The sequence below is a fragment of the Candoia aspera genome, chromosome 2 (genome assembly GCF_035149785.1).
Source record: "Candoia aspera isolate rCanAsp1 chromosome 2, rCanAsp1.hap2, whole genome shotgun sequence".
NCBI lineage: Eukaryota > Metazoa > Chordata > Lepidosauria > Squamata > Boidae > Candoia > Candoia aspera.
Genome location: NC_086154.1, coordinates 207148235 through 207292413, shown reverse-complemented (window position 1 = coordinate 207292413; position 144179 = coordinate 207148235). Strand labels below are relative to the sequence as shown.

General features: G+C 39.2%; 1 protein-coding gene across 4 annotated transcripts; it reads left to right on the top strand.

The window, feature by feature from the left end:
• Positions 1-26766: 26766 nt before the first annotated feature.
• On the top strand, positions 26767-86351 carry AUH (AU RNA binding methylglutaconyl-CoA hydratase). 4 transcript variants are annotated; one of them, XR_010067329.1, is made up of 12 exons: positions 26767-27089; positions 30521-30588; positions 30671-30758; positions 35325-35411; positions 38208-38300; positions 40127-40183; positions 57199-57386; positions 68589-68639; positions 70736-70783; positions 72013-72086; positions 73066-73240; positions 86168-86351. XR_010067329.1 is itself a non-coding variant. In XM_063295251.1 (11 exons), exons 1-11 carry the CDS (start codon positions 26858-26860, stop codon positions 73085-73087), a joined length of 1008 nt encoding a protein of 335 aa, XP_063151321.1. In that variant the 5' UTR covers positions 26767-26857; the 3' UTR covers positions 73088-74129. The 4 variants fall into 4 exon arrangements, 1 of the variants encoding a protein (XP_063151321.1); XR_010067330.1 differs by lacking the exon at positions 86168-86351 and adding an exon at positions 85698-86148; XM_063295251.1 differs by lacking the exon at positions 86168-86351 and having other exon boundaries at positions 73066-74129.
• Positions 86352-144179: the final 57828 nt, after the last annotated feature.

Below are 144179 nucleotides of genomic sequence, written 5' to 3'. Positions count from 1 at the left end.
ATTTTCAAATTATTTTTATGTATTAGATATGGAAAACTAACTTTCTAGCTGATCCTTTTATTATATGAAAAGAACATGATGACAGATCAAGTATTCTATGTGATCAGTTAATTGCAATTAATTGATTCTGAGTACAAGTCACTCAGAACCCAATCTGTGTGAGGATACACATCATACATTACAAATGACTTATACTCAGATACATTGCTAATAATTTGTGTACAGGTAGTCCTCAGGTTATGACGGTAATTGGAACTGGAATTTCTGTTGCTAAGTGATGCAGTCATAAAGCATCACGTGACTGCATCACTTAGTGACAGCAATCATGGCAGTCCCCTTTGCTGTTGTTAAGTGAGAATCACAGGTCAGTAAGCGAGGACCTCCTCAAGACTGCCTGCTGGCTTCTCCATTGACTTTGCTTGTTGGAACCTGGCAGGAAGTTGCGAGGAGGTCCTGGGTTGGGGTGGCTGCTGCAAGGGGTGGTAGGGCACACAAGCAGCTGCCACAGACCAGCATGAAGCCCCAGCTGCCTCAGCCCAGCAGTATGGCATGAAGCCACAACTGCCCTGCACTCTGAGGCCCCTGCTGCCCTAGCTGACCTTCACCATCTTCCTTGCTCCTGCTGCTGCTGAGGCACGCCCAGCCTGGCAGCTGCTGATGAGGCAGCTGCTGGCCATGAGGCCTTCTTCCTGAGGTCTTGTGTGAGCAGAGGGGGTGCAGGGGGCCAAAAGAGTAGAGATGGGGGGAGATAGGCAGGTGGGGGTTGTTGAAGCAAACCCTGACATTGTAAATGCAAGCGGGCTGCCAAGTGCCCGAATTCTGATAATGGGACTGCAGGAGCGCTCCAATGGTGTAACCTTGACCGGGCATATGTACCATTCGTTTGGTGCCGTAACTCCGAACAGCTGCCAAACAAATGGTTGTTAAGCAAGGACTACCTGTAATCTGTATCTAATATTCAGTGGAGCCCACCCTCAAGTTTTTATAATTCTCTAGAGCTCTATACTAAACTTTCAATTTTTTTCCTTAATATTAATGATGGTTCTTCAACAGTTCGGAACTTCTTTTATCTTAGCAACTTTCCCATTCTTTTTCCTTAATTTCTATCAAGGTTTTTATTACCAAATATAATAATCTTGTTTGAAGATCTGCGTATGAATAATTTCACTAACAACTAAATTGTTCTTTATTTTTTAAAAAAAATCTTGCTCATTTCTGTGTTTCCAAAAATCACATTACAGCTCTTCCTCAGTTTACTTATGCTAATCCAGAAATGATGATTTTAAGTGCTATTTCATACGTGCATGTTCACTATTTGATAACTATGACATCACGTGTAGTTTCATCAGTGAACGGAGGTTGGAGCAGCTCTATTATCAGTATTTAAATATGGGTACAAGAAAATGGGGCAGCATAGAGGAATTTGTGATGGGTATTCAGTGGGTTTTAGATTTCACTGTTTCTCAGCTCTGGATATGTTAGCAAAAGGTTGAAGGGAAAGTCTCACTTCTTTTTCTGACCTGTTCTGTAAATATAACTGGGCATGCAGTAACTCCAAACTATTCAACTGTTTTAAATAGTTGGACCCAAACTTAAAAAGAATAAAATAATATAGCCCTGTGCCCAAATCAGTTCATTTTAGATAGGCCTATTCTGAACTCAGCTCAAGGAAGGTCACAGTGAAAACACAGGAGCACAAGTACAGATAAATCCTATTCTGCAGACCTCTGATAATGTGATTAAATAGGTTTTATATTTAATGGAGATAAGCAAATATTACTGATTCAATCTCTTTAGTAGAGTTCATATATCTATGACTTCTAAAAAGTGTCCAAGACAAGACATAAACTCATCTGTATTCTTTTAAATCTTCTTTTAGGCCTTTCTAAGTAATTCAACCAGAGGCTCCTCTAGATCTCTCCCTTGAAGTGCAGCAGCAGCAGCAGCAGCAGCAGCAGCAGCTGCTATTTGGTCAATGACCAGCAAATGAAGTATGGTAGCAGCAATAGTTCAAAAGCCTTCCTGGTATCTTGTTGTGCATCTGCTAGGATAGCTTCAAAGCAGCAGCAAGCAGTTTTGAACAGCTGCAGTGAGGGATCTTGATGAGGGGCTTCACTGAATGATTTGCACAGACCTGTTAAATATATTAATTAGGGAGTCAAATTAATTATAATTGATTTCTGAAGGTACATGCATAGGGCTGTATAATTTATAGGGGACAACGGCAAATGTTCTGCTAAAGCCAAAGGCAATTATTTCACTGCACAGCTGGTTTTAATGTGCACTGGAATCATCATGTGGACAAGGTTCATATGGGTTGATGGTTATACAGGTTCTTCAAAAACATTATTTTGTAAAGGGAGGACTATACATTACAACACATATGGGGCATCTGTGCTGAAACAATATGACAATGGAGTTAGACCAATACATAGCATTTCATGCCTGGTCTAGTTCTCTCCTTCCATAAAACAGGGCAGTGTTCTGTGTATAAATGGATTCAACCACATTCTTCACACGTACTTACATATCAGCCTTATTAATGCACATACATTTTCTGCAATGATTTTTAATTGAAGTTTTTAAAAATATCTTCAGGGTAATATATAAACATGTATGTTGAAATAAAGCTAGTAACAAATTTTGCTAGACTAATTCTGATAAAATTTGGAGCACTAAGTAAAAATATGGCTTTTATTATTGCCATATTGTTTCAAAATACTTGTTGCACAACATAAGCTGAGTAAGTACAAGATTATAACAAAACAATTTTCATTGCAAAAGTTGAACTAGCATGAATGTCCTGGTACAGAACATCATGTCCAAGGGTAAAAGAGACAAGGCCAAGTGCTGAGAGTCTTGTTTAATGTATAATATTAAAATGAATGATTCTGTGGTTGCAAGAAAACATGGTCCTTTCCAGCGCAGGACTAATATTACATGTGTGTGTCTGTGCAAGTATGGGCATACAAATCTGAAACTTTATTTTCTACTGTATGACCTTTTTTTTTTTTACAGGGCTGAGAATTAAGTGTAACCCATATTATTATATGGCACACTACATTAATCTGAAACCAAATCCCCATTTTAATGTGACTTATTTCCAAATGAAAAAAAACATAAGCAGCACTGCATTTCTTCCTATTTTTTGAGAACCACAATATATTTTGCCAGAAATGGCTTTTGGGAACACAGCAATGTCTAAGAATAGTTGTGGTATATTTGTGGAAGCTATGCCAGAAAAAAGGTTACTATAGCTGACAAATACTTGATTTGAAATTAGCTTGTTTAAATACTGTAAGGCTTACAGACTTTGCTTAAAAGATATATTACTGAAATCTTTTGGCAACACATTGATCCTCAGAAAGCCGTAATATTATTGTATTTCTTATTTATCAGACCCATTGTTCTTGTTCAATTGTTCCAGTACTCCCAACTCTTAATGACTTGATGGATATCATTTCACCAGAATTATCTGTCAGCAACTGTTTCTTTGAGTTCTTGTAAGATGATGCTTTTGTCATCTGTGATAGTATCTAGCTTGTTCCTTTTCTATCAGTCTTTTTTTTTTACTGCTTTTAAATTTTTCCATGCATCAGAATGTTGCCCATTGAATCTTGGTTTGCATTACATGTCCAAAATATCTGAGCTTAAGCTTCATTATTAGTCATTCCAGTAAGCAGTCTGGTTTCACTTCATCTAGTATTGAATTATTTGCTTCTTGAGAACCAAGATGTTCTTAGCAATTTTCTCCAGTACCACTATTGGAAGAGTTCAGCCTTTCTAATGATCCTACTTTCACAGCCATAGTACAACTAGGAAAACTATGGCCATAACAATACATACCTTTATTATGAGTCCAATATCTCCATACTTTACTATTTTGTCAAGCTTTGTCAGTCATTTTCACAATAACAGGTGGCTCTTCATTTTACAGCTACAGTCACAATCCCTGTGAATTTTGAGCCCAGGAAGATGAAAGTTTGTTACTTCTCTGCTTAAGTCTTCTCTGTTTATCTGCACTGGATTGGCATTGCTTGTTAACCTAAATTTAGGGATTTTTTTTTACTAGATTGGTTTTTACAGTTTTCTTTCACCTTCAACAAGATATTCCTTAAATTTTCCTCATTTCCAGCTGTTAGCATGGTATTATCAGCACATCTGAGGTTGCTGATGTTCCTCTCAGCAATTTTAATTTCTATTCCTTCCACTGCAGATTTCTCATGATACATTTTGCATATGTTAAATAAATAAGGTAATAGTATAAAACCTTGATGAACTCCTTTCCCAACTTTAAACCATTTAATTGCTTCATATTCTATTCTGTTGTTTCTTAGTCATCATGCAATTCTTCAATAAGCAGATTAGGTGGACTAGTACTCCCATGTTTATAAGAGCTATCCACAATTGGTTGTAATCTATAGTCAATACTTTAGTATAATCAATAAGGCAATGTGGAACTTCTTAACTTTTCCATTATCCATCAGATGATGATAAGAACTTAAAAGCCTCTGCCTCTTCTGACTCCAGCTTTTACATCAGGCAGTTCTGTTCTATACAGGTGGTCCTCACTTAACCACTCATTCAAACTTGCAATGGTGCCGAACAAGTTGTATTTGTGACCGATCCTCAGAGTTCCGGCCATTGTGGTATCCCCAGAGTTATGTGATTGCAATCCGGGTGCTTGGTTCCCTGTTCATGATTACAACCTTGCAGCATCCCACAGTCACATGGTCATGATTTGCAACCTTGTTTGCTGGCTTTCAACAAGCAAAGTTAATGGACAAGTTGGCAGAAGGTTGCAAATGGCGACGTGACATCCTTGCTTAATGGCCATGGTGATTTGCTTAACAACGGCAACCAGGAGTGCCAGAATTGTCATTGCTAAGCAGCGTGGTCACGTGACATCACCCTTTATGACCATGTCGCTTAGTAATGGTAATTCTGGTTGCAACTGCTGTTGTTAACCGAGGACTACCTGTATATTGTTGATTGCAAATTCTTGAGCATATAAATGAATATATAAAGAATATAAACTGGTCTTTTCCAGTCCCTGTCACTGTTGTCTTTTCCATACTTGTTCTGAAACCAAAATAGTCCCATAGCTACATCATTTTGCAAGGTTTTAAACAAGATAGTCATCAACTCCTGCAACTCTGTGGTTAACATTTTCTTCTAGAGTCCATTTAACTTCACTTTCCAAAATGTCTGACTTTTGTTCAGTGATCAAACCTTGTAATGTATTTCTTCAGTATATCTTTGTCATCTTTGTCTTTTATCATGCCTATCTTTGCATAATATTTTCTCTTGATTTCTCCTTGTCTCTTCTTGCTCTTCTTTTGCTCAGCATTTGGTTGGATAAACTTTTCTCTCTGTTGTTTTTTGCCTGCTGCTTTTCTTTGGTGTATCAGCAGAAAAACATTTTGCTTTCTTTTGCTTTTCAGGATTTGTTTATTTCATCTTTAATGATGTCACCAATTTCAACCCAGAGCTTTTCAGGCATTCTATTTATTAAATCTAATGCATCAAATCTGTGTTTTTAATCTTCACTGTTTAATCACATGTACTATTATTCAGTACTGAAGTTCCTGGACATCTGGAGAGCATCAAGTTGGGCAAGAGTAGTGTAGGCTATGCTGAGCTAGATGACATACAGGTAGTCCTCACCTAATGATGGTTGCTTAACGACGGTTCTAAGTTATGATGGCCTCAGAAAGGGTGCTTTATGGCCTGCAAAGCACTTTCAACAGTCGCAAAACATCACAACACCCCCCTGCAGTCACATGACTGTAATCTGGGTGCTTGGAAACCTGCTTGCACTTATGACCGGTCAACAGGGAAGCTAGTAAGCTGCTGCTACCTGCTGAGAGGACTCCCTCTCGTCTCTGAGGGCTGTTTAAAGAGTCTCTTACCTTACACTCCTTACCTTACCACACCGCCTCTCTGTTCAGGGGCTGAGAATCCTTCGGCAGGGAACTCTTTAAACAGCCCCCCGAGACGAGAGGATGACATACAGGTAGTCCTCACCTAATGACGGTTGCTTAACAACCGTTCTAAGTTATGATGGCCTCAGAAAGGGTGCTTTCTGAGAATCCAAGCAGGATTCTCAGCCCCTGCGCAGAGACACACTCACGCATGGCCTGTACCAGGCCTCCCAGGGTAGCCCCTACTCCTGAGGCAGCCTGCGCTCCTTACCTGGGACTCTGTTCACTTAACCACCCGCGAGATCACTTAATAACCACAACCAGGAGTGCTGATGTTGCAGTCGTTGAATGAAGGAGTCATGTGCCATCTTGCTTAATGACAGCTTTGCTCAACCACCGAGATTCTGGTTCCATTTGTGGTCATTAATTGAGGACTACCTCTATTGTCTGACTTGGTATCAGGTCTGGCTCTGCCATTAGATGTTTTTCTCATCTCCTGTCCATTCTGCAACATCTCGTTTGAACAATTTGGACTCAAATACCAGCATAACTAGGGCATCCAATATTATATTAGGTATCTTTATTTGGGTGTCTCGTCTCAGGTAGAAAAATGTCTTGGACTGATTTTCTTGTTATAAGGCAGTTTTCTATATTATTTAATGTGAGCATTATAGCAACTGAACAACTTATGAATTACAATGAAAGACACTGCACTGAATTGCCATAGGACAGAGCAAGAGGAAATTATTTAGTTGCATTCCCTTGGACATAATGGTACGATCATGCCATCTCAGTTTTATTGACTATAAACATTTTGGCAATTTGTACCTAATAATGTAAATTTGATTATGTGTACCTAAAACTATACATTATGTCATTTTTCTACGTTGCCAAGGGGCACACTGAAACTATGTTTTTTTCCAAGAACACTAGTAGTTACCACGTTTCTCTAAAGTATTCATAGAATCAACCATTATTTTCTGAGTCATTCTGTGTAATTGCAGTATATGAAGAAATAAATGTTTTAATCAGAATACTGCAAGTATCTATATTTGATGTAAATCATTGCAAAATAAGGAATTTCTCACAACAGCTATGAGAAAAATAGTTATACACATATAAAATTAGAATATATATAACAATTAATATGGACATTCTGAAAAAGAGGAAGAGCTGATCTGTAAGTTGTGCTTTCACTACCTTCCCATCATACAGAACAGGTGTCACTCCTTTATCAGATAATATACATGAACTATGCAGTAGATTCACATATAAACTGTACAAATTCTATTCCAAATTGCGTTCCTGATGTGTAAAGAGGAAGTGCTGCTCCTTTGTTTCTGGTCCTCCATATCTGAATAACATCTAAGACTGGTCTTGTTCCATATATCCCCATCTACCAGTATATGCTTCTTATACATGTAGGGATATGCTCACACACAACTAAAAAATTGATAAATTCCCCCTCATTGAGGATTTCCACCACATCTAAAGTTAAAAAGTGAGATTTTGTTTAAAGTCTAATACTTAACTTTAAATAATTATATGAATCTTGATAGTTTCTTTGTTGTTCAGATGAAAGAATTCAAGAGGCTGCTCTTGAAGAAAGAGAACATAAAAAGTTTTTTTAAAAAATCCGTTCAATCATGTCTGGTTCTCAGAGACTGCCTAGACAAGTCCCTGCAGTTTTAAAAAGTAACTACTAGTTATTCTCAATTATATTTACTGGGCAGTACAGTAGTACTACTATCGTTCAGTGGAATGCAGTAGAGAAGACTATTGGTTGTGGTCATAGATTGATATGAAATACTTCCATTTAGCTGAGTACAGGATGAGAAATAAATGAAAAATGCATAGTTGGGATATTAAGAAGGATTATAAATCAGAAAAGGGATCTCACTTTTGTGAATTCTCCAGAGCCAAGCAGGATAAAGCCTTAATTAGATTCTGCTATAAAGAAATGGACACTGCCTTTATCATCTGCCTGTGTTTGCCAAGTAGCTTTGGAAACAGAAGTTTCCACATGGCTACATTTTTAAGAGACAAGCACAGGTCCAGAATGTCTGGCAAGCCTCAAATAATTTTTTATAAATTAAAAAAAATACTGAAGAAAAAAAGCTACTTGAGAGATTGCTTGTGTATATTATTTTAGGTAAAAATCTACTAGTTTATGCATATTAAGTCCACTTTGCTTGGGTGGCAAAGAAGGAAGGGCATTTTAATTGAAATAATAGTATCTTGTCTTTAGTTTTAGCTATCTACCTAAATGATTGTTTGTTAATTTTTGGTAAACATACCTTTCTCTTTAGAAGTTCATATAAAACTTTTTAAGTTTTATCTTTATTTCACATGTAATACCTTACAATATATACTGAATAGGAATGTTCCTTAATACCATGTATATTCTGGCCCTCACAAAATATAGGAAAATGTATGCTGTTCTAGATACTGTGTAGAAATAGCTATACTTTTTAAACAAATCTGTTAAATACACAACTGAAACACTACCCATATGGTCAGATATGTAAGTCAAGAGGTACTGTAGTTTTTGCCCTAATGTTAGACAAAAATCTGATAAGTGCTTCAGGTAGCTTTTAAATGCCACGATATGGCAGAAAATTACAATTTGTTTATTATTCGTGAAAATGCCAGTGGGATTAGAACTCATGAAAATGCATTTTCACTGGCATTTTTAAACTTCAGGTGCCAACATAACTTGTTTGGCCCTGGAGGAATGGGGCTCCAACTGCTTTTCAGCCTGTGGCAACAAAACGCCTTGGGTAAGGCATGGTCAAACTGTCATTTTTAAACAATGAATTTTAGCAGGACTGTCACTGTATGGAGTAACAAGTGCTTTAAAAAAATAGAAAAGTGACACAAAATGGTAACTATTACTAATGCTGATGATTACAAAATGGCCAGGCATGATTGGGATAAAGAAAATACCATATGACATCTAAGGAAGAGACTTCAATGTTTTTTTTTTTTCTTGGAAACATTATGGTACACTTGGTTGCCAGTTTAATTACAGCAGGAAAAGACAGAGACAGAGAGAGTTTCTTTTGCAACGTATATCTAAATTGTGAATGCAGGTGTGGCAGGATCATCAAAGACAAGGGTTGCAAGGGTTTGTTTTTTTAAAAAAAGTTCCTCACATTCCTCCTGTCTCCTTTGGAATACACACACAAACACACACTTCAGTATCTGTTCTAGCATCACTTTCCTCAAACCAATTAGGATCCTGGGAATTGAATCCCAACTCAGTAGATTGGAGAATACTGATCTGGTATGTTTATTCTAGTTTAAACTGATATACAAATCTTGGAGACTACTTTGGCAAGTTTGCCAGCTGTCATTCCCCACTCCACCCTCCTTTTCAGTAATAGGAAACATGACATTGGATGCTGAAAGCAGTCCGTTGTTTGCTTTATGCCTAGCATGTTTCCCCAATTTCCACTAGTGCAATGGGAATTCTTCTGTTCTGGTGTTTGACTAATTCTGGCACTTAAAGGTTATGGGAACTAACATTATACTGGGGATAAATGACAACAAAAATGAAATGAAATCAAAAGAATTTCTCTCAGCATAGCTGATTAACTATAACATCAGGCTGAAAGTTAAGTAAACAAAAAGTCATGGGAAAAACTACACAAGGGAAAATTGCTAGATATGGTAAGTCTATTCTCACAACAACCTTTGCAGCTCTTAAAAACAGTATTTGGAGCAAATCCTGTCAAACTGAAAACACAACCATTTGTAGTGTCAGGGAAGGGAAAAGCACTACAAGATGAAGGAAAGAAAGCACTTTTTACTTGTATGGCAGGTATTAGTGAACAGTGAACCTTGTTTTATGATTAAAATGCTTGCAATAAATTAAAAAGGAAGTTTTAAAATAATCTGCCAACTTTTGCAGAAGTATTTAAATTAACTATCTATAGCAGTAAATGTATGTCTATGTACCCAAAATCTTTTAGCAAAATTTTTTGTCTTATGTTACACAGATGTTTTTACAAGACTAAAAGTAAAAAAGGATCAGAACACTATAGATTTATAAGAATTCTTCACGGTTGAGTCAAAGTGCTATCTACCCATCCATGAATTGACAGCCAACTATATAGTATGAAATATGTTGCTCCCACTGCCAATTTCTGTCTGGTTATTATTGCCCCCATTTCGATCATTGCACTAATCACACTTCAGGAACATTTTTTTTGGTAGTTTTCAGCTAATTTGACCACAAGCCCACAAGACTTAGTCACAAGCAGCTGTACCACCAGTGAAAAGATTTCAGTAATCGTGAGGGGGGGGGGGTTATGAGAAAATGCAAGCTTTCATAAATTGGCACTCACCAAGGCTTTCATGATCAAGGCCTTAATTTTCAAGTATTATTTTACTGAAACCTGGCCCATTCTATACTGAAAGAGATAAACATGTCTATACACTAGGGTTGAGTTCTCCTGGTTATTTTAACATCCTATTAGTGTGAAGAACTATGAACATCTATCTGATTGGCTTGAGCTTCTTGGAGAAATGGGAGAGCCAGTCTGGTATAGTGGTTAAGGCACTGAGCTAGAAACTGGGAGACCATGAATTCTAATCCCACCTTAGGCATGAAGCCAGCTGGTGACCTTGGGCCAATCACTCTCTCTCAGCCTCAGAAAGCAGGCAATGGCAAACCACTTCTGAAACTTTGCCAAGAAAACTGCAGGGACTAGTCCAAGCAGTTGCCAGGAGTAAACACTGACTCGAAGGCAAACACACCATACCTTCTTGGGGGAATAGGCAATGTCTGATATCCAATATTCTTCACACGGAAATCCTATGAAATGGGGTAGATTGGAAAACAGTAACTTTCCCAGCAGGTGATCAGAAATTTGAAGTTAGGAGAAAAAAAACAAGTTATTCTATTTTTATAATATATCTTTATGCACTTCCATTTCTGCATTCTGAGCATTGTGGAGATAAATCACCCTTCAACCATGAAATTAACCTTGTTTCAGAAGTAATTATATAACTAAAATAACATAATAATATTTTTAAGGCAGGTTATTAGGGACTACTTTCTCTGAATGAATAATCTATAAGAAGATCAGAATTTATAAATATATCCTCTGTGCTAAGACTATTAGGTTGCATTTCTAATGTTCAGCTTGCTAGTTGACACTGATCTCCTCATCCAATTATGCTCATGGCTCATATTCTCTGTAGCAGACAAAGAATACACAGAATGCTTCTTTTATGCATTACCCTCACCACCTATTGTACAGTTCCTAATACACAGTGGACAACCACTTCTGCTGATTCTATTTAAAGAAAACGATAATGAAAAAGTGATGCACAGACACCATTTGTCAATAACATGACACATGCCACACAAAAATTAAAAACGTACACAAAATCATCATGTAAAAACATTAATTTATTTATTACTCACAGGCATTATTAAAATTAATGAGATGTTTGGATGTGTAAATATTTGCCAATTGCTGCTAGTCCTAACAAAGCACTAGATCTAATTTCTTACAAAACAGATACAATTTTCTTTCCAGCCAGCAGCTCAAATGTGACAGTTGTCCTTTCAGACAAAGAACTATGAATCCACTATATGTACAGTCACTTGTGAACAGATGCCATGTGAAAAGCAAATATTTACCGTGAATTTGTCTGTCAACAACATTGAAAAATCAGCTTATCTTTGCATGTTTCTCCTCACCAAATTTGATTTTTTGAAAAATAATATATTAAAACACAAAATTTCACTTCTACATTTTAGTAAAGATGAGCTAGTAAGCTGAACCAAGTCCTAAGGAGATTATACTTGGAGTTTGATTAGAATTACTAAATTGAAATGCAGAGCTCCAGTTTTGGAACACATGGAAAGGATTGTCTTACTTTGGATTTAATTTTTAAAATTCCACCATTATAAAAATATTCCTAGAGAAGGTATGAAGAAAGGAAGTTAGGCTGAATTTGCTGCAAAGTTAATTTTTGAAAGGAGGAAGATTGAAATATTGACCAGCCTCCAATACATTAATACTAGGGTTATTTGAAAACTCCATGTTCAAAAATGTGAAGGGCAAGTGTGGGTTAGTATAAACAATATCCAAACTGGCATTTCCTATTTTGTTTATTGAACAGTGATTTTATCCAGCCATTATGATGGTGACTGGAAGATTATAAGAATTACATCTAACACAAGGCTAAAGAAAACTGGTAGTCTTCTGTAATGCTACACATGTTCAAGTAGTGAAGGAAGGTGACCACTTTGGAAGATGGTTGCTGAGATCTTAAGAGCATTTTACATATAGGTGGATGCAAATTGGTTAAACATTCTAGCAGACAACTTAAGCCACTGCTCAACAGATTTTTCAGGAAGGACAGATTCAAAGCCTCATTTCTCTTTCTCTCCTTGATTCCAAAGAGTGATTTACATGGTTTCAACATACTTTAAAATTAACTTTATCAGGGAATGAAATAGAAAAGTATGTTCACTTTCAGGACTTTCTAGCAGTCATTTGCCATTTAGCCAAAGATCTTTCTTCAAACATAAAAGTATAGAGCCACTAACTATTAACTGTTATGGGAATAACCTTTCCTATCCAACCCCCCTATTTTATAACAGGACATTCAATCTGACACACCTCAGGATTCATGGATACAATCCTGGGACTGTTTCAATATGTCACTGGCTCCACACATAATGCACTCTGGATTTGTTTTTCTTAGATCAGAAGATAGTGATCTGAAATGGAGATTTAATGCTATCCAATTGAATCACTATCTTGATTTTTAGACTTTTGGCAACTTTCTCTCTCTAAAGAGTGAAGAAAAATGTCTTCTGTGGAGGCTAATGAACCTTAATATTTCCAATATTACAAGGCATTTAGCAATTGATCAAGTTAGTGCTTGTATGAAAAGCCTGGTCTTATGGAGTTGAACACAGCCATTAGAAAATAAGTGCCTTCAGGAACTGAATTAATTTCTTAGTAATATTGGAAATGATAGCCATGAAGCAAGTGGGATGAAAGTTGGAGTGCTAATGAAGAAAAGCATGTATGAAATCCAATCAAACTTAGATAAAATCCTACTCCATAGAGGTTACGGAGACAAAGAAGGAACTCTGTAATAGCTGTTGAAGGTAAATTTGCTTGCTTTGTTCCACAGGGCTTACTTATTTCAAGGACTGCCCAGAAAAAGCAGGCAGAATGAGTGTGCTACGGGCCACCTCGATTAAACAATGTCATCTGTTGGGAACTAGGAAGCCTGCCTTTTCTGCTGTGGCACTTGCACTCTGGAATAGTATCCCCTCCCAGGATCTGTGTGACTCCCACTGTGATGATGTTCTCAAAGTCCCTGAAAACCGGTTAGGGGGGCTGTTCAGCTCCAATAATTTGTTGCTGTGATGTTTGTTGTTTTCTCTTCTGGCAAATGCCCATGATTTCTTTCTTAATTTTTATCATTTCTTGCTTTTAAAGTATAAGCTGTCTAGAGTTGTTTAGAGTTGCGGCAGCTTCTAAATTATATAAATAAATATCTGCATCACTTGAATTTTTTAATTGGTGCACTTACCTTAACAAACTTCAGCAAAGGATCATTATCTTGTCGTGGTGCTGGAGCTTGAGCACCTCAATGATGCCATGAGCTAAACTGTGAAGGGCCACCCAAGACGGGAAGGTCATGACAGAGAGGTCAGACTAAAAACAATCCCTGGGGAAGCTAACGGCAACCCACCCCAGTATTCTTGCTGTGAAAACTAAATGGATCAGTACAACCAGAGATATGTCAGTATACCATCAGAAGATGAGACTCCCAGGTCGGAAGATGGTCAATACGCTACTGGGGAGGAACAGAGGATGAGTTCAACTAGCCCCAGATGTGATGACGCAGCTAGTTCAAAGCCAAAAGGACGGCTAGCAGCCGACGGTGCTGGTGGTGAACGGCGAATCTGATGTTCAAAGGATCAACACACCATTGGAACCTGGAATGTAAGATCTATGAGCCAGGGCAAATTGGATGTGGTTATTGGTGAGATGTCAAGATTAAAGATAGACATTTTGGGCGTCAGTGAATTGAAATGGACTGGAATGGGCCACTTCACATCAAATGACCACCAGATCTACTACTGTGGACAAGAGGACCACAGAAGAAATGGAGTAGCCTTCATAATTAATAGTCAAGTGGCTAAAGCAGTGCTTGGATACAACCCAAAAAACGATAGAATGATCTCAATTTGAATTCAGGGCAAGCCATCTAATATCACAGTGATCCAAATATACACCCCAACCACAGATGCTTAAGAAACTGAAGTAGATCAGTTCTATGAAGATCTGCAGCACCTACTGGACTGTACACCTAAAAGAGATGTTATTTTCATTACAGGAGACTGGAATGCTAATGTGGGCAGTCAAATGACACCTGGAATTACAGGTAAGCATGGCCTGGGAGAACAAAACGAAGCAGGACATAGGCTGATAGAATTTTGCCAAGACAACTCACTCTGTATAACAAACACTCTCTTCCAACAACCTAAGAGACGGCTTTATACATGGACTTCACCAGATGGACAACACCGAAATCAGATTGACGACATCCTTTGCAGCCAAAGGTGGTGGACATCTAGACAGTCGGTAAAAACAAGACCTGGAGCTGACTGTAGTTCAGATCACAAACTTCTTCTTGCACAATTTAGGATCAGACTAAAGAGATTAGGGAAGACCCACAGATCAGCTACATATGAGCTCACTAATATTCTTAATGAATATGCAGTGGAGGTGAAGAATAGATTTAAGGGACTGGATTTAGTAGACAGGGTCCTGAAGAACTCTGGACAGAAGTTCGCAACATTGTTCAGGAGGCCGCAACAAAATACATCCCAAAGAAAGAGAAAACCAAGAAGGCAAAATGGCTGTCTGCTGAGACACTAGAAGTAGCCCAAGAAAGAAGGAAAGCAAAAGGCAACAGTGATAGGGGGAGATATGCCCAATTAAATGCAAAATTCCAGAGGTTAGCCAGAAGAGATAAGGAATTATTTTTAAACAAGCAATGCGCGGAAGTGGAAGAAGACAATAGAATAGGAAGGACAAGAGACCTCTTCCAGAAAATTAGAAACATCGGAGGTAAATTCCAGGCCAAAATGGGTATGATGAAAAACAAAGATGGCAAGGACCTAACAGAAGAAGAAGAGATCAAGAAAAGGTGGCAAGAATATACGGAAGAACTGTATAGGAAGGATAACAATATCGGGGATAGCTCTGACGGTGTGGTCAGTGAGCTAGAGCCAGACGTACATTCTGAAGAATGAGGTTGAATGGGCCTTAAGAAGCATTGCTAGTAACAAGGCAGCAGGAGACAATGGTATCCCAGCTGAACTGTTCAAAATCTTGCAGGATGATGCTGTCAAGGTGATGCATGCTATATGCCAGCAAATTTGGAAAACACAAGAATGGCCATCAGATTGGAAAAAATCAACTTATATCCCCATACCAAACAAGGGAAACACTAAAGAATGTTTAAACTATTGAACAGTGGCACTCATTTCACATGCCAGTAAGGTAATGTTCAAGATCCTGCAAGGTAGACTTCAGCAATTCATGGGGCGAGAATTGCCAGATGTACATGCTGGGTTTAGAAGAGGCAGAGGAACTAGGGACCAAATTGCCAATATCCGCTGGATAATAGAAAAAGCCAGGGAGTTTCAGAAAAACATCTATTTCTGTTTTATTGACTATTCTAAAGCCTTTGACTGTGTGGACCATAACAAATTGTGGCAAGTTCTTAGCGGTCTGGGGATACCAAGTCATCTTGTCTGCCTCCTGAGGAATCTGTATAATGACTAAGTAGCAACGGTAAGAACAGACCACGGAACAACAGACTGGTTTAAGATTGGGAAAGGAGTACGGCAGGGTTGTATACTCTCACCCTACCTATTCAACTTGTACGCAGAACACATCATGCGACATGCTGGGCTTGAGGAATCCAAGGCTGGGGTTAAAATCACTGGAAGTAACATTAACAATTTCAGATATACCTTCTTGGATTTTATATTTATTTATTGTATTTTATAATAATTGTGATGTTCTTGCTTTTATGAGATTTTAATGTTTATGTTTGGACCTTGATTTTATTGTAAACCGCCCAGAGTCCCTCTTTTGGGGGAGATGGGCGGTAATTAAATTTGAATAATAAATAAATATGCAGATGATACCACTTTGATGGCTGAAAGCGAGAAGGAACTGAGGAGTCTCATGACGAAGGTGAAAGAAGGAAGTGCAAAAACTGGGTTGCAGTTAAACCTCAAAAAAAAGCAAGATTATGGCAACTAGCTTGATTGATAACTGGCAAATAGAGGGAGAAAACGTAGAGGCAGTGACAGACTTTGTTTTTCTAGGCGCAGATTACTGCAGACACTGACTGCAGCCAGGAAATCAGAAGACATTTAATTCTTGGGAGGAGAGCAATGACAAATCTCAATAAAATAGTTAAGGGCAGAGACATCACACTGACAACAAAGGTTCACATAGTTAAAGCAATGGTGTTCCCTGTAGTAACATATGGCTGCAAGAGCTGGACCATAAGGAAGGCTGGGAGAAAGAAGATCGATGCTTTTGAACTGTGGTGTTGGAGGAAAATTCTGAGTGCCTTGAACTGCAAGAAGATCAAACCAGTCCATACTCCAGGAAATAAAGCCAGACTGCTCACTTGAGGGAATGATATTAAAGGCAAAACTGAAGTACTTTGGCCACATAATGAGAAGACAGGATACCTTGAAGAAGATGCTGATGCTAGGGAAAGTGAAGGCAAAAGGAAGACGGGCCAACCAAGGGCAAAATGGATGGAAGATATTCAATATTCTAGAGGTGACGGACTCGACCTTGGGGGACCTGGGTGTGGCGACGACCGAAGGAAGCTCTGGCGTGGGCTGGTCTGTGAAGTCACGAAGAGCTGGAAGCGACTGAACGAATAAACAACAACCACCTTAGCAAAAGTATCCAGAGAACATTGTTCAATTGTATTGTATATGTTCCAATTACTGGGGCCTGAGGATATATGCAAAAATATTTTTCAAAAAAACTGGACAAATCTGAAAAACTATTTTTATGATTGATCTTTGCACTCAGTTGTTATGTCCAATAAGGATGGAATGGCCTGTAAGATATTATTAAATCTCTTGGACATATTTAACTTACTTCTGAGGAAACTTAATTAGACTGACCATTGGTGGATATCTACAAGTTGATTGTTAATATCATCCTTCATTGCTGATGATTTCCATACACTTTTGGATGAAGCTGATTTTTAGGTTCATTTTAATCTGGAGTTAAGTAGAGATTTTAAATAAAAACAGTCTTAGTTGCCCTGTGAGATAACATTGGCTGAAAAATAGACAAAAGGAGTTCAACTCTGCTGATTTTCTTAGAAACTCAGCTATTTTCAATACCATTTATCTTTCAAGTCCAAATCTCTAAATTGGGACATTGTTTATAAAGCCTTTCTATTTTTATTCTTTCACTTTATTTTAAGTAATTGTATGTCCTAATAAACAATTTCCTTTGGTAGGGTCTTCTTGTTTTTGAGAGTTTTACTGCAGAAATTACAATTCTTCTTGGCAAATGTGAATTTAATTTAATTTTACACATTTTTCAAGTTTATCAATGGGTTGATTTATAATTTGAAATAAGAAATTCCTGAATTCAGCTCCACTTTAATAACCTTAAGGAGGAGGAAAGAGTATTAGGTATGTTCACTGCCTTGAGTTATTTATAAAAAATAATAAAGGCAGGATAAAAATTAAATAAATTTCTTCCCCCCTTTGCTTGCACACACCTGCACCCTCTTTCCTCAGCCTGAGCTCACACGCACGCACCCCACACCCTCTTTCCTTGGCCTCCCTGCGCTCGCATGCACTCTGCACCCTTTCCGTATTTTCACACATGCACATACCCTGCACCCTCTTTCCCCGGCTTTCCTGTGTCTCTATGCATGCACCCCACACCCTCTTTCCTCAGCCTCCCTGCGCTCACATGCAGCCCACATGCTGTTTCCCCAGCCTTCCTGAGCTTGTGCTGCACTGCAGCACCCCCTCCTCCAACTCGTGCACAGCCTGTGCTCGGCCTCCCTCACCCCTGTACTCTTTACCTGGGACTCTCTCCATTTCCCACTTAATGACCCACATTTCTGGGGTTACGACAACTGGGACTGCCTGGATTGTCATCACTAAACAATGCGGTCACATGATTTCATGCTTTATGACTGCATTGCTTAGCAACAGCAATTCTGGTCCCAATTGCAGTTATAATTCGAGGACTACCTGTATTTCTTCAAGCATTTATTATTTTGAATTTTTAGTCCTAATGCCTTTGCTGTTTCAAAAATTCAGTATTTGTGAAAAGTTCTGGAAAAATTCACTGAGACTCCTAATCCAGTAATTTATTTTGACTAGAAATTGAAATAGATGACATTGATACTATTTAGCTGACCTTAAGAATGAGCTTGAATATCCTGTTCTTGCAAACAATCCTCTGAATTGTCTACATTTCAACAATATTGCCATCCTATTGACAGTCACTCTAATTTGCAACTTTTGAAAGACTGCTGCTTGTCGTATGTTTTTTTTGGCTATATCCCTAGCATTTGGAATGTATTCAGGCATCACAAATAATGAATTCTTTGTGCAATGAGAAGCCAGGGGGAGGAAGGAATTGTTAGCTAAAAGAATTATTATATGACATTGGAAAGATAAAATGACTCAAGATATATATTATTTGTTCTCTTAGAATTTTAAGAGAAGAGCACAGAAGAGAACTTTTGAACAAGGAGTCAAATTTTCTTGAATTATTGTTTGTTTTTCCAGATTTTTCCTTTTCTAAAATGTTAATGATAAATATGTGTACTCTTTAAAGAGCTATCTGTTAATTCAGGTTATACAGTATGCTACATTTGTTAACAGTAAAGGATGAATTTCATAATTATATTTTGTTTGATCCATTATGTTATCGCTATTACTTTTCTTCAGTAAATCAAAAATAATAATATAAATATTTCAAGCTGGGATCAGGGTTTCACAGTAGTTCTAGTCATACTTGGCTGGCTGTTTCCAGAGGGCAATGGTAGGAGCTTATTACTCTGTTCAGTGCTAATTAAACCAAAGGGTCCTAAAGCTTTGTTTTCTCCTCCATGTACATATACTCATCAGAAAAGACCATCACAACTTTACCTTCGCTTTCATCTAACTCAGGTGAAGCAGGATCTGAATAACCTGCAGTGTTATCTGGACACAGATAGATTGAGATCAATTACATCCATTCAAGTAACTATTAGATTATTGCACTGTACTTTTCATGAAGTATGCAGAAATTTCAGTTACTTCAAAACAGATCTCTTATCTTACAAACTTCACCAGCTCAGTGCAGTTAAGTGACACCTCCGCTAAATAAATCTAGGCAAACAGCTTCAAGGGAAGTCTCTCTCACAGTGGGGCCCCGCTTAAAGAATGTCCTCTCTTGGAAACCATGCCTTGGTGATTTGGTGCCAGACTACAGCATTTATCTTCTCATAGACTTTTGTACAGTTTAGTTTTAGATTTAAATATCAGATTATACCAGGACAGTGGTTTTTAGATTTTTCATATTTTTATTTTCTTCTTGTGCTATTAATATATCAGCTCTTCATGCTTTACTATTTTATTACTTTTTTTAATGTTGTCACTCACAAAACTTTGGATAAATATTAAAAGTATAATAATTATCCATAACATATAATAGCAAATGAAACCCCTTCTCCATAGCTTCCCACTTGGCAATCCTCTCATTTCTACTGCTATTCATTTCCTAAATCACTTAAATATTACAAGTACAGGGTGAACAACCTATATCTGGAGGTGCATGTGCTGCATGTGACCTTCTATATAAACATTTGACTCATAAAACTGCTCAGAGTTGTCCTTTTTTGCCAGCTATCAATGCCAAGAAATCTGATACCAACTAACAGTCAGCTGATCACCCACTGCAGTAGACCATCGGGTAGGTAAGAAAAGAAGGGGGAAGAGGTGTTGTTTGAAAGGGGAATATGAACATGCATACATGTGGCTTCCAACTTGAGCATCTCTGTGGCTTTCAGAACTGAAAAAAAATTATCCACCTTTGCTATGAATTTGCAACCCCAATATATAGGGTATACTTCCAATCGCTAAGCTTACTGTATTTCTGGGATACTAATAAGACAGACAACCTTAAGTACATTTTATTACCCAAGAGTTAGGTGTAAGTATCAGAAAATTATTGTCAAAATCTTAAAAGATATTATTTCATTTTATATAGAAAGTATGTTTATGGAATTTTCTAATTGTAGAGATCTTAAAAGAGAGAAGAAAATGTTCTAATCAGCATGAGATTATTTAGCCTCATAAACTCAATATTGCATTACACAAAAAGAATAGACAATTTGAGGAAACAGATGCCTTTGAAATATACTAAAGAGGCAGAGTGCCAAAGGGGGAATATCATGTGTGATGCTTATTTATGAGTTATTGATTACAATTAGGGGAATGTTAGTATCATAGTATTGTTTAAACAAAAAAAAAAGGGGGGAGGAAAGGAAAATAAAAGAAACATTTAAAAAGAGATTGAAAATAGGATGGAGACTGCTCTTCTAAAGGCAATAAAATATGCCTGAAAAAGAAGCAAACTGTACTAACTTTATACTTTCCATGGCAAACATATGTGCCACATATAAAAGCTCCAGATAAATGTTATTGAAAAATTTCAAAGTTAAAGATTCAGAAAACAGTTCCTGGAGTCTACTAATAAGGAAAAAAACCCCAAGAAACTGTGATTTCATAAAGGCGCTGATTTTGCACATTGCAGTCTATGCTTGAGTGGATTCATTTATATGGCAAAGATTATGAATCAGACGATAAGAATTTCTAGTAATCATACATTATAAACCTTCTGTCTCCAATGTTTATTGACATAGCATGTGTGATGTGTGATGGATAACCCTGACATAATCAGATCAGTTTTTCACATCTAAAGAGTCTAAAGTATGGTACACTATTGTTTTATTATGCTGTCTATCTCAGGGGAAGATGCTGTGTTTATCTTTTTTCTGAGTATTTCATTATGACCTAGAAAGGCACAATACAAATAATTTACATGAACTATACATTCCTGAGCCTGAGAATAGCATGGACAATATTTACTGACTGGAGAGGAATTGCTTAGTAACCCAGCACATGACAAAATTCCACCTTCATTTGACAAAGAGAATACAGTACAGTAGTAATTAAAAAAGAATGTAATTCCATAAGCCCTAACTTTAATTTAGACAGCAACGTTTTCTCAGTTACTTTTTCAGAAAAAAAATGTACATTATCAAGCAATATTCTCTTTCACCCACATACAACACATTATTTCTTATTAATCATTTAGATTAGTAAACTATATATTATATGAAATACCTATTGATTGTTAAACATTTACATTTTTTATCTACAATCTTTTATCTATGAACTATTGGATTTAAATATTCTCCAATAGTGCCTATATTCTCTAATAGTGCCATACTTAAATTAAGAAAAATGTAAATCAAGTTATGCAAATATATACTTAGGAATTTCCACAGGGCTTTTTTTTACTGCAGTCTTCATTATATTTAGATATAGCTCAGCTCAGCCCAGCCCAGCCCAGCTGATTATGTTCTTGAAACAATATCTCTAATTCTATCTCTCATTGATCCCTTCCTCATACAAATATAGACAGTTTACTTCTAGGGAAAAATTGCTAGAAGTTGTTGTTGTTATATTTTTATCTCACCTTTTAAAATATATTTTGGCCAACTCAAGGTGGCAATTGCTCTAGCAACCCTATTATTGTTCAACGAATCTAACATTTTTCTTCTTATGATATGAATCTTCCTCCAGGAGTAATGCTTCAAAAAATGTGAGGGCCAAATGTAATAATTAGGAACAAAGCTCCAGGAATCACAAGAATTGTCTGTATGTTTGTAACTGAGAAAAGAACAGTTAAGGAAAGGGTGGCTTCTTCATACCTCTGTTGTAACCATTTTTTCTTCCTAATCAGTTCTAATCTTTTTCAACTTCTCTCTCTGTAATTCTACCTGCCTTAGAAAATTAATTTGCAGCTTCTTTGCACAAGATTAACACCCACAGGAAAAGGTGATGTAAATTAGTCAATGTTTCTCCAAAGGGACTTTTCCATTCATAAAGAATATCTGCAGCTTTTGATACATTGATTATGGTATTTTTCTGGACTACTGGGCAGGTCACATCTTGGGACAACTGTCTATTGGACTGTATGCAAGAGGTGGTGGTAGTGTACTTTTTACATATAGGCTTTTGACTTGTAGAATATCACAGATTTCTTATTTGTTTGTTGTTTATTTTAGAAACTTTATAGAGCCATCCAACTTGTGCAATCATGCCTCTAAGCACATACATCAAATACACCTCCCCCAAATATTACAACTGAAAACAATACACTATTAAGAAGAAAAGAAATCCATTAAACCAACTTATCAACATCAAGACAGACTCATCAATCATACATTCTACCCCTCAGATGGACTCATCTGTCATCTTGGTCCAATGCCTGGGGGAAAAGCCAAGTTTTTAAAGCTTTCCTGAAGGCTAACAAGGTCAGGGCTTTCTGAATTTTGGAGAGAATTTTTTCCACAGGTCAGGTGCCTTTTCTATCTTGTCCCTTGTGCTGTTCATCATCTATGTGAAACCACTAAGGGAGATGATTCAGAGCTTTGGAAAGAAATGTCTTCAGTATGCTGATGACATTCAACCGTAGTGCTGCTTACCATCAAATTCCAAGGATGCACTCACTACCTTTCAATATTGCTTAAGCCTAGGGGTGTTTCTTGATTCTCAGTTGTTACCAAATTCACATGTTGTAGCTGTGGTGAGGAGTGTTTGGACTGTTACAGTGCAATTTGGCAACAGTTTTCTGTGCCTTGGTCATATCCTGGACTTGATTTTTCCAGTGTACTATAACTAGGGATACCCTTGAAAAGTTGCAATTACTGCAAAATGCAGCAACTAGGCTGTTAACAGGTAGAGGGATCATATGATGCCTGTACTGAAAGAGCTGCCCTAGTTGTCAGTTGCTTTCCAAGCACAATTTAATATGGAAATCACTCCCTTGTGACCCACATTCTCATAGCCTTTAGAAAAGCAGCCAAGATACATCTTTTTAATTGGGCCTCTAAGGGCAATGATTTTTTAAAGATTGTACCTGGTTTTAGATTTATATATTTTGCATTTATTTTTGGGCTTCTGTGTGTTGTTTTATTGTAAATTATCTTGATTGATCTTTCCTAAAATATATCATTTATTAAATTTGTATGCTGCATGACTCTCAACAATTCTGAGCAGCTCACAAGTAAAACATTAAAAACAAGGGGGAAAAAACAATAATAGACCCCCCCCACCTCACAAAAGAAGATAGCAAGGGTAACAACAACTAGAAGGAAATGTAAGAGAAACAAGCCCATACAATCCAAAGGGGCTTTCACTTACCCTTGTCAAAGGCCTGGACGAACAGCCAGGTCTTCAAGGCCCTTCAAAACACTAGAAGGGTGGGGGCTATCCAGATCTTGTGGGGAACCTCATTCCAGAGGGCAGGTCCTGCTTCAGAGAAGGCACGTTTCCATGGTTCCAGTAGATGGCATCGAGGGAATCTGGAGAGTGCCAACCCTGCTAGATTGAATTGGCCGGGTAGATATTATGGGAGATAGGCATTCCTTCAAGTAGTTGTTCTGATGCAATCTCTCCCTATTCATTGATCCTGTGAAGCACCCTACTTTTCTGGGGAGATGCCTACAGAGTCACTGGAAAAAGACAAAAAGCGTACCCAGATGAGCACACGTCACAGCCCATATTAGGGTTTACATCATGGTGCTAACAGTAGTAAAACGGTTATTTTTCTGTCACATCCAGAGTTAACTGGTCAGCAGTCCTATTTAAAGAGGCTCATTTCCTTTTGGAAAGTGCATGTCTCAAAAATATCTACTGGACTGCTGTAAGGAATATTCTAGGCATTTTGCGGATAGTCACTTGGATCAGTTCTGTTGGACTCCAGCTGGGCAGGTCCTGTTGAGTTAGCTAAAGCACTCTTGTCCTGTTACCTGGGAAAAGTTTGATCCTGTGATTCCTGAGGAACTAGACAGGATCCTCATGACTGTCATATGGCCTCCTGTTCTTCCCTGTCCTTCCTGGCTGGTTAAGGCCTCCTGGGAGGTGGTGTGTGGTTGGATCTATATGGTAGTAAATTTATCCTTGAAAATGGGGATGGTTTCATCTCCCTTGAAGGTGGTGGTATGTACCCCTTAAGAAGCCATTGTTAAACCCAACAATTCTGGGCAATTGTCATCCACTCTCCAATCTTCCATTTGGGGTACGGCTGTTGACACAATGGTTGACCTACAGCACTGTAAGACCCCAAAAGCACAAATAACTTGGAGCTGTACTTAGGCAAAACTGATCACACTAGTGGAGTCAGAATGGGGGTAGTATGTCTGCCTGAGATCTACTTGATCTTCAGTCAGCTCTGTTGTGGCTCCCACCATTTGGAACAGCATTCCTCCTGAAATTTGATTCACCCTCGCCCTGCCTGCCTTTTGAAAGGCATTAAAAACCTGGTGTTTTAGTAAGGCACTGAATCAGGGAGTGGTATTTCCCTGACACACGTTTTTGTAAATTGTTTTGGGTTCTATTTTTATAGTTTGCCCTATTCTGTGATTTTTACTGATTTACTACTCTTTATTGATGATGTACACTGCCCTGAGTCATATGCTAGCAGAGTGGGCTATATAAATCAAGTAATTAAATAAATAGGATGGGCTATGCCTATCTGGGGTGCAGTACCTATTTTGGTAAAGGTGTACCTGATCCATTCTGTTATGTTTACATTTATGCATTTTTTTTGTTTGTAGGTATTTATCTGTTTTTTAATCTGTATGGTGCCCAGTGTCAGATAGAAATGGGAGATCTTATAAACCTAAATTATAAATAAATGATGTATAGATAGCTAAGCATCTTGGACACAGAAAGCAACTGGCAACTACTGTAGCTGCTTCAACAAAGGATGATATAGCACCTTTGAAATGTCACTTAATGTCTATTTGTTGCATTGTGGAACAGCTGCAATTTTTAGGCTGTTTTCAAGGGCCACCCTACAAAGAAAATCACAATAATCCTATCTAGAAGTTACTGGTGCATATGTCACTGATGCCATGTCTCTTAGTAGTGATGTGACTGACTTATCAACCCATATATGTAACTAAGAAAGTTGGCAAGGCAGGAACCAGCAGCTCCCAAGCTAGAGAGAACTGATATGTCAATACAGATAAGGTGCCTCTCAAGGTTAGCAAGAGAACAATAATACCTTCTAATGGTTTCACTGACTTACAACGTATCTGTTTTTTATTCTTTCATCAACTCATCACCATATATTTCTCCACATTCCAAGGATACAGTCAATGTAGTTAAGAACAATATAGGCAGAGAAAATGCAAAGCTGTTTTTGGGAAAGGGTGAAAACGACTAAACAAGGAGTCTCAAACACAGTAAATGGAATTAAGAAGTGATGAAATGATAGAACAAATGAGGGGATGCGAGGGGGAATGTATTAGTGATTTGTATGGGAATGACTGCTATGTTGAAGAGTCGCATTGAAATGCGCATTAGTCAAAGTAACATTGAAGAAAAGAATTAATTAACGCTGTAAGAGAACTGAAAAATGGTAACACTGCAGATGCACAAACTGTAACTGGAAAAATATGTATGTGGCTTGTTTATGGAATAGCTGTACAACTTGTTTAATGGGTCTGCAAAGACTGCATTTGTGTATGACTGGAAGAATACTATAATAGTTTCCCACTCTGAAGAGGAAGGTAGCAAGAATGAATGCAAAAAATACAGGATGATTTGTTTAAGCACTTTGAGAAGGTGATTGAAGAATTTTGATTGAAAGAGCATTGCAAAATTTGGGAAATGCAGAGAAACTTCATACACAGACCAGTTTTGCTTTTTAGCAATCCATTGAGAAATATATGCATACAGGATATAAAGTTTATTGTACATTTACTGATTTAATCAAAACTTGCAATAAAGTCAATAGGCTTGTATCATGGCATTTTTGCATGAATACGAGGACTGGTTGCTGAATGTAATAGAAGCAAACATATATTAAACATTTCTACCCCATGACAATAAAAAAGATTCATGATACCATTTCTTATTGTTCTGTTTTTCATCACCATTAAATGTTTTAATATTAATTAAAAGCATTGTAATATTTTAATTATTAATTTTATTAAAGAATAAACGACGTCCTATTAATTCTATATTAAAATTAAAAAATAAATAGAATCAGTGAGAATCCAGATGATTATTGAACTTATTTATATACCACCGGTCACCTATACAGTCGAGAATGAGGCACAAAACAGTGAAAGTCACACAACCATTTAAAAACTAAAGGAAGATGATTTTTGGGGGGGCGGTTGTAAAATACTTCGATCCCCCTTTTTCCATCTGGTGGGAAGCTTTTTGAGGTAATAGGAAAAGCTAACTTGTTAGTTCCCAATACGTAACCCACATACGGTTTGGGCCTTTCTTCAGTCCTCAGGGCATGACGCAGAGCTGAGTATGGACTGAGGAGGCGTGAGCCTGCCCGAGCGACGCGCGTGGCGAGAGGGTCGCTTTCCGTTGACCGGCCGGAGATTCGACCCAGGGAGAAGCGGTGCCAGACAGTTCGACTCCGCGCGCTTGGAGAGTCACATGCTGTGCCAGGCCCTTTTCGGCTGGGCCCGCGCCTCTGGCCGCCCGCGCGAAAGTGGCTGTCACATGACCGCGCTGGAGACGGTCTGGGGGTACTGCTGGGCTCGGTACGTGCTCGTATACGGGCAACATGGCGGCTGCAGCAGCAGCAGCAGCTAGGGTAGCTCTTAGGCTCTTTCACCATCGAGGGGGCTTAGCGGCCGTCGCCTGCTCCTCCGCCTCCCTTCTAGGGCGCATGAGCCCGAGCGGTCTGGCCCGCGAACGCCGTTCTGGCCTGCCCGCCGCCGTGAGAGAATACAGTTCCGAAGCCAAAGGGCTGGAGGAGGAACTGCGGGTTCGGTACTTGGACGACGAGCATAAAGGTAAGGGCAATAGCCGGCATGGAAGGAGCGGGGGCTTCTTTTACCTGTGGGTAGGCACGTAATCTAAGAGCCCTGAAGTTCCATTTCCCAGGAAAGCCAGCTGCTCCCCCCACACCACCCTCAGTTCTGTCCGGCAGGTAAGGCTTGGATGTCTCTTCCTGCTTGCCAGGAGCGGAAACTTCTCGGTGGGACACATCCGTGTTATGTCCGCCTGTTTCCCAAGAAATGATGAAGCTGAGTGCTGACCCTTTAAGTTCTCCGTTGATGGGGGCGGGTCGCGCGGGCCACCTCGTCCATAGAGGGCATGCGCACCTCTTTCCCGGCCGCTATGATGCAGCGTCGCACGTTCGGGAAAGCCTTACGCTGGTCTAGGAAACTGGGGAATACGGAGGATGGGAACGCAGATTGTAAGATCGGGATGCTCGATGTGCAGACTTTGAAAGTCCTACGTTTTATTTGAAGGTAGACTCTCATTTGGCTGTTGCTTATATCCGTTCATATTTCTGAACAATGCAGTCTTTATTCTTATTCGAAACATTAAACTGTTCTGCGTATTTGGGAATACAGTACTTCTTGGTAAATATGCACATATAAATACTTCAAGTTGGTCACCTTAATAAATGTATCAAGAATTTCTGCCCAATCCTTAAGCTAAAAGCACAATAAAGTCTTTCAATTTAAATTGAGCTGATTGGATGCACTCATACAAATATGCCTTTTTTTGGAAGGATGTACAGGTTATCCTTTGAATGTCATGCTCTTGAATTTTGCAATACAATCAGAGACCAATATATGTGACTATGTATTTTAGATAAATAAAATAAGAGGAGAAAGCATTCAAAAATCATGTTTTGTGAGAATATTTATCTCCAATCTTACCTTTGTTCCAACTCACTCCTCCTGCCTTTTTAATAAACATGTGCAAGATTGGGACATGAAACAGAGTGATCCACCTATTCCAATGTATATTGTATTATTTATAGTGAATAGATAGCTCTAGGTTAAATTTTCAACCAGTCATGCAGCCTGTGAGAGAGCTTTTGAGTGCATAAAGTATGGCTTTCTTCTAAGGGATATTGACTCTCTCAAATATAGTTTATTTCATAGGCATATTTAGTAAAAATGCAATTGTATTTGTGACTGCTTGAAGGAAGTAGTCACAACTAGGGTATGTAATGTGGCTTTTTTATGCCATTTTGTATTGTTTCTCTTTTACAGCTTTGCAAAGTAGTTTTATAATATAATGATTAGTCTTATTTAATCTTTTAGCACTTGTATCTTATCACTCCATTTTGTTATTTCTACTTTATTTTACCTTCTTTAATAAGACATTTTTATGCAATTCCATTCAAGTTCAATAAATTCTGTAACATAACTATGCTTTTCTGGTTAGTGACATAGTAATGTTCTGTTCTGAACCATGTCTGTAGACATACATGAAATGTAATAAGCATATGTATACTCTCTGGTATATGTATGCTTATTGCATTTCATTACATTTATTTATTTATTTAGTAAATTTATATGGCTGCTCAACTCACATACATGACTCTCAGTGGCTAGATAAATTTACTAAATAAATAAATAAATAAATAAAATGTAATAGGCATACAAAGTTAAAAACAGGAAACAGTAGAACAAAATAACCAGATACATAACAAAAATAATAAAAAAAAACATTAAAAACCATAAAAAACAAAGCAAAAACATAATCTGCATTGCTCCCCTAACCCAGTTTATCATGATTTGGGAACTTTAATATACATACATACATACATACATAAATAAATATGTAGCACAGCCATTGTCAAGCCACAACAGACTAAATGAGACCTATATATATATACATATAGGTCTCATTTAGTCTGTTGTGGCTTGACAATGGCTGTGCTACAAACCTGGTTGTGACCCAAAGGGAAAAATGGATAGGGCTGGAGCAAAAAGATGTAGGTATAAATTAAGATTTATTAAATTAAATAAACAAAATATTCTGATTTAGAGGGCACCCTATTGCTTTCTGTAGCTTGAGAAGGAGAGGGTACAGTCTCAGATATACTTTTGTGATAGTAAACTCTGTGTACTGGAAAAAGTTCTGCAAATAGCCTACTTTTCATTGATCAGGACAGTTTAAAATATAAAAAGAGATGTAATTAAAGTAAATTAGTTCCAAAATATTCCTGAAACTGAACTTAATTCACATTAGTCTTTCAGTTTTAAATGAAAAACTTCCAGAGTAGTGTGAACGTAATAGTGTTGCTTTTCAACCCCTAACGCTTAACTTTATACAAAGAATATTGGTAGCAAAAGAGAAAGATGTCTTATCTCCAGGGGAAAGGGGAAGTTCTCGTCTCCGATAAGCAGTTGTTTGGAGATGGACATGCTTATTTGTCCCCATGAGGTTCTAAATAAGGTCAGTTATTGTCAGTGGGTGCTCTTTTAAAGCCTAATTGCTATATAGAGGACATTTGGGTGGACACTTTAGGGAGGAAGGGCAAATCCATCTCACATCTGTAACACACTGCTAAAAAAAACGATATTATGGACTCCCATTCATCAAATGTATTCAATTACACACATCTACCCTTGAACATTATTCCTGCTTACAACTCTCCTCTGTAAGAATGTTAGTTATTATGCCTTAAGTGTTCAACAACAATATCGTTGTTGATTAATCATTTGTTATTAAAACATTTCTCCATTTTAAAATCATAATGGACATGTTTATGTAGGACTAGGGCATACCAGTTTATTGTTTGTTATCAGCACTGTTTTTAGCCTTTATGGTGGCGCTGCGGGTTAAACTGCTGAGCTTGCCGATCGGAAGGTCGGCGGTTCAAATCCGCGTGATGGGGTGAACTCCCATTGCTAGTTCCCAGCTCCTGCCAACCTAGCAGTTCGAAAACATGCAAATGTGAGTAGATTAATAGGTACTGCTTTGGCGGGCAGGTAACGGCGTTCCGTTTAGTCATGCCGGCCACATGACCACGGAAGTGTCTACGGACAAACGCCGGCTCTTTGGCTTTGAAACGGAGATGAGCACCGCCCCCTAGAGTTGGACACGACTGGACTTAATGTCAAGGGAAACCTTTACCTTTTATAGGTATTATAATGTACATGTTTTAATAATATTCTAAATTATTTAGTACAGCAATTAATTTTTAAATAAGAAAATGTATTAAAATGTATTTATCAACTAAGTTTTAATTGGATACTTTTGTGCTAGTTACTGTATTAGCTATGTGTTCATTATTTTAGGAAGTTACTGATATAGACATATATCATCTAAGTTTTCAGGATAAATGCCTAGGAATAATTATTCACAGAAAGTAGCCTGAATTTTTGCCAAAAGACACAGGAGTCTTGAAAATATAGCACTAAATATTTTGGTATGCACAACTGATTCTTGTAATTTTTTTTTCTTCTACATACAGGAATTGTTGTACTTGGAATAAACAGAGGACACGCAAAAAATGCACTTAGTAAAAATCTTATAAAAATGGTAAGTAAATGAATCTTTAACTATTTATTAATGTGAAAAACTGAAAATTAGTGTTGATAATGTCCACACCTTTTCTCTGTAGATATCAAAAGTTATGGACGCTTTGAAAACAGACAAAAAAGTACGGACAGTTATATTCCGAAGTGAAGTTCCTGGGGTATTTTGTGCTGGTATGCAAACTTAATTTTTATTATCCATCTGGAAATCCATAATCTATTAAACTCAGCAGAAGTAACTTGGAATCCTTTTTTTGGCAACTAAATATAGATAAGTTCTATATTTATGTAACATTTGCTGTGCCTTTTTGAGAAAACGTTCCATAATATGTAGACTTTCTCAAAAGTAATGAGACTATCTCATAAGTAATGAGATATGTAGACTGGAGATCTTTCCTGACTTTGTGAGTTTATGTGTGTGTGTCTAAATATCTATATATATCTATACAATATGTATATCTATGATTTCAAAATGCTGTCATAGAGCTAAGTATACTTTTGTCAGAATTTATTTTCCAGTAGTTCTGACTTTAGCTAATCTGTTTACTAGTACAATAAAATATGCTTGCTCTATTTATGAATCACGTTTATCTATCTATCCATCCATCCATCCATCCATCCATCCATCCATCCATCCAATTTATATAGCCACCCATCTCACATTCATGACTCTGGGTGGCTTACAATTAAAAACATAAACAATGCCCAAACCCCCCAAAATAAAAGAAGCATACAAACAATACAAAACATAAAAACAATTAAAAATCATACAGTGCAGTCACCGGGAGAGCACAGTAATTCAAAAACAGTACAATCATTTTATGGGCTCCATATCACTCTCTGATCCCCAGGCCAGATGGCAAAGTCTGGTCTTCAGGACCTTCCAGAAGACAATCAAGGTCAGGACCAGCCTGACCTTGGGGGGAATTATGTTCCATAGGGTGGGTACTGCAGTAGAAAAGACAGCCTCATGGGTCCCATCAGACACTCTCCAGTGGGCAGAATCCACCATAGACCTCTTCTGCTGGACCTGATGGGACAGGTAGATGTCACAGGGGAGAGGTCCCTCAAATAATCTGGCCCCATGCCATGTAGGACTTTATCGGTTATCGCCAACTGAAGCTTCCAAATACTCTTCAAGGGAACCCCATGTAGAGCTCATTACAGTAATCTGTATGGGAGGTAACTAGGGCATGAGCGACTGAGCATAGAGCCTCCTGATCCAGGAATGGGGGCAACTGGCACACAACTTGAAGCTGTGAAACTGCCACCTCCTCCTCAAGCAGGAGTCATGAGTCCAGACCCCCAGATTGCATACCAAGTCTGTCTGGGGAAGTACAACTCTGTACAACTTAGGTAAGTGCAACCACATAAAACTTAGTAAAGATCAGTAGCACTGATGGATCATGAAAATCTATTATAGTACCTGAAATTAAGCATTGAAAGAAGATATTTCAAAAGGATACAGTGAATTATGTATGTGTTTGCACTGTCTAATGTTAGAAATGTAGTATATATTGTAGCATTCTAAAATTCGTTATTCAAGGGTGTTTTATCTGGCTCTTCAGCTGCAGAGCGTTTCAGAGTATCTTATGATCAACAATAAACAACACTCTCAAACCTGTAATAGAAAAGAAATATATTTGTAGAATTTGTTTTATTAAAAGGGAAAGGATGTATACCTTCACAAGAATTAATATATTTCTGGAAAGAGGAATGATTAAGTAAATATTGGTCCCGGGGGTGGGGTGCACGTTCTAAGGTTTTATATTATAATTATATTTATTAAATTTATATGTAGAAGTAATAGAGGTTGGATATAAATTTATAAAGCTATGTATGTACGTGTTTAATAAAATAAAAAAAAAGAAATGCCATAAAAAGCTACAGAGTTAAGAAAGGAGGATTATCTCCCCCGCAAATAAGTACTAATTTTACAGTTACAGATTTATAATGAAGAAATCGTTTTGGTGTAGAGGACCTAGTTTGTAGCACCCAGTGAAATATTACTGCTTTCCTTCTCATATTGGAAATGAAACAAAACTATGTGTTTAAATATCTACTCTGTTCCTTATTTTGTGGTGCTACCATAATACTGCATCTTCTATGTCTTTTTCTTTAAAGTTTCATAATTTAAAGTTGAGCCTTATACTCAGATAACTCAGTACTGTACTAAAGGACTATACTACAGTGGTTGCATATGTGGAACATTTGCAGTTCATGTAGCTCACCATGATTAATTTTTATCCATTTTAGCTAAATAGCAAATTGTGAGACTAGGACATAAATGTAACCTGTGGCCAAGGCAGTAGTTTTGAAAAGACCCTTATTTCTGTTTCCATAATTTTAGCAAAGGGCTGTTGAGTTGTGTAGGCTGAGAAGTAAATAGCCAGAAAATGTCATAACATTATCTCCTATTCTGATGTCACTGAGTAAGTCTGGAGTTCGTCAGTTTTTTAAATTTTTGACACTTAAGATTTGGTTGCTAGATATCTAGATTAAGAATATAAAACAGGTATACTCTGCTGTCATTGCTGCTATTAATCAGAGGCAGAAATTACATAGCTATTTGCAAGAGTATTCTGAAATTGGTTCTTCTATAAGAATGTATGTGTGAGTAGATTTCTTTGGAAAACATATTTTATGTCTTAAGAGAGATGATAAATAGCGTTATGTAACTGTGCAGACATTCAAATGCCCTTCCATCTAATAATCTTCTTATTACAATCCTTCCATGATTGCACACCTCAGTTTCACATCCAAAGAAACTAAATTTCAGCTAATTAAATGAAGACTAACATAGCCATCACTGAAATAGACAAGATAAATTGAATGTTTTTCATGTCTTGGATTAGGGGAGCATATGAATTAGATGTACAGTGTAGGGAATAGCTAATTCTTTATATCTTACCCTAGACACCTGATATGAATCTGATATCTCTGAAAATGTATAAAAGCCACTTTTTAATCTAGCTCTGCCACAGACTTTTTTTAACTTGTAAACATTCTTTTTATATTATCTTAGCAGAAATGAAGATGGTTATTGCATCATGACTTTTTTGTCATCTTGGGTTTTTAATATATGTCTTAGCTATGTGAATGGGATGATTATTTGAAATGTTCAAGTCACATTATTTATGGATATGCATGCATTTGGACTATACATCATAAAGCTTTTTATATAGTTTTTACATAGAAAAGTTGTTTTTAAATACGTTTAAATAGATGACTTTAGATTTAGTAAATAACTCAAATATTACAATAAAAATATATTGATTATATATTTTTTTATTTTTTTATTTTATCAATTTTTTATCACTGCCCATCTCCCCCCAAAGGAGGGACTCTGGGCGGTTTACAATAAAAACAAAGTTAAAATTCAAGACAATTATAAATACAATAAATACAATAAAAATAAAAATGTGATAAAGTCTAGATGGCTGAAGGTTCTCTATCAGTCCGTGAGTATAAAGGGCCATTTTAGGATCGTTCTAGGGTGCCATTCATCCCCAAGAGTGGCTATTCCACTTCCCATTCCAGGCCTGCTGGCAGAACCAGGTTTTTAATTTTTTACGGAAGTCCAGGAGTGAAGGGGCCTGTCTCACCTCTGGGGGAAGAATGTTCCAGAGGGTGGGAGCTACTGCAGAGAAGGCCCGCTTTCAAGACCCTGCCAATGGAGTTCTTTTATGGATGGGGTCCGTAACATGACCTCTCTGCATGACTGGGTGGGACAGGTAGATGTGATGGGGATGAGACGGTCCTTCAGGTAACCTGGTCCCATGCCATGTAGGGCTTTAAAGGAAATAACCAACATCTTGAATTAGACCTGGAAGCAGGCTGGAACCCAGTGCGGTTCCTGTAGCAAAGGTGTTACATGTGCCGACCTTGGGGCACCTAAGATTGCCCGCACGGCTGCATTCTGGACTAGTTGTAGCTTCCGGATATTCTTCAAGGGTAGCCCCATGTAGAGCGCAGTACATTAGTCTGTATGGGAGATGCCTAACAACTCTGATGGAGTGCTTTGCCTTAGAAGAGACTTAAGCATGAAATTTGAAACAATCTATTCTGGTGTGGGATAAAATGTATGACTTTTATAAATCATTTCTTGGATTGTTTAAGAAGGCCTTGTGTTCCCTATTTACAGTACATTTTCCTTATTTTGTTTACAAAATAGTTCATTCTGTCATAGCATTCAAAAGATATGGTCATGTTCATAACACCAAGAATTAGAGATAGTTTTCATGAATTAACAAATCTCTTTTTACACAAAAAATTGCACCCATCTGGAAATTTTCTTGGTTTGTTTTATTAACAACTGTCTCCTTCTTCTCTTGTCTTGCCCTTTAGTGAAATGAGGATTGCTTTATTTCCATGTTTTCTATGGAATATACATATGAAACATGCAATGGAGTATGTTTTAAATGCTTTTTAAATTGTATGAACATTTTTATTTAATATGCAAATATTTGCAAAGAGAGATTACTGTATTTCCAGATCTTGTCAAGAAATAGATTTACACTTAAATTTGTTCCATGTTGTTTTTCCTGAAAGTATGAATGAATTATGCCATTATGGTTTATTTCGCTATATGGACTAGCTCCCAGAATTCCTAGTCAGTATAGCCATTCATGAAAATTCTGGAGTTCATGCATTTGAAAGCTATTCATGTTGGGGAAGATGGGTTGATTTGAACAGAAACTGTAATGACATTTAAATATGACCAGACAATGTCATTTGCAGGTGCTGACCTTAAAGAAAGAGCTAAAATGCATGCTAGTGAAGTAAGCTCTTTTGTCTCAAAGGCAAGAACCACTATTAATGAAATGGGTAAGTAAAATTGAAATTGAAATATTACTCATAGCTCATCAATCATGAGTAGTTGTAGTAAGTAAAATTCTCAATGAACAAAAAAACCTGTTGAAATTTTCCATAACTTTATAATAAATCAAGATTTCAATAATACTAATGATCATTAATATGACATAGGGATACATACAGTATATTATAATTGTCACTAAGGAATATGAATTTTCTTATTGTCTTCCTCTGCTGTTATAGATATACTATTACTAAATTTAGTGTAAATAGCCTCTCTAAATTTTTCCTACTTATCCTTGATGAGTAGGTTAATCTCTCAAACAATTTAGAAAGGGTCAAAAGAGAAACAATTCAAAATGTTTCCTAGAATACTCTTATGATAAACTTCAGCTAACTTAATGTTAAAACAAATCTATTAGTTTCTGCTGGTGGATGAATGAAACTGTGGATTGGGAGAGATGGTCAGGAGGAGAAGAGCCCAAGGCATTTGGTTTTTCAGCAGTGTCACAATGTTATTTTTTGCAAATAATTCTAAGAGTTTACAATTAATCTACAATTGCATCTTAAGTTTTCTGTTCTGTTCATGCATCCATCACTGAAAATGCCATTTTGCTAAAATTCTTCTGTAGAGAGAGGAATTAAATTTATCAGCACTTCAGAAGGAATGTTTTCAAAAATTCATTAAAAAGTTTTTGATAATGCTATTAAGAAACCATTAATATGTAAGTACGCTTGAATAAGATTGGGATGGCAGTTGTTTTAAGAATTTCTTGTCCTTCAGTGATAACTTCCTGTTAGGACTGAGTCAGTTTAGAGTTGTGTTGAAACAAGCAACTAAATAAAACTTCTGTATTCACTGGTGGTATAGGTGTGAATGCTAGTGACAAGCAGTGAGTAGGGTTGTTATTTTCATGCCCTGCTTGTGTGTTTTCCAGATCTGCCTAGCTGATCTCTATTAATAATGGAATTTTCATCTGATCCTCCTCATCCCATAGCTCCTACTTGAACAAAAGGTGGAGGTTGTAGCCAGGAGGACCTTTGCTGCTTGGAAATGGAGTGGCATATAAATTAAAGTAATAAAATAAATAAATTCCATTTTTGTTAGTTTCACAGATACCCAACATATCTATTTTTCTGTTAAGTTGATTGGAAACTGATTTGACATACTTGACCTCTAAATAAAAAAAATCATTTAAAACTGTTTAAAATCGAACAAAATTAATTTTATATCATATAGAAGTATTTCAAATATTTTTCTTTCAGATGATGAACTAAAGCACACCCAAACTCCTATGCATATTCTAGATGGAAACCTTAAAAGCTTTGAAACAGTATCTTCAGAATTTTATTTAGAGTACCTGTAAATATTTTAGCACACTTTAGGACTCTCATACCTGTGTAAGAAATTAAGGTATTTAAAATAATACTAACTTTAAGACATCCATGCTATATGTGAAAAATGCACAGGATAATCCACTGGAAAGATATGTTACTGACATCCCAGCTTGAATTCAGTTAATATAATAATGCATTTTGGGGGAATAGAAAGTTTACTCCACACCACAAGTTTGTGATTTTATAGTAATAAAATCTGCAAAGAAATCTTTTTGGACTCTTAACTGCGTGCAAAGTCAGTTATCATTCATTATAGCCTATTCAAAGAATGAATTGCCCAGTTTATCTTCATGCAAGGATTGAAGGATCAGTAGTCCACTGAGATAAATTTGCAATATTTTTTCATATTCACTTGGGAATTTTGATTTTTCACTGTATGCCTTCCATTGTATAATTTGGCAATTATCTGTTAAGAGCTCCATATCGTGGGTTTCACATTTAACTGGGCTCTCAGTTTCTGCACCGTTATCTTAAATGCATGACCACCATGCACAAACTAAAATTGTCTTCCTCAATTTAAATGCAGAGACTGATGCTTGGAATGTTGCTAACAACTGTAGTCCCCTTCTTAGAACATAAATCTTATTATTTGTTTATTTGAATTAATTTTAATTTTTCTTAAAGATAATTTGCATAAAGGTAAAAAAATTGAATCATCGAATAATCCCAGTGTTAATTGCTTTTAAAATATGTTTCAATTCGATAAAAATAAGCTTATTATTTGGGTTTTTACCTTACACGTTTGTTATTGTATGTTTAGGGAAGAACTGACTCTGTTTGTCTTGTGAAAAATTAAATGTCTGCTGTTTGTGAGAAGCGAAATCTAACACACAAAAGCTAAGAGACTGAAATCTAAAATGGAAAGTTTGGTTGTTTTTCAGTGAAAACTTTCAGTTAATTCAAGTTATCCTGCAAATAACTTGCTTAGTTAACTGGCAGTACTTAGTTATCAGATTAATATATTTCTCTATTATTAGAACTAAATAGTAAAGGCAGATATTATATGCTTGCTATTTGATCATGGTATTACCAGTGTGGGTGTTTATTTAAGATACTGTTGTTGGTAAAATTTTATTTCTGTTTTCTGTACATCCACATTACTTGTCAGTAGTCACTCCCACTTAGTAGGTCTTAATAGAATTACTTGCTGATTTGCATATATATAGATCAGGAATTGCTGTCTTATTATAACTGCTCCTTATTATGGTGAATCCTGTCATCTCAGTTTTGTTATTGCTGTTAGTATCCCAAATATCTCTATAATCAGAATTTAGTTTGCAGTTAAGATTTGGAATAAACAAAAAATAAAACAGTTAATTATCCACAGATAATAGCAATTCCATATAATAAATTTTTTGTTAGAAAAATTGACAGCTGACTGAAATTATTTTTGTGAACTTTGCCTTTTAGCTAATCTTCCAGTACCAACTATAGCTGCAATAGATGGCATTGCATTAGGTGGTGGCCTAGAATTGGCTTTAGCCTGTGATATAAGAGTAGCAGGTAAGATTTAGATCTATTTTTTAAATTAAAGCATTCTTCTAATTATAGAAACCTTGTTTAACTCCGGTATGGGGAAATTTATTTTTGAATACTAATTCCTTTTATGTTATTTTGAACATCCCAACTATGATAATTGTTATTGTGTTTAAATTGTGTTTATATGAATCTAGTATAAATTGTATCTTTTAATTCTTTTGATCCAGGATATATTTAATTCAAATAAAAGAGTTTTGCAATCTATGTCACTAAAACTACTAAAAGGTAGTTGCTAATAAGTACAACAGAGGATAAAGAAAAAGGAATAAGTTAATGGGGCAATCATCTTAAGACAAGTAGTTCCACTTTCCAAGAGTGAGCGAAGGGCTGTTAGCATGTCACCTGCCCTGGAAACATCCTCCAACTTGGAATGCTGGATGGTGGGCTGGAGATGGTTGCCCAAAACTGGAATGGATTCCTCATTTCTCACTCCTCTGACTCATTCAGATACCAAATATTACAACATTAATAAACATTGGAAAAAGCTAATCAACCTTTATCTGCTCTGTGGCAAATCAGGCTATTCTTGGCTTTTACTCATAAAAACAAACATTAAGTCTAGGTAAGATAATTATATGACAGATATTGTTCTCTAGCCTTGCTCTAAATGAAGAAGATCATAGGAAGGAAGGATGAATTAAAACTTCCTGTACTGAATCCTGAATTGTTCCTTTTGGAAGCAGTATTTTTTATATATTAGTAAATTTATACCTTGCTTTTCTATTTGTGTAAACAACTCAGGTGGTTTACAGCAATTAAAAAATAAAAATATAAACATTAATTAAAAAAGAAATATCAGTGCATCCTGATTAAAATATTTGATTATTGGACTGTCCAGTATACTACAATTTGCCTAGTTCAGCTGGGGATCAATGTATTGACAAAATGACACATAAGGAAGAGTATTCTGAATAGACATATATCAGATTGCATGCAGAACAATTACAGTACAAATAATTTTGTTTTTCTGGGTGTGAAAATATTAGAAAACCATTACACATCCTGGCTTTTTACCGAAAACAGAAGTGGATCTTTGTACATGGACAATATACAGGTGGATTTCCTACATCTGTGGTTGCCTTTTCTGAAAAATGAAGGGCTACAGATGTCAGCACCTGATCATTTGAGCAGTTACACAATCACAGTCAGGAGGCTGGGATTCCTTTAACTGTTTTAATGAAGCGTAATGAATGGTACAGAAGGCAAGCTGCGAATAAAGAGTTCCCGCTCAAACCTAACTTTAAAAACTACATTCCCTTAGTTAGTCCCTTTCCCATGAAACCATGTTGCCCCCCTTCCCATCCAGATGGTATTCCTGGCATATCTCAACCCCATGTCCTTGTTGTCTACCATAGCCATAATAAACCATTTCACACTCCAACTTCATACCCCCTCCCATCCGACGACACGGAGTCCATTCCTTGGAGAAGGAAATTATGGTAGATGCTCCAATAAGGGGTTTTGTAAAACCTTTGATCAGGGGATCTGACAACAGAACCTATTGAGGGAAAGGGCTTTTCACATATAACCTAAGGCACAGTGTGATTTGTTTTTAGATAACGTGATGTGAACTACTTAGTGAACTATGGCTTAGTGCTTAATTGAAACATAGCCCTTGACATTCTATTCTATTTGTTTTCCTACAGTCCATAGTAAGTATCCCTTTTCATTGTTTTCACTTTTATTTGAAACAGGTACAGTGAAATGAAAGCTTATTTTAATAAGTTCTTGTTATTTTATAAAAGCAATTTGTAGATTTCTCAAAAAACAACTTTGTTTTCTTTTTTTAGCTACTTCTGCAAAAATGGGTCTAGTTGAAACAAAATTAGCAATCATTCCTGGTGCAGGTATGAATTTTTTTCATAATTATGTAACAGTTATTTATAAATATTATTGTTATGTTACATCTCTTGTATCTTGTCCAGAGGCTGGCCAGTTTTGAACAACAACATTTTTATCCCGCCTTTTTCTATGTATAACTCAAGGCAGTGAATGTACCTATGAGTCCTGCCTCATATTTTCCCCACAACAACAACCCTGTGAGGTAGGTTGGGCTGAGACAGAGTGACTGACCCAAAGTCACCCAGTTGGCTTTCATACCTAAGGGAGGCCTAGAATTCAGTCTCCTGGTTTCTAGGCCAGTACCTTCACTACTGCACCAAACTGGCTCCTAATAGAGTTGCCGTATCTATTGTTTGGTAATTGTCATAATGTTGTCAGTGTCTCACCTATTTATGATATCTGAACTGCGTAATCATGGAGAATGAAAATGAAACTAGGCTGGACTGATATGAATACCTACCTACTCTTAGCTGTATGGTATTTTTCCATCTAGGTACTATTGTACAAGCAACAAGCATGGACATGCATGTTGCCCATTTCTGCTATGGAAGATTTTAGCATCAGGGAACATCATGGAAATGCAGTCCTTGGTACTTGGCCTGCTACTTATTTTCCTTCAGTTTAGCAAAAGTCCCCAATCTGTTCAAAGAGAAAGGAGAAGTTGCACTTGTTTAACTTCCTTCTCTTCAATATAGATACAGTTCCACTGGCCAGACCATCTTAGATTTGGATGATGAAAATCGAAGGTCCTATCTCCTTAAGAATCTGGGGGTTAAAAGAAAGGAGAATCAGGTTTATTCTGTATTGTTTTGTCTTGAATTCATGAAGGAACTGAAAATATGAGCTGTTTCCTACCTCAGTGACTAAAGTCTAGAATAGGGGCATGAGGAGAAAAAAAATCTTTCTCTCTGTTCATCATCTATGCCTTAGTTTTTCTGATAGTTAGCTGAATATTTTCTCTTTCAATATTTACTATATGTAAGCATTTATCATTTATTGAATGCTAAATACTTCAAAGCTTGATGAATATGGATAATGTAAAAATAGCTGGTTGGTATATCCGTACCTAAAGCGAACAAAAGGAGGAGATAGTTGTACAAGAAACAAAAAGACAGCTTTCACCAGGTTATCTGTCAGTAACTGCTTCTTTGAATGTTGGTAAACTTAAGTTTGCATTATCTGTAATAGTATCTAGCTGTCTTGTTGTCTGTCAGCCTATTTTTTATTGCTTTCAATTTTTCAAAGCATCAGGATCTTTTACAATGACATTTTTTTAATATTCTGTCTTCAGAATATATTTTAGTTTCATTATTAGTGTTTCAGTGGGCAATCTGGGTTTACTTCATCTAATATTGAATTAATTGTTATTCTTGCAGTCCAAGCTATTCTCAGTATTCTCCAGCAGCACATTTGAAAGGCTTCAATTTTTCCTCTTCAGTCTTAAAGATGATCAGGTTTTCACAGCCATATTTTACACCTTGAAAAACCCTAACCTTGACACTACATACCTTTATTGTGATAGCTCTGTCCTTCAGTACAGACAAATATAAGACCAATCTTAGAGTTCTTATCAGAGAAATGCACTGCATCCACCCGCCCTTATATATTGTTTTTATTGATTAAAAATCAGCTTTTGATTCCATCCCAAGAGAAGGTTCTGGATAGAAGTTGTTTCATTCATCCATAGATTGGAGGTTACTTTGTTTCATTCGGATCCTGCATAAAAATACAGTTATACTAGTTAGATGTGGTAGTGGTGACCATATCTTTGTTAATATTGCCACATTCCTTTTGATGTGTATTCCGCATTGTGTTCCCACGTATGTATTTCTCCATGTGTATTCCTCTTGTAATCCCTTCTTCTCCAATGAATATAAATACGAACATTAATTCTCTTCTTGCTAATTATCCCAGCACTGGGGTGAGCACTCCAAAGGGCAGGGGAGTGGGGGGAAAGGAAAGTTGAAGTAAAATTGTTAGGAGGCAAACAAAAACTGAAGGTGTGAAACTGATTAATCTTGTCAGTTACAGGCAAGCCAGCTATCCCAGCACTGGGGTGAGCATTCCAAAGAGCAAGGGAGTATGGAAAAGCAAAGCACAGTTGTGGTCACATGATTTCCCACTTAGCGACCACTTCACTTAACAACAGACCTGCCAATCCTGGTTGTGGTCACTAAACAAGGACTACCTGTATTTATGCAGAAATAATTGAAATTCAAAAGAGTTTACAAACTTTTAAGCATCACTGTACACGTCTTTACAGTTTTGAACTTTCCCTTTTCCCCCGGGCACATCAGCAACTGGATGTCCTTTCTGCTTTAATCCAGCTACACCATAGACACCAGGGCTACTTGTATGTGCTTTCTGCTCTGCCCCAGTAGCTCGCAAGATACCTTCTCACCTGGGAGTGTCATCTTCCAGTGTCACATTGACTTTTTTCTAGTTGTAAATGTCCATTTACCTTTCTTGGCAAAATGTTGGAATAAAGTTGCGTTTTCCTTCTCCAGTAGATTGTATTTAGTCTGTTGCTTCATTTATGACATGTCCCTCATGGGTGAACTGTGCGGGATTATACATCCCCAATGATAATACCGTAGTGAAATGCACAAGGCTTTTAATTACTACATGGTAACAGTTCATGAAGGTGCAGACTGGCTATTGAATTGCAAACCACAGTGTATGGAAACCTAGCACTGTATCGTTTCTCTGGACTTTTGAAGATTGAAATGTTTCTTGAATGATATAAAGAAACACTTACAAAATCAAAGGGTTTTTATATGCAAGATCTAAATAATTATAGTACATCTGGCTCTGATTATATGAGCTCTCATGATTAATTTGAAGGCTTAATTTTGTAATCAAATTATTTCTCAGCATTACTAGTCTATATGAAAGCTTAGTTTTATTTGCATTTTATATTATTTAAAAATGTTTGTTGTATGATACAAAAACAAATACCCTTGAGAGAAATTGTTAATAGTGTAGAAAGCAGATGTTTGATCAGCCAATCTTGTTTCCAAATAATTACACAAAGTATCTAGAGTGTTAATGGAAATAGGGGAATTAGTTCTCTTCTATAAATTAGGAGGAACAGTGTGGCTTATATGTGTTTCCTGCTTGCTGTCCCCCAAAATAGAATGTGATTCAGATGAGTTTCTTTGTAATTTATTTAATAAATCTAGCAGTGGTTACTCAGATGCTCCATTATCCAGTTTTTAAAAGCCTCTTTGCATTGTACGTTAAAATATTTTTTCTAGGCATTGAGAAACTCCCTAAAACTCTCAGCTATAGTTGGAATAAGTAAGTTAATATCAAGTGACTTTATTTACCAGTCTTGCTCCTTAATCATAGTGCAGGGTGTTAACTTATTTATATGGAATTCGGTAAATAGAAGAAACAGAATCCGTTTAAGTTATCTTTTCTGTACTCTAGCAAAACTGAAAGAAACCCCTGCCCCAAGCTTCTGTGCAGGTCAGTGGATTTAGAGAAGGGGAAGGAGCTGGTAGTAAACACCAATAGATGATGGTTAGTAAACCTAAGTAATATTAGTAAACCTAAGCTTACGCTATCTTCTCAGAGCCTTTGGAGAGCTCTTTGGAAAGCTCAGAGGTCCAAAGGCTCTGAGAAGATAGCATTACCTCCCGAAGACAGCGTTCTGAAGGTAGCCATGTGGCAGAAACGTTCACCAGAGAAGCTGGGTCCAAAAAAGGTTCAGCAAAGGCAGCCAGGCACTTCTGCTTCACCTGCCGGGGTTGGGTGAAAAAGTCGAAAGGTAGGTACAGGGAACTGGGAGAGGAGGCAGCTGGATGAAGGAATGTAGGCTGGGGAGGCTGGAGCTTGCTATGGTGGCCTTATGCCACATGGCTGGTATGGGACAGGTGGCCTGGCACAGCTGTGCTTGCCACCCTGCAAGGCAGGATGTGGCGCTTCCAAAAGGGCAGAGATGGGGGGAGATGGGTGGGTGGGTGGAGTTGAAGCACCCACGCAATCATAAATGTGGGTGGGCTGCCAAGTGCCCAAATTTTGATCATGTGATTGAGGGGGTGATGTAACAGTCATAATTTTGGGCACAGGTTGTAAGGCCATTTTTCCAGCTCTGTCGTAATTTTGAACAGTCGCTGAACAAATGATCATTAAGTGAAGACTACCTATAAGCTTTTGAATGAAAGCCTTCAAAATACAGCATAAGTTAATACCAATGTGCTTTCAATTACAGCTGAGTTAGCAGAACCATGCATTTAAAACCTGGATCTTACTCATATAGAACATGAAGCATGTATTTGGAAGAACAGATCATTAGAGGTGATGATTATCCAATTGCAGGTCAATTCCTGACTGTTCACATTACAGGAAAAAATGTTCACTCTGCTGTGCTTTTTCCACAGGCCTTAGTACAGCTCTCCTTATGTATTATATATTTTAATTTAAATATGTGTTTTTGTTGTTACTTTAGTTTACAGTCAAGACACAAAATACAGTATTGTGGGCTGGATGATTACTGGTCCTTAAAACATCTTTAACTACTTTCCTAATCCCTTCCTCTAATATGATTGCAGAACTCATAAATCTTTCCAGAAAGTTTGCATTATTTATATGATTTCCTCTGTGAGGTTATGGCTTTTGCTTATTAAAATGTGTACATCTTTTGCACATTCTTCCTTAACTTTTTATTCTGAACAATAACATATTACCCCAAAGTAGGAGTGTTCTCACTCAACCACCATGATGTCAAAATTACAACACATGGACCATGATGTCCTCACACAAATGCTACAATTACATACTTGCCTTGGGATGGATGGAGAGAGAAACAGATGCCTTGTTTGGAATTACAGAAAAGCGATGTATACATCTTACATTTGGTCTGAATTATGCAAATATAGGCTTCTAAGTTTTTAGTAAGAAAACTTCCGTGTTTTGACTCTGAATGTTCTGACTCTGAAATTGACCTTTCTAACAATTCTAAGTATTCTGGAAGTGGTCTGAATTTGAAGTAGGCTTTTCTAGCCCCAGGATGGGTCATTGGAATGGTGGTTTGGGGGCCAGAGTATTTCCAGAATACCTGTTAGTTCAAGAATTAGAATATTAAGCCACAAGTGTTTATTAACTACTATAGTAGACAGAAAATCCTACCAAACTGAAAGAGCATGGGAAACACAGACAGATAAACCCCAAAACTCAAGGCAGGTCTGCTCTGAGTTTCTTTGAAAGACAGTTCAAAGCCTCTAAACTACGCATGTGTTTTCCCCCCTGGATAGGGGCCCCCTCCTGCTCACCATCCTTACTCATAACAAGACCCCTTTTTTAATTTACATAGAAGAATGTATTCAGGAAGTCTTCTCATTGTCATCTGATTACTGATTTTAAACTTTTTTAATAAGAATTTTATTAAGTTTAAGCAAAAATAAAAGCTACAGAAAACCAAAAAACTACAAAGAAAAAAAAAACTAAAATGTAGAAACACAAGAGAAACATATCTCCACAATGCAAACAGAGCTTTTTTCTTTAAAAAATCAAACAGCCCAACTGCTTCCCTCAAAAACTCCGACTTCTCTTCAGGAGACCTCCCATACACAATAACCCCTTCTTTTCCATGGCATTTCATCAGAAGATCAATTTCACTTATGGCTTGCAACTCGATCTCTCCCTTTAATTTCTTCAACTCGACTATCCAATCTTCAGCATTTCAACAGAAGTCCCAATCTCACTCTTAGATGAGACATTTCTGTCGCTGTTAAATTCCTCAGTTTCATCCCCAGGCAGATGACCATTTTAGACCTCATATTTTCCACAGTGTCCTGAATGCCTTGCATAAAAACTGAATCAGAAAGAATCTGTTTAAAATCTTGATGGAAGTCAGAGAAAGTCTGTTTAAAATCCTCCATGTCTCAAGCAGTAGATTATGGTGCCCCCTAGGAGCTTAACCAGCAAAAGTCGAAGATATGAAAGAATTCTGGAATGTGTTTACACAAGCGAAAGTGCAATATGCAGACAGTTCCCCAGGGAAAGTAGAAGCAGAAAACTGAAAGTTCAAAACAGCCGATTCAACGTGTAGGAAAATGCTAATATCTTCAAATTTAGTACAATAATAATAACAGGTTGACAATTATTTACTCTCAATCCTCCTTAATATTTGGATGGAAAACGAAGTCCAAAACCTAAAAAGAATTTTTAAAAAAAATTGATCCCAAAAATAACAATATGCACCAAGAGAACCCGCTTCTCCTCGCTGTAGAAAGCCTTTCTTAGGGTACACGTACTTAAAAGAAATATAAATTGGGTGATTTAGAAATGGGGTGGTTGGTCTTAGTGTCCCTTTAAGACTACAGCGCAGCTTGGAAATGGTGATGTCCCAGTCTCCCAGCTAGTTCTTACCAGTCAAGTGTGAATGCTGTTTCTGATCTTCTGGCTGCAAGTAGCCATCCGGAGGACAGGTGGGGCGATTTTCCGGAAAAACACTCCTAGGCTTCAGGAAAAACCTGCCTGAGCCCGAAGAAACTGCCGCGTTGTCAGTTCTGCCTGTTGAGCCCGCTGGCACAGCTGTTCAGTCTGCCATGTCCCCACTGGAAGTCCCTGATTACTGATTTTAAACTTGAGATACTGGATGCTTAAAGATTAAGAGCAAGAGGCAATCTTGTCCTTTGGCAGAAAAACAAGAAGCTTAAATGCTTTTTTTAAAAAAAGAAATATCCAGCAATCTCCTGTCTTTCTTCTGGGAGAAGAGATTTAGAAATGTACAACCTCTGCTGTGGAAATTCTCTGAAGTGGAATTCTTCCAGCTTTTGCATTTATCTGATTTGAAACAACCTTGTCATTTTTTTCTTTTTCTTTTCTTCAACAGTTGTTGCTCCTGTATGAAAATGGGTAGTCCTCGACTTACGACTGTCTAACGACGGTCCGAAGTTACAATGGCCTTGGAATGCTTCCGAGCATTGCAAAATGTCACACCATCCCTCCTGCGGTCACATGATCTCATTTTGGGCACTTGGCAACTGGCTTGCTTTAGCTGGGCAGCTGGGATGACCTTCACCCTTGGGTGACCTTGCTGGCATACACTCCCAACGTTCTTTGCTTATCCCTCCCAGGAATAGGAGGTAGCCTATTAGGAGGTAGCACAGCAGGACTTGGGGGGAATGATAATCTTAAGGATTGAATTAATTGTGAAGACTTCCGGAGTAATAAATGGTGGACTGAAGATGGCTCCATGAAAAGCAGAGGAGACAACCACGGTGTAATGAAGATCTGGTGAGTAGACTGCCTCTTCGAAACCTCTCCGGACAAGTGCTCCAGAGAGCCGTTTCTCGCAAGGCGACTACAAAAAATAAGTCTCTGGCAGGTTTAGAGCTCTGGGTGATGAGGGAATAGCCATCTTGCTCAAATCGTGGTTGGTGTCTTTAAAAGGACACTGGGTTTGCATACTTCCTTTTCTAATCACTTTTGGAAATTGCTTGTTAAATGCTTTTTAACTATTTGGAACCTTTAGATTGACAACTTTTACAGCACTAGGTGAGTTGCCTTCAATCCTTAGCGAAAGAAGTTTTAAATACAAGTTTAAGGAGTTAATTTTTTTTTCTGCAGTACACAGCAAAAGGGTGATTAAATTTTTGATTTCAGAAAGTTACAAATGGAGTAAGGATCTAGATAATTTGTAATAAGATTTTGGAATTAATTATAAAGAATCTTTCCTGTGGGAAAATGCTTTTGTTCTGAATTCTTAAAAAAATAAGATTTTAAAAATTGGATACTAGAGGGAACTAAAGATTATAATTAAAGGAAAAGAACACAAAAACTTGACTTACAATTACAGAACGAAGCAAAATATTCTAACATTGGACATATTGAGGGATGTTTTTGAAAAATGGACTCAGAAGTTCATATTGATAGTGTCAACAGAGACATCTGCCTCTATGGAGAGACTGTCTAAAAGTTGTTACGGAAGAGGAACAGGTTTTACCTGACAAGATCAAGACTGAGTTGAAAGTGGATTTAGAAATGAAAGGCTACAAGAATGACTTGGAAAAAGATGTTACATTGAACATACAGAAGAAACCAGCTGGTGTTTACTAATTAAAAGGGATATACAAACAATAATCCAAGAGAATGACCTGGATAATTTTTCTGTATTGGATTTACAGAAGAGGCTTGTTAAACTTTTGAAGAATCTTGTGAGAAGAGACAAAGAAAAAATGAAAAGAAATAAAGTTCTATGACATTATATGAATGGACTAAAGATTAAGATTGTTATAAGTAAAAGGAAGGAATATAAAGTTGATTTATATGATCAAGGTTAAAATAGATACGTTGTTATTTCTGGTAATCCTTAATGGATTTTTGCTGACACCAGGACTGAAATGATGATGCTTTGTGGATTTGTTTATAGATAAAAGATGGGATATGGGAAGAAGAGATGATTTGTTGTAGTTTAAGAGGAGGTGATAAGTTACTAAAATTGTTTATACTTGTGATGAAGGTAGGAAGTCACTTCTTTATATATTTCTTTTCTTTTTCTTTATTCTTACTTTCCTATTTCTGTTTTTTCCTTTTTCTTTCTGCATCTTCTGCTCTTTTATTTTTTTAGTTTGTATTAGTTTTTAATAATGTAATTATAATCTTTAATAAAATTACTATTTAAAAAAGGATTGAATTAATTGTATATTGATGCTACATGGAAAGTATATAGATTTTTAAAACTATTTTTCCCTTTTTTATTTTATTTTATTTTAATAAATACCAATATATGTAGTGTGTCTTCTATTACTGTATAACCACTATTGTATTTTTTCTCGTTGGTGTTGTAGTATAAAAATAATTTTTTATTCTACTATAAAAATAATGTTGTATTATACTATAAAAGTAATTTTTAAACCCCAAAGGAAATGGTAGAGATGTGATTATATGAAGGTTCTTAATTTTGGCCGTATTGTAACATAAAAGAGAAAGATGTACCTTTCAATGGGTATTTAAGTTGCCTCAGAGTAACAGTTGTTGTGGAGACAGGGAAATCTTATTCTTTGATTCTTATTCTTTCTCTGTAAATTCAGCTTAAACTTAGTTTGATTACTAAAATAAAAGATCAAAATGACTTAATACATACTTTTGTTTGATTATTTTTGCTGTGTATTTAAAAATAGATACATAATATATCAAATAAAAATCCAGTAATTCTCCACAGTATTTAGTAATTGCTGGGTTTTATATAATTACGTTTACTGAATATCACATAAATGAAACCAATGCTGAAAGTCCTGTTGGATATGAAATGTTTATTATTTGGTATATTATTTAATTTTATAACCTGATCTATTAGGTAAGGAGTATTAATTGAATCAGCTGGAACACAAAATATATTGTTATAGTACTATATTACTTCATTAAAAATGTTGAAATGTTTCATTGGTTGTTAACCTTATGTTGTGAAGATATCAGTTAAGTCTAATAATGGCATGCCTATTGTGGGAAAAAATTGTAATAAATATTTTATAATAAAAGTTAGGTTTCATGTGATTAACTGCAGTTTAGAAAGTAATTTGGAATATGAAGCACTTATAAAATAGAGCTCCTAATATTTTGAGTTGAGGCTGACCAAGTAATTATTGATAAATGACTATAATTTAACACAGTAGTACCATTATTTCCAATTATTTCTGAAACAGTCTAATCTGTACTAACATTTGATTTAATTTCTAATAAGTAATATCAAGACATTTAGTTAGTAACATAAACTAGTGATATAATAGCAATGGTAGTAATTTTTCATTTTAAAAAATCCAACGTGTCAAAATAATATATGAAAGAATCAAATATTTTCTGAGAATTGAAGTAGAATACCAGTTTTAATAAAATATATTTTTCCATGTGCTTCAATTTTTCTTCCTTAAGGCTAATAGCACAATTTTGTGCATATCTACTCAGAAATACATAAACCATTTGGTGACACTATTATTAGAATTCTAACCTTTATCACTTTAAATTTAATGTCTTTTTAATTAGTTTTCTGACTTTCTTCCTTACCATTATGTTTTGATTTTTGATCAGAATTAGGCTTCTTTCTTTATTATTTTAATTAAAATATGTTTTTAAAAGTTTTCTAGCAGTTAAGTGTAGTTCTCTGCCAACAGAGTATATTTACATACATACATAAATTACAGGTAGTCCTTGCTTAACAATCCTAATTAGGACCGCAATTTCTGTCACTAAGCAAAGCAGTCATTAGGCAAAACATCACGTAACCACACTGATTAGCGACAGCAATTCTGGTAGTCCCGGTTGTGGTCGTTAGGCAAGGATCACACCGTTGTTAGGCAAGGACCTCACACTTCTGCACTGCACAAACTGACAGTTCCATCCTGCTGCCTCCTCCCCAGCTGGGCCCGGTGAGCTCCCTTTGGCAGATGAGGCTTTGCCACCCTGTTGTGCTTGCCTCTGCTTCAACTCTTTCCACCCATCTATCTTCCCCCCCCCCCCATCTCTGCCCTTTTGGCCACTCAGCTGCTGACCTTTGTGTTCTTTGGCCACCCTGCACTCCGTCCCAGCTGAACTTTGCGTTCTTCCTCCTGCAGATGATGAGGTGTGCCCAGCCTCCTCAGCCTCAGGAAGAAGAACGCAAAGGTCAGCTGGGATGGGGTGGCAGGGGCGGCAGAGTGCAGGGTGGCCAAAAGGCAGAGATGGGGAGAGAGAGGGAGGGGAGGGGAGTTGAAGCACATGCTGTGGTCGTATATGCGGGCAGGCTGCCAAGCACCTAAATTTTGATCACATGATCGCAGGGGGTGACACAACAGCTGTAACTTGGAGGACTGATTGTAACTACCATTTGTTCAGCGCCATCATAACTTTGAAGGGTTGTTGAACGAATGGTTGTTAAGCAAGGACTACCTGTATTTTTATTAATAAAGAAAAGGGTTTGAGGTATCTAGTATTAAAGAATTGTAGAACTTTATAAAACAAAATAAAAAACATTGGTATAAAGCATCATGTTATTTCCATTATAGTCTTATCAACAGGGTTGTTGGGAAAATAGGAGGAAGGAGTATTAGGTATGTTCGCTGCCTTGAGTTATTTATAAAAATAATAAACTGGGGATAAAAATAACATAAATAAATAAATCTGCTGGTTGTTAATGTGGCAAAGTCAGTAAAATGTTAAGAAAAAAGATAGCTGGTAATTCAGTGTTGCTGATTCAGTTCTACATGCTATGATCTCTTATAACTAGAAATGTAATAACATTTTAAGAAGTGTCTAGTGTTTCTGATATCTTACATTTATTTACATTTGGGAATGATTACCAATTGCCAATCCCAGGCACTGTTAGATGAACATCCTAATGCACGTTCTGTCCATTATGACTATTTCATGGGGTACAAATCAGGCAGTATCAATCTTTAGTTAATTGGTTCATGTTTTAACTTTTTTTTCTCTTCCAACAAGAAAGCTTCAGATACAAAGACCTTCTATAGGTTTAGTCAGGTGGTAGTTTTGACATTAGCAGTAATATTAGTTGCTCTTCTTTCCACCTTACCTCTTGCTTGAATCCCCAGTGTATATTAGCAACATATTCCTATTCAGTGCCCCTATATTTATTTATGTATTTATTTATTTATTTTCAAAACATTACACATTTGCTATCTTGAGTCTAGGTACCCTGGATCACTTCACCTTTCATGTTAGAATAGAAAGATCCTTTTTCAGCATGTGAATGCAGCTTCATACAGACCCCAGCAACCGTAAGAAATGGGAAACTAAAGAAATTAAAGGATGACATAAGAAAAAGAAAACATAATTGAAACCATTTTATATTCACCTAATTCAGTGTATCTCTCCTGATCTTTTTGTCTTTGCAAATCATCATTGCTTCTATCATGTCCATATATCAATGCGCACACTGCCAAGTTTCTCACCTCTTTTTCAAGATTTCATCAACTCCATCCAACCATGACTTTCTCAGTCTTTTCCTTCCTTCCTTTCAACTGATTCATTCTTCTTTCAAATATTTATTTGAAATCTTCATTTGTTCTCTCAATACAACCAACATATTTAGTCTGCTCAGGTCACTCACTTTTATATTCAATCTGCAATCGCTCACCACCAATGTATCTTTGAACCTCTCTTTGTTCTGCCACACAGAACGCTTTAAGTGCTTTATATGTTCTTTGATATATCCATCTCTCACTTCCATTTAACAAAGTGGGCAGAAACAGTTTTATATACATCCATTTTCTTTTATTTCAACAAACATTCATTCTGTGCAAAAGACTGCATGTTATTCACTACTTTTCTACCAAGGATTCAACATCTTAAACTATTTCCATCTGTTCTCCCTTTTTACAAGGTACTCAAATTCATCTACTTGCTCTATTAGTTGCCATCTTTGTATAACTTGAAATCATTCCATTTCTCTATCCAGAACCATACTCCTTGTTGAATCATACAGTTTGTCTAATATTCACTGTAAATTATTTGGGTTCTAAGCCAGCAATATGGCATCATCTGCATACACACATACTTTCATGTACCCAACCAACAGACATCTACATGTCATCACAAGCATTTCTTAGTTTTTCTTTTTTAGTCCCTTTGAGTCATATGTAATACATTATATTATTTCAATACCATGGTATTTTTACAGTGTTAACTAGAGATTTTTAACACTGTTAATGTTTAGATAACTTAGATCATTAAAGGTAGAAAAAAGAGATGGTATTAGTATTAACTATGATTAAAATGTCAGTGCTAATAAGCATAACATTGGAGAGCCAGATTGCTCTAGTGGTTAAGGCTCTAGGCTAGAAATCAGGAGACTGAGTTTTAGTTCTGCCTTAGGCATGAAAGCCAGCTGACTTTGGGCCAGTCAGCCCCTCTCAGCCCACGATGTCAGGCTCGAGTGACAAGCCAGTTGGTTAATTCCCCTTGCAAGCAACGGATCAATATTCAGTTGATCTGAAGAAGCAGATGCCACATCTGCCGGAAAAACGCTAGGAAGAAAAGAAATAAGTATAAGATTATTTAGCTTTTACATCCAAAGCTGAATATAACATTAGGAAGCAGCTGCATATTATATCAAAATATTTGTTGTACTATAAAGGTTTCTGTCTTAAGCTGATTACTTAATACTAAAGTCTGCCCTGTATTATTACTTATTATTGTTTGTGCATGTTGAGAAAAAAAAGATAGACAAAGCAAAATAGGCAACAACAACTAAAAAGAAAGAGGAAAAAAAGGCTATTTGGTTTTTAACTTCCCCCTTTTTGTGCTTCTGCTAATTTACAATATTTATAAACATTTAGGCCCCCTTAGAAGCCAAACTATAAATGGTTATATTTGCCATGCTGCTCGATAATGTGACCATTCTTGCTTACATTTGGTTAAACTTCTGTTGTGAATATATATTGTTAATATTGCCACTGCTTCATGTTCTCCAAGTTTAAGTTCCCAATCAGATATTGTTGGAATTATGTCTTTATTCCAATGTTGGGCAAAATTTATTCTTGCTGCAATAAGGATGTATTTTAGTAAATTATGATATTTCTTGTTGGTGTTGAGTCAGTGTTGACTGCTGGTGACTGCCTGGATTAGTTTCTGCAGTTTTCTTGGCAAGATTTTCAGAACTGATTTGCTTTTGCCTTCTTTCTAGGACTGAGAGGGAGTGACTGGCTCAAAGTCACTTAGCTGGCTTTGTGCCTAAGGTGGGACTAGAACTCACGGTCTCCCAGTTTCTAGCCTGGTACCTTAACCATTATACTAAACTGGCTGTCATACAATTATACATAAATTCATTAAACAAGGACTTCTCACATCCTTGTCTTATTCCCTGCTCAATATTGAAACCATTTGCTGAGCATTCCATTTATTTTCATGCATATTTTACCTCTGTAATATATTGCTCTTACCACATTGAGCAACTATCCTTCAGCACCATACTCAAGCAAAACATTCCATAATTCAAGCTTGCAACTTTATCATATGCCTTATCTGAATGATTAGAAGTACATAAAATTTCTCATATTCAATACGTCCTGTATGTCAGTACACTATCTATGGCTCCCAGTTGATGGGACGCAGACAAAAAATTGTTGGTTTATAAGGCAGTCTGTAAGACTGTACATCCAAACTTGCACAGAATAGTATGAGTGTCCTTAGGGTAAAACTGGGCTTTGGTTATGTTGTGGTATACTAGCCAAAATTTATTTATTTATTTATTTTCCAATTTTCTATTACTGCCCATCTCCCCCAAAATATGCCATTAGTAATATTAATTTACTTATTTAAATTTATTATAGCTACCCACTCCCATAGATTCTCGGTGGCTTACAAGTACAAATCAATAAAAACAGTTAGAAGCATACAACCCCAAATGGAGTCCAGACTAAAACAATCAAACCATAACAAACCTAACCAAAACACATCAACCCCACAGGCACATCAACCTAGGCCTGAGACCAAGGCCAGGTCTTAAGTGCTTGTCATAACCTTAGGGGATAGAGTACTGTCTGTATCTCTCGGGGAGGGTGCTGTTCCAGAGGATGGGGGCACAACAGAAAAGGCATGTTTCCTCAGTCCCATAAGATGACAACATTTAATAGAAGGGACTTGGAACATACTCACTGTGCCATAACATACTGGGCAGGTAGAAAAAGAGATAGGTGGACCCTCAGATATCCTGGCTCTATCCCATAAAGGACTTTATAGGTAATGACCTGAATTGCACCCAGAAGCTGACTGGCAACCAATGTAGCTCACATAGCAGTAGTGACACATGGGCATACCAGGAGTCACCCATAACTGCTTGTGCTGCTGCATTTTATACCAGCTGCAGCTTCTGGATGGTCTTCAGGGACAGCCCTACGTAGAGCACATTGCAATAATCAAGTCGTGAGGTGTCCAGGACATGAATAACTGTCTGAAGGGCCTCCCAGTCAAGGAAGGGGTGCAACTGGCACACAAGATGAACCTGTGCAAAGGCCACAGCAGCCTTCTGCTCTTTGAGCAGTAGCTGCAAGTCCAGAAGGATTCTCAAGTTACGCACCTGTCTAGAATGGGGAAGTGCTACTCCATCCAAGACCAAGAATAGAAACATTCCTTACCCTGGAGGGCAAAACAGCCACAGCCACTCAGTCTTGGCAGGATTGAGCTGAAGTCTGCCCTGACCCATCCAGATCCAAACAGCTTCCAGACACTGGGTTAGTGCATAAACAGCTTTACCTGCACAGCCTGGGGTTGTTACTGATAATACTTAACCCCATACGGATGGATGACCTCAGCCAATGGTTTCATGTAGATGTTGAACAAGAGAGGGGAGAGCGTTGAGGTCTGAGGCGCCCCACAAATGAGGGGCCGCAGGCACAACTCTCCCCCCGTCAACACCAACTGGAACCAACCACTAAGGAAGGAGATGAATCACTGCAACATAGTACATTCCACTCCCAACCCCTGCAGCCAGTCCAGAATGATACTACTGAGAGATCAAGGAGCACCAGGGTGGATGCACCACCCCCATCCAAGCTCTGCAAAGCACTGACAAGCATGAGTAGCATTGTCTCCATATTGTACCCCAGTCTGAAACCCACCTGAAACAGGCCTAGGTAATCCATTTCCTCCAAGATCCTCTGTACCTGTTGCTTGACCACCTTATCTACAACCTTCACCACAAAGGGGAATTTGGAGACTGGAATGTAATTGTCCAGAATGGAGGGATCCAGCGATGACCTCCTGAGGAGGGGTGTACCACTGCCTCCTTTAAGGCCAGCAGAACAACTCCCTCAAAGAGGTAGATATCACCACATGAACCCATCCCTTGGTTACCCATGGGTCACCTTAACAACCCAGGACAGTCCAGGATCTAACCAGTGTGGCTGAACTAATAGACAAAAAGACCTTGTCCACTTCCTTAGGTATCACAAAATCAAACTCAGTCCAGATAACCTCACAGACTGTGCCCTGGGCAACTCACTTGGATTGGCCTAGTCAGAGTTCAACTACGAACGAATCTGAGCAACGTTATCCTCCAGATAGTGGGAATACTCCTTACCAACATCCGGATCTCGGGGGGGGGGGGAACCTTGTTCCAGAGGGCAGGCACTGCTATAGAGAAGGCATGGTTCTGGGGTCCCTATAGACGATATCGTTTAATTGAAGGAACCCAGAGCGTGCCAACAATGCAGGATCGAATTGGTCAAGGAGATGCTAAGTGAGATAGGCAGGCCCTATGCCATGTAATTGATAGTAATGGATACTGTCTTTGCCATTAGCAAGGAATTATGCATTTAGTATAGGTACTATTAAAAACTATTAGAAATGTGACAATTTTTGAGTGAACAATTATATATTTTCATTTGCCCTTTGAATAATTATATATTTTCATTTGTGACTTATGTTCTGACTGATGATTGTGGATTAATCATTAGTAGAAGTTGGAATTTTTTATATTGCTGTCATAGAAGTACAATATTTACGCATGTATTGTTCACATACCAATAAAGTAGATACACAGTTTACAGTTCCTTTAAGCATATTTTAATTAAGTGCAGTAAGTGACTCTTATATGTTATCATTGCCGAACAACCATCAGCAATGTAGACCAGTTTGTTTGACTGTAGCTGATGTCTAGATGATACAGTGTACTGATCTGTTAGTTAATGAAAACTAAAGTTATTTCTGTTATTGGGCCAAATAGCGGCTTCTATAATTTCTTTTATTATTGATGAGTGAGAGAATGAGATGCACTCTTATAAATAGGTTTAATCTATTTTCTATGCTGGGAAGTTGGTTGCTGAGTGAAGATGACCTGTTAAAATTGGATATATGTGCTTGTCCTTGAGAAAGAAAAGAGGTCGTATGTATATTATGTTCTGGTTTAGATACGTAAGTATTTTCTTACAGTACTTGAATTTTTACTTAGCTTATATTTTGTGGCAAAATCACTCTTAAGTTCATTAATCAGTCACACTTTTAAAGCTTAATATACGAAACATGATGGTACTCCATAGCATCAATATTTGTGTTTTCTCTCACATTTCCTGAACTACAGGTGGGACGCAAAGACTACCTCGTACAATTGGTGTGTCTCTGGCAAAAGAATTAATATTTTCTGCTCGTGTAGTTGACGGTGAAGAAGCTAAATCAATAGGCTTGATCGGTCATGTGGTTGAACAGAATGAAGCAGGGGATGCTGCCTATAGAAGAGCTTTAGCCCTGGCAAGAGAATTTTTACCTCAGGTACAATCTAAATGGATGGCATTCTTTATTTTGCCATTTTGTTGCAATAAATGGCAGGACAAGAACTGGGAAAGCTAAAACAAATTATTACCATAAACTGTACTGAAAGCTCACCATTATTAAACAACCAGATCTTATATTCATCAGTTATAATAGTTTATATATATATAATAGTTATAATCGTTACTTGGTGGTCATTATAGCCATATTATTCATCCATCTAGGATTTTGCTACAAAACTTAAAATATTGAATTAATGATAAACTTTGGAGGGTTTTGATATTATTTAAGCTTTTGCACTTTAACTGGCGATTTTGCTTAGTACCCATCCTTTTCTTTCTGAGGCTGTTATTAGAAAAAGGCATCTTACTATGGAAATTTAAAAATTCTTTTGTTTCTAGGCTTCCTAATTTAGCTTCCCAAAGTAAATTAAAATCTAAATTAATCAGCAAAAAGTATTGAAGAGGCACTTTATAGCCCAAATTCTAAATACTGATTCCATTAGCTGATGGGAAGCGTATACTTACAAATGTATTTAGGTATGTAGCCTTATATATTAGATAATGCCCTTTATAAATGTAATGTCTATTTGATTATTACCTAGATATTATTAAAATATTACCTAGATAATGATAAAATATTATTGTGGTTTTTACTGAGCTGGATATTTAGTTAAGAAGAACCATTATTTGTAACTTTAACACATGTTTAGCAAAGAATGGGTAAAAGAACATTTTCTGTCCTGTTGTCAAGTATAGCAGGTCTAGCACTGTCCTTGTCAAAGGTCCGCATCTTCACGCTCCCAAGCAGCTTTACAGAGTACATTTTAAAATTCCTTAGGATGAACTATCTGGTATATGATCACAATCTATTTTGTTACCTTCTGCGGGGGTCTTTATATCAGATATCAAATCATAATACTTACCACTGTATTATCCCACTAATACATTTCCATATTAATATAACACTAATGCTAGATATATTAAAGGGTAAATTAAATTGAATATCTGATTCTCCAGTTCTGTCTATTATGGTTTCTTAAAAGTTGCTAGAATGATTAGACAGTCTGTATTTTCATTAAAGCTGTAAGTTTATAGGTTTTTGTGTGCGATCTTTTTATGCTCTAGTTTTCACTGTTTTTTTTAATATGGGGCAAGAGACTGTTTTTGTTTTCTGCAGTTGAATCAACACAGCTACCAGCCAGTATGTTCAATAGGTTTGTGAAGATGTGAACTTGGATCTCTCTACTAACTTCAGTCTATTTGATGCGTGTAGTTAAGCTGATGATTCAATCTGGCAAATACTAATTCCAGAAAGTATTTTTCAAAAATAACTTTTTAAATACTCCTTCCTATTCAGTATTGTTTAATAATGCTTTTGTACTTTAAGCAATATTAGATATTGTTTTTGCTGGATATTATGAATAAAGGAATAGCTGAAAGTTGAACGAAACCATGCTGAACATGATCACTTTATAACAACAATTCATAACTATATGGGTAAACATGTGAACTTAGGGTTAAAAGAAATTGAGATGAGTTTTGAAATTCATTGATTGTTCTAAATAAAATGCAAGTTAAATAAGAGAAAATGTTGCTGTTAGGTAGTTTCTTTAAAAAATAACATCTTAATTGTCAGTTGGCATGGTAATAAAAGGGGCTGTTAGGTAGTTTCTTTAAAAAATAACATCTTAATTGTCAGTTGAAATAGCTTTTGTTTCCTTTTCATTTTAGAATTCTTCATCATTTACCAATATTATTTATTTATCTGGCAAATTTATATAACCACCCATCTCATAAAAAGTGACTGGGTGGCTTACAAACAGAATAACAATTAAAACCATCACAATATTAAAAACATTAAATATAAATAACAACAAAAATAAAAAAATAAAAATATGAAAGAATAAAAACATAAAACAACCCCAAGATAGTGGGAGAACAACCATCATTTAGCCTCATATAACCACTTTGCAGGCTTGCCATGGGATCCCCAGGATTGATGGAAGAACCATGTGTTCAAGGCTTTCCTGAAGGCTAACATTGATGGGGCTAACTTCACCTCAGGGGGAATGATCTTTCTGAGGGTGGGGCTACAGCAGAAAAGGCACATCTCCTGGGTCCCACCAGATGGAGCTTCTTAGCAGATGGGACCCAGAGCATACCTCTTCTGCTGGACCTGATTGGACAGGTAGATGTAATGGAGAACAGACTGTCCTTCAAATAACCTGGTCCCATGCCATGTAGGGCTTTAAAGGTCAAAGCCAGCACCTTGAATTTCACCCGGAAGCAAATTGGCAACCAGTGCAGCTCATGGACCAGAAGTGTAACCATCCTAGAGACTTAACTGTCTGTACAGCTGCATTCTACACCAACTGAAGCTTTTGGACGCTCCTCAAGGGCAGCCCAGTGTAGAGCGCATTACAGTAATCCATTCTGGAGGTGACTAGGGCATGAGTGACAGTAAGTCCAGGAAGGGGCACAGCTGGCACACAACACAAAGGTGTGCAAAGGCCTCCTAGCCATGACTGCCACCTGCTCCTCAAGCAGGAGTTGAAGGTGTAGAAGGACCCTCAGGTTGCACACCGGGTCTGTCTGAGGTAATGCTTCCCCATCTAGTACCAAAGATGGTAAATTCCCAGATCCAGTAGGCTCAAAAGCCCAGAGCCACTCAAGTCTTGCCAGGGTTCAGCTGAAGCCGGTTGTTCCCCATCCAGACCCCCACATCCTCCAGACACTGGGATAAGACATCAGCGGCATTGCTTAATTCACCAGGGGTGAAGATATACAGTATAACTGGGTATCATTGGCATACTGATGATACCTCACCCCAAGGCAACGAATGATCTTTCGCAGCAGCTTCATGTAGATATTAAATAGGAGTGGAGAGAGTACTGAATCCTGTGGAACCCCACATAATAGGGGTTGAGGGTGGGACCTCTCCCAATTAACTCTGACTGGTACTGGTCCTGTAGAAAGAAAGCAAACCAGTGCAATACTGTGCTGCCCACTCCCAGCCCATGGAGCTGATTCAGAAGGATACCATGGTTGATGGTACTGAAGGCCACCGAGAGGTCAAGAGCAAGGACAGATGCAGTACCCCTGTCCTGTTCCCACCAGGGATCATCCAACAGCATGATCAACACTATCTCTGTCCCATGCCCGTGCCTGAATCCCAGCAGAAAGGTGTCCATATAATCCACTTTACAACAGTGTAGCTGAAGCTGTTGCACAACTACCTTCTCCACAACCTTCCCTAAAAAAGGCAGTTAGTCACTGGCGAAAGTTGTCCAGTATAGTGGGATCCAGCAATGGTTCCTTGAGGAGGGGGTGAACCAATGCCTCCTTAAGGGGCGGCAGAACAAACCTCTCCCTCAAGGAAGAATTAACCACCACTAGGATCCAACCACATGACACCTCCTATCAGAATAGGTGGCTGAGCTCACAGTCATAAGGACCCTGTCCACTTCCTCAGGCTCAACAGGATCAAACTGTTCCCAGATAACTCGGCAAGACTGTACCCCAGTCATCTTCCTCAGACCTATATCAAAGCTGGCATCCAACATGGAATGAATTTGAGTGATTTTGTCTGACAGATGTTCTGCAAATTCTTCCACCTGGCCTTGTAGGTGCACCTCCAAGTCCTTTCCCAGGAGGGATCGTGTCTTTAAACAAGGTTGCCAGATGGCTATCCACAGACGCAGTAAGAGTGGAGAAGTATTGTCTATTCGCCACTCTTACCTCCAAAAGGCCGGCCTTAATAGCAGCTCTTATACATGTTTGATTGTGTTCTGTGCTTGATCTTAGCCAAAAGGCCAAAAAGTGATAAGTTCGTCCCTCATTGACCTCCACTGGCACTCTAGATGTCTCTTCTCCCGTTTTATCTCCCTCATCATTTCTGTAACTTACGGGAATTGATGACATCCACGAGAGGGGAGAAGTTGCATGGGCACAATCTGATCCAAGGCAGCAGATCTTCAGGAATAACCCCCAGCTCCCTCTGGAACCTATCCAGGTCCATCAGTCACCAGGGCAGACCGATCTAATAGGTTCTGCCTCCCTGCGGCTGGGGGCAGTGCCACAGAATCTCATGGTTACCAGGGCAGGATCTGGCCATGACAGGGGAGACACTGAAAGCTCCCCCAATTCCAGATCATGTTGCCACTGCTCCGACAAAACCAGATCTGGGGTGTGACCACTGTCCCATGTTGGGCCTTGGATGACCTGGGATAGTATCATGGCTATCATGGTGGCCATGAACTCCTGAGCCACCTCAGGGAAGGCAGATTGAAGTCCCCCAAGACTGTAAGTCTAGGGAACCAATAGTGTATATTCCATGAAATTTCATACTGATGTACAGTATGTACATGGAGGTATACGTACTGTATATTACCTATTCTAAATGTTTCACTGATAATATATAGTTTTTAAACAACATACTTCTAATAATTTTTAAACTGTTCTAAATGTAAAATACTAATACCTTGATTCTCACTAGAAATGATTTCTGAATTGTTGTCTGCCATTCATTGGAGATTAAAGTCTTGAGAAATGTAAAATGATGAAATGTACTTCACTTCATTTCCATGCAGCTGTTACTGTATATCTGAAGAGAAATATCTTGAGTGATGTATCTTGATAATACCTTAGTATGACTGCTTAAGGGTGTAGAAGAATTTTATTTTAAAATTCAGTCTTTCAATCTACCTCATAGTAACTGCAGTCATAAATGGTGAAAACTGAAATGAACGAAGTGGAACAGTTGTTTTACATTGTGATCTCTGTGATTCTGATATGAGTTTTGTGTCTGTGCAGAGCCCTGTTCTGGATCTTCCAGAGCATTCAGAATTTTTTGTGAGCCTCCTGTCCCCATATGTACCGCAGTTAGATGTGGCTCTCACTGAAACCCTTTCAGTTAGTTTTCAACTGCTGCAGTATTAGTATGTTCATCCTTGAAATGATTATCCTTCTGCTTTGTCTAAATACTTTATTTTTTTTCTTTCCCTTTCCTTTTTCCTTTTCCTTTTCTTTAATTGTTCTCAGAATTCCTTGAGTTGTTAATTGGGATAATTTGTTCTTCAATTACAGGCATCCAGTCTTCAGCTTTATGGCCCTAAGGAGTTTAATCTGTATCTTTGCCGTGGTTAAAATCATGTGGGTTAGATATTTGCATGCCATGCTAGGTATTTACTAAACAAGTTCATCAGAATCATTCTTGTTTGCATACTTCTCTTTGGGAACAAGCTGTAAGGGCAGCAGGCCCTGAAGTGATTGTAGCTTCTTCAGCTTCTTCCAAGCCTCATACCATGTCCCAAAGGTTCTCTGGCAGCTTCTTATCCCTGTGAGAGAACATTTGAATTCTTCACTCCTTCCTAGGATTCTCACCACCATTATCATCCCTCAGTTCATTGCTCATTAAAGGTTCAAAGCCATCTTGGAACTTTGCCCCATTCATTTCCGAAAGGACAAAAAGGTTGGGTGAGGGGAGAGAGACAACAGTTCTATTGTGTTTCAGATTCCATGTCCAGCAGCCTAGAATTCATCTTCACAATGGCCTTTTCCAGCTACTGTTGGATCCACCATTGAAGAATACTGATTTGTATTGTCCAGGCCTGATTGGTTCATTTTTAGGCATAGGATCTATTTTTGACTTAGTTGTTGTTTATTCGTTCAGTTGCTTCCGACTCTTCGTGACTTCATGGACCAGCCCATGCCAGGGCTTCCTGTCGGTTGCAAACACCCCCAACTCCCCCAGGGACGAGTCCGTCACCTCTATCACCTCCTATATCATCTATCCATCTTGCCCTTGGTCAGCCCCTCTTCCTTTTGCCTTCCACTTTCCCTAGCATCATAATCTTCTCCAGGGTGTCCTGTCTTATCATGTGGCCAAAGTACTTCAGTTTTGCCTTTAATATCATTCCCTCAAGTGAGCAGTCTGGCTTTATTTCCTGGAGGATGGACTGGTTTGATCTTCTTGCAGTCCAAGGCACTCTCAGAATTTTCCTCCAACACCACAGTTCAAAAGCATCGATCTTCCTTCTCTCAGCCTTCCTTATGGTCCAGCTCTCGCAGCCATATGTTACTACGGGGAACACCATTGCTTTAACTATGCGGACCTTTGTTGTCAGCATGATGACTCTGCTCTTAACTACTTTATCGAGATTGGTCATTGCTCTTCTCCCAAGGATTAAATGTCTTCTGATTTCCTGACTGCAGTCAGGATCTGCAGTAATCTTCACACCTAGAAATACAAAGTCTTTCACTGCCTCTACGTTTTCTCCCTCTATTTGCCAGTTATCAATCAAACTGGTTGCCATAATCTTGGTTTTTTTGAGGTTTAGCTGCAAGCCAGCTTTTGCACTTTCTTCTTTCACTTTCATCATAAGGCTCCTCAGTTCCTCTTTGCTTTCAGCCATCAAAGTGGTATCATCTGCATATCTGAGATTGTTAATGTTTCTTCCAGTGATTTTAACTCCAGCCTTGGATTCCTCAAGCCCAGCATGTCGCATGATGTGTTCTGCGTACAAGTTGAATAGGTAGGGTGAGAGTATACAGCCCTGCCATACTCCTTTCCCAATCTTAAACCAGTCCGTTGTTCCGTGGTCTGTTCTTACTGTTGCTACTTGGTTGTTATACAGATTCCGCAGGAGGCAGACAAGATGACTTGGTATCCATACCGCTAAGAACTTGCCACAATTTGTTATGGTCCACACAGTCAAAGGCTTTAGACTAGTCAATAAAACAGAAATAGATGTTTTTCTGAAACTCCCTGGCTTTTTCCATTATCCAGCGGATATTGGCAATTTGGTCCCTAGTTCCTCTGCCTTTTCTAAACCCAGCTTGTATATCTGGCAATTCTCGCCCCATGAATTGCTGAAGTCTACCTTGCAGGATCTTGAACATTACCTTACTGGCATGTGAAATGAGTGCCACTGTTCAGTAGTTTGAACATTCTTTAATGTTTCCCTTTTTTGGTATGGGATATAAGTTGATTTTTTTCCAATCTGATGGCCATTCTTGTGTTTTCCAAATTTGCTGGCATATAGCATGCATCACCTTGACAGCATCATCTTGCAAGATTTTGAACAGTTCAGCTGGGATGCCGTCGTCTCCTGCTGCCTTGTTATTAGCAATGCTTCTTAAGGCCCATTCAACCTCACTCTTCAGGATGTCTGGCTCTAGCTAACTGACCACATCATCAAAGCTATCCCCAATATTCTTATCCTTCCTATACAGGTCTTCTGTATATTCTTGCCACCTTTTCTTGATCTCTTCTTCTTCTGTTAGGTCCTTGCCATCTTTGTTTTTGATCATACCCATTTTTGCCTGGAATTTACCTCCGATGTTTCTAATTTTCTGGAAGAGGTCTCTTATCCTTCCTATTCTATTGTCTTCTTCCACTTCCGCGCATTGCTTGTTTAAAAATAATTCCTTATCTCTTCTGGCTAACCTCTGGAATTTTTGCATTTAATTGGGCATATCTCCCCCTATCACTCTTGCCTTTTGCTTTCCTTCCTTCTTGGGCTACTTCTAGTGTCTCAGCAGTCAGCCATTTTGCCTTCTTGGCTTTCTCTTTCTTTGGGATGTATTTTGTTGCTGCCTCCTGAACAATATTGTGAACTTCTGTCCATAGTTCTTCTGGGACCCTATCTACTAAGTCCAGTCCCTTAAACCTATTCTTCACCTCCACTGCATATTCCTTAGGAATATTAGTGAGCTCATATCTGATCCTAAATTGTCTGATCCTAAATTGTGCAAGAAGAAGTTTGTGATCGGAGCTACAGTCAGCTCCAGGTCTTGTTTTTACCGACTGTAGAGATGTCCGCCACCTTTGGCTGCAAAGGATGTCGTCAATCTGATTTTGGTGTAGTCCATCTGATGAAGTCCATGTATAAAGCCGTCTCTTAGGTTGTTGGAAGAGAGTGTTTGTTATGCAGAGTGAGTTGTCTTGGCAAAATTCTATCAGCCCATGTCCTGCTTCGTTTTGTTCTCCCAGGCCATGCTTACCTGTAATTCCAGGTGTCATTTGACTGCCCACCTTAGCATTCCAGTCTCCTTTAATGAAAATAAAATCTCTTTTATGTATACAGTCCAGTAGGTGCTGCAGATCTTCATAGAACTCATCTACGTCAGCTTCTACGGCATCTGTGGTTGGGGCGTATATTTGGATCACTGTGATGTTAGATGGCTTGCCCTGAATTCGAATTGAGATCATTCTATCATTTTTTGGATTGTATCCAAGCACTGCTTTAGCCACTTTACTATTAATTATGAAGGCTGCTCCATTTCTTCTGTGGTCCTCTTGTCCACAGAATTTTTGACCACCTTCCTTATTTATTAGGATAGTCAAAAATGAGATCTTCCTCTTGGAAACCTTCAACTCACTCAGATTATAGTTGATTATCTCATATTCATTCTGTTTTTAAAGGGTGTGTCTCCAATTTCTGTAGGTTCCATACTGTCTTGCTGTTCTAGATTAAATGATTGGTCTTCCAGGGATCAAAATCTTTCATGGTGCTAATTGGTGATCCCTTACTCTGCAGAGTCATCCCCTCCACCAAAGCTCATGCTGATTTCTCAAAACCTGATGATTTTGCCTCTTGGTCTGTTTAGCATCTCCTTCAGATTATCAACTTGGTCCCCCATTATCTCTAACTTGGAGCTATTGAAACTATGAAGGCACTTCTGACCAAGTCCAGACAAGGACTTTAGACAATGTTTGGGTTTTCTTCCCCAACACATAACGTTTGCACTAATGTGTCCATGTTCATAAGGAGAATGCAATTCTGACCATTCTGGTTTGTCCAGCTGGAACGTGTTGAGACACATTAATGAATTTGAGTTTCTCATAGTTTGGAATCCAAGGCTGCTTCTGTAGCCAGACTTTTTTGAGCTCACTGGAAGATTCTACAGTAGTCTCCAGAATGGCCATCAATGAGTGGAAATCCCACTGGGCAATTCCAAGGTCACTTTGTCTGCATAGTAGGACAACAGCAATGCCTAAATTTTTGCCAGAGATGGGCTGGACCCCTAACGTTTGTGATACTTTCCTTTGTTCTCAGAATGGATCCCTGTTATACATGTTTCTGCTCACTGCCCTGCTGATCAGACTCCTAGCAAAGATCAACGGAGATTGTATCACCTTCATTCTCATCAAACAGTGGCCCCAGGAGCTGCAATTTATCCTGTTGCTGTGTTTCATCTGTTAAGAGTACTTTGGCTTTATGAACCAAACTGACCTTCCCTCCATATATCAGGGAGAAGTCTTCCTTCCAGATCTTAATTCCTTCTGCCTTACAGCTTGATGACACACAATCAATCAACCAGTCTTAAAGTGTGGATTCAGCAGTTCTTCCAAGACAATAGAACTGGCTTTGTTGGCTTCTCAGAAGCTTTCTGCAGGGCTAAATGGAAATGCAGAAGCAGCAATTGAATCCTGTGCAGTATTGGGGCCACCATATTTTGCCCATGGTCTTGCATATGAAATAGCAAAATTTGGCTCACTCTTCAGTAAAGTATATCTTGCAGCCATCCCTTCTTTTTTTCCATTGCTGCTGAACAGTATTTCTCTTTTTCTTAACCCACAAGTGAAGCATTTCATGGATGCCCTAGCAGTTCTTTATTCTCAGATTCCCAACCACTTCTGGTCTACAGCCTTTCCTTTGTTTTCTCTATCTTAATGTTAAAACCCTTTGAACTCATGGCTATAACCCTGATTTATCAACTTTCTGATGACTGTGATATCAGATCATTGAGATATAGAATTGTATGTTTTACGAGGAGGGCCTCCCTTATTTTCTATAGAACAAGATAATCCTTTGTCCAGATTTTTTTCTTCAAAATAGTCTCAATCTTCTTACCATTTCTCCCAGCCCCTGAGCACCATTGGAAACATTGCTTCATTCTTTTAATTTTTAATTTTTACTTGACCAGTGCAATGCCATTTCACTGAAACAGACATTTATTCTTGAATTTTTCAAGGCCCGTCATTCTCTACACTGATAATGGGGGCCATAAAGCTTTGCTACAGCTGTGCTGTCTAATTCACATTCACTCCATAAAAACATTGGCAGCTTTCCTCCTGGGTATATCAGGTGGCCATGAAAATTTATCCTCACCTTCACCTAGCAGTACCAAAAGGCCATTATTTTTTCTGACACATTGTGATGACCAGAAAGAAACTTTCTACATATACATTTGTTTGAATTTATAGATGACCGCTTGCAGAACTGTAGTTACAGTTAAGTAACCATTTCCACTTTTGTTGTCCTGTATAATGTTCAGCTACAGATGAATACAATAAAATGGGTTGGAGATTGCAAGCGATCTAATCAAGTGTTTTTGTGTGTGCATGCATGTACACGCACACGCAGGTTTAGAGACAAGTCTTATCCTGGTGCCCTATTTGGTATTCACTTTCCAAATGCCAAATTCTTTTCAAGAGTTCAGCTTTCATACATCTAGCAGGTGCCACAAAACTAGCCAATGAATTACAATATTTTACATTCCCCAAATATCCACAAAAATTTCAGTTCCTTTTTTAATGTAGTATATTATTCAGCATTTTAATGAAAAAAGTATTATAATACATATAGAAATACGAATAGAAGTACTAGCTGAACATGCTAAATACACCTGTCGTATATGCATGTATTTATTTTATATATTTATATCACACTTTTATTTTGTACAACTCATGGAGGTGTATATAATGCTCCTTCCTCCTATTTTCCCCACAGCAACAATCCGATGAGGTGGTTGCTCTAAGAGAGAGTAACTGGCTCAAAGTCACCCAGCCAGTTTATGTGCCTGTGGAAGCACTAGAACTCATAATCTGATGGTTAATCCAGCACTTTAACCATTAGTTCCAGTTTTCTCATGCAGCATTCATTCTATTGTGAAATATTTTTATCCTGAGTAAAAGGCCTATTCAACATAATAGAAGTGTTAGATTCAGCATTGTGTTTACTGAAGTCAGCTTGTCAAAATGAGGTTACAGATTTTGGTCTTAATTCTTACCCTCAAATGTTGTTATGGTCTAAAAGCATTTGCCCGTGTCATTTAACAAGCAGTCTCCTTTTAAATTCAGTTATTGATACAATTGAATTCTGAGAGAACAAAATGAGAGGTTGATACTTGAATCCTTTTTAAAATCACAAATCTTATTTTCTGTATTAAAACTTGCATTTCTTTTTCATTTTAGGGACCGGTTGCAATGAGAGTTGCAAAATTGGCTATTAATCAAGGAATGGAAGTAAGAAAACCTATTTGTGCACGCTGTTTAATCTTTTTCTTTAATCCTTTTCCTTTAAGGGGCAAAGTAGATGTGAAAATTGTATTATTAGATATATGCATCAAAATCTATAAAACAGCAGTTGAATGTATAGTAAGTAAGCATAGTAAGGAAAGATTAGAAAGCCGAATCTCATCCATAACTTTTTCCTGACAACTATACTTGTGGTCTCATTGTCTCACAGAAAGAAAAATGTAGCAGAGAATTCATTTTAAAGGGTTCAGATTATGGAAACTTTGGGTATTACACTCCTATCCCACAAAGAACAATACAAATTATACGCCTGCAACCGTCACAGAGTTTAGGATGCAGTTCTTATGTGCGGATTCCTCTCACATCTTGCTTTGTCCTCAGTTTAAAAAGAGTTAATACTATGAATCAGCTTTTTTCCAGTTGTTTTACCTTAAGTTTAGAAAGGCTGCTTGGTTTTATGCTCTAAGCTATGATTTCTTTGTTCATTTTAGAATTCGTATTTTGAGCACAACGTATTTTTATCAAACTTCCAAACTTCTATTTGAACAAAGACAATGTATTTATTTTCTATCCTTGCCAGTTTTCTGAAGATACATATTCCAGCAGAAATAGTACATTTAGACTTGTTAGATGTTTAGTAAGCAGTATCCTTTTATTTACTTCTACAAAGCATCTGACCAAAAGCTATCTTCTTTTTTAAATATAATTTTATTGAAAAATTTAAAAACAAGAGTAAAAAATTAATACAAGCTAAAATGGAGTAAGAAAGAAAAAAGAAAAAGGAAGAGATAAAAGAGAAAGCTAAAGTGCAAGAAGAAAAAAAGAAAAGAAAAAAGGTAGAAGAAAAATAGAAAAGCAGGAAAAAAGATATAAAGAAGTGACTTCCAATCTTCTTTAGAGCAGTTATAAGTACAATTATAGATGTGCGTCTTTCTCTAAAGTTACATCATGACTCTATTTCTATAATCCTATCTAATCATCAAAACCATAGATCAAAGGTTCATTTTTTTCTGTTTTATGCAAAACGTCTATAAGGGGTACCAAAAGCTAATCTTCTGACGTATTTTGTGACAGTTTTCTGAAAGTCTGATTTTGATCTATATATTGCTTTGTATAAATATATAGAGTTTATTTTTAAATAAACTCATTTATAGGTAGTTCTGTATTCCAGAGTTTCTAAGGAATACGAAAAGCACATAAGCACACAGTACATGTAGTGAACAAAAGTATTTGTGAAATTTTTGTCAAAATAGTTCCTCAAATGGAAAGCCCAAACTGTGTGCTCTAAATGCCCTTAAGTGTAAGTGGAGAACATATCCTGATACATGCACTTATTTGTTTTACAATTTGGCATAAGATTGAACTGCTGTTAAAATGTGGGGAAATGTAAGGGATCACTTGAATTGTCATATTCTTGTATTTCATTTCACTATACTCAGATATTTCCCCCTGTGGCCCCTGTATACATAAATGTTTTATATGGTTCTTACTTCATTTTAGTTTATTTTTTAAAATGTTATAACAGTGACTTTACTATTGTACATATGCATTAGTCATAAAATGGAATGCAGTGTGCCACAAAAAGGAAGGAGGGGCATTATGAATGAGTAATGATTATGTAGTAGTTAGAATATAAGTTCTTGAAATAGTGCGTTGACATTCTTCTAAAAATAATTTGAAGAAATTAGCTAGATTTGTGTGTAATTGGGATATTTTTTCAGCATAGTAAAACTCTGAAATAAAATGTCAGTGGCCTACCACAATAATAAAATTAGATCAGTACCACAAAAGTCTTATATGTACAAAATCTTTATATGTCAATGGTGGGGAATGTGTGACTCTCCATATATTGCCGAGTGACAACTCCTTTAGTCCTAGCAAGCATAATCCTTGATGAGAGATGTTGGAACCTGCAACAGGTTCCCTACTACAAGCAGTTATACATTGTTATGAAATTTGAACCTAAGATTCTATTGAAGTGTAGACTCAACTGTTACTATTATTGGTAAGAACTCATCTTTAAGCTGGTATGCAGAATATTTACAACACTGTTTTCAATTCATTCCATTTTTGTTGTTCCATAGGTGGATCTACTAACAGGTTTAGCAATTGAAGAAGCTTGTTATGCTCAGGTATGAAATTAAAATTATCCCTCCTCAGTGCCCTCCAACCCTTCCACACACTTACCTTCCATGTTTGAATATTGGTAATATGCAGATTGTAATTTCATCACCTAGTATCAAACTGAAATAGTTGACAGTTCAGTTCTGATGATGGGCAGTTATGAATGTCTGCTCTGAGCAGTTCATGTACCTCACTTGTTAGATGAGAACATTATTCATTTACTGTCCAATTGTGCGTGTGTGTATACATGCATACACACACTTAGAAGTGGGACTTAATTCCAGATAAATATGTACACATTTACAGTGTTCGAGCGCTCATGTTGAAATGAACAACTGTTCTCATGACTCAGTAAAGTAACTTAAGAATAAGACCTCAGCCTACTTCTGTGTGTGATGCCAGCATTATTTAGAAATGCAGACTTCATAGTACAAACATCTCTATTTCTAAACTACTTACAAACCCTCTAAAGTACAAGGTCAATTTGTAATCACTTAGACCTTTGTAATGGTCCTCCTCACCATTGTACTTTTTCCCCATTGAAATTTTATCAAGTAACAGTTATTCTGTTGTGTTTTCACTTGGATCTGCAGCAGCATTGTGGGTACTGAGGCAATTCTTTCACCCCAAGAATGTCTGGGACGTTTTGAAGACTTAATATTTCCAAAGATTTTAATACCCAGAATGCTTTTGCTGCAGAGTTCTAGACCATAGACAGATTCTTCACTATATTCTGAAATGTTTCAGGATAAAGGGAGGGAGGTGGGCTTTTTCTCTGTTCCTGATTGAATCATACTATTCTGTCTGACACTCAGTTGTGGTTGGTTTACTTGATTAAGAGAAGTTTATTCGGAATTGAATCTGTAAAGATCTATCCATTGCTATTCAGTTCTTGTATGAGTATTTAATTTTCCTGCAAGGCCAGGATTAGGAAACAACACCACTTCATAATTTGTATTCTTGTGACAAAATTAATAGTTATATATGTACATTCTTCATGGAGAGACTGTCAGTTCAGAAAGAACATAATATGAAACACTGCTCTCAGTTTTATCCCTCTGCTGATAATTAGCAAAACTTTGACTATGGAACAGCATGATTGATTTACAACAGCTGCAAGCATTTTGTAACCATGGCTCAGCTTACACTTTTTCTTATTTTTCTGTTCACCCATACCTTTGGGTGATATTTGCCTAGAAATGTAACTAATTTACAATAAATATTTTCTTCATTGTAGACTATTCCAACAAAAGACAGAATTGAAGGTCTTCTTGCTTTTAAAGAGAAAAGACCACCTCGCTACAAAGGAGAGTAAGAAAAACGTATGTCTTTCAAAATACAAATGAAATAAAGAGACTTCTGGAAGGACTTTTTAGCTTACTTTTTGCCTCAGAATGTGGACTAATGCAACCATGGAAGTAAATGTAACTACCCATAGATTGATATTTATAATGTATATGTACTGAAGGCTTTTCTGTGAAATTGCAAGGTCATTGAGTTCTACAGCATTTTATTCCACATCGTTGAATTGTATATCAATTAAATATATACATTCCTAAAGAGACTAAACAGTGTAGGTATTCTGCTGTTGGAACAAAATAATTCTGCACATCAGACACTGTAGATAGTATTGAATAAATTAATCAGTAGATCAGCAAGTACTTTTTAATTCTATCTGAATATGTAAATGTATGAAGTTGTCCAAATTGATAAAGGAATAACAGGGAGTATATTTATATACTCTGTTGAAACAACTGTACAGCTTGCATAATTGTAAAGAGTTATTCAGCATATTAATTGTACTATGCTTCCATCATAGGATTTTAATTATAAAATAAACACTGATCTTAGATTTTTTTTGTTGGGATTATTTGTATGCAGCATGAAGATTATGAATTGCGCTATTATTGTACCTAATGGCACATGAGTTTTTTTATTTTGTGTGTGTGTGTGTGTACACACACACACATACACAGAGAGTCTACTTTTACAGCAACAACAAGTAATTAGCTAAATCGAAGAATGAATGTAAAATAAAAAATAGAACCATAAATTCTTATTTAAAAAATATATTACGAAAGCCAATTTAGGAATAAATCAGATAGTGTTACCCTACATAATAAAAGAAAGAACATTTTGGCTTATAAACCTGACCATTTCAGTTAAGAATGTATATGAGTCTTAGTAATTAATTCAGAAGTAATAATAGGGAGCCCTAGCACCTAATGTTATACATGTCCAGAAATTGCTCATAACATTTGCTGCAGTTGTGTTGTCTATGAAAACACAGCCCTCCATTAGAAGGCAAATAAACTGAACTTGCTGTGAAGAAAGTGACATTGCCAGCCATGAGTCCTACACTCCTGATTGCCACAAAAAAGGAGTTCACTGGTGCTGCAGGAGAAGCAACATCTGTCTGCTTGGAATTCTTGCAACATTAAAAGGAGCTGCACTCTGCTGAGGAGGTAAGAAGCAGCATTGTTTTTTCTTTTGTTTTAATTTACAGTTCAGGGATGCAGACAAAGCTTATTTACTTTTTTAAATCAATACCCTCCTTTTTAAAAAAAATTAAAGAGAATGATGGGAGAAAAATTTGCTATTATAACTAAATAAAAGTTGCAGTTCAGAAAACATTACTTTTCTAGGCAGCTGAAATTAATAAAAGATCACATGACTATTGCTAGTCCTTGCTTTTATCAAGGAAATAAAAGGGACTCATAAGGACTCTTCTGCTCCTAACTTAATAAAGACAAGATTACCATTCTGTCTTCTGTGCAAGCCCCTTCCATCTAAAACATTAGGACACACTTCTTACCTGGATTCATTTTTTGCTTTTTAACCTCATCTGCAGCTTCCAAGCATTGGTTTAAAATTGAGATTCTTTGCCTGCCTGTTTAATATAAAAATATTGACGATGCCCAACTTCTTGTGCCTTTTTTTGTCCCAAAGCCCTTTGGCTGTTAACCTAAGATGGATGCTAATCTTTGAAGAGAAACTTATTCTATACACTGTATGAACTAGAATGAGATTTCATTTATGAATGCAGCGTATACCAAATTTTTCACATATTCTGTTATGTAGCATTGTCTGTTATCATGGCAAAACCATATGTAATTTTGTATGTTGCCTGTCAATAATAAATAAAAGAATGGATCAAAATGAAATAAAAACTCATTAAATTTAACATTCCACTTTTTGATTAAAATGCTTCAGTGGACTTATCACTATGCTAGCTGACTGACCATTTTATCCATTATAACTTTAGAAGGAAAAAAAGTCTCCAAAAATATTAAAATGCTATTTTCATTGTGTAAGATGGAATCTTTAATAAAGTCATGACTTCTGTTAAGTATACTTAAGTGTACAGACTTGTCAGACTAAGTATATCTGGTATATAAAAATAACAGAAATTATAATAATTGCATGTTGAATGTTGTTCATCAGAATTGTTTATAATGGAATACAAAAATATTTCTACTAAACTGAAATATTTAGTCATATTTTGATCTCTTTTGTTTTAAAATTAGCCTGATATAAGAAAATTATTTATACATATCTCATTTTTTTCCCTTCACAAAAAAAAGTCTTATGTTGCTATTTATTTGCAGGTCCTTTATCTTGGAACTGTTAAATTGGTTAGTGCTGGTATCTAAATTGAAATGAATTCCAGGGGAAAGATTATTCAGAAATATCACAGTATGTCCACACTAGGCAATAATTTCTCCTATGTTACTCCCTTATTTTTCTTAATTTGTGTTGATGAATCAGTTGCCAGAAAGAAGGGGAATAAATTGTCCATTGCCACAAAACTCATGTTAAACTGAAGATTCAGTACAAAATCCTATTGTGCTGATTCCATTTGCACCCACCATGCTAACCTCAAACCAAACTAGTTTCTCAATTACCTTAAGCTTTTGGGGGAGGAGGAAGAATAAGACAGGAGAAAAAAATTTCAATTCTGAGACCGTGTGCAATCAAAGGGATTTACTGTCAGGACCAGAAATATTGGAACAAGTATAACTGTTTTAGCATTTGGCCTTTGTACACCACCACATTGAAGCTGAAAGGAAACACACTCAGATGGGAGCAAAGTCAGGACTTTCAGCTGTAATTCACGGGGTTTGACAAAAGTGGGGCACTAACCATTCAGGAAGTACAGCCAGTGGCATACACACACCCCTGTCATTGGTGGCTTGTAAGTAATGGAACAAATGGCTTTCAAGCAGCTTCATGGCCAGATGTGGCCTGTTTCCTGGGTACCCCATGACCAATCAAGCAGATAAAAGGCCTGGAGGGGTTCTGAGTGTTACATTTGCATTTGGTAGCTGTTCACTGGAACTCTCAACATGAGGTCCAAAGAAGTGTCCATGTGAGTGAAGGAGGCCATCATTAGCCTGAGAAAACATAATAAACCCATCAGAGAGATAGCAAAAACATTGGGAGTGGCCAATACAACAGTTTGGAACATCCTGAAAAAGAAGGAATTAACTGGCAAGCTCAGCATCAGCAAAAGGCCTGGAAGACCACGGAAGACAACTAAAGTGGATGACCGCAGAATTCTGCTCTTGGTGAAGAGGAACCCTTTCACAACAGATAGCCAGGTCAAGGACACTCTTGAGGTAGGCATGTCATTGTCAACATCTACAGTCAAGAGACGGCTTTATAAATGTAAATACAGAGGCTTCACAACAAGGTGCAAACCACTGGTAACGCTCAAGAACAGAAAGGCCAGATTAGACTTTGCCAGCAAACACCTAAAAAACCCTGCCCAGTTCTGGAATAAGATTCTTTGGACTGATGAAACCATGATTAACTTGCACCAGAATGATGGGAAGAGAAAAGTACGGAGAAGGAAAGGAACAGCTCATGATCCAAAGCATACCACATCATCTGTCAAACATGGTGGAGGCAGTGTTATGGCATGGGCATGTATGGCTGCCAATGGAACCAGGTCACTGGTGTTTATTGATGACCTGACTGCTGATAAAAGCAGCAGGATGAATTCTAAAGTGTATAGGGCTATACTTTCTGCTCAGATTCAGCCAAATGCTGCCAAACTGATAGGATGCCGCTTCATATTGCAGATGGATAATGACCCAAAACATACAGCAAAAGCTACCCAAGAGTTTCTCAAGGGAAAGAAGTGGGATGTTCTTCAGTGGCCAAGTCAGTCTGATCTCAACCCTATAGAGAATGCTTTTCACTTACTGAAGACAAAACTGAAGGCAGAAAGACCCACAAACAAGCAGCAGCTGAAGTCAGCTGCAATAAAGGCCTGGCAAAGCATCTCAAGGGAGGAAACTCAGCATTTGGTCATGTCCGTGGGTTCCAGACCTCAGGCAGTCACTGACTGCAAAGGATTTTCATCCAGGTATTAAAGGTGATCTTTTTGTTTGTAATGATGTTGGTTTGTTCCATTACTTATGAGCCACCAACAGTGGGGGTATGAGTATGCCACTGGCTGTACTTCCTGAATGTTAGTGCCCCACTTTTGTCAAACCCCTTGAATGACAGTTGAAAGTCCTGACGTTGTCCCATCTGGGTGTGTTTCCTTTCATCTTCAATGTGGTGTACAGAGGCCAAATGCCAAAACAGTTATCCTTGTTCCAATATTTCTGATCCTGATGTATACTCATTCAAAACAATCCAAACCATTATCTCTTGCTGAAGTGAATATCTAATTAATTTAGTATCTTAAATGCATTATAAAGATTAATTATCTCAAGTAGAACCCAAATATATTAACCATTAACTTTTCTAATTGCAGTGCTACAGTGTGATATGTAGAACATAATCTTTGGAGATCCTGTAGCTTGGTTTGAAGCATGGTGGCTTGTCAAAATGTAGTCACTAGATGAGTTACATATCTGGATTTATTGCTTTCCATAGTTGCCAAGAGAATGTGCTACGACCTCTTAACTCATTTCCTTATATTTATTTGTTTTTTTTTTATGTCACTTTGAAAGAACAAATAAGTAGAAATGTAATTTGCTATGAGAAAGTTGGATTGAAAGCAAGACATCATAGTGCTATTTGGTATTATTGGAAAATAAGGATCCTTGATCTTTTATGGGATTTCATGCTCATATTTTAGTTGATGTTCTATTTACAGAATTCCTCTTACTGATGTGTTGAGCAAAACTATGTAAATTTACATATATAGTTTGTACACCAAGTTACAGAAAAAAAATTGCAAAGGAAATGGACTATGTTCTATAGCTAAAACAAGCCAAAGAGAAACAAAATTACTATCCAAAATCAGCTATTTTTTTAATAAGGAAGATTAGTCAAAGTATGTCTGGAAATTTTAGAGGACACAGGTACAGGTCACCCAGCACCTTCTCTGACAGTGGCAATCCCAGATGTCCATAAGGAGTCAAGTGACAAAAATATTTACCAAACAAATGTATTTTTCGTGAGAAAGAGCCTTTCATGAGGGTCTTGAATATAACTGGAAACCCCACTTTACATTTTGCAATTCTATTTGGACTCAGGAGGAATGAATGAATATACACGTGTGTGTGTGTGTTTATCAAATTTTATCACCGCCCATCTCTCTCCCAAGGAGGGACTCTGGGCAGTTTACAATAAAATAGAATTAAAAACCAAAACAGTTATAAATACAATAAAGATAAGAATGTAATGGAATCAAGATGGGCGAGAGTTCTTTATCAGACCATGAGTATAGTAGGCCTATCAGAAGTCACACTAGGGCGCTAGCAATCCCCAAGTTCCCCCTTCCATTCCAGGCCTGCTGGCAAAACCAGGTCTTCAATCTTTTTCGAAAGTCCAGGAGAGAGGTAACCTGTCTCACCTTTGGGGAAGGATGTTCCAAAGGGTGGGAGCTACCGCAGAGAAGGCATGCTTCCAAGACCCCTCTAGGTGGAATTCTTTTACAGATGGGGTCTGTAACATGCCCTCCCTGCATGACTGGGTGGGGCGGATCGATGTAATCAGGACAAGATGGTTCCTCAGATATCCTGTTCCTATGCTATGTAGGGCTTTAAAGGTAATAACCAACACCTTGAATTGGACCCGGAAGCAGACTGGGACCCAGCGCAGCTCACACAACAAAGGTGTTACATATGCAAACCTTGGCACACCCAGGATCGCCCGCGCGGCTGCATTCTGGACAAGTTGAAGCTTCCAGATACTCTTCAAGGGTAACCCCACGTAGAGCACGTTACAGTAGTCTATATGGGAAATGACCAGGGCATGAGTGACTGTTTGAAGGGCCTCTTGGTCCAGGAAAGGTTATAACTGGTGCACAACACGAAGTTGTGCAAAGGCCCTCCTGGCCACAACTGCCACCTGTTCCTCAAGCAGGAGTCGTGAGTCAAGGAGGACCCACAAGTTATGCACTGGGTCTGTTTGGGGCAGTGCAATCCCATCCAGCACTAAAGATGACAATTTCCCAGAACCCGAGGTGCCGTTAATCCACAGCCACTCCATCTTACTAGGGTTCAGTCAAAGCCTGTTGTTCCCCATCCAGACCCCCACAGCCCCCAGGCACCTGGAGAGGGTGGTCACAGCATCATGTACTTCACCCGGGATAATTGAATATCATCAGCACATTGATAATACCTCATCCCATGGTGACAGGTGATCTCAGCCAGAGGTTTCATGTAGATGTTAAATAGGAGAGGAGAGAGAACCAAACCCTATGGCACCCCACAAAGAAGGGGCTGCGGGCTGGATCTCTCACTCCCTATCAGCACTGATTGGGACCGGCCCTGGAGGAAGGAGGTGAACCAGCGCAAGACTACGCTGCCCACCCCCAACTTCCTAAGCCGACCCAAAAGGATACCGTGGTCAATGGTATTGAAAGCTGCTGAGAGGTCAAGAAGAGCCAGGATGGATACACTCCCTTCATCCCGCTCCCGCAGAGATCATCCATAAGCGCGACCAATGCCGTTTCCGTGCCATAACTATATATAGTCCCATAAACTAACTAACTCTCTCTCTCTCTCTATCTCTCTCTCTCTATATGGTTTAAAAAGGAAAATAAAAACTAATACAAACTAATATAAAGAAGAAAAAAAGAAAGAGAAAGCCAGATGTGCAAGAAAGGAAAAGAGAAAAAAGAAAGAAGTGGCTTTTGATCTTCTTTACAGCAGTTATAAGTACAATTATTTATTTAATTTTTTATTACTCAAATTTAGCCACCGCCCATCTCCCCCAGAAGAGGGACTCTGGGCGGTTTACAATAAAATCCCACATAAAACATAAACATTAAAATCACATAAAACAATTATGATAAAACAATAAATAAAATCCAAGAGAGAGATAAAATCCAGGCTGGTGGGAGGGACCCTAGGGTGTGAGCCATCCCCAAGGATGGTTATTCACTTTCCCGCTCCAGGCGAGACGGCAGAACCAGGTCTTCAGGGCCTTCCGGAAGGTCAGGAGTGAAGGGGCCTGCCTCACCTCTGGGGGCAAGATATTCCAGAGAGCGGGGGCCACCACAGAGAAGGCCCGCTTCCTGGACCCCGCCAGATGAAGACCCTGTCTCTTATGGACAGGGTCCGTAACATGCCCTCTCTGGATGATCGGATGGGGCGGGCCGATGTAATGGGGATGAGACGGTCCCTCAGGTAACCTGGCCCCATGCCATGTAGGGCTTTAAAGGTAATAACCAACACCTTGAATTGGACCCGGAAGCAAACTGGCACCCAGTGCAGCTCACGCAGCAACGGTGTTATATGTGCCCACCTTGGTGCACCAAAAATAGCCCACGCGGCTGCATTCTGGACCAGCTGAAGCTTCCGGATACTCTACCGGATACTACACAAAATTATAAATTTACCTCCTACTCTAAAGTTACATCATGACTCTCTTCTTTCTATAATCTATCCTGTCTAATTGTAATGATTGCCTTATCCCAACGAATTCAGTCTCACCAGGGGTTAGTGAATAAAACTGATTTATTGAAAGCATAGTATGCAAATACGAAGAAAGCTGAGAATAAGCAAAAGCGCGCCAAATACAAACTAAAAACCCTCGCCTCCAAGCCGATCCCGCCCCCACCCCAACATCGCAACCTCCCAGCATTTGCAAGCGTCACACATCTGCCTGGGAAAGTAACCTTGAATACATGTCATAACCCAAACACACATTCCTTCAGGGCAGTACAGAGATAACACCCTGGCAGGGCTGGAATTCCCCACCCCGCAGATGATAGACACGGATCAGAAACATGACATGCGAAACGTTATGATGTATGCAAACCATTGGAATGATGAACATGACATATCGCCCCCCTTAAAGAAACTAAACGAAATCACGGAGCAGGTTTATCGGGATAAGCAGCGTGGAAATCGGCAACCAGAATAGGGGAGTGAACATCGTGGGCAGCAACCCACTCAGGATGGGGGAAATGCTTCCAGCGAACCAGGTATTGTAAGACAGAACGACATCGTCGGGAATCCAAGATTTCTCTGACTTCGAAGTGTTGCTGACCAGGGGAAGGAGGTTGTGGATGCCAGCGGGCTGATTCGTTGAAAGACTTAAGGAGGCTGCAATGAAACACAGGGTGCAAGCGTTTAAGATTTGCAGGCAAATCCAATTTAAAAGTAACAGGATTAATTTGAGTAACAATAGGAAAAGGACCAATAAATTTAGGTGCCAACTTTTTTGAAGGTTGTGTAGACTTGATGAATTTGGTGGAAAGATACACTTTATCACCCACTCGGAAAGGTGGTGAGGTGGACCATTTGGAATCTGCATGCCGTTTATAAGTGGCTTGGGCATCGGTAAGCGCCTGTTGTATTGTTGGCCAGGCAGCTGCCAGACGTGCAGCCCAATCAGCAGGTGAAGAGGGAGGGGATGTTGGCTGAGGCAGTTCTGGGATCGGGACAAAGTCACGGCCAAAAACGGTATGGAATGGCACCTGTCCAGTGCTTTGATGAACGGCATTGTTGTAGGCAACTTCAGCAAATGGTAGGAGGTCAACCCAATCATCTTGCTGATAATTGACAAAAGCACGCAAATATTGTTCAAGTGTAGAATTGACCGCCTCCGTATTTCCGTCAGTCTCCGGGTGCGACGCAGTTGACAATGCCTGGTTAGTACCCAGTAATTTCATAAATTCCCGCCAAAACTTGGACGTGAATTGTGTGCCCCTGTCCGTCACCAAGCGGGCGGGGCATCCGTGAATTTTGTACACGTGTACAATGAAGAGGCGGGCCAGCTGTTGCGCAGATGGGATGGAGGTACATGGGATGAAATGGGCTTGTTTAGAGAAAAAATCTTTTACCACCCAAATAACAGTTTTCCTCTGGCTAGGAGGTAAATCAACGATGAAGTCCATAGAGATCTCCTCCCAGGGGCAGGAAGGATTAGCCACCGGTTGTAACAAACCCTGGGGCTTTCCTACTTTTCGTTTAGAAGCAGCACATACTGGGCAGGAACTGACGTATTCTTTGATGTCGCGCCTGAGCGTTGGCCACCAGAACTGGCGCCTAATCAGATGAAGGGTCTTCCCAAACCCAAAATGCCCAGCCACTCTGTCATCATGGGATTGTTTGGGGCTCTGTCCAGAGAGTACCCACTACATCTGGCACCGTACTGGCATCCTGAGGCTGGCGCGAAAGTGCGTCAACCAGGAAGTTGGTTTTCCCAGGTATAAATTTCAGTTTAAAGTCAAAACGACTAAAGAATTGAGCCCACCTAATTTGTTTTGGGCTCAGTTTACGAGACGCAGTCAGTGCCTCCAGGTTTTTATGATTAGTCCAAACCTTGAAAGGGTGGGTAGCCCCCTCCAATAAGTGACACGAGCTTTCCAAAGCAGCTTTAACAGCAAAAGCCTCTTTCTCCCAAATGTGCCATCTCCTTTCTGTCTCTGAAAATTTACGGGAGAGGTAGGCACACGGCTTTAACTGTCCCAGGTTGTCCTTTTGCATTAACAGAGCTCCAATTGAGAAATCAGAAGCGTCCACCTGCACCACAAATGGTTTGTCAGGATCAGGATGCTGCAGAATGGGTTCGGACGTAAACAGTTGTTTAAGGGTCTCAAAAGCCTTCTGGCATGCAGGTGTCCATTTTAGCAGCGCTCCCGGATTTTTCACCCTCCGTGTATCTCCCAAACCTTTAGTTTTGAGTAACTCAGTGAGGGGTAGCGCTATTTCTGCGAACCCCTGGATGAAGGGACGATAAAAATTCGCGAATCCAAGGAGACTTTGTAGCTGCCTACGCGTGCGTGGCGGCTCCCATGCCAAAATGGCTTCAGTTTTAGAGGGATCCATTTCAATTCCCTTATCGGAAATCCTATAGCCCAGATAATCAATTTGCGATTTATGAAATGCACATTTAGACAGTTTAGCATACAATTCCGCCTTTCTCAGTTTGCTCAGTACTTGTCTGACTAGATATACATGTTCTTCCATCGTTTCAGTATATATTAAAACATCATCTAAATACACCAACACCCCTTTAAATAGGTGGTCATGCAAGACCTCATTGATCAGTTGCATAAAAACTCCTGGCGCTCCCGCCAATCCAAATGGTAGAACTTTATATTGAAAAGCACCCAAAGGACAATTAAACACAGTTTTCCATTCATCCCCCTCGTATGCGAATACAGAAATACGCCTCCCTCAAGTCCAGCTTAGAGAATATTTTCCCCTTTGCCAGATGTGTTAGCATATCTTTTATCAGGGGCAAAGGATATTTATTTAATATCAATACTGCATTGAGTCCACAGAAATCTGTACACAGTCTCAAAGTGCCATCCTTCTTTGGTCGAAACAATACAGGTGCGCCTACTGGAGAGCTGGCTGGTTCAATGAAACCCCTAGCTAGATTTTTGTCAATGAACTCTCGTAGTGTTGCCAGCTCCTTCTGGGTCATGGAATAAATCTTAGGACTAGGCAATTTCACATTGGGAACAAATTCTATGGCACAGTCAGTTTTGCGATGAGGCGGCAGCCGGTCCGCCTCTTTTTCACCAAACACATCTGCAAAGTCCTGGTATTGCTCCAGCAGCCCTTCCAGCGGCTCGAGGACTTGCAGAGAAGTGGTTGCTGCCCGTCCCACCTCGTTGTCGTCTAGTTGATCTTTAGCAGGGGCTTTATAAAATCCATATGTGAACGTCACTGTTCGATGCACCCAGTTTATGGAGGGATTTTGCCGTACAAACCAGGGCATTCCTAAGATGACCAAAGGTCCCCCTACCGGTGCCACAATAAATGGTAATTTTTCCCAATGGCTGCCCATTTGCAAAGCAACCATCCCAGTAGAGTGGGTAACTGGTTCCCCCCTGCCATGGTCCCGTCCAACTGGGTAAAGATCATCGGCCGCTTTAAAGGGAACGTGGATAACCCCAACGCAGTAACCACGTCGGGGTGCATCAAGGACTGTAAACACCCCGAATCAATCATGGCCCACAGTTCTATAGTTCGGGTGCTGGACCCCAACTTCACCCTAATGGTCAGGGTAGGGAAATCCCCACTCACTGAAACATGGTTGCGCCCATCTTCTTCTTCTTCCACCTGCCCCACGGCGCCCTTCAAAGCAGGTGGCTGGCGTTTCCCACCGGCTCCTCGGTCTCCTGTCCCCTCTCTTCTTCAAAGAAGGGGATGCCTTCAGGTTCTGCCTCGGCCAGGGCGGCTTTCATCTTCCTTGGTAGGGATGGCGATTTCCCAGCCGGTTTAACTGGGCGATCCTCGGCTCGTCTTTTTGGGCACGCCGCCGCTCGGTGCCCTTCCTTCCCGCAGCGCAGACATTGCCCCTTGGCAAAGCGACGCTCCCTCTCCTCTTCCCATGAACGCTGGCTGGGTCGTCCTGAAGAGGTCGGAGCGCGGGCGCTTTTGATTGTTTTGCCTTGCTTTACCGCCTTGCGATGTGCGACGGTTTCCAGAGTGTTTTCAGCACTGCCCGCTAGTTGAATCCACCCATACAAAGTCTTTGGGTCATCACGCCCCAGAGCCCACTGAAGGACCTCAGTTTCTAGCCCATCTTTAAACAGCTCTACTAGGGTAGACTGGGACCAATCCTCAACTTTTCTGGCCAGTGCTTTGAATTCTAAAGCGTAGTCTGCCACTGAAAGTGACCCTTGGGCAAGATTCTTCAGAGCCCGTTTCGCCCTTTCTTGTGCCAGAGGGTCCTCAAAGTGTTGTTTTAGCATCCACAGAAACTCCTTGAAGTCTTCTAGCTCTGGGGCCTCTGCTTGACACAGCTGGACGTACCAATCCGCCGCCCTCCCCTTCAGCCTATTTGCAATGGCATTGATTTTCCCCCTCTCGGAGCGGAAGCTCTGCTCCCAGTCCTCCATGTAGCTATTAGCATTGGTAATGAAGAAAGACAGCTTCGTAGGGTCGCCATCAAACTTCACCGGAAAGCGGGGGGTCTCGCCACCTCCAGATGTTCGGCTTTTCCAGTAACGTCTAGGATCCTCCTCCCTTTCGCTGACTGTCGGAACCGAGTCCGACCTCTTCCCCGCAGGGATGGGGGTGGTGACTCAGGGTTGGCGCTCTGATGCCTAGCGCCCCTTCGTCTTCCCTCAGCCGACCCCGACTCCCTATGGCTTTCCTTTAGCATCACTGCCAAAGACTCCAACTTCTCCTCTAAAGCCTTCATTCGCACGGGGGTGACCGATTCTTCGGCCGCACCAGTTACCACTACCACTGTGGGTGACAACGGAGGTCCTGGTTTCCGGACCTCTTGGGCGTCCCCTACAGCGGAGTCCTCGTCCTCGTCCCCCGTTCTATATTCGGCCCCTGACGTACCCATCGTTTCCGACGTTACCAGCTGCTCGCCAGGTTGTAGACCCAGCTGTTCTTGGCATGCTGCCCTCTCCGCGCGGGCGCTCCGGGCCACCCTCACTGCTGTGGTGTCCGGCTCCTCTTCAATCCACTCGGCTTCTCGTAGTACAGACATCACTAGCGCTCCCCGTCACAGGTAACCTGGCTAGGGGCTAGTGGGGTAAATTTTTTGATGATTCTCAGCTTTATGTAATGATTGCCTTATCCCAACAAATTCAGTCTCACCAGGGGTTAGTGAATAAAACTGATTTATTGAAAGCATAGTATGCAAATACGAAGAAAGCTGAGAATAAGCAAAAGCGCGCCAAATACAAACTAAAAACCCTCGCCTCCAAGCCGATCCCGCCCCCACCCCAACATCGCAACCTCCCAGCATTTGCAAGCGTCACACATCTGCCTGGGAAAGTAACCTTGAATACATGTCATAACCCAAACACACATTCCTTCAGGGCAGTACAGAGATAACACCCTGGCAGGGCTGGAATTCCCCACCCCGCAGATGATAGACACGGATCAGAAACATGACATGCGAAACATTACGATGTATGCAAACCATTGGAACGATGAACATGACACTAATCATCAAAACCATAAAAGTTCAGTTTTATTTTTGTTTTACGCAAAAAGTCTATTCCAGTCAGCAATAAACACAGATAGTGTCTTTTCTCTGATCAAAGAAGCTGATTTGGACATCTCAGCAAGTTCCATCATCTTCACCACCCAATCCTTCCATCTTTGTGCATACAATAATTTCGCTGCAGTTATCATATACAAAAGCAAAGCTCCATGACTTTTTTCCAGCTGTTTGTCCATCAATCCCAAAAGAAAAACCTCTAGTCTCAATTTTATATTAACCTTTAAAATCCTCTGAAACAGTATATGTATTTGAATCCAAATTTTCTACCATTCTTACACATCCACCAAGCATAATAAAATGTCCCTTCTTGTTGTTCACAAGGTCTCAGGAGGATTCTTGTTGTTATAATGATTCCAGGAAGAAGACTCCAAATTTTGCAATTCTGGTGCTCAGTTAAGTACCAGATGTTTTTCAGTTACTTATGAACATGCTTTTTTGGGGGAATTGCTCCTAGTTCATTTAAGGTATTTGAACTATATTGGTATTTGCATTTACTAAGTGTAGATACTCAAACTATTTTCACAGCTGGATGAGGAGGGAAAGAAGATTGAGATGACAAAACATGTCATATGTTGGGTGGGAGACTAGAAGACAGAGAAACATTCAGCAGTAACACTTCCATATTGCTATATGAAATACTGCTAAAAACCCAATTGTTCAAGTGATGAAACATAGAAGTTACATAACTTCCCTTCTCCATGTCTTCATCAACATTTCATCAGCAAGTATTCTTTTGGTTCAAGCATTTGTGTCAGATAATTATTCCAAATAATTAAATTTAGTGGTAGGCAGAGAAATTCTTCTGCATCTGTTTGTACCAGCTCACATTCCAGTTGATGAAAAAGAACTTCCCTAGATTTTTTTCAAAAGTAAAGAGAATTTCAGAGAAATGCTCATGGATGAAGTGTGGTATTGTTGCAGTTAATTATTTGACAAGATAATAAAGGGATGTTTGTGAATGGTTTGGCTTCATTGTAGACTCCAACAGTCTGCAGGCTCCTGGCTTCCCATACTTCAATTAAATTCAAGAGGCAACATCATGAGGGAATTCCTGTCACTGGATGATTTCACTAGCAGTGATACTGATTTTTTTTTTTTTGGCAGAATTTCTTCTTTCCCTGGAAAATTCAGAGAAATCATTTACCTAATCCCTCTGCTTATGAATTTCATAGAGAAAATTAAATAATAGTAATTTTAAATATCACATGTGACAACTCTGGTCAAATTAATAGCTCCTATGAATTTAGTCTCTACTAAACAAAGGTTTCTAGAAACATGCAGAACAAAAATAAATTATTGCCCATGTTTTATGATTGCAGTTAAAACCATAAACTTTCCAAGCTTCAACAACAAGTAGACTACTATTCTGAAGCCTGTTGTTTTTTAATGAATTCTGGTGAGCCATGGACAAGAAGTCATGTCTAAAATGTTCAACTCTCAATCCCATTAGTGGAGGTGGAGGATATTTTTTTCATGCTGAGGTGATAGACACAGCCTTGCAGTGATGATGTACAGGAGTGGGTGGGTAATTTTGGACAATAAATGAGATTAAAGCCAAATGTGGGAAGGGCAAAGTCTGCCATGAATCTTATCTGATTTCTTCTTTCCCATTCTTCTTTCTTCATCCCTTCTCTCTCCTTATTAAAAAAAAATCTTCAGCAAGCAATTGACAGATGGAAGTGGGGGGGGGGGAGATTTTATTCCCCCTAAAATTAATTGCCAAGTGGTGATGAATATTTTTAGAGGGTGGCATCATGTGAGAAAGGCTAAACTTTATTTCTCTACTACCTATCTAAAATCAAAAGCAAAAAATGAGAAATTGCAAGCTGGATTTAAAGGAATCAGTGTTCAGTTCAAGAAGTTGGCAGTTCCCAACCTTTGCTTTGTTTTACTGCTGTCTAAGTTCCAAGCATATACATATATAATTGTGATAAGAAAATCTGTAGTTTGAATTTAATTGCTACGGTTGATATCAAAATATTTTATAACTATGGAGACTCAGCAGTTGGAGAGCTGTAGTCTGTATTAGCAGAAATACATTTCTGTATGACAGTGTTGTACAGGTAGGAAGGGAAAGAATAAATACAGACTTTGATGAGAATGTAGCAGCCGTTTGCTCCTTTCTTACATGCTTTTATAGCTATTTTGGGATTCCATTTTTCTTTGGGTTGTTTGTTCCATGTCATCCATCCTTTGCACAGTTCTGAATGAGTATGGTCCTCTTCCTGTTTATCCTTCATATAGCATTACTTACCAGTCAAGCGCTTCACACAAATTTGAGCCATGCAGAGCCCCCATTCCTTTTTCAAGAATTTTGCAAATTGAACTTCCATGGAGTTTGAACTTTTGCATAATATACCAAGCTCACCTTTTCTCCTTGACAGAAGAGAGAAGTCCCTATTTATTACATTTCCATAATACCCTAATTTCTCACAAAGCAAGGCAATTGACATAAAATGACATACAGAGATCACAAAGGGAACCCCAGTCTACTGTCTGTCCCAGAAACCTGGCAGAAAAGATCGTTTTTACAACTTTATAGAATTACCTCAAAGGGCAAAGTGTTCCATAATGTGGAGATTCATGAGGCTGAAAAAAAATGAAGACTAAAGTAATATTAGAGCAATAAGCCTTTAATGTCTCCATTTTGTAGAATTATAGTTATCAGTTCACTTACATGTAACTCATATTGCAGCCTATAGTTTCATCCTTTTTGAATCCAGTTGAATCACTGAATAGCATACGTAATGTTAATACTGTATGTCTGTCATGTGCCTCCCCATATCTGGAACTCTTCAGATTTTTTTTTTTTGAACTATACTTTCTATTAGCTCCAGCCAGCATGCAGCAGAAAGTAGCCTGGCTGGTTTTGCCTGCATTAATCACAAGTTCAATAATTACAAAATGGTTATGGATGGAGAAAACTATTGATGCCCTCTGAAAATGAGGCTTTATTCTGGTAGAAGAAAATACAAATTTGGACTATCAATTTTGTCAGCTAATTACTGGTTTCAATTGGAAAAGTCTAAAATTTTAGGGAAAGCATGGAGAATGGGTGGGAGTCCTATTATCCCATTTATATTGGGGGAATAATATGGCTAGTAAAGTCTGATTTTGTGCAGGGCAGGCAGATTTAAAGCTTGTGAGATCTAAATTATTTTGCTAGAAGAGCAATATCTACCACTTGCAAAGCAGCATCTTGAGAAAAGAACAGATTATACATTCAGAATAATGAGCATATCCTTAGCCAATAATTTTTTTCAACACCACAACTAAACTAACCTCACAGTTTTTTCAGACTAGCAAACCTATAGTACTTTAAGTTTTTTTCTTTTTTAATGTAATTTTATTGAATATTTTTTAAAAAAGGAAATTAAAAACTAATACAAACTAATATAGAGTAAGAAAAAAGAAAAAGGAACCAAAGAGAAAGCTAAGCTAAAAGTGCAAGAAAGTAAAAGAAAAATAGAAAATAAAGAAAAATGGTACAAAGAAGATCTTCTTTATAGCTGTCAAGTTCCCTGTTTTAATGTTGCTGAGTGTTGATGTGCATTCCTGGCTGGGAGGGTGCTGCTGATAAACCTTGTATAGAAAGTTCTGTTTGCCTCAGCCGTGGAGGAATGTGTTTGGGTTATCTCTTTAATGTCAAGGTCTTTCTGCCCGTTGATCAGCAGAGCTTGTTCGGAGCACCTGGGAATGTGGAATTGTAATGAATGAAGGGGGGGGGGCGTGGTTTGAAGCGGGGCTATTTAGTTTGACTTTAGGCGCGCTTTTCTCATTCTCAGCTTTCTTTCCATTTGCACTCTATTCTAAATAAAATTAGAACCTAAACTTTGATTTGGAGTCTGAGCGTTTTATTTAGATTCAGGCAATCATTACATAAAGCTGAGAATCATTTCACGAAAAAACCTCGCTAGTCTCTACCAAGAAATTTTCTTGCGAAAGAAGAAGTTAGCGATGGCAGAATCGAGGAAAGAGTCCACGGGGTTTGGGGAAGTGACCAGACAGTTCCTGGAGTTGGCATTTCCGAGCAGGGACCCGAGCCCCCTCCCATCCCACCTCGCACCCTATTCCAGAGAATCCAGCTCCAGCCCGGAGTTGGGGGACCCGATGGAAGGGGGGGGGTGACGGAACAGATGATGTGGGATGCCATGGGAGACCCCTGGCTGGGGATGTCTCACACCTCATGGAGGCTGCGTCGCCCCCTGACTCCCGAGAGGGAGTCCACCAAAGTGTCGGCGAGCCAGCAACCTGAGGCAGCAGGGCTGGAGGACTCCGATATGCCTGACAGGATCAGAGTCATCGAATCCAAGATCGAGTCTATGGAGTATATGCTATGATCCATTTTGACCACAGTGGGGGACCTGGTGAGGATTGTTGGTAGTCCAGGTGCCGCGATGGAACCCACCGTCCCCCCTCCTCCATCGCCAGCACCGAGAGGGAGGGGCCAGCCACGGGACTCTTCCCCGGGTCTCCGTGGTCCCACTCCAGTGTCAGGGACCCCAGCTCGTCCACCGGTTGGGGCTGCACCAGTTGGGGTCGCTAAGGACTTTCCTGTGAAGTTTGATGGCGACCCCACAAATCTGTCATTTTTCCTTACCAACGCAGCAAATTATATGCAGCAATATGGACACTGCTTCACCTCGGAAGGGGCAAAAATCACGGCGGTTGCCACAAAACTGAAAGGCAGAGCTGCTGACTGGTATGTACAGTTATCTGAGGCAAAAGCCCCAGTGCTTGTTGCCTTCGACACCTTTTTAGCTGCTTTGAGACGGTACTTTGAGGATCCCCTGGCTAAGGCGAGGGCTAAGGAAGCTCTAAAGGAACTTGTGCAGGGGCAGAAGTTGGTTGCCGATTATGCCCTGGAATTCAAGGTATTGGCAGGTAAAGTTCCTGAATGGTCTGAAGCTACCCTGATAGACAGATTTAAGGACGGACTCAATCAAGAGGTATTGAAATGGGCACTGTGCAGGGATGATCCGGACTCACTTCATGATTGGATCTGTCTCCCCGGTAAGGCTGAACATGCCCAGCGTAACTATATGCAAGCCACGAAAGGAGATAAGCCTCAATCCAGTGGAAAGGGCCTGAGACAGGCATCTGCCACAGGGTGGGATGATGAGAAATGACGTTTTGCCCAAGGGCAATGCATCAAGTGTGGCAAACCGGGTCACCGCGCTGCAGACTGTCACAAGACTAAAACTACGGATCACCCGTCTAAACCACAGAAGACACCTAACCCTCCCCGTCGGCTGGCGGGGGCAAAGGCAGCCACGGAGGAGGAGGAGGATGTCTACCTCACGGGAGACGCTTTTGCTGCCCTTGAACTGCCAGCGGGAAACGACTTCCACCTGTCTTAAACAGCACCGCTGGACAGGTGGTGGAGAATGGGCGCGATACCAACATGGTGAGTGCTGACTGCCCCATCCTAGCTGTAAAGATCAAATTGGGCTCCCGCTCCAGAACAGTCGAAGTCTGGGCTTTGGTAGACTCGGGGTGTTCCAGATGTTTGATCCACCCCGACTTAGTCGCTGCGTTGGACCTGCCTTGCTTTCCCCTTCCAAAGCCACTAATTTTTCAGCAATTAGATGGTTCCGCAGCGGGGGGGGGGGGGTCTGGCCACCCAGTTTACTGGGGATGTGATGTTGCAGATGGGGACTCACGAGCTGATCAAATTCATTGTTACTCCAGTGGGAGACCCTCTGGTGGTCTTGGGGATTCCCTGGCTAACTAGCCATAATGCATACATCAACTGGAAGACCCGTACTATTACGTTTGATGATGGTTTCTACCAGGCTCCTGTTGTGGGGAAGTCCATCACTGTAGCGGCGGGGAGGGCTGAAATTGTCGACCCTCAGCCTCCAGATCTACCCATGGAAGGGCTGCTGGCCAAGTACCGTGACTTTGCCGACGTCTTTGGGGAGGAGGAGGCAGACCAATTACCCCCCCATCGCAAGACTGACTGTGCCATTGAACTTCTTCCAGACATCCCCTTACCCAAGCCGAAGATCTATGCTATGACTAAGAAGGAACTGGGCCCATTACAGGAGTTCATTGACAAAAACCTTGCTAGAGGTTTCATTGAACCGGCAAACTCGCCGGTAGGGGCTCCCGTTTTGTTTCATGAAAAGAAGGATGGCACCCTTAGACTGTGCACAGACTATCGTGGGTTAAATTCAGCCTCACTGTCGAACAAATACCCTTTGCCTCTTGTAAAAGATACGTTGGCTCATTTGTGTACTGGTAAAGTCTTTTCCAAGCTTGACCTCCACGAGGCATACTATCGCATTCGAATTCGGGAGGGGGATGAGTGGAAAACAGCTTTTAACTGCCCCTTGGGTTCCTTTCAATATAAGGTCCTTCCTTTTGGTCTGGCGGGGGCGCCAGGGTTTTTCATGCAATTGATCAATGAGGTTTTACATGACCATTTATTTAAGGGGGTCTTGGTTTATTTGGATGATGTTCTCATCTACACTAAGACTGAGAAAGAACACGAGAAGCTTGTCAAACAGGTTCTCACCAAGCTCAGAAAAGCTAAGCTTTATGCTAAGCTTTCTAAATGTGGATTCCATAAGTCTCGCTTAGATTACTTGGGGTACAGAGTTTCTGATAAGAGTATTGAAATGGATCCTGCAAAGGTTCAGGCAGTTCTCAACTGGGAGCGGCCGCGAACCCGGCGTCAACTTCAAAGTTTTCGCCAATTTTTACAGATCTTTTGTCCAGGGGTTTGCAGAGATTGCTCTGCCCCTGACTAATTTGTTGCACACCAAGGGCATCAGGGAAACACGCAAGGTAAAGAACCCCGGGGCTGTGCTCAATTGGACTCCTGCCTGTCAGGCTGCCTTTGATCAGTTGAAGGTTCTTTTCACAGCTGAACCCATTTTATCCCACCCTGACCCCGAACGGCCTTTCGTGGTTCAGGTGGATGCCTCTGATTTTTCTATTGGGGCTATTTTGTTGCAAAAGGATTCTGCCGGGCTCTTAAAGCCATGCGCCTATCTCTCCCATAAGTTTTCTGAAACGGAGCAGCGCTGGCATGTTTGGGAGAAGGAGGCTTTTGCAGTCAAGGCTGCATTGGAGGCTTGGCGTCACCTTTTGGAGGGGGCAAGCTGTCCTTTCGAGGTTTGGACGGATCACCGCAACCTTGAGGCACTCCGAACGCCCAGACGTCTCAGCCCAAAGCAGATCCGCTGGGCTCAATTCTTTAGCCGATTTAATTTCCAACTTAAATTTATCCCAGGGAAGAAGAACTTTTTGGCTGATGCCCTTTCTCACTTGCTGCAAGACGCTGAGCCAATCTCTGATGTCATTGGGATGGTGCTCACAGAGCCTCAATTGGGATTGGTGGCAGTCACCCGGAGCCGCGCTCGGGGGACCACTTCTTCCCCCTTGCAAACAGTTCCGGCACAACACTCTCGGAGCCGCAAGCAACCTCAAATGCCTGGTCGGTTGCGTGCTGATTTTGTCTCCGCTTTGAAATCTGATCCCTGGCTCCTCAGTAACCCTGACAGGGTTTCTGTTGAGCAAGACCTGGCTTGGGTGGGTGGCCGTTTGTATGTCCCTGAATCTCAACGGTCTGCAATATTAGCCCGTTCTCATGACAGTAAGCAAGCTGGTCATTTTGGTTTTCTCAAGTCCCTCCATTTAGTCCGGCGGCAGTTTTGGTGGCCCTCCTTGTGGAGGGACGTGAAGGATTATGTCGCTTCATGCCCTATCTGCGCTACATCTAAGCGGCAGTTGGGTAAGCCCCAGGGGCTTTTGCAGCTGGTGGCTGACCCTTCTCGCCCTTGGGATGAGATTTCTATGGATTTTATTGTGGACTTGCCCCCCAGTCAAAAGAAAACTGTCATTTGGGTGGTCAAAGACTATTTTTCTAAGCAGGCTCACTTTGTTCCCTGTGCATCTATTCCTTCAGCACAGCAGCTAGCCAAGCTTTTTTTGGTGCACGTTTACCACCCACATGGATGCCCCTCGCGTTTGGTGACCGATAGGGGCACACAATTTACCTCACAGTTTTGGCGGGCTTTTTTGAAACTGATTGGCACTGAACAGGCACTTGCAACCTCTTCGCATCCCCAGACTGATGGATCTACTGAGGTCCTTAATGCCACACTGGAGCAATTTCTCCAGTCTTATATCAATTACCACCAAGATGACTGGGTTGATTTGCTCCCTTTCGTGGAGGTTGCTTACAACAATGCTGTGCACCAAAGCACTGGTCAGACCCCTTTTCAGGTTGTTTCAGGACGGGATTTTGTTCCCATTCCCAAGTTTCCCCAGCCTCCTACCCCTGTTGTGGCTGCCTGTGATTGGGGATCTCGGCTTGCTGATTCCTGGCCAGTCATTAGGAAGGCTCTCACTGAGGTGCAAGCTTTCTATAAGCTTCATGCTGACAGGCACCGAAGAAAGCAGCCTGTTTTTCAGATCGGAGACTTGGTCTATCTCTCTACCAAATTTATCAAGTCTCCTCAGCCGTCCAAGAAGCTTGCTCCTAAGTTCATTGGCCCCTTTCCTGTTACGGACATTATTAATCCTGTCACTGTACGTTTGGATCTGCCTCATAATTTGAAGTGTTTGCACCCTGTTTTTCATTGCAGTTTGCTTAAGCCTGCCCATGACTCACCTCATTGGCATCCACAACCTCCCCCCCCCCCCGCCTGTCATGATTGATGGACAGCAGCACTTCGAGCTCAAGGAGGTTCTCAACTCTCGCAAGCTTCACGGACCTCTGCAATACTTGGTCCGCTGGAAGCATTTTCCCCATCCTGAGTGGGTCGCTGCTCGTGACGTGATGGCTCCTGATTTAATTCGTGATTTTCATGTTGCCTATCCTTCCAAGCCGACTGTTTGATTTTTTTGGGGGGGGGGCGATATGTCATGTTCCCTGTTTCAATGTTGCTGAACAGCATAACGGTTCGCATGCCAGAGTGTTGATGCGCGTTCCTGGCTGGGAGGGTGCTGCTGATAAACCTTGTATAGAAAGTTTTGTTTGCCTCAGCTGTGGAGGAATGTGTTTGGGTTATCTCTTTAATGTTGAGGTCTTTCTGCCTGTTGATCAGCAGAGCTCGTTAGGAGCACCTGGGAATGTGGAATTGTAATGAATGAAGGGGTGGGTGGGACGTTGTTTGAAGTGGGGCTATTTAGTTTGACTTTAGGCGCGCTTTTCTCATTCTCAGCTTTCTTTCCGTTTGCACTCTATTCTAAATAAAATTAGAACCTAAACTTTGATTTGGAGTCTGAGCGTTTTATTTAGATTCAGGCAATCATTACAATAGCAGTTATAAGTACAATTATAAACTTCAATTATAAATTTACCTTTTTACTCTATGGTTACAACATAACTCTCTTCTTTCTATAATCCATCCTGTCTAATCATCAAAACCACAAATCATAAGTTCATTTTTTTCTGTTTCACACTAAAAGTCTGTAAGGGGTTTCCAGTCAGCAATAAATATAGATATTGTGTTTTCTCTGATCAAAGAAGACAATTTAGCCATCTCAGCAAGTTTCATCATCTTCACCAACCATTCCTCCATTATGGGTAATGCCAAATCTTTCCATCTTTGCACATACAATAATTTCACTGCAGTTATCATGTATAAAAACAAAGTTCCATAACTTTTTTCCGACTGTTTGTCTATCAATCCCAAAAGAAAAAGCTCTGGTTCTTTAAGGTTTTTTCTCATCTCTGCAGTCTAATTTTAATTGATTAAAATTGATAAAAGAGAAATAGTAATTTATTATAACTTACCAAGGGATTATCCAATATCAGATCTATTTTCTACCTATATCTGATTTAGCAGAGCATCCTTATAATGCAAGTTTGTATTTACTCAGCCTTACCTCCCACTGAGTTCATTGCAGCTTACTCTCAGGTAAATAACTTACAGAATTGCAACCTTAGGTACTCAGGCAAAAAACAGACTAAGAAAATCAGAGTTCACAGATTGCACTGTCCCACGATTTTTAAACCACCATTTGTAATACGAATCATAATTGAGTTTACACATCATGCAAAATTAAACCCTACTTTACAAACCACAGTGGCTCAGTTAACAACATAAATAGTGTCCTGCTAGATCAGGATAGTTCAGCAGTTTCTTTTTATAGTGGCCAACCAAGTGCACAAGGAAGCCTGCTAATGTCCCAGCAAATGGCCTTCAGAGGCAGTCACAAATCACACATAGTGATAAGGTTATAAAACTATTTTAAAAACAACAACAACCCATGATAGCTTACCACTATGTGTGACTGTTAACCAAATTATCAGCCCATCAAGGACATTACCAATCAATATTGTAATCTTAAAGACGTACTTTTGCAGCCTTCCTCAGCCTAGGCACCAAGCATTGGAACTGCAACTGGGAATTCCACTGGCTGGAACTTCCAGGATACATCTGGAAAATGCCAAGTTGGGAAACTACTGATTTCAATGGGAGTTTAGTCATTTAACAACTGTGTTCAGGATTTCATTGAATACAATGGACGCCATTTGTGATGCTAGTAAATGGCCTTGAAGGATATCAGTTGGTAAAAATATTTCCATGTACATGCTATCTACTGCTATATTAGTTTTAAGTGCATGTGGCTCTTTTGCAAGCCATGGCTTGTTTTGTTCTTCCTAATTAAGCTGTGTTTCCAGAAGTATGCAAAGAGTTATAAAATCATTTGTGCAGCAAAATCCTTTTTATTTCTTATAATTATAGCATGCTTGCCTGAATGGTTTTGCAAATGTTCTTTTCAGTAATACTGGTAGGAGATTAAGTAACAGCTTCTTGCTATTGTTATTGCTCAAGAACTTCAAACACCATTGTTCTGTGCTGAGATTTGATGTGCCATGCATTCTTTTGGCTGTTTTTATTCCTCTGACCTTTATACTTCTTTGGCAAAGAAAGCAATTGTATGTGTGTCTGTGCATGTATCTATATGAGTATGTGTTTTCTCTTCTACAGATGCCAGGAACCACTTGAAATCTTTATTGACTCCAGCTTTAATGAGTGGTGTTCCTAGTGGACATGGCCATGGTTACATTTACTACAGCAGAAAGAAAGAGCTTAAAAGCTGCTTCTTAAAGCTTGAAGAGAAGACAATTTTGTCTTCCTTCATATCAAGTTTAATTATTGGCATTAAGTCCCAGTTGGCAAGAACAGCATGTCACATGGATCCATTTCTGTCTTAGGAAAGGTCAGCATATGGCACAAACACTTTTTCTGTATTATGTAGCCTTGTACTCTGATCACATAACACATGTTTTAGAAAGCATTATGCAATGTTATGCTCCTGACTAATGACTGCTTGCACAAGAAGTTTTTTATTAGTCTGGATGTTTATAGCCTGGGAATGATTAATTTTGTGACATAATTCTCATCACATAAATATGGAAGTCTCAAACTTTTCGAACTCATGTTTCAAAAACAGCCTTTTCTGTTTGTTTATATAGCTTCAGCTTCAGCTTCAAAGTTCAGAACAAAGCTCTTTGTTTGGGAAAGGGCGTAGAAGATTTATTTTTGGAGGGCAAAGTGTTACACATGAATAATTTTGGAAACGGTGACAATCATACAAGTGTAGCTCATTTTCTCTAAATAGTCAGATGTCTTTATTCAACAATCAAGCTTAACCATTCTTTGCTGGCCATTACTATTCTCATAATTATTCCAATGATCTTATTTATTCTTGCTTTTTCTTGAACCCAGTTGAAGATGCTAGGCATTCACTTATTTATGTATTTATTGGTATGCCTTAACCTTGAGCTTTTCTCTGGGTCAAGACAATACATATGAGAGTCTCCCCTTATTCTAACCTCAAAACAGCCCCCCGGGGATGGATCCACCGTCATCCAAGGATCTCCATAATGAAACAGAGACTTGAATCTGTATATTCCTTGCCCCAGTCTAAGATCTTTATAGTACACCACCCATGCTCTCAGTGGCTTCAGGCCCAAGATCTGAAGAATTGCTCCCTCTCAACCCACTCAGTATACTAAGCTATAATACATAATTTGCCACAACAGCAGTATTTGCACACCACACTAAGCCAAAACCTAACAAACCACTATATGCTTTAGCATAACATGTAACCCTAGCCACTAGCTCTAGATAATAATCCTATTGAAAATACCTTTGTTTATATAGGTTGGACTGGTTAGACCTATTGATCCATCACAAGAAGAAACAGCTTGCTGTCCTCTCAGCGGGCAACTAATTTTGCATCTCCCCAAATTACAGAAGACCATTTTTAACTTGAAAAAGGCTGTACTGCCTTTCCCCTCTTAAGTGAACTGTTTGTCTGCCTGGAAAATGGTCAGCTTCAGCAACTTGCACTAAGAATGAGTAAGCATCACTCACATAAGTTCAGTAGGAATTCAGTGTAGCTATTTGTGAAAAGAGTACATGACTTGGGTGAGAGATACATCCATATTCAGCTGGGAGAGGCAAAACAGGAATGCTACCACAAAACAAGCTACAGTCAAAAGCAAATAAAAAGTCAAACATTGACTTTAAGGTTGTTCTTAGGAATCTGGGCAATACTTCCTGCATTCCAGTTTCAGCAAACAGTAACAGCAGCAGGGGGAGAAGGAAAGAGATTTGGTTACCATTGTTTACTAGTATGTGTGCGCGCTTGCTCTCTCTCTCCCTCCCTCTCCCTCTGTCTACGTGCAAAGCCAGCTAGTTTTTCAGCTGTGATGGTGAAATAGCATGCCTTTCTTCTTGGAATAGTACACAGATAAGAGGCCACTTGTTATGCTGAAGTTTCAGATGAACTCCATAAAGGGTTTCAAAACACTGTGTCACAATTTGATCAGGTTTCTTTAGCAACCAGTTTATTACAGAAACCTATGAAATAAAAGAAGGGAAAGATTATTATCTACAGTGTGTGTGACTATGTGCATTGTATTTTCCTTCGTGGTTGAGCTGTTTTCAATTTGCCAGATAATGATTATGGAGATGTTAACTCTTATATAATCTCACATTGCTGATGTCACAACATTCATCCAGGAGTGCTTTTTCTTGCCATCAGATCTGTATTTAGAAAAATCATCGCTGATGTGGTGAAAAAAATGGTATGATTGCCAATGGTTATTAAAACAAATTGGATTTCACGGTCTGAAGTCCTCCTAGCAAAAGCTGAAGTAAGCTGCGTCTCATCATATTAAAGAGACTTAAAACAGTTTCCACGATGGAGCACGATTGGGTACTGATATTTCTGTATGAACCTTAAGTCTTTTAAGTATGTCTTAATCATTTGAAATATCTTTAGTTACAAAAAAGGAATGATGGCCACTTGTTTCCACATTTCATATTCTTCTGTGCCTTAACAAAACCCCTATCAGATACAGTATTTTAATCCAAGGGCAACTTCTTAAGTAGGATATTTATATTTACTTACTTATATTTACACAAGCTATCTCTCACTGTTTTGATGGGGAGTTGAGTTTAGGGCATTAATATCAACACTTAAAAATTGTGCCCGAAAAACACTTAGTGATCAGGATCAGATCTTTTAACATGGATATAATGTGTTGGTTAGTAGCCATATTCTGGACCAGTTATAACTTCCAGGTAGTTCTCAAGGATAGTATCACCAAGTTATATTGTAGTTGTCAGGTAACAAAGGCATAGGCAACTGTTGCCAGGTCCATCACCAGGCAGTGTGGCAAGTGAATATTCAGCAGCTGAATCAGTGTGTGCTGCCTGTATGATTGTGGCACAAATGTTAAAAGTAGGAGAAAAGGGATAACAACTAGACAAACAGCTTCCTGAACCAGGCATTCCGAATAGCATTTTTGTGTTTTGACTTTGTATGATTGACCTGTGTCAGCATTCATTGATTTGGCTAACCATTAGTTCTACTTCTTCAGCACATGGCTGCAGAATCCAGAGGCCCAGATTTAGGTGGTAATATAATGCCTTTTCCATTATTGGCTTTTTTCATTATCTACATTATGATTTGTAAATAGAACAGAAAAATACATAACACGTGATTATGCAAATACTTTCATGAACTATTGTCCACTTCCTCAATAACCTGGCCATGATAAAGGTTCTTTATTAGTACTCCACAAGCTTTTGTTGTTGCTGCTCTTCTGACAAGCTATCTTGATTAGCAGCCTTTCTAGACATTGTTGTGAGATGAAAAACCGAGCTCTGCCTACATAGCCACAAAATAAAACTGGGGCCTAAATATATTTGCCTTCAGCTGCAACAATGTGCATTTAATTAAAAGAACAGCATTACCATCAAATGGAATGTCCAAATGATGTACTTTAAAAAAGGGGTAGAAAGAGAATATGCATCTATGGGGTGTCCTTCTTGCCTCTAGACAAAGACAGCCATTGACAGATTATGCAATATTCTGAGATGAATTTAGAATTCGTATTCTTATTCTGAGCAATCAAGAAAAAACAGCAGAGGTTATTTTCAGGGTTTTACTGCATTTTGTAGGCATCATCATATGTATGTATCAAATTTAAACCCTGCCACAAGCCAAACTGACTCTCAACAGCTTACAACAAACAGTAAAATGCAAAATACATAATAATAGATCAAAATGCCTAAAAAACTTCTTAGAAGAGTAAAGAGGTCTCACACCCCAAACGGCCATTGGAACGATTCCGTTTTCAGCTTCTTTTGGAAGACAATTTCAGAATCAATTGAAACTTCAATGGCAGGCATTCCCAAGGGCTGGTCCTATTATAGAAAAACACTGCCAAGAAAAAAGTACTTTATCCTGGCCAAAAATAGGTGTCCATTTCTGACTTACACATTGGCTATATTTAAAAAATTAGAGGAAAATAATGCCTCTGTTTTCTGGCAATTTGAATTTCAGTTGGGCGGTTTCTGGGGGCTCTATGATCTTCACAATTACGAACTATGAGTATGTTGCCCACTCCATCTTAGCTGAAGTAGTGAGTTCATCCTAAATCAGAAACTCCTGTCTTCTTTGCTAAGGCCTCTTTTTAGTTTTAGTTCTTATATATTTAGATAATACCTTGGTTTTCAGATATTTAGATAATACTCTATAAAGGAAAATCAGTAAATCCTGTAGAATTTTAGTAAACTCAGCATAAGATATTGAAAAAAAAATGAAAAAGTTGAGGGCATTTTTATTATTTGCTATAATGTATGACATTACAGAAGAAGGTACAACAGAAGAAAATACTGTATATTGCAATAGGCATACAAAAGATGACCGTGAGTCACTTGACAGCCATGTTAAATAAGCTATTTAATGCAATCCTGTAGATGTTTATTCAAATGTAAATTCTAATATGTAAATTAGCATTTATTCCTATATAAGAGTTACAACCTAAACCTCTTGAAACAAAATATTTTGTACTTAGTTAGGTATTTCAACATGTATGCCCTGTTTGCACAGCACACTTAACCCAGTTAGGTAACCTACTTTGTCACTAACTCTCTCAAATCTCCTTATTAATGATTTTAGCAGGACACAATCATTCAAACTGGGTCAAACTTTTCTATTTTGAAAATACAGAGTTCCTGTTCACTTTCTCCAGGAAGCACCTGGAGAATATTAGCAAGGCTTCATGTCATCACCAGCTCTATAGTACAGAAATACCTGAGTGAGGTTAATTTAGCCCAGTGAAAGACTGAGTTTGTTTTGGATTAAATCTAACCTAGAATTTGTTGACTATGTCAACTGTTCCCTTTTTAGTGTTTCCACAATATACTAACTCCCTTCCATTAACCAGTTAACCATGTTGTAAGAGCAGGGCTATGTTTTCCCTTATTTGTTTGCATGTTCTTGACTCTCTTGGTATTCTGACAACATGAACTCAAAGTATGCCCATTCCTTATCCTTTGCTGTTAGGGCTGAACAAGTCCTATCAACATTGCCTCTATAATTCTTTTTCTGGACTGCTATCCCAGGAAAAGGCTTCAGACCACCATTGTTTACAATATTCCCTTTTTTATATATAGTAAATTTTATTAGGTTTCAAGAGAAGCATAAAAACTACAAAAAACCCAAAAAACTACAAAGAAGAGAAAAAAACTAAAAATGTGCGGAAACATGAGAAATTTTTTTTCAAATTTACAAAAAGATGTGGCTTCCGACTTTTAACAGCAAGGATATACAAAAATTTCCATAATCAATCTCTTACTCTATATTAAACCAAAACACCACATTATTTCTAGGAGTCATTTCACTTTAACACATAATAAAAATCACTAAGTACAGTTACTCCTCCCCCTTACATTAAAATAAAGAAAAAAAAGTTCATATAAACCTCCTAAACCTCTTTCTCCCCTACAAAAGATAAAACATATTTAATTATTCCCTTCCTACCACTATTCTATACATTTCTGTCTACTATAATAAGAATGAAAAAGCACAAGTTGTCTGCTATTATACATAATAGTACAATTTTAATAATCCCAATCTTAATAAACCCAAAAAACAAAGACAATTCAAAACCATAATTCCATATCTTTAAAAGGGAATAACATCAATCAAATCATTAAAGCAAACCAGATAAACATTATTTAACCCTAATACAACAGTTTTAATAATTTTCATCTTAATAAACCCAAAAAACAAAGCCAATTCAAAACAGTAAATCCAAATCTTTAAAGGCAAATAGCATCAATCAAATCCTTTAAGCAAACCAGATGAACATTCTTCAACCCTTATCCCACTTCAAAATAAACCAAAGCAGTTACATATCCCCACAATCTGCACAGAGCTTTCCTCTTGAAAGAATCAGACAGCCCAACTGCCCCTTTCAAAGATTCCAGGTTCTTTTCATGGCATTCCACCAGGAGATCGATTTTACTTATGGCTTGCAGATCACTCTCTCCCTTAGATTTCTCCAACTCCATTATCCAATCTTCATCCAGCGTCTTGATAAAAATCCCAATCTCAGTCTTGAAAAAAACATTTCTATCACTCTTACATTCCTCAGTTTCATCCACCACATCCCCAATCTGATGGCACATTTTAAATTTCATATTTTCCACAATGTCCTGGATATCTTGCATAAAAGTTTGATAGAAGTCAGAAGAAATCTGTTTAAAATCCTGGTGAAAGTCAGAAAGAATCTGTTCGAAATCCTCCGTATCTCACGCAGTACATTATGGCGCCCCCTAGGAGCTTAACCAGGGAAAGTCAAAGATATGGAAGAGTTCCAAAATATGTTTACATAAAGTGAGAGTGAGATAGCAGACAGTTCTCAAGGGAAAGTGAGGACAGAACACTAAAGGTTCAAATCAGCCGATTCAACGTGTAGGAAAATGCTAATATCTTCAAATGTAATACAAAAATAATAACAGGAAGACAATCATTTACTCTCAATCTTTGGAATTTCCTTTGGAAGGAAAATGAAATTCAAAACTTAAAAGATTTTTTTAAAAAAAAAAAGTAATCCCAAATATAATGTTAAGCACCAAGAGAACCAGCTTCTCCTCACTGTAGAAAACCTCTCTTGGGGTACATATACTTTAAAAATAATACAAATTGGTGATTTAGAAATGGGGTGGCTGGTCTTAGTGTCCCTTTAAGGCTACAGCGTGGCTTGGAAAGTGATGAAGTCCCCATCTCCCAGCTGGCTCTTACCAGTTGAAAGCGAAACGCTGTTTGTGGTCTTCTGGCTGCAAGCAGCCGTCCAGAGGACAGATGGGATGATTCCAGGTATTCTCATTGATCTGGAGAACATTTCTTAGGAAAACCTGCCTGAGCCTGAAAAAAATTACGTTGTCATCTCTGCCTGCTGAACCCACAGGCACAGCTGTTCAGTCCATCATTCCCATTGTAAGCCCATTGTTTACAATATTCTCTGAAAGCAATCATATTATGACAATGTGATGCTGACCCTACCTTGAATGAATAAGTGTGCATGGACTGATGAACACCATGAACTGATGTTGCTATTTGCTTCTGATCTGATCTCTAGGGGTTACATCTTCCCCAACCTGGAATCTTTCAAATAAGCAGGGATTGCATATCCAGAAAAAAATAATAAAGACAGATAAATGCCATTAGCCAATGAGGGAGGGAGATGGATGCTTACATGAGCATAGCTTATTTCCCTTACTGTTTTTATTTGGTCAGTATCATCAGTCAATACCTTAGAAGTCAACATAGAAGTAAAAGTTGACGTGGTTATAAACTCATTCAGGGCAGAAGTATGAGTGAAGACCTGAGCAGGCTGGCATAATTGTGGTTTTTAGTGTTGGCATTTTTCTAAACTCATAGGCAATATCCCTCTTTGATGACATTTCACACTTCTTCCTAATGAAACTCAAATCGAAGAGAATTTAAAAGTAATGTCTTTGCATTTGATGTTTTCAGATGACCTCATGCAAAAGGCCAAATAAAGAAACAGGAAGATGGATATTAAATCACGATATTAAATCATGTTTTTCTGTGCATGCAATCCCTTATCTGAGAATAGTTTTATTTGTAGAAGTTCACTGGATACTTAAATGAAATCACTATTTTTATCTTACTATTTAAGGGAACAGAAATAATTCAGCGTTACCATTCTCTGCAAAAATACATTGTCAGCACATTTCTTTCCCTAGTTGAAACAAATTGGTCAGCAATTCCTTTATACTATAATATAGCATGTGCTTTCTTTCTTTAGATATTATCGTTAAATAAAATGCCTTTATAATGGAGTCAATTCTAAAGCGGCAAAATGTCAAAAATTGCCATCAGTCTTCTCCTGGTGCACTGTAATCTTGATGAGGTTAGCACTCTGGTTAATGTTGAGGAGCAGTGATATGAATTAGATTTCAAAGTCTGACCTGAATCTTACATCTTGAAGGTAGAAGAAGTGGATGTTTAAACACACTCTCTGAAGCTATGCAAACCTAAGCAGTGTAAATTGTGGCCACATGAAAATCATTCATTCAGTGGTTTTGGCAAATATCTTTAGGCATTTACACTGTATTTGTATAGTAATTTTAATTTAGCAGATTATCTGTTAAGTGCTTAGATGGATTTAATACTGGAGAACTATAAACCAAGGCTTTGGTGAGAAGGCAAATCTGATCAATCCTGCATTCTATATTTCAGTTTTTCATATCCTTAGTTTGTAAATTTGCTCTGTTAAAATTCATATTCTGAAAATTTAAAGACATTTTGCATTATTGTCATATGCAACATACATATTCTATACATATTTTTCTTCTATATACACAGTTTTGTATGCAGGTTTTGAGCCAAGACTTGCATTGCAACATTCATACAAATGTAGAATGTATAAGATAATTGTATTCCAATCCACACTAGCACTCAGAAAGTGTAAATTAGGTCACACACATAGACTAGACAAGATTCTATGATGTTCTTAGTGAAAGGCTACAAGACAGAACATTGAGAGAACTGATTTCAAAAGCACTAGATTCGAAAGCACTTTATCTAGACTAGATTCTAGGCTAGGCTAGTGAGGGGGTTGAAGGTTAATCTCTTGGCCAATGTGACCCTAAACCATGCTTCAGTCAGCTTGAATGTGGATTGAAACTCAGATATGGCTACTGTCAGTGAAGGTGGGATGAGGGGTTGCCTGTCCACTCACATAATATAGGTAGCCCTCGTTTAGTGACTGCCTCATACAGCGACCATTCAGTTACAATGGTGATGAGAAAGTAACTCTACAACCAATCCTCACATTTACGACCTTCACAGGTCTGTAAAGCAAAGAAAAGCTGATGTAAGATCATAAGCACGTGATTTCACTTAGTGACCTCTTTGCTTAATAACCAAGTTACTGGTCCCAATTGTGGTCACTAAATGAGGACTACCTGTATGATATTCCTCTTCATATTCAATGATATGATATAGAATATTATAAAACTTGTACAGTGATAACAGTTTGTTCTAAAGTGTTGAGTTTTAAGTGGAGCATATTCTATCCTCATGCTCTCTTGGGCTATCAAAGAGAGCATTTAGAAAGTGAGCTATGATAGTGAAAACACAAAGAAATCTCTTATCTCTGCACCCAAGAACAGTTGCTCCTTGGATCTTTGGAATTCTGGTTTCCTAATGGTAGAAAAGCCAATACTGGACTGTTCCACCTCCCTCAGAAAATAAAGCAGTGAGAAACCTGCAGCCTAGTTTCTGAATTATTAATTATATTGATTTATTTTTTAAAATTGAAATCAGGATCCAGTCCAATTGCTGAATTACTGTCTTAGTCATCACACTTCATTGCTTCCATTACCTAAAGTGACTGTCAACAACGTATGACCCCAGATCTGTGTACAATTCTTAAAAGCCTTGGGTGGGTTCCCAGATGCCTGTCAAATATAGCTAACAAATTGTAATTTTAATATTAAAGAAGGGGGGAATTACTAAATGCATGGGAAATGTATACTTCCATTAAATTAAATTAAATTAATTAAATTAAATTAAATTAAATTAAATTGCATTTAATTATTTTTAGCTGCATTAAAAGCAAAAAAATTAAATTAACTTCTGTATTTGTTATTGCCTACCTGTTTCCTCTTTAACCCCTCTCCCATCCCACAAATAACTTCAGCACACTGGGGTTCTTGGCACCACCCACTTTGGAATACAACTCTCAAGCATGCCATTCAAAGAAGGTCAGTCTTGGACCATAAATAAATAAACAAACAAACCAGCCAGCCAGCCATTCAAAGCTTAATGTGGCACTTGATCTGATGCATTAAATACACAGAATCTAATCCTGTTGTAAATAAGTAGATTTATTTTTCTAAAAATATGTAATAAAAATTCATTCTATTTCTGTGTAAAATCTGAGTGTCTTAACTGTTGGAGTATTTGTTCTTTATGGATATTTTCTTGCCACTTCAGTTAAATGAATCTAAATGACTTTGTGAGAACCATTAGGCACATTGCATAGCAAAAAAAAAGTTGTGTTGCAAAAACTTTTATCTGCTAAGATAGTTTGCATTATTTCAAAATAAGGAAAATATTATAGAAGACAATTTCCCTGAAAGGAAAATTTAATCTTCCACATACTGTGGTTAAAAAACTTCACATTGTGCGAGAACTGGGAAAATTTAGTTCTTTACTATTTGTTTTTCTTCAAGAACTGACTCTGGAATCATACACATACACAATATGTGCTCTATCACTGAATTAGTCACTTTCCCTGGAGAAAAATATCAAGGTCCCATCCTTTTGTTCTTCAGCCAGTAGTTTCCGGTGTTTCAGACTGCTAACCACCATGGCATGATGCAAGAGCCTGCTTGTTGGAGTTCCAAGCAGAAATGACATTTGATAAGCAACAAGCTTTGTGAAAATTATAAATCCAGTTTTGTTTGTACTGCTGGGAGGGAGACAGATGTTGAACATGTAGTTTAGCTCTTGGGCCTTATGGCTGTGTGTTGGCATTTCTATTTCAATTGAAAAAATAAAGTCTGCAAAGACATTAACCCTCCTTCACTCAAAATACCTTTTATGGATTGTGGCTTAAGGGCTAGGCTTTTATTCAATCTAAATATATTTTGTATGGGCTTCTTATTGTAGCTGTCAGTTGAATAAATAACAGAGAAGAAGATGCCGAATCAGGATTTATATCCATGAATTATAGAGAATAAAACTGACATATTCTGAATTATAGGAGAGGAGTTCTATTAAAGAGTTATTCTGATAATAAATTAAAAGAAAACAGAACAAATTCTACACATAAGAAGCCACAGACAAAATAAGCTTCTGTGAAATGGAAGCTGATAATTTACTGGATAGGGTTTGTTTTGCTTTGTTTATGCCTCCTGAAATTGTGATAAGAGAATGTCTTGCAAAACTCTTGAACATGCAGTCCAAAACACACACAGCCCACGTTGCTCCAAGAGAACACAGGTCAGCAGTAACACAAAGAATTCCCCATAGATTCTCAAGAGTCAGGAAAAAATAAAAGAGTCTTAAAGAGTCAGGAAAAAATAAAAATCCACACAAAAGAATACATCCATACTGTCTTTATCTTAGGGCCAACTACATTATCACAAAACTCTCTCTGTGTTTGGTGTTTTTCCAGAACATTTCATTAGGCATTTTATTGTATGTATGTATGTATGAATTAATTAATTAATTAGATCAATAGTCTGCCTTTCCTTCAAGAATCCAAGGTGGATTTAGGGATCTCCTTTCATTACTGTATAGCTAAACAACAGAAACCCTTAGAGGTAGGTAGGGCTGAAAGGGAATGACCAGCCTAAAGTCACCTGGTAAATTTCTAATGCTGTTGAGATATGAATGTGCGTCTTCCCAGTCATAGTCTAACACCTCAATCATTATGCCACACTGACTCTCGTATATAAACAAGCCAAGAAGAGGCAGTGGAGATAAAGAAACTAACTTTAAAAATAAACAGTTAAATAAATAAAGCTGGATTTTTAAACCAAGATATTTGTAGTTTCTCATTAGTTCTGAGTTATGTGAATGAAAACAGTTTAGGACATTAGATTACATCCAATGATGAGAAACAAAGGAAGTAGCAACTCCTCCAGCTTTGCTGGAAATGCAAAACCATGAGGTCCTACCTACCAGTGGCAACACAAATGGGTACTTTGGCCTGGCAGAGTAGAAACACAGAAGCATCATAGTCCTAACATAACTAACACCAGGAAGTAATTTTGGATTAGCTCAAAGTTAGTTAGGTTCCATGCTGCAGTTGTACTTAATGGTTGTGTTCTATATTCAACCCAGATGAAAGTAATACTGTAAATGCCTGCAACTGCCAGGAGTGTTCCTCATTTGCTAATTAATATAATGGATACAATTGGCATACTGACTTTTAAAAGTCTGAGTAGCCCTATTGAAGTATTCTTTCAGTAAACATTTCAAGAGAGAAAGTAGATAGGGATGGTTTTCCAAATAATGGGATACTGGAATGAGAACCTCTAACTATCTACCCGCAGCTGCACTTTCTGTACATTGGAACACTTCTGTATTTCTAGCTTCCAAAAGTGCTACATTCAGGACCGGGCCATATAGAGAGAGGTCTGTTGGTACTTGCATTACTGTTCTGTATTCTGCCAACAGAAAGAGTACATTCTGGTTTTCATGTGTCATTAAGTAGGTTAATCTCCATGATGTGAAGTAGGTTACGCAGGTCAATAACTATTGCCACTTCACAACAACTGTAATCACAGCCTTAACTAGTTAATTACCGTCCCTCAAACTTTTAGGCCACTTCCAGCAAAGCCACAAAGAATGCTGGATTTTGTTTCATTAACTGGGGTAGGCGGACACTTTTCTAATGTACGTCAAAGGAATGTGGTTAATTATAACAGTAACCATCCATCAAAGCACTGCATGTTATTATGTAAACTGTGTTACATCAGCTTGTTGACAGCTTGGTGTTCAGAGTGCATTTTACAGGGAGTATAGAAACAATGGTCAGAACTGCTCTCATGACTGAGAATTATAAGGATAAAAATAGCAAAAGCTGATAAAGTCGTTACTGTACAATAGAGAACGTTATATATATTGAGAGCTCTTCCGCCAAAGTCAAATTCCTTGTATGTCTAATCATACTTGGCCAATAAAGTTTCGTTTCGTGTCTAGTCTAGTCTAGTCCAGTCCAGTCCAGTCTAGTCTACTCTATCGCAGTAAAAGCCCAGTCCAGAATCTGAGTCAAAGAGCCAGAATTTAGTTCAGGCTGGCTCCAATTCAAGCACTTTGGCTTGACTGGTTCTGTTGTTTGCATACAAGCCAAACTTTGGCTGTGCTTAGGGCTGGTATCGCTCTCTCTCTCTCTCTCTCTCTCTCTGCGTGTGTGTGAGAGAGAAATCAAACACCATGTTTGCTATGCTGGATCTCTGGCTCAAGTTCTCAAATGCCACGCTATCTATGCTAATGATGTACTGAATGCCTATTTTCAGAATGGCAATGAACATTTTTTGCCAGAGGTAGGTGTGATGAATTTTCAGACAAATCAGGAGAGTTCTGCTTTTACTGAAGTGCTTTCGCAATACAGAAACTTCAACTTGTTTTTATAGATTTTTTTTAAATTGCTGTGAGGATTATGCAACCCAGTTTGTAAGGAGAAAAGCAAAAGCAAAAACGGCTATGAATCATTACAGCCTTGGTTTTGCACTTTTGTTTTTACAGAACTCTTCCCCTCTTAAAATGAACACAGCATTATGATTTTAGGTATATGCAAAAACCTTCCCAGTATCCATGGGAGATGTATTTTTAATATTGATGTGTTTTCTGAGCGAAGCTGCATTTTGCTGACTGATATTAAGTGATAGTTTCAGAGACTTTGTATAGCCCAGGCAGCTAGAGAGGCCATAAAACCAGCACCTGGACATATAGCACAAAGACATGTTCAGAGAGCAACTATTCTGCCATTTTGGAAATGGATTATCAAGTGTCTTGTTTGGGCAAACAGGTAATGTGGCATTTGAGGCTCAGTCCCCAATTTTGCCTTGTACTCAGTTTTTGTTGTTGTTGTTATATGTTTTACCTCATAAATATGCCTTTGCTATTAGAGCCACCCTACCCTAAGGCCTGGAAGAAGAGCCAAGTTTTTAAAGACTTTTGGAACACCTTCGGGGTGGGGGAATACTATTCCAAAGGGCAGGCATGGTGACAGAGAAGGCATGCTTCCTAGGTTCTGTTGGATGACATTGTTTAATTGAGGGAACCTGAAGTGCACAAACTCTGCCTGATTTTACTTGATGGGCAGAAACCATGGAAGATAGGCAGTCCCTCAAATAACCTGGCCCTATGCCATGAAGAGCTTTTTAGATGATATCCAGCACCCTGAATTACATCTGGAAATTCACTGGCAACCAGTGCAGCTTATGGTGCAGTGGCATCACTGGGCATACCAAGGCATTCTGGTCACTGCCTGCACTGCTGTATTCTGTAGCCTCTGAGTGGCCTTCGAGAGAAGCCGCATGTAAAGAGCATTGCAATAATCCAATTGTGTGGTGACTAGGGCATAAATGACTGCCTGGAGGGCCTCCTGATCCAGGGTTGGGTGCAACTTGTGCATTAGATGGACTTGTATATAGGCACTCTTGGCCAAGCTTCCACCTGCTCTTCAAGCAGGAGGTGTGAGTCCAAGATGACCCCCAGATTGCTTACTAGTGTTGAATGGGGAAGTGCAACACCATCCAAGATTAAAAATGGAAAATGCCCAGATTGAGGGGCAGGGGCAAATATCCATGGTGACATGGTTTTGGCAGGATTAAACCTGAATCAGTTCTTTCCCATCCAGACCCACACAGCCTCTAGACACAGTGACAGGACAGTGATAGCTTCACTTGGCCAGCACAGGGTTCAGATGGATAAGTGGACATCATCTGCATATTGACTGATACCAGTCCCCAAACCAATGGATGATCTTCCCCATCAGTTTCATGTAGATATTAAATAAGAGGGGAAAATGTTGAACCCTTCAGAGGCCCTGGCTTTTGGCTGCTGGTACTAAATGCCAGGTTGGCTTGTAATAAGGCCTCATCAGAACTATGCCCAGCAGGGCTTCAGGTGTGGCATCAGTTGAGACTCTAGGGCAGGGGTGGGTGTATGGCGATTGTCATCCAGAAGTCTCTTAAGGCTTTCAGAGGCACTGCTCCACAGTTTGCTGGATGTAAGGTCCTGTTCAAAGTTGGGCTCTAGGGATCAGTTAGGATTGTTGCTACTGTACCAGCCTCCTTGCTACATAGCAACCTCTCTGCCTGAGCTTGAGTCCATTTCCCTGAGCTTGACTTCATTTCTAGGTTGGCAGTCTGGGGAACTCCTTCTGAAACCCAGCCAGGTCCATCAGTGGCCAAGGGTGGGCTGATCTAATAGGTCCTGCTGCCTTGCATTGCTCCAACAGGAAAACCATATCAGGTGTGTGATCACTGTCCCATGTCAGGCTCTGGATGATGAGGGATAGGCCCATGGCTGTCATGGTAGCCATGAACTCCTGAGCCACCTCAGACCCCACTCCCAGAGAGAGCAGATTGAAATCTCCTAAGACCTCCTCAAGAAGCGATTGCTGGACCCACCATACTTGACTACTTTCATCCAATATCTAACCTTCCAGGGAAGGTGGTTCGGAAGGTGTTTGCACAGCAGCTTCAGAGGACTCTGGATGAAGTGGATTATCTGGATCCCTTTCAGTCAGGATTCAGGCCTGGGTACAAGACAGAAATGGCATTGGTCATGCTTTTAGATGACCTCTGGTAGGAGTGGGATGGGGGTTGTGCAACCATCCTTGCTCTGCATGACCTCTCAGTGGCCTTTGATACTGTTGACCATGGTATCCTTCTGGACCAACTCCGTGGATTGGGGGTGGGTGGCACTGTATTGTGCTGGTTTGCCTCCTTTCTCTGGGATTGATACCAGTCAGTGGTGGCTGTGGGGGAGAGATCCTGCCGTCGGCCTGTACTGTGTGGGGTGCTGCAGGGTTCGGTGCTCTCTCCTCTCCTCTCCTCTCCTCAACATCTACATGAAGCTGCTGGGTGAGCTCATCTGCCACCATGAGGTGAGGTATCATCAGTATGTTGATAATACCCAATTATACATCTCTGCCCCTGGCAAATTAAGCAATGCTGTTGATATTTATCCTGATGCCTGGAGGCTGTAGGGATCTGGATGAGGAACAACAGGCTTCAACTGAATCCTGGCAAGACTAAGTGGCTCTGGGTTTGGGGGCCTTCTTTTTCTGGGACTACTCCATGGTTCTGGATGGGGTTGCACTGTCCCAAATAGACCTGGTGTGCACCCTAGGGGTTCTTCTAGACTCATGGTTCCTGTTCAAAGAGCAGGTGGCAGTTGTGACTAGGAGGGCCTTTGCACAGCTTTGTGTTACACACTAGTTGTGCCTGTTCCAAGATCAGGAGGTTTTGCTTACAGTCACTTATGCTCTGGTCACCTCCCAGATGGACTACTGTAATGCACTCAGCATGGGGATACCCTTGAAGAGTATTCAGAAGCTTCAGCTGGTGCAGAATGCAGCAGAGCAGGCAATTATGTGTGCCACTAGAACAAAATGTTACAATGCTGCTCCATGAGCTGAATTGGTTGCCAGTTTGCTTCTACATCCAGTTCAAGGTTCTGGTTTTCACCTTTAAAGCTCTTCGTGGCATGGGGCCAGGGCATTTGAGGGACTGCCTCTTCCCAATTACATCTGCCCATCCCATCAGATCCAGCAGAAGGGGTATGTTGTGGGTCTTGTCTGCTAAAGAGCTACATCATCTGGCAGGACCCTGGAGATGAGCCTTTTCTGCTGTGGCACCCACCTAATGGAACGTCATCCCCCACAAGGTTAGGGTGGCTCCATCCCTATTAACTTTTAGCAAGTCCCTCAATGTTGGAGTTTGTGCAGCATGTGCACAGTGCTGGAAAACATTTGGCCCGAGAGACCAGAAAGAAGACACCAGGCATTTCAGCAAAAATAACTGTATTCAAACGAAGCATAGAACATAAACAGTTTCTCCTCTAGCTCCCTAGAAGGGTTCAAAAGCTTCTTAAATAAAGGCATATTTACAAATACACACACATGCAAGTGTGCTAAGCAGAAAGAGAGGCTGCAAACACAGGAGAAGCAAGCAAGCAAAGGAAGAAGCAAGGAGCTGGCAGAGCTGGCTTATTTAAAAGCAAATCAAGCACTGAAGTGGAGGATGGTTTCGGTTTCCCATATAAGGTCACTGAACACTTAAACCTTGTTAACCAAATGAGGCCTGACCTTATCACCCTGACAAACACTTAAGAAAACTATTTGTTACCATGGATAACCTGGTGTTCCTCTGTGCGGCTTACTTTCCAAGCAGGAAAACAAATAATACCAACACTCAAGACTTGGCTATGTCATCAGGCTTGGAGGCCCCAAGGGAATGGTGAATTGTTGAGGTGGCTCCACTGTTGTTAATATCTGTTGCTTGCTCCTTGCCTTTTTAAAAATTGTAATATTAATGCTTTAATTGTTGATTGTTTTTCATATATTGTTTTCTAATTTTTTATTGTGTGCTGCCCAGAGTCACATTATGTGAGATGGGCAGCTATATAATTATGATGAATGAATGAATGAATGAGTGAATGAATGAAATACAGGTGAAAGGCCATGGGTGTGACCTTTACCCCTATCAACACTGACTTCAGAGATGAGAATCACCATAATATGGTACCCCCAATTCTCAGACCCTGCAGCTGATCCAGAAGGATACAATGACTGATGGTATCCAAGGTTGCTGAGACATCAAGGAGCGCAAGGATGGATGCATCACCCCCATCCCAGCTCTGCCAGATATCATCAACAAACATGACCAATGCTGTTTCCATACTGTATCCCAGCCTGAAACCAAACTTTCTTGAGAATGCTAGGCTTGTGCTTCCCATAAGGTTGATTTAAACTGGGAGAGATGGGTTGTTGTTGGTTTTGTCACCAATAAGTGCATCATAGGATTTCCATTGCTTCCATCAACAATTAGTTTGGGTGACAGTACATTATATTGTGTTTATTACTTGGGGGTTGCCATTTTGCCCACTTCATCTGATATTTTTGGATGCTGCCATCCACAGCCACTCATTGCCAACGCTGCATTTCCCTGGCACCATTAGTTGAAGATGAAGCCCTGTTATTGATTATTCTCTCACACTTCACCTCACATTCCTCCTCTGTATCATGTTATCCAGACTATTTTTGTGGTCAGGGTTAACAGTCTTTCAGAAGAATGTTAACCTGAGTTCAGAAATAGCCTGACTGACAGGTACAGGTACAGGTCTGGAGCACCTCTGCAACTGCCGCCTGTCAAATAATTTGACAGGTGGCTAAACCATATGTTCTAAGCGCCCACCTACCTACCTCTCCCCCCTATACACTAAGGATAACTCTTTTGCCTGCCAGCAAGTGATACTCGATTGGGAATGGGGAGGAAGAAGCCAGGGAATTACTAATCACTTTCCTTAACTTGTCCATTATAAAAACAGTAAGAACAACACCACTCACCAGCCATGGTTACTGAAGTAGAAGAGGGATCAGCTATGATGGGAGGGCAATTTATGCCAGTATGCATTCCCGCCAGATACTGAAGGATAACATTTTCAGCACCGTAAGTAATTATGACTAATTTCCAGAAGCACTCAGTGAGATTATTCAAAATCTGTTATTATCAGCATAGACCTTTGGTAGTTCCCTGTGCAGTGTTTTGACTCTGCTAACCTCTTATTAGCCTGCCAACATGTTCAGAATGATACAGACCTTTACAGAGACAGTTGGTAAATAGGAGGTCAGCTCTATTTACATCATTTCTCAGAATCCTGTCAACTGTGGGACAGGGTTTAATAAGTTCATTTGATGACAGATAAGGCTACAACTGGAATACTGGTTTCAGAGTTTGATTCATTAGGTGTTATGTAAGTGCAGCAGAACCTTGAACAAAGCAACTGCACCTTTTTGTGGGCATGAAGATACTTGCCCTCCCTTACCCTGATCCCAGCTTTCCATCTGTCTTGAACCAGATTATATCCTGATTTAGATTTTCATTTATCAAACTCTGCATGCAACTTTCAGATGAGAATGATGCACATCTTTCCCTTGGGCACATATATGAGTATACCCAGAACCACATTCAAAGCATAAGGCAAAAGTGGTCAGATGGAAGGTCTCCTCAGGAATACACAAAGAGATGCACCGGCAAATCTAAGAAAGGCAGTATTAAAGATTTCAGACACCAGTACACCAATGCACACTATGGGGAACAGGGAGCACTTGGTCCTAGGATAGGGGGGCAAATACAACATTGATTGATAAGATGGAACTCGTGATTGGAATATAGTACTGGAAGGATATAGATTGTTCAGAGAAACAGACCCAAGCAAAGAAGAGGAGGAGATGACATTATATGTGAAGAATTACTACACCTGTATGGGAATTCATGACACCAAGTGTCAAAACCCTTCCAAAAGTGTCTGAGTGAATATTAAGGGGGAAAAGACAATAATGACATTGTTGTAGGTGAGCACTACAAGCCACCCAACCAACAGAAGACATAAATGAAAGCTTAGCAAATCAGATGGCTGAGGTGTCCAGGAAACATATTACTACGATAATGAAAGATTTCAACTACCCCCACATCAGCTAAGAATCAAACTTTGCAGCAAGTGGCAGATGCGACAGGTTTTTCATCATTCAAAAAGTGGAGGAGAGAACTGGGGATCAGCTGGACTTAGTGCTTATGGGGAAGAAATGGTTGAAGAAGTAGAAGTTGTAGGAACCTTGGGATAGAGTGACCATGTGATCAAGAGGACTGGAAAACAGTTAATGTTGTTGTAATCTTTTTAAAGGGGGAAAAGTGAACCCAGGAAACTACAAACCAATCAGCTTGACATCAGTACCTGGGAAAATCCTAGAGAAGATAATCAAGCAGTGGATTTGCAAATGCTTAGGCAGGAACAAAATGATTATTAGAAGCCAGCATGAATTTATTAAAAAATAGGTCATACCAAATAAATGTTACTGATTTTTTTGACAAAGTGTTTAGAATAGCAGACCAAGGGAACGCTGTAGATATAGAGTCCCTAGACTTCAGTAAGGCATTTGATAAAGTGCAGCATAGCTTCCTTCTTGATAATAGTGTGGGATGGATGGTCCCACTATCATGCATTTCCAGTCAGTTGAACAACTGTACCCAACACATGATCCTTAATGGATCTATACCCACATGGAGAGAGATATGCAGTGGGGTACCTCAGGATTATGCTCTGGGCCCAGTGCTGTTCAACATTTTTTATGAAGTTTATAAATTACTTAGATGAAGGAGTATAAGGGAGCTCATCAAATTTGCAGAAGACACAAAGTAGAGGGGAAGGGAGGGATGGTTAACCACACAGAAGGCAGGGTGAGGGTTCAAAAGGATCTTGATGGACTTAAACATGGGCTCTCTCTGACAAAATGCTGTTTAATGGTGAAAATGCAAGGTTCCACATTTAGGAAAAAAAAACAGATGTACAGGCACAAGATAGGAAATACCTGGCTTGGCAGCAGTATTTATTAGAAGGATCCAGATGTCCTGGTAGACCACCGATTAAGCACAAGCCAGCAGTGTGCTGCAGTTGTCAACAAAACAAAATGAAACAAAGCAATCTTGGGCTGCATCAAGAGAGGTATAATGTCAAGATCACAGGTAGTGATAGTTCCACTCTACCCTGCACTGGTCAGACACCTGGGACACTGTGTCCACTTTGATTACCACAATACAAGGATGCTGAGGAACTGGAAGGTGTGCAGAGAAGAGAAACCAAGATGGTGAGGGGCTTGGAGGCTAAATCCTATGAAAAATGGTTAAAGGTTCTGGATAAGTTTAGCCTAGGGAGGGGAAGTCTAAGGGGAGACATGATAGCAATCCTCCAGTACCTGAAGGGCTGTTGCAGGGAAGAGGATGTTGATTTATTTATTGTCCATAGTGGCTGAGGGTAGGACAAGAACCAATGGGTGGAAGCTTTACACAGAGAGATCCAAATGTAAAATAAGAAGGACTTTCCTGACCCTAGAGCAGTTAGGCAGTGGAAGAGTCTGCCTCCTGGAGTAGTGGGTGTTCCATCAGTGGGTATTTTCAAGCAAAGGTTGGACAGGTATTTGTCTGGGATAGTCTGAGGTATCCTGGTCTGGGCAAGGATTGGACTAGAAGACTCACTCAGAATTGGACTCCAGCTGGTCAAATCTAAGTGAGTTCCACAGGGCGCAGTTTTATGAAGTTATCTGGACTGAGTTTGATTTGGTGACTGTAAGGAAATAGACAAGGTCCTCCTATCTGTAGTTCAGCCACCTGTCAGACCCTGGCTCCTCCTGGGTTGTTAAGATGGCCCAGGAAGTGAGCAAGGAGGAGGTATCTGCTCTTTGAGAGAGGGGGTGGGCCTGCTGGCCTTGAAGGAGGTGGTGAACACCTCTATTCTGGATAATTATTGCCTCCATTCTTCCCTGGACCTGTTTCAGTCAGGTTTCAGACTGGTGCAGGTAGTCCTCAGTTAGCGACTGCCTCAGTTAGTGACCATTCACAGTTATGATGGTGATGAAAAAGTAACTTTGCAACCAGTCCTCACATTTACAGCCTTTGCAGGTCTGTAAAGCAAAGGAAAGCTGAAGTAAGATCATAAGCATAGTCATGGTTTCACTTAGCGAGTGCTTGGCTTAACAACTGAGTTGCTGGTCCCAATTGTGGTTGCTAAATGAGGACTACCTATATATAGTCTGGAGACATTGCTGGTTGAGCTTGTTGATGACTTTTGGTGAAGGTAGGATGGGGTTGGTGCATTCATCCTGGTCTCTCAGTGGCTTTCAATACCATTGACTATGGTATCCTTCTGGAGTGCCTGTGGGGGTTGGAAGTGGGAGGCACTATATTGCAGTGGTTCACCTCCTTCCTCTGCAGTTGATTTTAGTTGGTGTTGATGCGTGAGGGAAGAGATCACTCCCACAGCCGCTCCCTCACTGGTGGGGTGCCTCAGGACTTGACACTCTCCCCTCTCCTGTTTAACATCTACATGAAACTGCTTGGTGAGGTCACCCATTGGTTCGGGGTTCAGTATTATCGGTATGATGGTTTCAGCTCACAGGAACTGAAACGAAATAAATAAAACTATTTCAAATCTTCTTGAGGACATCACTACTAGTAAGGAAATACATATGAAATGTTTGATTTTTTTTCCTTCAAAGCCAGACATAGTAGCAATTAAGCTAGGATAATTAAAGGAACAGCGCTAATTTTGGTGGAAATTAACACTGTTTTTCTCCAGGCAGTCAATCATTAACTCAATTGTCTCTTTATATTATGCAAATATGATACACGTTAGTCAAACATAAGTGGTTAAAAACTCAATTTGCCAAATGCCACTTGAGAGAGAGACATAATAAAGAGTGTGGCTTGTTGTTAACTCAAATTAATCCTTCAAGGATAGTGCAGGAATAGAAGGTGACAGTCTCACTGTGCTCTTGTTTTTATCTTTATTGATTGGCCATTTACCAGATGTCAAGCACTTGCTTAAAGTAATTGCAGAGCTAATACCCTTGGTTAAGCAAAGCAAAAATTATCATACAGACTAAAGTGGAGATACATCATGCCATGTTCTGGGGAGCACGGAGTTCTGTCAATTACATTTTATTGTTTCCTTTTCTATCATGTTTGTAATAGAAGATGAGGGTGAGAGCTGTTTTGAGACAGAGAGGTCCTAGCACTGCCAGTCAAACTGTGCATCTATTTTTGTTGTTCCACCTCAATGGATTTTTAGTGAAAAGAAGAAAAGAACATCCAGAAGACAATGACAGGAGAGAACTTTCAAGCGCAACTAAAGGCACAGAAGTCTAAGCATCCTGCCAGGCTTATTCACATAATACCAGACCACGCTTTAGTAAATAGGCGCACAAACTAAGACCCTTGGATGCAACAAGGAGAAGTTTTCCAAATGTGCAGTCTGAAATTTACAGTTTGACAGATGTGGAAAATAATTGAACAGCTGGCGTGTAATCATATCAATGACTTCAGTATACAGTAATTGTAATGCAATATAATGGTGTAATCTCTGTGGTAAAAAGAAAGACGTGTGCATTTACTTTCCATTGATATACAGAAGATTCAGTTTTCAAGGATAAACCTATCATTTGTCTCTGCTACTATTTTTAAAAAATCAGGATAGGCAAGACCTTTTAACTTGGAGGCAATACTTCATTTTGTGCTCTCCCTGAAGAATTTAGGGGCATGGCTGATGACACGACATCATCAGAGTAGGCAGGACTGAAATTTTGCTCCAAAACTGTTGTGTGTTGTATGCACATGTATGTTTGAAGGCTGCTGGGTGGTGGTGGGTTTGATGCAGTTAAGGGCAAATTGAGTGCTTTTAACAAAATGGGAAACGTCAGGGACTCTGGAGGCCATAAATGAGGTGTAGATTGCACGCAGATGCAAACTGTATTAAAAAAGGTTGAACTGTACAAAGCCTTGCACTTTGCAATTCTGAGCTTGCCAGATTTAGCAACTGATCTGTCAATTCCCCAAGTTAATTGACTTCCTCTCTACCCCACCCCCAATGTTTTTTCCTCCCATAAAGGACATGCAAGCCTGCTCCACTCTCATTCAACCTGACACCTGTTTCATTTTAAAAGACTCCTATAAATAGAAATGGTATGAAAATCTCCAGGGCTTTGCATTAAATTCTAGAGCATGCAACTTGCAAGCCTGGGGGTGGGATAGAAAGAAGAAGATGAAAAGGATGACAAAGAGGCTCTCTCAGGCCTAAAACCCCATCAGCACTGTTTAAAAAACCTTTGCTTTTCATTAAAATGCTCATTTCTCATTCTATTTTCAGATCCTCTCTGGGATTTTAGGAATGTTGAGACGTGCTAGTTACAAAGCCCTAAATGCAAGATGGTCACGGATGGCTAGAATGAGGCATGTTCTAATGGAAACAAATCACTTGTCAGTAGGAGCCTTCAAACTCTGAACAAAAGCTCAGAAAAAAGGCATGCTTGTTGGCTTAAAAATTGTCTGGATACAAGTCTGCAACACAAAAAAAATTCACAATTATTTAATGCCAAGTAATGGCAGAGTAGCTGGCTGGCAGATGGTGACCATCAGATACTGCCAAAGATCTGATAGCTTGGGTATTCATGCCACCATTTTCAAGCAGACAACCTAGGTTTCAGGTCTTTGTTGAGACACTCTTTTTATTTATTTACCTGGTCCATTTGATGGCAATTGATAATGATTGTTGTTGTCTTCCTCAACCAGAATAGGCAGACATTTTGCAGCCAAAGATGGCATAGAATCCTTGGTGGCATGCCAAGGCCCCACTCAAAATGTGAGTCAAAAATGGAAAGCAGAGTAACAGGGGAAAAAAAGAAGAAGAAGATTTGGACTTCCAAAAACCAGATACCACCCATATGTTTCCAAAAGATTTAGGAGGATGACTTGAAAGGTTTATCAGAGCGAATAGCATGCCATTTTTTAAACAGTTCTGATACTTAAAAGAGCACACATACACAATCCAATTAATCATCAAAGGGCATTTAAAAAGAAGAAAAAACTATAATATAAAAAGTAATCAGATCACAACCTTTCTTCAATTCTACTTTATGGCTGGGCTTGTTCTGAAAGTGATTTGGAAGTTGTGCATGAGTATTTGCAGTACCTCTGTTGTTCATTAAATCAGTTCATCTTTTTTTCCAGGGGAGTCTGTCCCCACAAAAAAGTTGCAGCTGCTTTGAAATCTCATTAACTTTGATGACTGAAGCAAGGCAAGCCGCTTTAATGAACAGCAGAGAAGTGCTCACTGTGTTTGTGCAAGAGCCAAAACAATTTTTCAAGATAATTTTCAAGGTGTAGACAGCCCAAGATAAAGTTCACCCTTCAGTCTTACATTCAATACCATCCTGACTGTTTTTTCATTTAACTTCTCTTTGCCACCCCTAACCGTTTCAGAGAATTAGAGGAATTTGGCACTGAAATTTGGCAATGTGTTTTCTGAATTTCAGTGGTAAATGATAGAAGTGCTAGGGATCACACCAAGCGTCTGGGACATGAGGATCAGGAGCTGCAAATCTCTCTACCTCTGTATTAGGTAATTCTGTTAAAAGTCTATGCTTCCTATTTTGGCAGTGATAAGGCAATTGCAATAGTATCTCAAAGACCTTCCCAGCAAAGACATTATTTCTCGGGCTAATCCATCATCCTTGCAGGCTCCTTCAAAAGGGAATCTGGGTTATTGCTGGTGGCCTGGTTAAACCTGTTCAACATTTAACTGAAGAGCAAATATGGATTGTTTGCTTTTAGCAAAAGTGATTTATTTTATTTATTTATCAAATTTATCACCGCCCATCTCCCCCGCGAGGAGGGACTCTAGGCGGTTCACAATAAAACCACTTCACCACAATATAATATAAATACTATACAATAATATCAATGAGCAATAAAATATAAATATATTAAAATATAACAGGATCCTGATGGCTAAAGTTCTCTCTCTGTCCGCAAGCAAAACGAGGCAGTGCTAAGGAGCTAGCCATCCCCAAGAGGAACTATTCTCTTTCCTGCCCCAGGCATGATGACAAAGCCAGGTTTTTAATTTTTTGCAGAAATCCAGGAGTGAGGGGGCCTGCCTCAACTCTGGGGGGAGAATGTTCCAGAGGGCAGGCACTGCTGCAGAGAAGGCATGCTTCCGTGACCCCACTAGATGGAACTCTTTAACAGGTGGGATCTGTAGCATGATCTCTCTGCATGCCCTGGTGGGACGGGTCGATGTGATGGGGATGAGACAGTCCTTCAGGTGGCCTGGCCCCGTGCCATGTAAGGCATTAAAGGTAATAACCAACACCTTGAATTGGACCTGGAAGCAAACTGGCACCCAATGCAGCTCATGCAGTAAAGGTGTTATGTGTGCCACCCTTGGGGCATCTAGAATTATCCACGCAGCTGTGTTCTGGACCAGCTGTAGCTGCCAGATACTCTTCAAGGGTAGCCCCATGTAAAGCGCTTTATATTAGTCTATATGGGAGATGACCAGGGCATGAGTGACTGTTCGAAGGGCCTCTCATTCCAGGAAAGGGCATAAGTGGCGCATAACATGGAGTTGCGCAAAGACCCACCTGGCCACGACTGCCACCTGCTCTTCAAGCAGGAGTCGTGAGTCTAGGAGGACCTCCAAGTTATGCACTGGATCTGTCTGGGGCAGTGTAACCCCATCCAGAACTAAAGATGACAATTTCCCAGAAGTCGAGGAGTCATTGATCCACAGCCATTCCATCTTACCAGGGTTCAACCAAAGCTTGTTGTTCCCCATCCAGGCCCCCACAGCCCCCAGACACTCAGAGAGGGTGGTCATGGCATCATTTACTTCACCTGGGACGGAGATGTATAATTGAGTATCATCCGCATATTAATGATACCTCATCCCATGGTGATGGATGATCTTGCCCAGTGGTTTCATGTAGATGTTAAAAAGGAGCAGAGAGAGAACCGAGCCCTGCGGAGCTCCACAAAGGAGGGGCTGAGGGTCAGATCTCTCGCTCCCTATTAACACCTACTGAGACCGATCCTGGAGGAAGGAGGCAAACCAGTGCAAAACCATGCCACCCACCCCCAACTCCCTGAGCCGTCCCAAAAGGATACCATGGTCAATGGTATCGAAAGCCACTGAGAGGTCAAGAAGAGCAAGCATCCTGCTCCCAACACAGATCATCCATAAGTGCAACCAATGCCGTTTCCATCCCATAGCTGGGTCTGAAATCTGACTGAAAGGGGTCTAGATAATCCGTTTCATCCAGGATCCTCTGGAGCTGCAACGCCACCACTTTCTCAACCACCTTCCCCCAAAAAAGGGAGGTGGGAGACTGGGCAAAAATTGTCCAGGATGGTAGGGTCCAGGGATGGTTTCTTGAGGAGTGGGCACACCAGCACCTCCTTAAAGGCTGCTGGGAACACCCCCTCTCTCAAGGATGTAATCACCATCACCTGGACCCAGCCACATGTCACCTCCCGGGCTGCTTTCACCAGCCAGGAAGGACATGGATCTAATTGGCAAGTGGTGGCATTTACAGACCAAAGGATCCTGTCCACTTCCTCGGGTTCAACCAAATCAAACTGTTCCCAGATAACACAGTAAGTATGTTCCCTGGGTATCTCCTCAGACTGTCTCACTCTCGGAGTTCAACTTGGATTGCCATACTCCAGCTGTTACTAACCCACTTTGAAGAGATATCCTTGCTGATCCACAACTTATAGGGAGGTAGTCTAAACCAAAAAAGCCTCATGTGGTGCAGAGTGGTAGGCCGCAGTATTGCAACCAAAACTCTCCCAATGACCCGAGTTCGATCCCAGTGGAAGCTGGATTCTTGGGTAGCCAGCTCAGGTTGACTCAGCCTTCAAACCTTCCGAGGTCAGTAAAATGAGTACCCAGCTTGCTGGGGAAGGTGATGACTGGGGAAGGCAATGGCAAACCACCCCAATATAGTCTGCCAAGAAAATGTTACGAAAGTGGTGTCCCCCCAAAGGGCCAGACATGACTTGGTGCTTGCACAGGGGACCTTTCACCAGTCTAAATCAAGGGTTGAAAACAAAATGGAGCAGTGGCACTTTTCTAAACTAGTAATTGGTTTATTCCATTCTCAATGGGCAAGGATAAGTAGTACATCACTACTTGTGATGTAGTGTTAAAGTACTTGGTTAGATAAAGGTGGAGCAAGATTTAAATCTTCTCAGACAAGAATCTCACCTGGTAACCTTCACATAGAAGGGATGCGGTGGCACTGCGGGTTAAACCGCCGAGCTGCTGAGCTTGCCGATCGGAAGGTCAGCGGTTCGAATCCACGTGACGGGGTGAGCTCCCATTGCTAGTCCCAGCTCCTGCCAACCTAGCTGTAATGAATGCCTATTCTAAAACACTCTCAGACTCATGAGCAGGAATTCAAAGATATCTGATTTATTAAAGAATAGTATGCAGGATCACAAGAAAGCTGAGAATGATAAAAGCGCGCCAAATGCAAACTAAAAACCCTCGGTGCAAATGAGATCCCTCCCCCCGTAGAATCTTCCCACGCTCACAATCCCAGGTGCTCCTAATGGCTTCTGATGGTCTGCGGGAAAAGTCCTTGAACAGAGCACATAACCCAAACACATTCCATTGAAATGAACCTAGATACAGAGCTTGGTACAAGGTTTCACAGCAGCTCCCTCCCAAACAGAAACGAGCGTCAGCGCCATGGCATGTGAAACGTTACGATGTACAGTGCACATTGAAACAGTGAACATGACACTAGCAGTTCGAAAACATGCAAATGTGAGTAGATTAATAGGTACTGCTTCGGCGGGCAGGTAACGGCGTTCCGTGTAGTCATGCCGGCCACATGACCCCGGAAGTGTCTACAGACAAATGCCGGCTCTTCAGCTTTGAAACGGAGATGAGCACCGCCTCCTAGAGTCGGACACAACTGGACTTAATGTCAAGGGAAACCCAACCTTCACATAGTCTAGTTTTACATACCCACCATTGGGATATTTCCTGCCTCAGAGCTCAAAGACCCTACTCCTGTTAAACATTCAGCAAATTGTTATTCTCCATCAGGGAAGGGGAGTGGAGAGAGAAATGGGGGGGGTCCGTTTTGGACTTTGTACCCACCTACTGCTCTTGTCCTCTTCCATCACCACCCTATTGCTTCTAACAGATTACTGCCAAGGAAATGTAGTCTTCACACCATTCCTTCCCTCCTCATCCAACTGTTATAGGAACAAAACAAGCCAATGATTTTTTGAAAGTAGTGTATGATATATGGATCCCTCTTGTGATTTTTCTGACATTTTTCTAGCTCACATTTGAATTAATCATATGATAACCATGACTATAGCTGCACATTTGTGCCTCACATGCATTGATCTTTGCACTTTAAATTATGTCCAGAGGTTCACTCTAGCAGCTTGTAGCCCAATGGAAAAGATGCAAGGCAGATGAACTTGTGTGACATGGTCTCTCTCTCTCTTAAAGTGCATCCATTCCTTCTGGCTCCAGTCCTGTGTCCAGCAGCCAAAATGAAGGAGTATAGGACATTAAAAGGAAGTCCCTTAGGCCAGAGTTTCTCAAAACTGGTGATGCCATGGCCTCCTAAGATTATAAATGAATGTATGTGAGCCCCTGCCATAAATAGAACTATGACTATCCTACCTGGATGGCAAAAATTGAATGATTATTAGATAATAGCAAAGAAACACATAAAACTCCAGCCCTTTGCCTCCATCTAGTAATTATCCAGATTTTTACAGCCTTGATATGGTAGCCCAAATAAAGCTAAATAATTGCTACATACTTTTATATTTGTATATGTTTCTATTTTATTTTATATATTTTTATTTTGCTGTATATTGTTATTTTATTATTTGTTCATTGCCCAGAGTCACTTGTGTGAGATGGGCAGCCATATAAATTGAATGAATGAATGAATGGATAGCAATTAAGTGTTCTGTGTTTGGTGGATGGATATGACAAATGAATAGACCCATGAGTTTAGCCATCTCTTAAAGCTCACTCCTGTTTTGCCTGGGCAGGCTATTTACTTACTTTATTTATATATTTAAAGTGTTTCCCTCTCTAAGTTGTGGGCAACCTCAATGTTTGAAAAGTCCTGTCATAGATGATTTGGAGTACTATAGAGCAGTGTTTCTCAACCTTGACAACTTTAAGATGTGTGGACTTCAGCTCCCAGAATTCCCCAGCCAGCATGCTATAGAATGCCAGCTACAGTTTCTTTTCTTGGTAATCCTGTTCTTCAGAACTCTTAATTCTCAATGCTTGCTACTTTCAATTAATAGTTGTTTTATTTCCCATGTCAGCCTGATGTGTGTGAATTTTGAAACCATGTTCCTGAGGTGATACTTTTCAATTATCCAGGTAGGGAGGGATCTGCTAATGGTGAGACTCTGGTAAAAGATTCCCCTTAATCAAGCTCAACTCCTGGAAGTTGTTTTCCATTACTTTCTTCTGGGATATTTTTCAACTTGCCATTGTAGCCTCAAGGCATTGAGATTTTCAAGCATCTCTTATTCATGTACCAGTCAGATCATTAGGTTTTAAGGTCATCCAAGGTCAGCTAGTTGTTACTATCTGCTCCTGTTACTTTAAAATTTAGGATGAATGCAGGTCAGTTGATACTGAAATGACACATGATGTCCAAGGAGTGGAAAGTCCAGTTTTCATCAGTCTGTTCTCCTGTGAACACTACACAGTAATTTAAGTGGGTTAAGAAATATCCTATTAGGTAAATATCAAGGGGAAAATTGATAGGGCTGGAGAAGCCTGATCTGGTGGGTTGGTAGAAAAGAATGACAGAACTCTTTAGCATTTCCACTTTAAATAATATGTCAAAACTAGCCTCATGAAACAGCTTAAGTATCAAAGCAATAGCTTTCTGATGGAGTCCTATGCTAGAGTCTTGGTGTTCACCATGTCTCATCATGCATACACAACAAATAACTCATTTATAACAAATCTTTGCTGAGCAAACCTGGATTTACTTTGCAAACAAATCTGGAGATCTGTAGCAATGTTACTTTCCTTCAACAGCCTTCCCCAATCTTACTGCTTTATACTGCCTTGAAACATAGCAGGGGTAACTTATATTCAATTTGCCTGCTTTGCTAATCCAACAGATTATGGATCATGGTTTACACAATATGTTAATATTTGTTTACCATGCTGAGAACTCACTTAGCAGGGCTGCTTATGAATCCACCACAATTAAGAGACTGATTAAATCCATTGCTGTCTACTAATAGTTGCTGACGTGTACTTACAGTGATTATTAGAGCCTATTTTTACCCTTGGACAGTATTTTTTGGAAGTACAAGAAAAAATAAAAATGGAAGACTGTCATTTGAATAGTGAACTGTTTGGTAGGTCCTGGTTCTATCACAGTTACAGCAAATTTTGTAAGGAATCACAAACAGTGCACAATAATCTTGTAGGAAAAACAAGCCTTCTTTGTCCATGAACAGAACTGACTCTTACATAGATGGCACCACTGCTGTGAATGGAGTGGCCTCACATCTGGAGGACAACAGATTGGAGAAACTTCTCAGGAAATATCCTGGACTGTTTAGTAACTGGCATGTTAAGCACAGGAATTACGAAACAGATTTTAAAAATAATTTTGGAACCCTGCCTCTTATTTCTGTTTATTTTCAGGCTTATTTGCAAGGGATAAGGTGTCTTTGTCCTGAAAATGAACCCGTGAACCTAATGAGTTACTAACCAATCAGGTCATTCCTTGGAGCAAGACTCAGCATTCAGAACATCCACAAGAGTTGCCAGCACTTTCAGCATCCTAATAAGTTTACACTCCTGTTTCAGAAGGTTAGTTCAGGATATCCTGGACAGAAGGAGGAGGAGGAGGAGGAGGAGGAGGAGAGCACAGAATTCTGTGTGTCCTTGGGGTTACACAAGGAGACCTGAAACAGGTCTCTAACAATAATGGTATGTCAGTTGTACCAAGAACCTTTACATTATCTTTGCTCCCTACTTCTAGAAACTTTCAAATGATATTTCATGAGGTATAACTTTAACTTCCTTACAGGTCTTTTTTTCTTATGAATACCTACTGTCAGACCTATACCTATAACTATACATTTTCATATTTATAGCCTATTGTGACTCAGGGGTGATGTAACTAGTATAGCCGGGCAGACAGGCGGGCAGGCAGGCAGGCGACTTGTCTTGCATTGTGACCATGAAGCTCTAAAATGTATTTTAAATGTATTACCCCTGGACTTTCAGACCTTGTTTAACGCCCTTTCACCTGGTGGTTTGTTTTTTAAAAATTCTACAGAAAAATGTGTAACTAAATATTCCTTCTTCACTGAAACAATGGTATTGTACAAACCTTTGCCACTTGTTTAGTGCAATGGAGGGGGGAAGGAAATATGTATGAGGTTGTCTGTTGTACCAGGCAGAAGGGACGAAAGGTCAGCCTAGTGAAGCCAACATATGGAAACAATGATGGCCAAACATATGGGTTTAATGGCAATTTCTTCTCATGCTGTGTACATTAGCTTTTGACAAGAGCCTTCCTCCTTTAAAACCATGTTTCCCCTGATGCAAACACAATCAATCATGGCTCCTTAGATAAATCCACTGGTGCTTCCAGTGTTACAGAACAGCAGACCAGGTTCTGATTAAGTGAACTTCACTCCAGCTTAAAATCACCATACAAATCCTGCCATGGAAAAGCGAATCAATCTAAGTTGCTTAAGTGTACGAATTGGGACATTGTGTTATTAGAAATGTATTAATTTCTGCAGTGCAGCCAGGGTGTGGACAGATGAAAAAAGGCTCTTCCCATATGTGGGGCTGTCTGCTGTGAAGGGACACTATGTTTTGCTCCTGGAACATTATGTGCAGTGCAGTCCCTGCCTGTAACAAGTATGAATTCTTTCCATCTTCTTTGCACGAAGGACTTCAGGAGCAGAATGTCACTTGCAGTAGATGGGGGAGTGGGCAGTGAAGCTGACCCATTCTGTCAGAATTGGAAATAGCTTGCACACTGGAGCACTATTAATCTGATACACATGCACAATATAATTAGGGGTTAGCAAATGACTGCAAAATAATGTTGCGTAATTTTTTATTCAAGCTGCAGAAAAGGAGAAGTAATGACTGGATTATGATGTCTTTGAACTATGTACAGTAAGATAACTTTCATTAAGAGGATTTTATAGGTTTGTCAACTGTTGTGGAATAAATAACGTGGGAAGATAACACACACATTTGATGAAATTCAAATTTATCTAAATCATATAAGGTGCAGAGGTTAGGACCTAATATGTAGAACAAAATGGATATATGGGCAAGCAAATCATTTTTTTAAATTGAACTATTGTAGAGAGTAAGGAAGATGACCTTGATGGAGATAGCAGGAACCATTACCTAGGCAAAGGGGCTGAAGCATTTTTTAAGTGCAAAATGAAGAGCTGACATATGGAAGTGACTGAGGCAGATGCTTCTCTAATTCACTGAACTATAAGGAGGAGGAGGAATACAGCACAACCAGACTTGCAAGACTCTATTATTATAGCCAATCTCAATAAAAGTAGTTTTAGCCTTCCTGGGAGTTGATTTCCTGGTCTGGTCCACCTAGTGGGGCTGACAACTATCTTATAATCCACCTTTCCTTGGCAGCAGAAGGCAACAACAGTAAGACACCAGCAAGAATATATCAGAAAAATGCGACAGCTGAAGGTGGTGAAATCAAAAGAAGGGCTATTTATTAAGGGAGCAGAACATTTTCAGGCTCCTCTGTTAACCCGGGGGCCAGAGGGGGAATGTGTTACTGATTTAAATTATGGCAACTGATAAAACATGGTGCCTTTTAGGCTTTAGAACGTCAGCGTTCTTTAACAAATGGCAGGGTGGGGCTCTGCTTCTACGAAATAAATATAGAAGTCATCATTGCCAAAATTCCACACTGGGGTCTTGAGTGCATTCCTGTGGTTATTTAACATTCTCCCCTGCCTTCTAATTTTCCATTATCTCCAGCCAATAGTGAATGGAATTCATTAGGACTAGAAGGGCAAAGATTACCAAAAGTAGACAACAAATTCTGGTTTCTTCCAATCTACTTCCGTTGCAGTGACACTACAAACACTTAAGCACTGCAGCACATATCATTCCTTGACACTTAACTAAATAATCCCTCCCCTTGGGTTAGTAATTGTAGAAGCTATCAAGTTGGATCTTTCCAATTCATCTTTCTTTCCTGCCAACAATATCCCTCAATTGGGCTACCACTGCAGAGTGCAAAAGGGCAGCTGTTAGAAACAGAGTAGTGCCCAAGGTATATGCAGATCACATGAAACTGCACAACCCAACACACCCAAGTGAATCATTTAATTAATTGGAATTGGCCACTGAGGCAATCATCCACTTAACTTGCCTTAGGTCCATATCAGAAGACATGAGGACAAAGTATGGCTGCTCACCATCATCTTTATTATGGCCCAAGAGCAGTATAACATAAGTTAAAGCAACCCAAATACAATAAAAAATATAGTAACATTGTAACATACATGGTATAACCAAACAAAGATTTGCTGTTAACAAATCTGGGTATGATGTAGACTTATCACTAAGGCACAAAATAAGCATTTTAACAGGTGATTTCAGGACACTTGTCATTTAAGAAAACTTCCAAATGACATTGATTGGGGACCTGGGCAACTGTAAGTCTATTATTGTGAGGAAAAACAACCTATATTTTAGAAGATTGTGCTTAAGAATATTTATGAATATCCTGTATTAATTGGCATCTAGATCTTGTGAGACTTCCTGGAGTAACATTAAAAAATACTGAATGGGCATCTCCTGCTATCACTGATTAGGTCTACCAGATATGGGCTGCAAAAATCCATGTGACCACCAGATGGCAGAAAAGAGACACAGGGTGCTTGACACGATGGCTGGATGTGAGGGTGATCTTGCTGCAGCATCTGTCACCCCATTGATTGCCAGGGTTGATTTTGTCTGAGCTATTTGCTGACATCTAGTGGTCATCTGGGTTTTTACAGCCCAAATCTGGTAGTCCTACTGGTGATGATGGAACCAACTCTCCTTTACAGCATGAAGTTCTAGCCTGTAGCACTGTTTGGGGGCCTGTTATTCCCTCATTAGAAGTAACTTCTAAGCTTTCTTTCTGTGCCTCTTGATGGCTGGTTTCTATTGTGCATATTCATTTAGTTTTACAGCATGAAAAGTGAGGGTTTAAGGTTAGGTTACAAGGCTTACTCCTTCCACCAGCACTGTCAATACTTCTGTTTTTAAAACATGATAATTAGTCTCCAACTCCCTTGCAAATTTATAGTTTGTACCACTATCATAACTAAAAACAAAATAAGAAACTGCTCCCTGATTAAGTATTCTCATCCAAGCAGAATTGTTGCTTTTCCACTAAAGGAATTAAAGCTCAAAGTAGGAACCCCTCCCCCCCAACAGTTTCCCTAAGCCAAATCACAGCATATACTCCTAACCAAAGAAGGTTGGCCTTTGGCAGAGATTATTGTTTTTCTAAGTCTCTAACAAATCAATTTATCCAATAATAATCTACTGTCAATATGTTATTCCTTTCCTATAATTGTTCTCCTTCCTCTTTTGCTTATTTAGGGGCAGAATGGCCTCTGACTCACTTTTACCTTTTTAACAGGGGTTGGGAAGACTAGGGTTACCATTTTTTGGATGAAAGAAATCCTGCCATTAGATGGCAGGAAAGAGATACAGACTCTACTTTCAGCTGCCATTTTGGGCTACCATATTGGCTGCAGATCTGGTAGCCCTATGACAACCAACCCTTCTATGTTTTAAGCAAGGAGGCAGACCAAAGAGGCTCAGAGGGGACAGGTGAGCCTAGTAGTACAGTTCCCCACTTGCTCTAATGGACCAGCCTCCACTATTTCCAACTTTTGTAGGTGAAACTCAGGGTACTCTTCATGAGAGGCAGGGCTAAATTTGTTAGCTTGCTGCCATCTACTGGCAAAAGGATATGTCACTGCCAATATAACCCTGGATACAATATCCTTGCCAGAAGGAAGATTCCCCACTTTGCTCTATAGAATATTTCAATTTCAATTTATTATAATCAATGATCAGCCAACCCTATAGAATATTACACATTTTTTTAAAGAATTGTCATGTTTATTTTAAACTCTCTGCTTATCTCATTCATCAGTCTCATGGGAACACTACCCCTCCAGACATCGCTGAATGACAGTCCCTAGCAACCCTTATCTTGACTATTGAGGAGGAAAATGCTAGGCACTGATGTTCATTCACATCTAGGGTGCACAAGTTCCCCATGTCTGCCTTATCTCTTCTGTCTGTTTTCCTCAAATCTCACTCTCTTTTGACATGCTTGATTTTAGTCTTTTTTAGACTTGTCACTGCTGCATTTTTCCATCAGCCAATGTACTTTGGGCTCAATCTCATGTCCTCACACCAGTTTTCAAGTAATGTTTTCCTTGTCCTGACTTTTTTTTGCATGGATGCCATCTGCCGTACTTCATCAGTGATGTGGTTGCTGACAGGGTTAAGGCTTGGGATCTACTGAACTCCTGTTGCCACCTATTGGTCTGCTATTAGGCTGCTGCAAACAGGCACCCTCCCTTCCAGTTGCAGAGCTCTGACATCCATGGCCATTTTGGACTGGGCTGCAGTACAACCATGTATTTTCACATTGATAAAGAGGCTAATAACTGCTGTATAAGCAATGTCCAGGTGCAGCCTGAGCTACCTTCTCAGAAGAGATAGGTTCCCCCTGCTTTCCTTGCACTGTAAACATAGGAGGAAAAAAAGTAAGAAGCTAACTACTTTGAAGGGCCTATTTATAAGATTAATATCTGAAAGCGAAAGCACTGATTAGTATTCTTGTGCCATTCCTAACTTTAAATCAGGGCTCAGAGAAACTTATTGGTTATTCATTTCTAGTCCTGGTTGTTGCTAGAGAGATCTGACATGCAGGAGAAACCAAAAACCTGGCTTCCATAGGCATTTGCCTGAGTAATGTTTTGACTGGCACTCTCCTTATATATGTGGGTTTAGTGCTCTTTTGAAAGAGTGCTAGACCCGTGTTTAAAAAATTGGGCCAGTAGCAGAACCTTCAGACTGACTGAACCCCAGGATTACATGTGTGCAACAAAAAGACTTTCATGTTTCCTACTCTTCTTGGAAGAAAGCCAAAGCCAAAAGTTATCACATCACTTAGGGTTGTTCAAATGAACTCCAGCTTCTCTGTTCAGTTGCAGCAACTATGCTATACATATCACATCATAAGAAACCACTAATCCTAAGCAGGAGACAAACACATCTATTTCATGACAGCATTTTCACTGTGCAGTGGGCTGCAATGGGTACACTATTAGAAAACACCTGTTTAGTACAATGGAAAGGCTGCCTCCAGTGATTAAAAGATCTCTTTGTGACAAATGCTGCACAAGTGTTTTGCTGCAACTATAAAGCAAATGGACTATTTGCATATGAAAGGAGATTTAAAAAAACATTTGTGAGAGATGGAATAAGATCTATCTGTGGTAAAGAGAAATAAAAAATACTTTTCTCTTATTACCATCAGCGCAGCAGGAGGTTTGCATTTTCTATTCCAGGGGTCATGATTAATATCAGATTGATTCCTGGATTGGTACTAAGTAATTTAGACAACAGGCATCAGAATTAGGTGTGATGTGGCTAATAGACACTTCAAGTGGATTGCTTTGGTATCTATCAATATAGCAAATATAGCAAGGGAGACTTACAAGTGCTTGAAATAAAACCTCTACAGTACACAGAACACATTCTTGTGACAGCATTACCACTGATTATTTACCTCAAAGGCAAGGTGATCAAATGGATTTAAATGAGGGACTTGAGGGCTCCTATGGAGACATCTCTTGACTTGACACAAGCTCTGAGAGGAAATACCCTGTGGCTTTTCCTGAGGTGGTTGTACTCAGTTCTCATGATGATCTTTAAGAGAGCCAGTCTGGTCTAGTGGTTAAGGCAACGGGCTAGAAAGCAGGAGACTGTGACTTCTAGTCCCACCTTAGCCATGAAAGACAGCTGGGTGACCATGGGCCAGTCATTCTCTCTCAGCCCAACTCACCTCACAGAGTTGTTGTTGTGGTGAAAATAGGAGGAGGAAGGAGTATTAGGTGTGTTTGCCACCTTGAGTTATTTATAAAAATAATAAAGGTGGGATAGAAAATAAATAAATAAAATTATGGGGGAATCCCAATCACTGCAAGATTTTCTTCAGAAACTGCAGAGAAGAAAAGATGGGAGATGAACTGTGTTTAGATTGGCATAGAAAGAGAAGAGCACCAAAGACCATCTGGAAAGTCCGCTCAGCTACCTTGTCTTTCTTCCTCTCCCCTCAGAGGGACATTGCCACCAACTGCCCTGTGGGAAGGAGCTTTAAAATTGGTTTTCTTTTAAAGGATTATTTTTAACATATTATTTCAGAGCGCTTTTATGTATGATTGTTGGCACCGCTTATAAGCCACTGTGGTAGAACTGAACCGGGTCAATTGAGGAGGTTGGCCTTACTTTGAGACAAAAGCAGAACAACAGAATGCTCACAGCTTTCAAAGGAAATGGGGGTAATGAATTGTAGAGCAGTGGCAACCGTTGTGTGGCTGTGTAACTGCAACGTTTAAATTCTGAGGGCAACATGAGGGTGGTAATCACATGGTGACTTTGTCAGATGGGGTGAGGCTACGTTATAAGCTCTCTTTCTGTTTGAAGTGTGTATGTGTGTGTATGCATGTGTGTGTGTGCTGGTGTGTGTGTGCTATTCAAAATTTTAAGCCTACAAGAAGGTTATAACATTTTTTTTAGCTCTGTTAAATAATAGTTCCAATTAAAATGGAATTCTACTTGGCTCCATCTTAAGAACAATCATGCTGCAGAGAACTGATAATTTGGTGTCAAATTTCAAGCATGAAGTTTTGAAGGCCCCAGGGACTGCAAAATTGAGTTTGGGCCATATACAGCCTGTGATAATGGTTTGCCCACCTTTAATCTAGAGCAGATGAAGTCAGCACTAACAACTCATAGCAAATGTCCTGCAGATTGTGGGCAACTATTGATTTGAAGAGGTTCCTGTTCCTCATTCCCTTCTTTGCTTGCTGACTCACAGATGGCAGTTGAGCAGAGCGTTAACAATGGGGAGGAGGAGGAGGAGGATCAGGAGATGACAGGGAATAGCCATGAGCCTCTTTTTGGGGTGCCTATCCTGACATCTCAGCTGCCTTCACATCACCCTCTGGGCAGGAGTCCAAAAGTTCAACATATAAAATGTAGCATTCCAGATAATCAATATTGTGGGTGTGGCTTAGGTTACATGATGCTCATAATAACTATAGAGATTGTCTATATTTTATATTTATGAAATCATTTACATATTACTAGTTAATATAGTGTTGTAACTAAATTAGTTACCAAGTGTACAGTGCTTATCCTATTTCCCTAGTGACTGCTGGGACTTTGTTATGGTTGAATTTATTTACTGATAAATAAAGCCAGCAAAATAAAATAAAAAGCAGTACTGTATGGTTCCAGGCAGCTACACTTTCTTCCAGTCCAACATGTTGCTCACACTTTTTGGTTTTTTCCTATCTGCTTCCTTTCCACTCTTCGAATGGTCAGGCAGTATTTTGTAGACTTTATTTATCACCTTGCTGCAAAGTTCCCTCAAACATGCTGAGTGCACTGTGAAATCACTTTGGCTACATGAGAACTAACACTTAGAAGACTAGCTATATGAGATATAGTATATAGATTAATATGGATGAAGCCTTAATCTACTCCAGCAGACACCAAATCTACTGCTCCACATAAATTTTCTATAGAAATCAGCCAACACCCTTAATGAGATTGAAGTTCAATTGTTTTTCTGCCTCACTTTCAAAATCTGCAGCTTGTCTCTCAAAAATGCTTCAATCATTTTCTCACTTATACCCTAGTGTCTTTCTTTGGTGAGAGAGAGGTTGGTAAGCATAATGAGTCATCTTCTCCAGCCATCTCCTAGCCTTTTTAGGCAATTTAATTGTAATTCCTCTAACAACAGATGTTGCTGGCAAATTTGTCACAGCCTGTTAATTGTTCTTATAGTCATTCTGGCCTCATCAATATTTTATATTTATTAAGAATCTTTATGTTATACTTACCAAGGTGTTTATCAGATTTAAAAGCTGGATGATTCAGCTGGTGCTTCATTGGAACAGATATTAATACGTAACACATATTTATCTGCAGACAACTAATTTTATGAAACAGCAAGCAATAAAGAAAACTGTAAAGAACCCTGCACAAAGGCTAATCCAACAGCACATGGAGAACTGATCCAATTAAATCATACATTTGCTATTCATCTCTTTTAATTAATGCTTTAGTGCCTTGTCTACACCCACATTAAAACAGCCAAGAATAATGGCTCTTGGCTCATATGCATTAGCATGACACAAGTCTCTATTAACCTTGTAAAGGGGATGATGACAGGAACAAAATGGCATTTATGTGACAAGAAAGCAAGAACTCATGTCTGAGTATTGCACATGCTGTGTAACTCAGGCTCCACATCTTGACACTTCCCAAGTTCTGCTAAGTGAACACAGTTAGTTTTTAAGTAGCTTAGAGTAGCTCAAACCAGGGGAGGCATCGGAGGCTGGCACAAGCAAGGCAGCAGCTAGCATTTTCAGGATTTTTTAAAGAAAAAATTATGAAAATCTATTTTGTGACAATATACTGTATTTATGTCCTAACAGCCAGGAACCACGCTGAGACAAGAATAGGTCTCTAGTGTTTTATTACTGCTACATGACAGAAAATCCTAACAAACTGAAGAAGCGTGGGAAAAACCCATACATATAAACCCCAAAGGCTAAGGCGGGCCCAATCTGTGTCTCTTTGAATGGATACCTAATTCCTCAGTACTACGCATGCGTTTTACAGCCTGGATGGGAGCCCCCTGCTCGCCATCCTTACTCATGACAATTTACCCTGGTAGATTTTAGGATCACATGGGCTGGAGTTCTCAACAGCCAGTTACCATGGGTAGATGAATCTGTCAGTTTTGCTCTCCCACATTCACATTTTCTTATACTATATCTCCTGTTATTTCCATCCCATTTATGAGGTAACCCGTGAATTTTGTGTCAGTATTTAAATTGATCTCAAATATAACTATTGCCAAACAATAATTTTAGTATTCCTTATAATCTCACACAGGGGACGCGGTGGCGCTGCGAGTTAAACCGCTGAGCTGCCGATCGGAAGGTCGGCGGTTCGAAACCGCGCGGCGGGGTGAGCTCCCGTTGCTCGTCCCAGCTCCTGCTCACCTAGCAGTTCGAAAACATGCAAATGTGAGTAGATCAATAGGTACCGCTTCGGCGGGAAGGTAACGGCGTTCCAAGTCGTCATGCTGGCCACATGACCCGGAAGTGTCTATGACAACGCCGGCTCCAAGGCTTAGAAACGGAGATGAGCACCGCCCCCTAGAGTCGGACACGACTGGACTTTACGTCAAGGGAAACCTTTACCTTTACCTTTTATAATCTCACATTAGAAAGATTCTCTGGGTAGATTAATTACTTAAAGATTTGTTAAAAAAACACATACCGAAAAAACAATCAGGGAAGTTTGTGAAGCTATAAAAAAGGTCAAAAAAGGGAAAGCACCTGGACCAGATGGTTTACCAGCCTCTTATTATAAACATTTTGAAGATGAACTACCACAACTGTTGCAACATGTGATGAACCCTATTTTACAGACTGGAAAGATACCAGACAGTTGGATAGAGGCTAATATAGCATTAATACCTAAAGAAGGTCAAGATTTGACCTCACCAAAAAATTACTGCCCGAATGATTATAAGTTATTTACGATGATTTTAGCTGAGAGAATGAAGATGGTTTTACAGGACTTTGTTCATCAAGATCAGTGTGGGTTTTTACCTAAAAGACAGCTGAAGGACAATATTAGAAACATATTGGATATTTTGGAATATTTTACAGGAAAGAAACAGTAAAGAAAAAAGGTTAACTTATTGAGAGCTGTTAGAACTCAACAGCTCTGTATATGGAGAATATAAGATGAGAATATAAGATGGAATCAAAAGAGCTACTGGCTGCAGGGGGATTTAGTTTTCAATGGTTTATGTATGCACAGCTAAGAGAAAGATTTAAGGTAGATCATAGGACATTTGGAATAGAGCAGCAGATGACAGAATTTTAAACTGAACTATGTACAAATGATGAACATGTAATTGCTAAAATGTCTAAACTTTTATTAAAATTTGAAATGGAAGAAGAACAAGTGAAAGACTGATAAAATGAGCTAAGAATTTTGGACACAATATACTGATAGAACAGTGAGAAAATAGGTGGTTAAAAGGATTGAAATTTACATTGTTATAACCTAAAACAGAATTTTTATAAAATGATGTACTGTTGGTATATGACTCCATAAAAATTGTCTAGAATGTATAAAGGTACTTCAAATTTATGTTGGGAACATAAATTTCATGGACAACATGAAGGGTCATTTTATCAAGCCTGGTGGACTTGTAAAACAGCCAGAAATTTCTGGGTTCAAATACATATAATGATACAAAGAATTTTAAAGATCAACATTCATTTGAAACCAGAACTTTTCTTGCTGGGATTAATGGACAGTCAATTAGAAAAGAGCCATGGAAGATTATTTTTATATATGATTTCTGCTGCAAGACTATTATAAGCGGAAAAATGGAAAGACTCTGAAATACCCACAACAGAGGGATTGTTGGTGATGATGACAGAACTAGCAGAGATGGCAGAATTAACTTGTTTGATTAGAGAAAGATCAAGAACTACCTTTATCAGTGACTGGAAACCCCTTATGGACTTTTTGCTTAAAAAAGAGAAAAATGAACTTGTGATTTATGAGTTTGAAGATTAGAAAGAGTAGATTATGGAAAGAAGGAAATTATGACGTAACTGTAGAGAGACGGCAAAATATAAACGTACCTATAACTACTGTCAAGAGGATCGGAAGCTGCCTCTTTATAATTTTTCTTTTCCTTTTCTTCCTTTTCCTTTTCCTTTTCTACTTCTTTTTCTATTTTCTTTTTTCACTAGTCACTCTTTTTCTTTATCATCTTTCTTTTATGGTTTTTACTTTGTTAAAGCTTTCTTCAATAAAAATTATAAAAAACAAAACACAAAACACAAAAACATTAAAGCAAAAACATACAATAAAATGCAAATATTAAATAGCATAGGAAATAAATAAAGGACACATTGCATAAAGAGCATATGGAACAAATCTCAACAGTACCCACTGGGAATAGCATGTAGGGAAGCAACATGCCTGCACAGAGCTGTTAAATATGAATTTGGGCCACTTTCCCTGCTTGAACTTCATGGCTATTCTTCACGATGCACTTTCATTTCTAGGGGTATCCTTTAACGAAGGGAGGCCTTAATCACACCCCATAGTCCTTAGAATATTTGGGAGTCACTGGTTCTGTTGGAGAGCCATATGCATTATTATATCAACTTGTCCCCTCTCAACTATTTCGTGGGCATGCATGTGGATGGCAAGGGTGATTCCTCCCAGACTTTGCAGAACCAAGATCCCATCCTAAAACAAAATCCAAAGAGAGGGTTTTTGAGAAACCACAGAATAACAGAGGAAGGTTTTGGCATGCAATTGTGTCTTCTCCTCATTTTATTTCTCTGTTTTTGGTACAGCAGGTAGGAAACAGGGAGTGGTAGAACCAGGTAAAGAGTGAGGCAAAGGAAAGCATACAGCTCAACTCTCTTTTGCATTAATAGAAGAAGAGATAGAATATTTCAAGCATGCCATTTATGCAACCAATGGAAGTTTACCATGCGTAGAGCTGGACTGCATTCCACTGAATAAACTGAATGTATATAGATTCCATTGACATGTGATTGACTGTGCAGCTATTTCACATGAATTTTGTTTCTGCGGGTTAAACCACTGAGCTGCTGAGCTTGCTGATTGGAAGGTCGGTGGTTCGAATCCACATGACGGGATGAGCTCCTGTTGCTAGTCCCAGCTCCTGCCAACCTAGCAGTTCGAAAACATGCAAATGTGAGTAGATCAATAGGTACCGCTTCAGTGGGCAGGTAACGGCGTTCCGTATAGTCATGCCGGCCACATGACCACGGAAGTGTCTACGGACAAACGCCGGCTCTTCGGCTTTGAAACGGAGATGAGCGCCACCCCCTAGAGTCGGACACGACTGGATTTAATGTCAAGGGAAACCTCTACCTTTATACAACTGATAGCATATGCTTCTTGAGCTGTTACAGTCCTACTTCTCTCTTCCATCTCTGCAGACTCATCTTTTTCCTAGCAAGATTAGGTAAATAAATGGTATTTAGGTTGAAATCTAGCATCTCCACAGGAGGACCATTTTTCACATTATGCTTTAATTTGTAATACATTCAGTCTAATAAAGAATCTTTTCTCCCTGGATAGTAACGTTCCCACAACATGTGTTTAGGTGAGTCTTTAACAGCTGGCAGCAGCTAGAATGTCAATATATAAAGCTTTTCCCATCAGCTTTATTGGGTTCATACCTCACACTTGCTGCTTGCCATGCAGCTCTTGGAACTGCTGTATTATAACTGTTTGTGTATTGTAATACTTGTTTTATTTCAATAACTTGAGAGTGAGGCTACGTAAGCCAGAAATCCGGCTTTGCTGGTGAGAATAAAATGTATAGCCTGCCTCATGCCCAAGACTTTAGGCATAGCCTGTTTATTTGCTTATTGAACATGGTTAAGGGAAGGTATTGAGTACAATTTGTGATAAGGTAAGAGATGAACACATTTGATAGATAATTGGAAAGTCTATGGAGAACTCTATGAGAGGGTTTACTTTATGACTAAGTCATACTTTAGTTTATTTGTCTGTGGCTTAGATGAAAAACCTTGGTTAGCAAACCATGGCTTATCATGTTGCATTAATACAGCCCAATAATCAGAAGTTCTGATATAGTTTTTAAAAGAAGAGGTGAAGATATTGTTGCGGGGAGACAACCCAAGGAAAGGTCTGTACAGAGAAACAAATCATTCTTACATATTGGAAGAACCCTGCTAAAAGATCTGGAGTCCTCAGTAAATGCCTGAAAAGAGCAGAACACAATGTCAGGAGGCAGTGGGTAAGCTCTGAAACAGTCCAGCATCAGACAGCTTCAAGGACAGGTCTGTGAACCAGAGTGTTATAGTGGGGAAGATGTAGGATTAGGACCGTGAGACCCAGGTTCAAGTCCACTTTCAGTCATAGAAACCCACTGGGCGATTTTAGGCTGGTCATGATCTCTCAGGCAAGCCACCCTTACCCTGCTAGCTGGGGAATTCTGGGAGTTAATGTCCACACATCTTAAAGTTGCTGAGATTGAGAAACACTGCTAACTAGGGCTGTGTATGCTTTAAAAATTCTTCAGAGGAAGAGCTTCAGACCTAACATGAGCACAACACTCTATTAAAGCAGTCCAACCTTTTCCAGGCTTCCAGGCAATCCTGAAGAAAAATACATTCCTATGGCATATTTATTTATTTTATGACAGGCTCCCACAGAAGCCTGAAAAAAGTTAGGCTGCTTTATGTTGCGTTTACACTCACATCAGGTCTAAAACACTACTCTGAAATCAATTCGCAAGTAATCATGGCCATAGTGCTATATATATGGCCTTGAGTTACCAGAGTAAAGACAGGATATAAATCAAATAAATACTTTAAACAGCTGTTGTTGTAGAAATAAAATTGAAGGAAAGAGTACTGTGTTAGCTTCCTGGCATACGTAACCTACAAAAAGAACTGGAAGCAGTGAAAATGGCGATAAAGTGTCTGTTTCTTATTAGGGGGATTGGATAGAATTTAGGGAAATCTGTTCTGAGGAAAAGTAATGGAGTGCTTATTAGCTGAGGACAACTCAGCTGAATATCAAGAATGGTAACCAAGCTCAAGGATATTTAAGTACTTTTAGCCAGTTATTCAAAAAGCAACACTTTATCCTCTTCTGAAAAGAATTGTTTTGATAAATGCCTTAATTTTATTCATTAAGGGCTATCTACACTGCATCCTTAAGTTGCCCCATCCTGTGCTCATGCCAGCTCAGTTCTAAATTGGCTTTAAAAAGTCCTGTCTGGACTGAGACATTTTGGCAATAGTTTGCAAAATATTCAGTCCAGACTGCAGGCTACCACATTCTCTCATCAGACAATATCTCTGCTGCTGTGCCCTCTCACATTTCTTTTCCAGGAAAGAAATCAACAATCTTTTTCCTTTCTGTGATGGGTCTTCTTGAACATATATAAGTTTGTGTGGGTGTAGGCTGAGTTATCATGACCAGTCTAAAATTACCCAATGAGTTTTTATGATTGAGTAGACTTGAGAGTGGGTCTCACAGTCTGAACCCTATATCTTACCCACTACAACACATTGTATGAAGACACACACACACAGTTACATTGCATCAAAATACACATACATGCAGGCACAATAACTAGCTTTAAAATAAAAATTCCTTTCTTGTGCCTTGTGGTATTTACTGTTTTCTTGAATCTAGAGCTACAACATCTCTAATAGGAGTCTTGTAATAGCACAGTGGTTATCACATTGGCCTAACATGAAGAAGGTTGTTGGTTTGAGACTTGGCAAAATGATTTTAATGCTGTTTTTCTTTCTGTAAGCTACCTAGTTTTCCAGTGGTGTATATAAATATATTTAAAATAAGTACAAGAGTGCAATGCTTCATCATTTTGCCAGTCTCTTGGGGAAAAAAACAGGGGGTGAGACTGTTTAATCTCAAGTGACTGGAGAAGTGATGAAACAACATCAATCAAATTCTTCTGTTGGAGGAACTAAATTACAGAGATGTTATAAAGCAGGAATGGACACTCAAGGCTTCAATGCCACAAGTGGCTCCTAAATCACTCTTGAATTTCAGAGAGATGATTGCCTAAAATTAGCAGCATAATTTCCCACTATTTTGATATTTTAAAAAACAAAAAAAATGGCAGTGTGAATATAATAATAAACAGACCTAGAAAGACTGAAGTTTCAAAAGCAATTTGTGATGGTGTCTAGCTGTCTGCATCTGAATGAGCTGCTAAATAATTAAAGGGTAATAATTGTATTAAGGATTCTTAAACAAATATTACTTATTCCTCATATACTTCTACACTTCAGAATGAGTGTAACATATTGGCTGATCTTGAACCCTTAAAAAGAGATAGGTCTGATTAGTACTTTGTTGGGGGCCAACAAGGAAATGCTTGTAGACTGGACTGGAAAGTTAAAGAAGAAAAGAAAGATCCAAGAAAAAAGCAGTGACAACCATTTCAGCACAAAACAACACTGGCATATCTAGGAGGAGAGGCCAATGTAAGCAACTTTACCTCCTTCTAATGGGGATTTAGCACATTTCCTTTCTTCTCTGTGAACTGTCTACAGTAAAACTGTCGACATTACCCTATACAAATTATTTCTGCTTGTAAGCAATTATCTTTGACTTAATAATCTTCTTTCACATAAGTACTTGAATAGCTTTTGGTTTCAGTGGGGGTGGCAGGCCAAGAGAAATTTTCACTCTAGTCTTCATGAAATAATAGAAATTCCTGGAAATTATTATTCTGAGTTTTTTGTTTTGGAAATGCAAAATATTATTACAGAAAATGCAACTATAAAAGCTTTTAAGATTAGTGTTTGATGTTACATGCTCATTCTTCAAAATGTAGGTTAGCATCACAACGAAACCAACTTTTCAAAAAAACAAAACAAAAAGATTGAAACCCTTAGATCTTAGGAATTTAAATTGTTTCAGAACATGTTTGTGTGAGTTCAAAGTAGCTAAAATAGCTGCAAACCTGATATGCTCTAAATTCATGGCACGGCTGAAATGATCTGCAAAGCAAACAAGTAGTGATTAAACCTTTAATCAGCAGCATTATATGTTGCTGGGTTCTCCTTGGAGCTGCAGGAAAAGATGCTGTAATAGATCTTTAAATAGAAAACCTGAGGCTAAATTCCACTTCATCTATCAAAAGCAGCTGCTAGGAGATTACCTAATTTTAGCAGCTTATCAATTCCTCAGTGCTTGTTGGTTGATGTAACTCTGATCCTCTGATGCTAGATGAGTTTTGTGCTGAATATAGCTAGAATTTAATGTGAATCTTTTGGATGGCTGCCCAGCCAAGATGTATAATCCAAACAAAAAGAGGAGGAGGGGGGGATGAACGAGAACTAGATGATTGAAGTTAGTCATGTGTACAATAATATATCTCTACACATGGACACACGTGTCCACACAGCTGGCCACATACACCATTCATGTCTCCAAGCACATACTTTAAATATAGTATGTTAATTTTCTCTTCTTTTCTAAACAATGCCTTTGTTTTCACCTGACAAACACCTGCATGTTGTAGGATTTAACTGCTGCCAAGTAGTAATGATAATTACAGAATGCCTGCGATAAATGTTTTCCAACCAAATTATAGGCATTTCACTGGACTGTTATTTCTGTTTATGTGCAGATTAGCTGACGTCTTATCAACAAGAGAGGGAAAAAGTGGGGGGGGGGGCAGCTTTCAGTGTTTCTTTTTGTGGCATGTTTTTTGTTTCCTTTCCTGGTCCTCCCCCCCCCCCTTTTTTTTTTTTAAAAAGCATGTTTATTCTCTTTTTGCCTTCTCCATAAAACCATCTGGGGCACACACGCAGTGTTGAGCATGTGGCTGACTGCTTTACATTTTTCTCTTGCTCTACTTGGCATCCTTTGTTAGTCATGTTGAAGGAGGAGTCTGGTGCCCTATTTTTTAAATGTTATGAACAACTTTATATAAAAGAAGGATACAAGGCTGAAATCAGCTTGAGTCATAGTTTTTTCTCAGACCTAGATGTAGTTCAGTATTCACAGGCCCTGGGAGACAGTGGAGCCACCTAACTAACACAAACATGATTGTGACTCACTACATTACCTTGTGAACTCTTTTTCCTTCATAAACTATTTTTGCACCGTGGGTTACTCCCATAT

What these genes read in the sequence shown, in the direction of transcription:
- AUH (XM_063295251.1), top strand. Translation starts at nt 26,858, where the DNA reads ATGGCGGCTGCAGCAGCAGCAGCAGCTAGGGTAGCTCTTAGGCTCTTT. An exon ending in CTTGGACGACGAGCATAAAG is followed by an intron (nt 27,090 to 30,520) that starts GTAAGGGCAATA and finishes TTCTACATACAG; the next exon opens with GAATTGTTGTACTTGGAATA. An exon ending in AACCACTATTAATGAAATGG is followed by an intron (nt 35,412 to 38,207) that starts GTAAGTAAAATT and finishes TTTGCCTTTTAG; the next exon opens with CTAATCTTCCAGTACCAACT.